We start from the raw sequence: 109,584 nt of genomic DNA, 5'->3' as shown, positions 1-109,584 counted from the left end.
GGAACAAGGTAACAATCAAACATCACAATTTTATTTGACCATATTTAACACAGAACAGAGAGGATGAAACTCAGTGATGCTGCGATGCAACGTTTAGCGTTCCAAAATCTCCCATAAACAAGGTTTTTGACCTGTAGCTCTTTTGCCGTCCTTGTCGGGCCAATGATTGACTAATGATGTCCTGTTTGTCTGCCCAACATGCTAAAAGGAGCCGAATTACATACCAGGAGATACCTCAGTGGGTTAGTCGACAATGAGCTGCTAGTATAAGGGCCTCACCATGGACCTGAACAAGCTAGCTTTCCTCCTGGGAGCCCTGCTCTGCACTGGTAAGATGTGACAGCATCTTTGATGATATTTATGAATCCGTCTATGTAACACAAGAACATTTCTGTCCGAGCAGATGCTTCACAGCTGACTTTTACTGGGTCATTGTATGACTTTTGACTCTCTCAACATCTCCGCTGTATTCAGTTCATGTTTGAGTCTGTCACAGCTGCTGCCATTAACAAGTTGAAACCTTCCTCTTATCCTCAAATATCACCTGTGTTGTACCTCAGGGTTCAGTCTCAGGTCCTTTTCTTTTTTTGCATGTGCCTTTATGTGACTCTACAATAAGGGTGATGTATCAGTCATTGTTACGCAGATGGTACGCACTTTAATGTACCCATTAACTTCTATTCCAGATGGCAAAAGTTTTATGACGGCATCGTCCGACAGCTGTTCTGTTGATCCAGCTGAGCCATGTTTGGGGCAGGATATCAAGTCTTGAGCGAATAGTTAGACATTTTGTGAAATGTCGACAGAGAGTTAGTTAAGAGGATTGATAACACTCGAATGTCTGAAGCTATAGCTAGGAAATAATTAGTTTAGCTTAGCATGAAGATTAGAAGCAGTAGGGCAAACAGCTAGGCTGTATAGCAACATGCACCTACCAGCAGACGTGCTGATGGGCAGATGTGGTTGATGTATACCTTTAGACGGAGCCTGGCTGCGTCCTTTTCTTCCAGCTGTTTGCATTCATTCTTAGTGTTAAAATAAAGTAAGGGGGGGAAATTCAGATGTTGCATTAGCACAAGGACAGAAATAAGTACAGATAAATAAAGAAGAGTATAGTAAATATATACTGTAAGTATAAAAATGGGACAATTAAAAATAGCTTAAAAAAGGTAGGTTTTTTTTCTTGTTTGTTTTTCTTGCTGTTTGACTTCTGTTACTCACCTGTGAATCACAATGTTTGTCATCTCAGTCAAATTAGCCAACACTGGTTTGTCCACACACTGAGTGACAGTGTCTCACTCTTACTCAATTCCCAGTCATGTGGCGTCTCGTTAACGTCACATTTTTTCATTATAAAAGCCGATGCTTGTAAAAGTAAGAAACATGTGTACGTGCATTAGTGGTTTCTTTTTTTTTTTTTTTTTTTTGAATGTCCAGATTGTGTGGAGACTCTGCAGCTCAAGACAGTTTCACTACACTGACACCTTCTGTTACCTCACTCAGTACTGTTTAACACATTTTAATTACGGCTTTTTTATTATTTGAGACTCTATTAACAATTGAAAATGCCTGAAACTAGATTTGAGCTGGATGACAGCCATGCATTCATGCACTGAATGATAATAAATGTACTGAATGACGATGAATTGATGTTTGTGTCTCTGATTTTTAAGTTAGTGGTACTGATGTGGACGGCTACTCCAAAACTGAGGGAGCGTGGATCCTCTCGCTGAACAAAAGGGAGTACTCAGTGAACTCTGTGGCTGAGTGTGCCGTCAAATGTGACATTGAAGTATCCTTCACGTGCAAGTAAGTTCACACTTCTGAAATCCAACTTGTGCATTTGAGGCCCGGCATCCCAACCTGACATCTGTACTGCTTTCACAGGTCTTTCATGTATGTTGAGAAGGACCAAGAGTGTTGGACAGCAGCAGCAAACTCTAAAACAGAGACGATCGTGCGCAGAAGCAGCGCAGCTTTTTATGAAAAAAACGGCAAGTCCTTTTGTTTTCATTTCCAGTTCTAGAGGAATGATGTCCTCTCACATACTCAAAGGTCTAAAGAGCGTTCCTGGATCCCCAGTTTAGATTTTACATGATATTTTATAGCCTGCGTTACGTTGTGGTTAATGTTTAACCTATGTTGCATGATCAGTGATGTTTGGACTGCGTCTGCAAACACAGTGAGGTGGTGACGCACGTTCAGCACTACCGAGACTCAAATTTTGTGGATGAAACATCATTTGAGTGGGATCAGATCAATGATTCACTCAGAGATTAATTATATCATTGTACTATGCCGTGCACCGTACAGTGAATGCATCAATAAGCATTCCTCCTAAGCAGAAGCTGATTTTAATGAACGATCAAACGTGCTGATTAGTGTCCTTTGTGAATGTTGCTGTTTTTTGTCTTGTCTAGAATACCTCCTGGAGTGTGTAAATGGAGTAGGAACAGATTACAGAGGAACAAAGACCAAAACAAAGTCTGGAAAGACATGTCAGAGATGGGAAGCAAAATATCCACACAGGCCCAAGTGCGTATTCACCTAATATAATGTCAATGCACATATTACACCATATCCTATGATCCCTGTTCGTAAAATTGATCTCAATGCATCTGCTGCAGCATCACACCGCAGACCCATCCCCAAGCAGACCTGGAGTCGAACTTCTGCAGAAACCCTGATGCAGACAGCGGGGGACCCTGGTGTTACACCACTGACCCCAACACCCGCTGGGAACACTGCAAAGTACCCAGCTGCACAGGTAAAAACTGACTTACTTTGTGCTAGTTATTTTGTTTTTTGTGTGTGTTTCTGCTTGATATCAGTGTCACAGAGGCACAAATATAAACTACTGATGTGTCAGAAATGAACCCCTATTCTCCTGATAGCCAGCGGTTTCACAGTCCACCGTGTAATTTGTGTCCAAATTATTCTGAAGTGGAAAATGCACTGGAGGCATCATACAGTGTCCTCAAACGTTTCCACAACTGAAAAATAAAACTTGTGTGCAATGAATTTCTACTTTTTTTTTTTTTTTTTTTTAAAGACCCAGGAGGTAAAAGGTAGGTAATGTCCACGAGAATGAAGCGTCCTGATTTTGGATGGATTATCATGAAATTTGGTATGCGCATTCATGTACTGGACAGGATGAATTTTTGGTGATTCTCTGACTTTTCATGTTGCACCGCCATCAGGCTGGAATTTTAATTTGACCTAAACTTTGTGACCAAATAACTGCAAAACCATCAGCTTCAGTTGTACTTTTATGTTTCTGGCTAATTAGTGAATGCTAGCATGCTAACATGTTGAAATAAGATGGTGAACATGATAAACATTATACCTGCAGTTGCAGGAGCAAGGAGTTTGCAGTGTTGTTAAGTTACAGCAGATATTGTATTGTCTTATGTGTTGCTATTATTTTTTTCTCCTGCAACATTTGTGGCATTGTGTTACTTCTCTATACAGTTTACAAACATGTGATGCATTTCTGCACTTATACAGTACATCCATATGTACTGTCTTCATGAAGTAAATGGAAAGGCAGACCAATGCAGCATGTAGTGTAATGTGTCTATGCTGGTTTCTCTGCAGAGGAGTGCATTCACTGCAGTGGTGAGGACTACAGAGGGAAAATCTCTACGACAGAAAATGGTTTCACCTGCCAACGCTGGGACTCCCAGAAACCTCACAACCACGGCTACAACCCCAGCGCGTAAGACTCTAGAGCAGCACATCAATCCATCAATCAATCACAGAGCAGAGCAGCACATCAACCCATCAATTAACCACAGAGCAGCACATCAATCAACCACAGAGCAGCACATCAACCCATCAATCAACCACAGAGCAGCACATCAATCAACCACAGAGCAGCACATCAACCCATCAATCAACCACAGAGCAGCACATCAACCCATCAATCAACCACAGAGCAGCACATCAATCAACCACAGAGCAGCACATCAACCCATCAATCAACCACAGAGCAGCACATCAATCAACCACAGAGCAGCACATCAACCCATCAATCAACCACAGAGCAGCACATCAATCAACCACAGAGCAGCACATCAAACCATCAATCAACCACAGAGCAGCACATCAATCAACCACAGAGCAGCACATCAACCCATCAATCAACCACAGAGCAGCACATCAACCCATCAATCAACCACAGAGCAGCACATCAATCAACCACAGAGCAGCACATCAAACCATCAATCAGCCACACATCAACCCATCAATCAACCACAGAGCAGCACATCAACCCATCAATCAACCACAGAGCAGCACATCAACCCATCAATCAACCACAGAGCAGCACATCAAACCATCAATCAACCACAGAGCAGCACATCAACCCATCTATCAACCACAGAGCAGGATTGAATAAATAAAGCACATTTTCTATAAGCTAAACATGTTTTTTCTTTTTCGCCTAATGATTTATGTTTGCTTTCTCTAGACTTCCAGAGAAGTATCTAGAGGAGAACTACTGCAGAAACCCAGATGGGGACCCACGACCCTGGTGCTTCACCACCAGCCCATCTAAACGGTGGGACTTCTGCTCTATACCCCGCTGCAGTAAGTCTTCTGTCCCGTTTCACCATTGTAACCTTGTACCCGCCCAAACTTCCATCACTGAGAGGAAGGATCAGAAGAAAGCTCAGTCCCACATACCTGTTGAAGTGCCCTTAAGCCAGATGTTTAACCCCTTCCTGCTGCAGCACCACTGAAGTGAACATATTTAAAGAACATGAAAAACACAATTATTTCACAGAATGAAAAATATAATGTAGTGGATTGTTTGAATTACAGCAAAGAGGTCTAAATGATGCTAAGAACCAGGTTGCTTAGTTACCTGCAGGCTTTTAGCATAACACACCTCACTGATACATCCCATTTAGATAAGCATGTTATAAATTCTGAATTAACGATGATCATATTGGGTGCATCTATACATCACCAGTAGAAATAGAAAAATGAATTGAAAAAGGGGGGGGGGGTAAATTCTCAATATAGATATGATGCTATCAATATAAAATGTATTGACTTTTATATAATCTTAATAAAAGGCCCTACAACCACACATCTGCTACTTTTGATTTTTTTTTTTTTTTTTTTGACAAATTGGACATTTTTTCAAACATTGCTGCTACAATCTACAAGTTCTACCATCAATCCGTCTCATGCTCTGTGCCCAGCATCCGAGGCTCCCACCATCGTCCCAGAGGTGACCTGTGCCACCGGCGAGGGTGGACTGTACCGCGGTACAATAGCTGTGACGGAGTCTGGCAAAGCATGCCAGAGCTGGTCGGTTCAGACGCCACACAAGCACAACCGCACGCCAGACAACTACCCCTGCAAGTAAGAGCTACTATGACAGAAAATATTGTTTTTCAGAAAAGAGAGACTTAATCATTTCACGTATACGGTTCATTTACTGTGTCTTCCGTTCTTAAAGCTTTTCTCAATTTAATTTTCCACTGTACGCTATCGGCTTAGCACCAAACATCAGACAAGACAAAGTTAGCATTCAGTGAAAAAACGTTTAGTTGCCAAACAGGCGCATATATTTCTCTGGAGGTGATGGAGACCAAAACAGAGCTAAAAGGGGCGTAGTGCAATTATGGTCATTGGGCACAGCGTGCTCCCCATAGAACAGTACAAGCCAAGTTCCTTTCAAAAATCTGCTACTTTATAGGTGTCCATGCCTTATTGTTCAACGTACAACATTATGACGCCACGTGAAGATTGTTCATGAATCTCAAAGAGTTACATATCAGGTCGACGTAAATCTAATAGAGTAAGGAGCACAAATTTGCAATAAAATATCAGCTTTTATAATCGGTGAGTCTGACCATTTTCACCCAGTAGATGTTCCTCTATAAGAGGCTCTAGATGGTTGAATTTAGTGGTTTGTTTTAAATTTAGCTGAAATTATTTTTGCTTTGTCAATAAGATGAATGCCGAATTTACAAGAACTTGGTGCTATATCGTTCCTAGGAGATCAGGTGCTTCACAGCAGGCAGAAGCACTGCACATCAAAAAAAGTTCTATTCCGATTTAAAGCTTTGGGGCATGTAAACGCACATCTAATCAGATCACTTTATTTAGCGGCCATGTTGGAAGTTAAGTTGGTATCTCTTAACTTTTAAATATTGTCCATGTTACCAAAGCTATTGTCAGTACACGGCTGTTGCTATGGAAGTGTGTCAAAAGAAATTGGAGACAAAGAGAAATTAACACAAAGGTACAAATGAAAATAAAGCTCTTACAGGAAACCAGAAGCTTCATCCAGAGCATGGTGCAGTTATTGTTACCCGTGTTCATCATCATTTTTACTGTCTGTTGTTTGCCAGAGGCCTGGATAAGAACTACTGTCGTAACCCCGACAACGAGAGGATGCCTTGGTGTTACACCACTGACTCTGAAACTCGCTGGGAGTACTGCAGAGTGCCGAGCTGTGGGGATGGAGCCGGACCAGGTATGACAGTTACCGACGATGATGATGAAAAAACTGACTGAATTTGTCACAGTTGTGAGGTAACATGATTTATACACCTGCACGTTAGTGTTCTGTGACATGTTCATGTACTTTGAAGAACAAGCAACGTGGCAAAGGAAGGATAAAGGACAAGGCAAAGCAATGATTGATGGACACAGCAACCAGGCGTTGGGGTCGTTATCAAGGTCACTGATGCCACTTGGGTCAGTAGAGCTCCTTGATAACGATCCCACAGAGGTTAAATAACTGGGACTCCCCATCAGTCAGTTAGAACTGAAGATGCCCCTTGAATGAGAGGTGAAATATTTTTTAGGATTCTACAACCAAGTCCAGCTGCCTTTGATTCAACCCTACTGGATGAAAAATATGACTCTAGATGTATGCATCAGTGAATCAGTCTGATTTCTTGTCTTTTGCTGCAGATGAGCCAGTGATCCCCCCAGAGGAGGAAGACTGTTATGAGGGAGACGGGTCAAGTTACCGTGGCATAACATCAGAGACCATCAGTGGGAAAAGATGTCAAAGCTGGAGCTCCATGACTCCTCACAGCCACAACAAAACCCCACAGAGCTTCCCCAACGCGTGAGCATCATCATCATATCTACTAACACATGTTACATTTAAAAATGCAGATTTGACCCTTAATGAGGCTTTATTAATTTTTACTGACATTTAATGACAAACAGTTAATTCACCCATCTGTTTTAGGTAATTACTGACTTTTTTAAATTAAAGTATGTGTGTTTGACTTGTCTTTAAGAATTACACTTTCTGTAAGAACCAATGGGCTTCATCTGTCTGTAGTTTTACAATAACAATAGGAGACGTTTCCTTTAAAGTCAAGGTAGACATATGTGAGAAGTTTCTTTCCTGGTTTAATTCCTGGAGTAAAATACAGAACCTTGTAGGTTTTTAATACCTGCTGTCCTGAAGTTCAGGTTTTCTCTTTCAACAGGGACCTGAGGAGGAACCTGTGCAGGAACCCCGACCGAGACCGAGCTCCCTGGTGTTACACTACAGACCCCAGAGTTCGCTGGGAGTACTGCAATTTGGAGAAATGCCCCCCCAAACCTTCGGGAACATCACCCGCCATCCCTTCTAAACCCCAGCCCCCCACCACCGCCACCCAGACCCCACCACAGAAAGGTAAATTGTTTAACTTTGTAAATACGAGTTTGTCAGTTTATTTTATTCCATAATGAACCACTTGTTTCTCCCTGTCGCTGTGTCAGACTGTAAGGTTGGAAATGGAGAGTCATACCGAGGTCCAACCTCCATCACCATCCTGGGTGTGACCTGCCAGGCCTGGAGTGCTCAGAGTCCTCACCAACACAACAGCTTCACCCCACAAAGTCACCCCACCAAGGGTCTGGAGGGCAATGTAAGTGTGTTCCTCTATAAACCACGAACATTACACATTACAGTTCAAATCTGGTAAATCATTATATTTGTTTCTGGTTCATTGACTCTGTCCTTGTGTTTCGCTCTCAGAGCTGCAGAAACCCCGACAACGATGTGAACGGGCCGTGGTGCTACACGACCGACAGGAACAAGAAATGGGACTACTGTCAGATCCCTGACTGTGGTGTGTGAACACTGTTTACTGTCAATCTTTGAACTTTTAAACCACTCTACCAGTGTGGCTCAATGAATGGCAACACTGAGAGTGAAATATCTCAGAACATGTGATACATGTGATACAAACATTTGTGGTCCCAGAGGATGAATCCTGCGGACTTTGGTCATCTTGATTTGACACCTGTTGCCACCAACAGGTCGAAATGTTCACCTGTAAAACAAATAATGACAAGTTCTTGTCAGCATCAACTGTACTTTGAGATGGATGAAACGTTTGCATGCTAATAAACCAATAATAATCCTAATTGACTGCATGTTATCATGCTAATGTTAGCATTCTGAGATGCAAAACATTTGACATACCATGAAGCTAACATGCTAAACTTTTATACTTTGTGTTTGCATGGTAACTTGCTAATATGCATGTCAACATTCTAGTTGTTAGGGCTAGGGTTAGAGCTGAAACATTTACTCATAAGACTGATCAACAGAAAATTAATCAGTGACTATTGTGATAATCAGTTAGTCATTGTCATGTACTACTTTCAGCTTCTTACATGCATTTAAATAACAAATTATTAACAAATAGACAGACAGAAATGTAACAAAAATACAGGGTCATTCATTGTCCACCACCGTCTCAGCTCATTAACTCTGTCGTGGTCTCTCTTGCTGGGAAGAAGAGACGAATGAAGACAGCTTGACAAGCAATCAGCAATAACAAATGACAAACTGTGACAGTAACACCTTAAATGAATAGAATCTCTTTCACTTTTGGACAGTTGGTCAAACAAAATAAGCAATTTGAGGACATTACCTTTGGCTCTGGGAAGCTGTGGCAGGAAATATTCACTACCGTCTGATCAGTCAGTTAAGCAAGATGTGTCAGACATTAGTCACAGCCCGAATCCAATTCAGCTCCGAGCACAGCTGAAGTACACTCAACCTCACGGGTTGAAAAATGAAGTTCCTCAAAGCTGCAGTCCCACTTGAGGCTGGTTGCAGACGTGAGTCAGTCCCCATAGACCCCCATAACAAAATGTCGAACTTTACAGTAGAAATAAGCATGTTTATAGCCTGGCACTGGCCGGTCTCTGTAACCAAATTCCTCCCTCATGACAACTGTATGGGGATGAATTTTATATGACTCATTCATTTAAATTATATTCAGGCTTAAAGTTATACATAATTAAGGGTATGGGCGCTTTGAGCGACAGCTAGCCACTAGGTTTCATCAACCAGGCTTCATTCAGCCGCCATTCATTCCATCCACGCTCCACCTCTTTGCCCACCCTTGGGTTAGTCTGGAGTTTGATGGTGTCAGGCACTGCCAAGATGGCGACGGCCAGAGCCACTGTCACTGCCTCTTCAGAAACCTGTGGGTGACATCATGGAGACTACGTCCATGTTTAATACAGAGTTAACCAGAGCCAGGCAAACTACAACTCAGACTAATGAAAGCTGATTCAAGTTTGACAATGTAGACCTGACACTAACATGCGCACTCTATAGAGGAGGTTTTGATGTAGCATGGCCTTTCTAGCACCATCAGGTCAAAATCCACTTTTTGTCCATCCAGCAGCTTCATTAAGTGCACTGAGCACCAGCCTCACAGGCTGTACACGTTTAGTCTTGTTCAATTTCCCCATATTTGTTCAATTCGATGTTTCCTGACTTTGAGCTTTCTTCCAGCTGGACTGAAGTGCGGTACACCAGTCACCAAACCCAAGCGTTGTTTTGGTCGTATTGTGGGAGGCTGTGTGTCCAAACCTTACTCATGGCCCTGGCAAATCAGCCTCCGCACCAAGTGAGTACAACGACACTGAAATGTGATTCCATGTGCAGAACATGATGAAGGTTTAAGTGAGATTACACCTAGGTTGGTTTGAGCCCCTTATACTGGCGGAATAATGAGTAGATGTTTAAATAATATCTGATATTAAATGGGTTTTATAATCTGAGGTATTTATTCTGAGCTACTTAAATCTGTGTCTTCCAGCACGGGAGTTCATTTCTGTGGAGGGACTCTGATTGACGCTCAGTGGGTCCTGACTGCTGCACACTGCCTGGAGAGGTCAGAGAGACCATCACAAGCATGGAGAGATCAAATCATGCAACAACACCACTCTGGATAGTGTGCGTGTTTCTAAATGTGTTGTGTTCTGCAGTTCCAAACGGCCTTCAGCCTACAAGGTTCTCCTGGGTGTCCACACAGAGAGAGCCAATGAGGCGTCGAAACAAGAGAGGGCCCTGGAGAAACTGGTTCTGGGACCTAGCGGAGCTGACATCGCTCTGCTCAAGCTGCAGACGTGAGTACTGAACTCATCATCCTGCAACAGACACAAGTACCACTGCTAACAATAATAAAGATACTGGTAAGTACAAATATCCTTCCATTACTCACTATTGCTACTCAGTGGTAGAAAGTAACATTTATAGAAAAGTACATTTACTCATATGTGGTATTTTAGTACAATGTTGAGATGCTTGTACTTTACTCGAGTATTTCCATTTTCTGCTATTTCATACTTCTATTAGCTTCACCTTTAGCAGGGAAGGATTTAGAGGGATCTGTTGTCAGATATTGAACATTATATTCATAATTGTGCAGCAGGTCTTCTTCCATTGCACTGCCATGTTTCTACAGTAGCCCAGAACGGACAAACCAAACGGTGGCTCTTGGGAAAGCCTTTTATGTTTTTCAAACAGCCGCCGTAGGGGAGAGTGAGGCGAGGGGTGTTCAGTTGGTTGCAATCTGCAACCTCACCACTAGATGCCACTAAATCCTACGCACTGAACCATTAACATGATTCACACATTAATGAGTCAATATTATAATCCAGTAATATAATATACATTATTCTGAAATGGGCTAGACTGCACGATAAGTGTACTTCTACTTAACTTATCTTAACGTGAATGCATGACTTTTACTTGTAGCAGAGTATTTCTACACTGTGGTACGTGTATTGGTACTTCTTCTACTGCTGTTGCTCCTGTAGATACAGTTCTGGGCTACTAATGCTTTGGACTACTTTACACACTGAAGCTGTTTGAAGGTGCCTCCATTGAGAGAAATACAATACCTAATATAAGCTGTAATCATTAGCATCTTCGGCTAACTAGCTTACTGCCCACAAGTTTAGAGAGTTTAGAATTAGCAAACTACATATTAGCTTGTGAGGTTACAGGTTACATTTAAAAAAAAAAAGCTTTGAAACAGAAAGTTATAAGAAGGCAGAATTTCCAACCCGACCATGACGCTAACGTTAGCTTAATTAGTTAGCTAGCTACAGCAGATAAAATACACTGATGTCTGTCAAACCAGTTACTGGCTACTCATTAGAAGCTGTTTTCTACCTGAAACTATTGTTTTAAAACTGAGTTTCGAGTGGTAAATCTGCCTCAGTTTACTTTGTAAGCTACACATGTTCAGTGAAATGACAAGAAAAAGAGCTGAACAAGTTTGAAATGATAACAATCACCACTGAAACTGATGCACTATGTGTGTGTTTATGTGTTTTCAGCCCTGCATTAATCAATGACAAAGTCCTGCCAGCCTGTCTGCCAGAAAAGGACTTCACTGTTCCCAGTGGAACCGAGTGCTATGTGACTGGATGGGGGGAAACTCAAGGTACAGAACCGGGGTCATGTGTCGTGATCAAAGTGACATTTTGGTCGGTCTGCACTTCTTCAAAGTCTGAGGCTAAAGACTTAAAAACCTCCAGTGACGTCCATTTTCCAGCAATTTCTTTATTGGTTTTGTAGTAATCTGTGAAGTACCAAAAGTGACAAAAATAAAAGAATTATCCATTGTTGATGGAGATATTTAAGTCAAAATTAATATATTATCTATTGCTTTTTTAAATAAACATACAGTGAGATGGATGGTACAAATCAGGGACTGAACCTTTAAATTAGATATTTAGAAGTTAAATGTGTTCTAGTATAATAGAATAATTGCAACACTCCAACACATTGGATCTAATATACTGGACGTGTAGAAAAAAGGTGGGAATAAAAAGCTACCTAAGATTCCCAAACTGTAATATAGCACCTCCTAAAAAAATCCCCAACTAAAGGGAATCCTGTGATGATGATGATAATGATGATGAGGAAGAGAAGGATGGTGAATGACTGCAGAGGGGTGTGCTGCAGGTACTGGAGGAGAAGGAGTCCTGAAGGAAACTGGTTTCCCTGTGATCGAGAACAAGATCTGCAATCGTCCATCGTACCTGAACGGCAGAGTCAGAGACCACGAGATGTGTGCTGGAAACATCGAGGGAGGAACAGACAGTTGCCAAGTATGAAAAATCCTAAAAAAAATGTGCAGACTAGAGAACTTTTTAGAAAACTGCCTCACGACGCACTGACTTTTTTGATACAGTGACACTTCAATAATTCAGTTTCCTGGGAAGAAAAAGAGTCATTCTAAAGAAACTAGAGACTTCTCAGGTGCTAGTGTTAACCAATCAGATCAGCTGCAGGTGCATCAGTGTTAAATTTGTCTGAAAGCTTACATACATGAAGTTTGCAGTGATTAATAATGATGAATGAATATTTCTGGATTGCGGGGGAACTCTGAGGAAGTCTGTTGAAAGGTGTTGGGGAATTTGAAGACGACACGTTTGAAAATGAAAGAAATGTGGGATTGTGGAGTTTTAAGAAGTGAGCTTATCAAACCGGTCTGCTTGAGGCTAGCAGCTTGAGGCTACATTAGCTGCTACTAGAATAGCAGACCCATTGTGGTAAATGTAGGCACCAGGTTTAGATAAGGAGGGGGTGCATGGAATGAAAAAACAACACCTCTAATGCACCAAATGTGTGAAACAAGTTGAAAATACATTCTGCTTCATGTATGCTTGTGTTCCTCCCTCCTCCCTGCAGGGTGACAGCGGTGGTCCTCTGGTGTGTTACTCCCAGAACAGGTATGTCTTGCAGGGTGTGACATCATGGGGTCTGGGATGCGCCAATGCCATGAAACCTGGCGTCTACGCACGAGTCTCCAAGTTTGTCGACTGGATCGACCGAACCATCAAAGCCAATTAAAAACCATCCACCTTTAACAAATACCGTCGCTTCAGATGTGACCAGTCGCCGAAAGTCAGCGTTCATTGTACTTTTTGAGACAGTTTAACATGTGTGTTTGTAGCTTGGTGTTATCTGATGTCCAGTGTTTTGTTTCCTGAGGTGGAAGCATTAGAAGCAGGTCATATTCCTGCTCTTTGGGATGTAAAGATGTGTCATCTGTTGATTAATAAAACAAAGGACATGGGGAAGCTTTGCTTTATAGAAAATGTATAAAAAAACCTACTTCCTTGTGTTTAGCAGAGGTGACTGTATGACTGGGAGGGAAATCTACACACACATGCAGTCAAAGAACGTCACACAGTTGTTTCCGTGTTGTTTGCCAGGTCTGATTTTAAAAGTGCCTTCGTTTGTTGGTTCTCCACAACATCCTCCTTTTTCCTGGGAACAAAAACACACACGTTCCATTAACAGTAAATAGAAAAAACCTGCATTAATTCATACAGCTGCATCAGAGTTAAAATATGAACTAAGTGAAATGTTAAGATTTGGTTATATTCAGGTAACATTGAACTCTTGTAACATTGAAAAAACAATTTAACTGACATTTAATTCCTTTGCAATTTTAAAATAGGCATCAATTTTTTTTAATAAATGACAACTATAATAAATGTTTTGCCAGTGGTGAAAAGAAATTTCATACATTTACACAAACATACAACAATTATGAGAACTATTACACTTTGCACAATACATTGATTTTAATATTTTATTATTGCTGCTCATTAAGAATAGTGTAACGGCGTAATACATGCAAAGAATCTGACACTCTCAAAGGAGCCATTCTGCATTACAGTATTTCTACTTTTGATATGCCTTGTACGTGTCTGAGATCAGAGTACTGAGGAGGGATGAGAACAAACACTGTGTGATGAGTTGGGACAAAGTGTATCTCACCTGTTTGGAAACTCGATATCGTCAATGGTGTCAGGGAGAGGAATTCCTTTGGTTTCAGGCAGCAACAACACCAAACCTCCAGCGATGAACGCAACCACTCCTGTATGAAAAACAACGTGATTTAAAACAGAACTGGAGTATTTATTGAAAGAAGAGCACAGAACAGCATGGATGCTCTCCTCCTGACTGCTTTCAGTTTCACTTTCAGTCTCCGTCATGTGGTTCATTGATCTGATTGGTTGAAGTTAGCCTGAAATAGACTGTGATGGATGGTTATTTTCTATTTTCCAAACAGCTTCCAAAGATGACTTACCAGGTGGTTCTGTGTAACAACCATTTGGTGAGTCAGTTTAGTACATTCCTGGTGATTACTATTGAAAATTCCCTAAAATCAAAAAGTATTTCCATTAAAGGAACAGCGACCCAACAATGGCAGCATCACAGGGAAATACAAATGTAGTCAGTGTAAATTTAAATGTAAGTCTTCTTCTAGTGAAAAGGATTATTAGCTGACGTTTTATGATTGATTTTAAATTAATAATTTTGTCGAGTATTTCAATAAGCTGTAGGAATTTTATCTCAGGTCAGAAGGCAAAGCTCCGGCCCTCACCTATGGTCACAAACTTTGGATAGCGACTGAAAGAAAGAAGTCACAGATACAAGCAACCAAAATCAATTTCCTCCATTGGGTGGCTGGGCTCAGCCTTAGAGATGCTCCAGGAGTGGAGCCATGGACCAGTCTCAGTGTCTGATCAAGAGGTTTTCTAACCCACGTTTAACTAGAAGGAGACCCCAGAGGAGACCAAGACCATGCCAGAGATTATATACCATGCAATTCAGAATCACTCAGGGTTCCCCAGCAGGAGCTGGAAAAGCTGCTGGGTGACATGTGATCTGCCTCGTTTAGCCTACAGTTACTGGAAAAGGGGCAGAAAATGGATGTTTGTACTTTCATCTTGGTCTTTTCCTCCATGTGATACTTGAACACAGCATGAGCCTTGTGACATCATAATGTGGTTTCTGGTGCTGGTGTACTGCGGCTGTAACACCATCACAACCATCATCAATAACCTACCAAAGATGATGAGTGGCAGCTCCAGCCAGATGGCAGCCAGTCTGTACAGCAGGAACGGAGCCACGATGCCTCCAACATCGCACAGAGTCGAACAAACGGACACTCCCAGGTTCCTGCATGCAGTAAACCGTTAACCTTTAAACTCTGCAGTGTATTTTCTGTGTATTAAAGTAGAGCTGATCAGTCTGACCTCACCTGACAAATGTTGGGTAGAGCTCCGTGTTAACGAACACCACCATCTCAAAGGTCATGGTGATCCCCAACCTACCAATGCAGGCCACCACCGTCTTAAACCAGAACATACCTGAGGCACAGTCCCAGAAGTGCACTTACTAGGAAGTTTAGATGAAGATATTCCTCAGAACTTCTGGGCAGAAGCATAACATTTATCTGATTTATATGATACATTTGGTCTAACGAATTATGGCGCCTAACAATAGATCTAAATATGGGTCGTAATAACCTGCTTGCACAGACGGTCTATATGGCTGTTTTTCTGGTGAGGGTGGGCTAGTCTTCAACACTAAGTGACAGTGACTCAAGTGACATCACTTGAGTCAGATGTCATTTTTTTAAAAAACTGACTCCAGTGATAAAGTGAAACCTATAAAAACCTATGTGACACAGTAAGAATAAGAAGTTCTCACTGTCGGGAATGAAGGCAGTGATCAAGCAGGAAGCTCCAGCCACGATGTTGGCGGAGGCAAAAGGAAGGCGTCGGCCGATGCGGTCAATTGTGAAGAGGATGAGGAAGGCAGCGGGGAACTCCACCAGGCCAGAGATGAGGAAGTCAATGTAGACGTTTCCTCCTGTTATTCCGACCCGCATGATGAGTCCCTGATATACCACAGCACTGGTGAACCTGCAGAAAAGGAAACAAGAAGATCGAACATCTCCTACATTTAGGGGCTCGTTTGGCCTACAAATCCGTGATCTCACCAGTTGAACATGAGGATGCAAGTGTATTTCCTCATATTTGGAGTTCTGATAAGGTCCAGCAAAGAGGCAGAAGGAGAATCACCCTCATCATCAGTCAGTGTCTGAAACGAGTAATCATGATACAGCTGTGACATCAAGTTATGATCTTAGTTGTTTTAATTTCAAGATACAAAGCACACGGCTGAATCGATTTACCTTCAAGTTCTGGGAGAGTTTCTTCTTGTTTTCCTTCGCCATAGCTTCAGTGATCTCCATAGCTTTGGAAGTATTCCTCTGAGAGATGAGCCACCTCGGAGACTCCGGGATGAACCTGCGGCACAAACAATTCTACAGTCATAAACATCTCAGCAACCGTTCACCAACACACCTACTCGTAATGGACGGTCTGAACTTCATCTCCTTCTTAGTCTAATGTGTTAGATGCAAAATAGCGTCAACAAACCCATTAACGTTTGCCCATATTATCATCAACAAGCAGAGCATCAGGGGTTAACAGCAGAGAGATGACAGGAAGTGAGTTTGGAGAGAATTCAGAGAGATATGCAACAAAAGTCCCAGGCTTCAGAGACACAGGTCTGACCAGGAAATTTGTACGATAATGAGCAGCAATCCATATTAATGCCAACAATAACCACAAATTCTTTTCTCTAACATGTATATCTTTGTCAATGAGTGGGATGACAAAGAACAGAATCTCCCAAATGATTACTGACTGTAAAACCAGAGATGTTGGTCTCACAAATGTGTTTGTTCACTGTAATATATTTGAAGAAAAGCAATGACTTGATTTTTGTTATAGCAAAATCCTTAAAACCCAAACTAAAGCCAAAAAGGGAACTTCTTAAACAGATACAAAACGGAGAACAAGAATCTCAAGTTTCTCACCAGTAGTAGGACAGGAAGAGGACGTAGGGAGCAGTGATGACGACCTGCATCCAGCGCCAGTCAGTGATGAAGTAGGCCACCAGAGGCAGGATGAGGTTGCCGACACTGAAGAACATCTGGAACAATATGCCCACCGTCCGTCTGTAATCCACTCCAACGATCTCTGTGACTGATGGAGAGACAGGAAGCAGAGCATATTTCAACAAAAAGACAGAGAGTCATCACTAAAATCAGTGAGAGGACAGAGATCTCGGAAAAAGGGCATAAACTGGTGTAGGACTAGCAAGAATTCCACCAACACGAGTCAAACAGTAACGTACAGTAACATTGAAGTCACGTTTTCAAGTCAAATCCTTCATCAGCTTTTTTCTGTTAATCTTTTTTAAATTCTACACGTGTCGAGACTCAAGTTTGGTTAATGTGTTGCTAAAGTTCAGCGCTAACAGGTGTCACTTAGACTGTTTGTTTAGAGTATTTGATTCTGTATTTGCCAGTGGTGGGTGAAGTATTCAGCTTTCATTGCGTAAGTGAAACTTTGTAAGTGTTAGCATCAAAATATATTTAAATTAATGATAATTGAATTGAAATTAAAAGTGGCTCATCACTCAAAATGGCTCATGTAAGAAAATCTGTATTATATTAGTGTATTATAATTAATGATGCATTCATGTGTAGGAATTCCTAATATTGCAGTTGGCAAAGGTGGAGAAGAATATAGTACCATTAAATGAAAACCATTAGTACCATTAAATGGAAATACTCAAGTAAAGTACTTCAAAATTGTAAAGTACTTGAGTAAATGTACTTATTTACATTTCACCACTGGTTATAGCTAAGCCATTGGTTGAACTGCAATGATTGCAGCATGTTCAAACTGTTCATGTCATTTAGATACAGTAGATGTAGAAAATAAATCACAGCAAACATGGAAAATCATCATTACGCAGCACATATGAAGTCATCCAGCCTCCTTTGACTGCGAAGCCAAAGAGGCACCTGACCACCAGGATGGAGATGTAGTTTGGAGCCACAGCCAGCACAGCGCCTGTGATCACGTTCAGTATGTTGGACATCAGGAAACTGATCCTCCTGCCAAACCTGCAGCAAGAAAGACAAGATCCCTTAGTCATCAGTCAGTACAGAAGGTCACTAATCACATTCTAATACAGGTGCTGCCTCTTCACTACAAGCCGGAAGCAATGGGGTTTATGCATAACCATGCAAGAGAAGTAACCAATCATCTCATCTGTTTACAGTAAAGTAACTCTACTTATGAGACACATGTCGGGTTGTCTGAATGCAGTCTCTGATAATAAGGTGTACCTCTTAACTTGTTGACCAACCTGACAGTCAGTTGCTTACAGTGTGAACTCGTGGGTACACAGCACACACAGTCAAACTTGAAGCTGATTTCAGTGTAATTGTGGCCAATATGAAAGACTAAGTGGTAACAGAATTGTTTGAATTCCTCACCTGTCAGCAAAGTAACCAAAAGCAAAGCTGCCAACGAGGAAGCCCACATTGAGGATGGACTGGTACATATCCACCAACCATGCATCTGCACAGACCAGGTTAAACTGAGACCAAAAAGAACCACAGTTACAGGTCTGCACCCAGGACGCCTTCCTGTCTCGAACATATTCAGTTATTAACTGTGATTTAACCACAGAGGAATAATCACAAATGCATTAGATTGTCTCACCTCTGTAACAAAGCTCTTCCTGCCTTCATAGTCATACTCCCAGCCATCCTTGCAGACAAAAAATATATCAACATATCAGAGACTGAATATTGATGGACTAAAATTTGCTTGTCAGAACAAGTCAGACTTAAAAATGACCTAATGCTCCTGTGACTCATTTAGAACAAAAATAAACCTTCATTCTGTAAACCAAAGAGGTTCCCTGTTGATTTATGGCCTGTATGCACCTGAGAATCTGTGCACACCACTGCCGAAGAGTGCTGCACGTCTCACATGGCCAACAAGTACGTCTGAGCATACGTTCAGAGTCAAAGGAGAAGACATTGCTTTTAAAGAATTGAAAAGAAAAACAAGCACATGCAGAAGACATTCAACAGGCACTTAATTACTTTTACTTTGAATCTAAAATGATCCCATGAAGGTTTGCTAAAGGAATAGTTTGACATTTTGAGAGATTGTAAACATAGAGAAACAGCGAGCCTGGTTCTGTCCTGTTGTCATGAGGTGGTTACACACTGAAATATTTGAGTGTTCAATGATTTTCTGCCAACTGCTCAGAGGCAATAAATACTCCGGAACATAACCTATCGTAGAAAGGCTAATTTTTTCTTTTCACTAAGCTAAGGTAAGCTAGGCTAAGCTAACCGACTGCTGGCTGTGGCTTTATATTTACAGTTCAGACATGTATCAACAGTATTTGATTTGTTCATTTTTAATGGGGAGATGACCCTTAACCTAATCCCTAGAGTAAGAACTAGACCTGTAGTCCAGTCTGTATTTATCAAGTATTTGGTCTGAATGATGATCACTGAATGATCATAGAAATGTTATAGGAATATTAAAGGAATACTACAGGCAGAGTGTGTCTCTATGATCCTCTCTATAATCCGTGACTTCATGTTGCTTCTTGTAACCATTAAGGTGACTCTACTGAGTAGACTAGAACTGAGTATTTATCGTATGTAGGTTATCGAATATCATGGATCCAATATGAAACTGACAGAAGGGACTGAGAGGAAAAAGGCTGGAAACAATTAGAAATCTGCTGCTTCAGCTCCACAGACAGCGACATGGATTCATCAATATACAGAATCATCAGACTATTGATACATCAGAGTCATGGTCCGATCATAGATTCTTAACTGACACAAACACAAGCCAATCAATGAGTCAGGCAGACTAGACTAACATATTCAAACTAAGCAACCCCTCTGCTCCTGCACTCTCTGCTACCAGATGATCGCCCCCCCTCAAATCACCTGCTGGGTAAATAGTAAATGGGCTGTGTTTACAGCACAAGTCTGCATTCACACAACTGTGGGGCGGACGTTAATAACGCTCATTACGAGCATTAACACAATCACACACCAGCGTTCAGTGTGTTGCCCGAGGATGCTGCAACATGTAGGCTGCCGAGGCCAGGGACCGGACCACCGACCTTATGATTGGTGGATGACCGTGCTACATCCTGGGCCTCCTGGTATCGATCTTCCCATCAAACTCTTAAGTACTTCCCTTTAACTGCTTCTAATCCTTTAATTAAATCAGAAGGCTGTGATCACGCTCATCATTATGGGTGAAAGTACTATAAATTTCAACACATTGATGTATTTAGTCTCTGAAATCTCATCATTCTCCTAGAAAATAAAAATTAGGATCAAATCATCTGAACACCTGAAAACTTTCAATGAATTCTGCTGCAGAATCAAATAATGCAAGAGCATCTTTTTGGATCAGAGACCTCACCTTGCATGTGGTAACTGGAACCTTGGTCAGGTTCAGTTCCTGTGTGTCACAGGTGAGCGTCGTGGCATTCCAGTCCACCTCGTACTGCTCGCAGCTGCTGTGCTGCAGCACCCCGGAGCTGTTGACCAGCGGCACCATCAGCCTGCGACTGTCCGCCAGACTCCAGCCGCACGCCTGCCTCCTCTCCACCACCGCAGAGTCCCTACACCAGTGATCGGGGGTGAAACCCTGGAAGACGATGCCGACGTACACACCTGAAAAAGGCATTGACAACAGACAGAGTATGGCGAAGATCCGCTTCTGACAGCGGCCGAAAGTCCCAGCCTCTTCCAGGAGGTCATCAAAGGTCGCCATCACTACTGTGATCAAAGCTCTGGGTGTTTAAGGTATCAAAGCAAGTCAAATTTTGTACTGCTGAACACAGCACAGATTAGTGTGAGATGGCAGTTGTCTGTTGTAGAGCTTCTGACAGACTTCACTCCTCACTCACCAGGTCGATGTGGAGCTAAAGTCCATGAAGCCTGTTACAAACCATGAAATCTGCTGTGGAGGTAAAAACATGTTACTGTTTAATGGAGTTAAACAGAGTGGCAGAGGAATTATGCAATCATTGAAAGGACCCCAACTGAGCACAAGCCAAGACAAATTCAGTTAGTATGCTCAAAGTGTGCTACCACGCTTACACAACACAAATTTATGCGCATCTCTATGTCAGAGGACACCAATGCTTATCTTTCGAGTTTTAAAGAAGGCGAGCAGCGCTGGCATTCAGTGTGAAGCACACTCTTACAGCTCCTGTGAGCTGCATTTGAAAACCTGTGCATTGTGCGACTCCTATTGGCAGGATAACAAAAGACACTGTGGTAAACAGCAGTGCACTGTAGAATTAAAGCAAGCAGAGGTCATCTGAGGAGGTTCATGATTCTGAGTGAGGATTTGGTCTTTTCTTGTCTTCCATACCCTCTCCATCACTGTCTTCTTCCTTTTCCCTTGATTTTCCCAACATGGTTATGAAGAATATTTAAATTTTAACCTGCTTTGGGTAAACAGGACATCATTTTTGGTGGAAGCAACAGTAATATATTTACACTATATATAATTAAATATATAATTAACTCTATATATATATATATATATATATATATATATATATATATTTGTTTTTACAGCTTGTGTCGGAGTCCGCCATTCCTGTGCTGGATTCAAGCTGCCTTTCACAACACAGGGAATGACGTTTTGTGTTTTTGTTTGATGTCTCATGGTTCAGCATCTCTATTTACTCTTCGCTCTCCTACAGCTGTATCAGATGTTTCCAGTTAGATGCTAATGCTAACCCCACTTGTTGGATTTTACTGTAGCTTTTGACGTGCAAGCTCAAACATTATAGCTGTTCTCATTCAGCTCCTGCTAGGATGAAAAGTTCCCCTTTTGGCAGCTTTTCTGACAGCAGGAAACATTTGCGGTGCTCCACCAGGCAGTTGCTTGGGTCCACTTTTATTATCAGTGTTTATAACTGATTTAGCATATGTTAAACATATAGATGTAGATATTGTTCAGGGAAATTGTGTATCTACATAATGAGTGTATTATGTGTTTAATTTAATCACATTACTATTATTACTTGTATAACCTGTGTGTTAATTTTAATCATAGTAAACATGAAGCATTAATGATCAAAAAGTATATTCATGCACATGAACATAAGAGCAGTGGAAGATAATATTGACCTGTGTGCACCAGTGTGCACCAGTGTGTGTGTGTGGATTTACAGGGTCAGAGGGTCTCTGTATAAGGCACGTGTACCTCACCTGTGTACAGATGAGGTGCACAGGTGAGGTACAGGTTGGCAGGAGTTTCACTTACATGATGGCATCTACACGTGGATAAAAGTTTAGTGCCATATAATCCTTTAATTCATAACCAATCGAATGACTTTTCTGTGTTAATTATGGACCAATCAGGAGGAGCGTAGTTGAAACAGAATGTCATTTGGAACAATACAGAATGCTTCTTTTGTCAAAAGCTGATTTCTGTCATGTGGATAATTCAAGTCAGTGATGGTCATCTGGTAATCTGATTATATCCAGGAACAAATATTATGATGAACTGTTTTTTAATGGAACTTTTTCTGCTCTCTACCAACATGAGACAAACCAAAAGATTTCAAAATGTCCTGAAAACAGAAACAGGTATGAAGCTCACAAACCTTGTTCTGGTTATTGCTGTTTTGGAACCTTTTTGATGCTTTTTGTTGCCTCTGTTGTTTCATTTGTATAAATTATAATAATTTCACTGCTTTGTTTGGCCTTTTCTTGTTTCAGTGATACTGTGTGATTTGTTGTTCCACTGTGTGAAAGCTAATGAGGCTACAAATAAAGAATAAGAAAAACAATAAGAACCTACGGCTGCTGCTGCTTCACATTAAAGGCGTCTAATTGGTGAAACATAGGGAGGCTTTTATTGTGAAGCAGTCACAGGAAATGCAGTGCATGTGTCACCGATCGCTAACCGCCATCGTTCATCAGAAATGTCCCTGATAACCAAGAAGACTGTCATCCTTTGACAGCAGGTCGATTTTAAACACTGCAAGGAGAAATGCAACAAGAAGATACAATGAGCTGCAGGTGACAGCTGCACACCTGTCACTCCTCAGCCAGGTAACCAGCTTCCTGTTCTGGAAAACTACTCAGCAGGACACCAGATCGAGGTTGCTAACGTATGTGAGTTTGTCTGATTGCAGTTGCACCAGCTGCTCCTCCTGACAAAGTCGCTGCTGGACGACTGTAGTATTCAACCAAACCTGCTGTTACCATAGAGACCACGGACGTCAACATATTAACCATAACTGAAATCCTGTTAATGAAAGCACTTGGAGTGAAAGTTGTGTTAAAGAAAACTTGATAATAATTTATTCTCTAATAATTCTAACAATAAAATAACTCTTTCAAGTGACTGAATGAAAACACACATTTCTATTTCAACATCACTGAGGCTCAACAAAGACACACAACAGGTTGATCTAAACACTAAATCCATGGTGGGCGCTAAGAGTCCAGACACACAGAACACTTTGATACAGCCGGCGCAAAAATCAGTGGAGGCATCTGATAAGTCCACGAGCAACACTGTTAAACAACATCAATAAATACTGAGGGAGTCACAGAGGGAGATTAAACCGTCGCTGGATCCTTGTTGGTCGATACGTTGTTGTTGGGCAGCAGGTTGGTCAGCTGCTGGTTCTTCAGAGCAACTTTCTCCTTCATTCTGGAAACACACAAAAAATGATATGATGTACATTAGAAAAGTTTGTTAGCTCCAGATTCTCAGGTGTGAGGATACATGACAGTAAACTGAATTTTCATCAATAATGAACATAAACCTTAATCCTCGAAGCCCTGATCTGAGAAAGATATTCCAGCATCATCAACATAATATGAGAGAAACTGCATCCAGAATATGTGTGTATATACAAATGTACACACACTAGACACACAGTCAGAGTGTGGGTTGGTCCAATAAAGAGCCCGATTGTTTCTGTTCTGGACACGTGGACTCAGTGGACTCACCGTTCTGGGAACTCAATGTCATCGATGGTGTCAGGCAGCGGCACACCTCTGGTCTCAGGAAGCAGCAGAACCAAACCACCAGCCAGGAAAGCCAGGCACCCTGCATGACACAGTCCGAGAGAATGTCAAGAACAGTCCGACAGAACGTCAAGAACAGTCTGACAGGACGTCAAGAACACAGTCTGAGAGAACGTCAAGAACGCTCTGACAAGACGTCAAGAACACAGTCCGAGACAATGTCAAGAACAGTCCGACAAGATGTCAAGAACACAGTCCGAGAAAACGTCAAGAACAGTCTGACAGGACGTCAAGAACACAGTCCAAGAGAACGTCAAGAACAGTCTGACAGAACTTCAAGAACACAGTCCGAGAGAACGTCAAGAACAGTCTGACAAGACGTCAAGAACACAGTCCGAGACAATGTCAAGAACAGTCCGACAAGATGTCAAGAACACAGTCCGAGAGAACGTCAAGAACAGTCTGACAGAATGTCAACCACAGTCTTACAGAACGTTAAGAACATATTGGCTTTTTTAAAATCTTCATAAAATCCAGTATCAGTTGGACTAGAATCAGAACTACAGTAAAATGTATAACTTCAAACAAATCCAACATAATTTATCAGCACTTTAAAATGTCCCACTTACTCTATAAAACTTATGAGATAGGTCAGTAACATTATGTACTAACTGCCCACATTTAGAGAACATCCTCACATACTGTAGCTGCTGTTGTCTTTATGACACACTATGGCTTCCTAAGTTGTTCTGCGGCAGATGTTCTCGCTCCATTGGAACATAAACCCACCGAAGATGATGAGTGGCAGCTCGAGCCAGATGACAGCGAGTCTGTAGAGCAGGAAGGGAGCTACAATGCCTCCAACATCACACAGAGTGGAACAAACCGACACTCCCAGATTCCTGCAGACACAGAACAACCATTTACTTTCTACAAGTGGTTTCTGTCTCCAGATCTGATGCTGTAAGTGACAGCATGCACGTTTGCTCACACAATATATTTATTTTTTTATAAACACTCTGTCAGGCAGCTCTTCTAACACCAAGGAAATGCATTTTCATTTTTTATTGATTTGTTGAACAAGCTGAGAGTCTTGTTAAGTGTCGAATTGTAGCTTTCATGTTCTAGTGTAGCAAAAGTTCAAAGTTTGGCCTGAAGGTGTCACCAGTGGACGTCTCAGACTCGGTCTGTAGGCTCAGCTCAGCTCTGAGAGGCTTGTGTAAACTTTCTTCAGTTCAAGATGTACTCAGTTGTACTTTACTGTACTTTTCTCTGAAATAAATGCCAACATTAGCATGCTGATTTTAGCATGCTAACATTAGCCTACAAAAATACTAAATACTACAATCTGAGCAAGCTAAAATAGCCCGTTAATGTTGGATGCAAAAACATCTGAATATTAACATACCAATATCTAGCATGTAACATTAGCACTTTAGGATGTATGAATTTAGCATTGCTATCTTTTAGCATGACTTTTGCATGATAACATGATGACATATTAACAGATTGTATATCTGTTAAAATGTATGTATGTATGTTGCATGCTAACATTTAGCGGGGTATTACAAAATTTTTGCTATTCTAGCCTTTTTTGGCAGCACAAGTATCTGGGGCTAAAAACTGGACTGTTAGCATGAGCAGCAGTCGCTACCCTGCCTGAACAGCGAGTAAATCAGAATTAAAATGGGAATAAATGGTATATTTGTCAGTGTGCATTAATCGGAGCAGGACGGAGTGGATGGTGGAGGATCACAGACCACATTTATTGTGAGCGTGGTTCCCAGTCAGCTGGTCGTGGTTGTCAAATGAGCCATTTTTAGATCATTTTTTGGAACTTTACTCCAAAACAACATTCGTCTGTTCAGCAATCGTAGAAACAAGAGCTAGATGCCATTTTCACACTGCAGGTGCATCCCTGCCAAGAGTGTGTACAGTTTTTACCTGACAAACGTCGGGTAGAGCTCCGTGTTAACGAACACCACCATCTCAAAGGCCATGGTGATGCCCAGTCGGCCGATGCAGGCCACCACCGTCTTAAACCAGAACATACCTGCGAGGACAGAGCGAAATGTTGTGGAGAACCAAGAAACTATAATCTGATTATAATCTGAGCGGCTCGTCTCCACCTCATATCCGCTGAGACTTACTGTCAGGAATGAAGGCAGTGATGAAGCAGGAGGCTCCAGCTACGATGTTGGCGGAGGCGAAAGGAATACGTCTGCCGATGCGTTCAATGGTGAAGAGGATGAGGAAGGCAGCGGGGAACTCCACCAGGCCAGAGATGAGGAAATCGATGTAGACGTTTCCTCCCAGAATGCCGAGCCTCATGATCAGACCCTGGTAGACGACAGCGCTGGTGAACCTGGAGAGACAGACGGAGAACGGTACAGTTGTTACGGTTCTGCATTTCAAAAACAATCCAACCTATAAACGACCTACAGAAAGAACATACTCACCAGTTGTAGCTGAGAATGAACGAGTGTTTTCTCATTTTTGGAGTCCTGATCAGGTCCATGAAGGAGGCAGTGCTGGTGTCTGCGTTATCATCCGCCAGAGTCTGCAGGACCAAACACACACTTTGAGTTCTCCACACAGGGGAACTGAAGCGTCACAGCAGCTGAAGTGCACATACAGATGCAGAAAAACTAAACTAAAAACTACAGATGAAGAGCATCTTCCAAGATACCAAAACAGGTGAAGCAGATTAACAGCGTGAAACACAGTCACTGGATTTAAAGCAGCAATAACAAAGTGTGTGTCTGATCCTGAATCCTTTATGTCACAGTAACAGATAAAACTGCTGAGCCGGACGCTGTCTGATCTGCTGTCTGATCTCAGTGTGTGTTTGCTGACCAGCAGCTACCTCGATGTTCTTGGACAGACTCATCTTGTTCTCTTTGGCCATGGCCTCGGTGATCTCCACAGCTTTGGACTTTTTGTTCTGTGAGAGGAGCCATCTTGGAGATTCTGGGATAAACCTGCAAACACAAAACAGTCATGAAGCAATGACAAAAAAGGAAGCTTAAAGTACGATATTACCTCAGTAATACCTCAAAAAGGACAGTAATTGAGTAAATGCTCTTAGTTACTTTTTACGAAGTCAGGTGATGTTGTCGCATAAAAGCACAACCAGCAGTTTCTCACCAGTAGTAGGACAGGAAGAGGATGTAGGGGACGGTGATGACGACCTGCAGCCAGCGCCAGTCGGTGATGAAGTAGGCGAGCAGAGGGAGGAAGAGGATGCCGACACTGAAGAACATCTGATAAACGACTCCCACAGTGCGTCTGAACTCCACCCCCACAATCTCTGTGACTGAGACAAGAAGGTTTGACGGATCAAACGATGCTCGGGACGTGACAGAACAAAGAAGAGGAGCGTTTCTTCATCCCAGCTGTGAGGTTAAAGGTCGTTCTTACTCAGTACGTATCCAGCCACCCAGCCTCCCTTCACCCCGAACCCGTACAACGTCCTGAAAACCAGCAGGGATGCGTAGTTTGGAGCTACAGCCACCAGGATCCCTGCGATCCCGTTCAACAGGTTGGACATCAGGAAGCTCATTTTCCTGCCGAACCTGAAGACAGAAAAACAAACAAGACGCCGTCAGAGTTCTGGGATCTGCTCGTCCAAACTGAGACTCCTTAAAGTTAAAATTAAACCTGGAAGTTCATTCAGTGCATTTGAGTGAATCTGTACCCCCATCACGCCAGACCAACCGGTCGAGCACAGGCTTACCTGTCAGCCAGGTAGCCGATGGCGATGCTGCCAACCAGGAAGCCCACGTTGAGGGTGGCCTGGTACATGTCCACCAACCATCCATCTGAGCACACCAGGTGGAACTGGGACACAAACAAACCAGTCAGAGCGTTAATTTCTGTCCTGAAACAAACAAAACTTTATCAGAGTGGGACAGTTGTTCCTTTACGAGGACCACCTGTTCACCCTATGGGGACCCCAGACTGGATCCATCTTTAGTAAATACTTCTAATGGGAATCAGCACTGTCTGCCTTCCGTCTGTCTATAAAATATAATATATTATCTATATATTTATATATGACATATAAATATGTCATATAAAGGATATTTTGACACTTCTTCTGTTGCTGCACTTTTTTTTAATCTTTATCTACGACTTCCAAACATGTTCCCTCAGACTCGTCCACATCGGCAGCGGATTGAAAGCTGCTGCACATGAAGCGTGGCAGCAGGTTTGTGCTCCTGCATGTCTTTTTGTGAAGCAGTATCTTCCTACTCCCTTTCACTCATGTAAACTATGTTGCTTAGGAGATGTGACTGTTTTGTGTTTTTTTTTTCTTTTTAATGTGCACTTATTTCCTTATGATTCTTTATGATTATTATTATTTATATAGGTACTGTGTATGTATAGGTATGTATGTATGCATGTACACATGTGTGCTTTTATTTTTATTTTTTGTACATTGTTGTTTACGTGATCGAAATAAAGTTATACTACTACTACTACTACTACTACTACTACTACTACTACTACAGTATCAGAAAGAAGAAGAATCGCGTAGCCCAGGAAAACCAAGGATTGCAACGGGAGTGATGATCTGGCTGATGCAGATGCATCTGTTTGGCTGGGAGTCAAGGGAAGTGTCTTAAATCTCATCTGGATTTGCAACATATAGTGGTTTTAACTGGTGAATTATCTCTTTGCATGGCCTCTGTAGACCTCTTTTGTACAGCATTGTAATGTGTGTGGATTTTCAGTTGTATCTAACATTAATTATAGCCTGGTCTCACTCATGTTCTTCCAAGCTGCATCATTATATTTGTATTGTTGACTTTCTGAATGCTTCAGGTTGGGTTTCACTGTGTGTACTGTACCTCAGTAACAAAGGACTCTCTTCCCTCGTAGTCGTACTCCCAGCCGTCTTTGCAGGTTGTCGTGGGAGTTTTGCTGAGGTTCAGTTCCTGTGTGTCACAGGTGAGCGTGGTGGCGTTCCAGTCCACCTCGTACTGCTCGCAGCTGCTGTGCTGCAGCACCCCGGAGCTGTTGACCAGCGGCACCGTCAGCCTGCGACTGTCCGCCAGACTCCAGCCGCACGCCTGCCTCCTCTCCACCACCGCAGAGTCCCGACACCAGTGATCGGGGGTGAAACCCTGGAAGACGATGCCGACGTACACGCCGGCCCAGGGCATGGACACCAAACACAGCAGGGCGAAGATCCGCTTCTGACAGCGGCCGAACTTCCCAGCTTCTTCTAAGATGTCGTCAAACGTGGTCATGGTTGCAGAGGTGTTGATTTTTGCTCTACGTTAACAGTCTGTGTGCTGAGCCTCCTGCTGCAGAGTGACCACGGCTCTGCCTGTCCTTTGGGTTTTTAACAGGTCAAGCAGGAGCAAAGGTCCACAGAAAGACACCCGTGCTTTAGGGGCTGTTCAGTGGAGCATTAAAACACGTTTGCTGTGAGTTTTTCCAGACGTCAGACCATGTGCGTCACTTCAACCTGGCAGAAAGCCTCCATCACCTGTACAGCACCACACGGTCTCTGCAGCTCATGATCATATGCACACAGAGAGATGCTGTCAATCATTGAACCTAGTTTCTGGGAGTCTGTTAGTTACTGCACCTGTTTTTAAAAGCTGAGGTCAGCCCACAAAAGGAATACGACCACTTCAATTAGTTTTTCTTTTTCTGTATACAAGGTAAGAGGTTTTAGCACAGCTCAGATTTTTAGTGGTCCTACAAGTTTGGCGACTTTCCTTTTAGACAAAGTTTTATTACCTTAAAATGTGTGTGATGAAACGTCGATGGACTCACCCAACACAACAGGGACACCCAGGGACAATCCAGACTGGCTGGTAGTCGGTAAGGGATCAGGTCCATGTCACTCTGCAAAGGGGGCGCGAGCTGAAGGCCTGGTGCTTGTATTCCGTGAGGATCAGAGCGGTCTTTGAGTCCAAATCAAGTCTTGAGTCGTTCCAGAAGAGTTAATTTTAAAGTAATTTCTTTAAAAAATCTGGTTAAATTTGACAAATTTCAAGTAATCATCTAAGTCAAGTCTCAAGTCCATCTTAACGAGTCCAAGTCCTTCCAAACAAGGTCGAGTCACTCCAGTCAGTTGAATGTATGTGATTAAACCACACCAGTGCTAAACAGCGGATCTTATTTATTCAAATAATGCAATATTTTTTACATCAATGTTTTTTTTTAAATAGGAAAACAGGCAAAGAGCTGAAAAACATATCTGACAACATAACTTATCCCAACTGAAACATAACAATGATCCCCCAAAGTACCGAATCATCACAGAAAACTTCTTGTGCTTTTTTCAGTCACTGATTTCTCCGATTGCTCCTGAATTTAACTCTTGATCTGGATCTCAGGCGCTGAATTAGTTTCACGTAGCCCAAAACGGCGTCGACGAAAAAGCACAAGAATGTCAATTCATGTCTTCAAAAGGAAAGAGGAGGTTCAGTACAGTTCCATGCAAGATGAGCCACACAAGCTTTGGTGCTAAATACAGCAGAAACAGACGATGGAGAAGGGCCTCGCGTTCCGAACGATACCGTCTGCTTCTCTGAAATGAGACGAGCTGAGTACAAAGCTCCAGACACAGAAAGACGCTTTCATCCCGCTTCAGACCTCCTTCTAAAGGGGTCAGGAACAGCTCAAGTCCACATGCTGAATAAATGACAACACTTCAAACTGATAAAAAGTCGTCCAGTCTGCCAACAACGGGCTCGACTTCATGACTTTTGCTCAGAGCGACACCGGGATCCGTTTGTAATTACACTAATTCAGCAGTTTTTTGGAACCCTGTGTGCTCTGTATGCTCACCTCGTTCTTTATGTTCTCAGGGGTAGATTATACTCTTCATAATCTCAGATCAGCATCTCAGAATTCTGGACGAATTCAATGAAAAAGCACAAAAAGTGCTTCTGAGAAGTTTCACTTTGTGACCTCAGGAACGTTACTGAGCGGCCACAGCAAAGGACAGAGGATGATGATGCTTTCTACGAGCTCATTATGAGGGAACGTCTCAAAATTCCTCCGTATAAAACACTCATGTGTCCGATGCCAGCCGAAGATTTTTTGATGCTTTTGTGATTTTCTGTCTGTGATTTCTGGACATTTTAATTGGCATCGTACAAAAACTCGTTTAGCAAATTTTGTGTACAAAGCTTTAGAAATACCCTGAATGGTGAATTGATAGATTTTAGCAATAACGTCAAGTTTCATTTAATAACTTTAGTTTCTGTGGATTGAACACTGAGAAAACCCAGAAGTGAATCTACCTTCTCTCCCCTTCGTACCCGATCGGCGAACTTACTGTAATCAATACTCCGTGTAAGTGCAAAATATCTGTGATTGCAAATCAATACAAGAGTGGTTTAATCAATCTGTGGAACGTTCAGCTTCTCCTTTCAGTTCGTTTGCTTGGCCAGGTGAGAGAAACACCTGTTATGAGATACTTCAAAATGTCCCATTAAAATACTGACGCTGAGTATTTACTGATATGAAGACATGGACGACACCAAGGTCTGCAACTAACGATCATTTTCATCATTAGCTGATCTATTGATCACTTCTTTCGTTAATCAATTACGTTTTCAAGGTGCTTATCCAAAGAGTGTTGACTCCGCGAGAAGTGCATTGACTCAACAGCAGATTAACAAAACGATGCAAAACACGAGAGCTGAAACTATTAATCCGCGCGTTCGTCAACACAAAATAAATGTGCAACTTTTGATAATCAGCTATTCATCGAATGTCAAACATTCAGGAGTCACCTCAGTCTGGGAACTGGCGATGAGCACTTTTTAACATTTTCTCGCATCTGATAACATGTTCGACTAATTGAAAAAAATAATTAGCAGATCTACTGTGTGATGAAAATAACTGTTGCAGCCTTGGAAAACACTCGTTATGTTCTGAGCTGGCAGAGAAATTAGAGTACGTGCAGCCATTTGTGAGTCTGTAAATTCACCAAGTCTGTGCACTCGCTCAGTAAACTTCACAACGACTGTCTGGGCTGGAACCAAAGCAGAGAGCCGGCGAGCGGCTTCATGGCGAGCGGCTTCATGGCGAGCGGCTTCATGGCTGCAATCAGTTTGAAAAGAAACTGTGTTGAATGGAAGTTGAACTGCCTGCATCCTTCTTGTCTTGCATGCATTTGGCTAAAAAGGGCTGATTTCGGCACTACAAAAACTTGGCTTTACCGATTTAAAATCTCACTTTTTTTTAATGCAGCAGCATCCACAATCACAGACCTGAACGCCCAAAGTGAGCCTTAATGCAAGAGAGCGTGCAAACTTCCGTACATCAGCGCCAGCGGTGGCTGAAGGAATATGGCTTTGGAGGGAAGGGGGACTTCAAAACCGACACGACCTAAACTAACGTCTGACTTTCAACCTGCGTCCTCGTCCGCCGTCCATTCACACTTAAGGCCACCTCGACTTTCACACAGATCAGAGATGCGTTCAGATTATCAGCTCAGACAGCCGTTTAAATAATCATAAAAACAAATGTGGCCGCGATTCACCGGTGAAGACGACAAACGAACAAAACGTCCATATTATAGAACATTATCATCTATGTACAAAGTCTCTGATCAAAACAAGACAGAAATCAACCCGCCGCCGGACGCGTCGACGAAAATGCAAAGTAAATTCATTATCAGGAAGGCATCGCGCTCTCTTTTCAAGGGGAAAGAAAGAGAAAAGATCTGCTCTCATAGCAACTGTAAACAGCAAGAAAAGCCAAACAGGCGTCTTCATTCCCTTTAGAACCAACACAAGCCGACACCTCCAGGCTGAACCGGTCCCCCTTTACCTTCTTCCATAACTGTTGTTCTTCTCCCAAAATCTGCTAAAGTGTTTCACTATTGAGCTACCTGACTGTAAATCCCCCCACAGGTATTCTGTTCACCTGCAATGAGGCATTACTGTCAATCAGTGCTACGATAAAGTGCTAAAGCAATGGCACAGCTTCATTTCAAAGACTTCACATCATTTAAGTTTACATCTTCTCGCTGACGCCTCATTGCAGCGTCAACACGTGGAGAAAGACGCCGTCTGAGCCTCTGGGGTTGAATTAGAGCCGAAGTGATGATAGTGAAGCAAATTAGCAGAGTTCTGATGGAAAATGTGAGAAAAGTGGTCAAAAAATGACCCACAGAACATTTTAAACAATCAGCTACCAATAAATAAGAGCGCGTGTGCTAACGTGGACAGTCTGCAGACGGAGGAGTGGAGTGACGGCGCAGTCCAACGGAAACAAATCCCAAAAGAGACAAACGCTTCGACGTGGTGGTGTTCAGCGCTGCTGTTGCTATGGTGGAGACATTCACTGAGAGAGAAGAGTTCAGATCGGAGGGCGGAGGAGCGGCGAGGAGGGAGTGACATCACACCTTGAGGAGGTCCTCGTCACTGTCGTCCTCGTCCCGTTTCCTATTGGCCGCTGCGCTGTTCGGGCCCGAGGAGCGAGGTTTGCTGCTCTTCCTCTTCCTGTCTGACTCCTCCAGGAGGCCGACCAGGTCCTCGTCGCTCTCCTCCTGAAACGAGACTTCTGTGAGGCTCTGAGCACGTGCGGCGCCCGGACCGACGCTGGAGGCGACACTCACCTGAAGGAAGGCACTGTGATGGGCCGCCGACTGCCGGGGGAGGCCGGACGATTTGACCACCCGCACCCCCGGGACGCTCAGCACCTCGTCCTCGCTGTCGTCGTCCTGGTCGTCCAGCGAGAACGAGCGCAGGCCGTCCGTGTTCACCCGCTTGGTCGTGATGTGACCGTTGCCGTGGTTATTCCTGCCCCGCTGGGAGGATGAGGACAAGGATGTTGGAGGGGCTTCGAGCTCTTCCATCAGCCACTCCATCTCCTCTTCACCCCCTTCTTCATCCATGTTGACCTGAGGACAAGAAATACTCATTTAAGTAAAAGTACCAATACCACACTGTGATTGTACTACGAGTAAAAGTATGTTATCAGCAACATTAACTTTAAGTTCTTAAAGTAAAAATACTCAGTCAGTGTTTTTCTATCATATCTGATGAATATTACTGCAGTAGATGTTTCAGGTTGAGCTCATTTGAACTACTTTATATCCTGTTGGCTGGTTTAATCTGCAGCGATGCATCATATTCTATAAGATCATCATATGTTTGTCCTGTGAGAACCTCGTATCTCAGAAAAACAGCCTGTTTTCAGCTCTGTGACGATGCATTTTCAGCCGATCCGAGAGGCTTTTAAACAGTTTATTCAGCTGAAGAAGACATGAAGGAAAACTTCATCCTTCAGTTTATCACAAAAGTTCAACATCAACACATCTGGAGATACGAGTTTTTCACTGGACAGGAAGGAATCTGAGTAACAAGTAACTACAGCTGTCAAATAAATTTTATGGAGTAGAAGTATAAAGATGGAGAAAATAGAAATACTCAAGTGAAGTACAAGTACTTGAGTAAATGTACTTAGTTACATTCCAGCACTGCTGCAGTCAGTGAGAATCGAGTGATCTCAACGGTTTTTGTTGTGAATTACTGGTGTACATTTTGGCTGCGTGGCTGCTGCAGGTAGCAGAAGAAGAGGTGATGGAGTCATCATCGGCGTACACCTCCATGTTTCAGATATTAAAGGATAACTTTGGTTCTTTACAACCTGGACCTTATTTGTAGCATTAAATACGCCCATTTACTCACCCAGACAACTTTGGTGGCATTTGGAGTCGTTTTGAAGAAATTAGCCCCAGAGGAGCGGCGCGTATATCCGTATAATGCGAGTACTCGGGGCATCCATGCGCAGCCTCTATATAACGCATAATCTGCGGCGAAACTCGTTCATATTCCAATATTTAGTTCTGATATGCTGCTGCTATTCCCCTCTGAGCCGGCGGTCGGCTAGTTTAGCTGTAGTTTGGCACAGCTCTGGTTCGTTATTGCGTATTCGTAGCTGTTGTTGTGGCTGGCTGCTTGCAGCGCGCGGCGTTCGGTAATGACATCATCCACGTCAGAGGTAGTTGTCTAGAGACGCCGGATGTTGATAACATGCCACCACGGGCTCAGAGGGGAATAGCACCAGCATATCATAACTAAATATTGGAATATGAACGAGTTTCGCCGCAGATTATGCGTTTATAGAGGCTGCGCATGGATGCCCCGAGTACTCGCATTATACGGATATACGCGCCGCTCCTCTGGGGCTAATTTCTTCAAAACGACTCCAAATGCCACCAAAGTTGTCTGGGTGAGTAAATGGTCGTATTTAATGCTACAAATAAGGTCCAGGTTGTAAAAAACCAAAGTTATCCTTTAAGCGGCAGCTTGACGAGCTGTTAAAAAACGTTTGCAGTTGCACATGAGAGGTACTGAAACGCGATAGGAGAACACGCTGCTGACAACCTGAGCTGACAGCTGCCAGGTAACCTTTCTTATACTCCGTAGACTCAGACTATGATTGGATGACATGACACAGAGTCAGGAGAGGTAAGATGCAACGTCCCACTGAATCATGTGCAGCTTCCTGTCGCTGGCTGGAAAAGTGAGTTTACCTGGAGGACAGTGGAATCAAATTAGATCAACCAACCTTTGAGTATTTATAGGAGACCTGGTTCCCTCTCCTGCAGCAGCCTGCAACCTTCTGGATCACCAGCTCTCTGTTAGGAGACGACAGCGAGACAGACGGATCAACAAAGTCCTTTTAACATTGAAAAGACGTCTTTGAGCTTCCGCTGCGTCGTCAGATGCTCGTCGACTCACCTCCTCTCTCTCTTGCGGAGCAGCAGCCCTAGCAGACAGACGGTCAGACCCACCAGCAGGACGGTGAGCATCACCCCCACCGCCTGACTCCGCCTGGAGAGACTCTTACCGCCGTCGTCCTCCTCTGACCTCGTGTCAACAGTTCTGCAAAAGCCATTTAGAACGAACGCTTACACATATTTGCCATTTCTTCGATCTACTTCTGCAGTCTGGAGCGCGAAGCGAGGAGTCCAGGCGGTTCATGCGTGAAGGCGTTTACTCACGTGAGGCGACACACGGCGTTGGTGTGCCACACGAACAGATACTGGCATTCGTCCGTCTCCAGCATGAACTCGGGGATGCCGACGCCGGCCGAGGGGTTGCACTGGAACATGATGGTGGAGGACACCATTTTGGTCTTGACCCGCCCACACGCCGACTCAGAGGACACCATCACATCCAGGTTTCCTCCTGATGGACAGGCACAGACGATGTTGTGATGCTCAGGTATTAATCAGAGTTTCATCATTGCTGTTAATTATCCGAAACATCGCTTTGAGACGAGAGCTAATCAGCGATGGACTGATGGTCAGCGGTGAACTTGTTTGGCTCTGTTCAGTGACGCTGACTTCATGCTAAAAACACTCACATGCTGCGTCACATGCTAACCAACATGCTAGCATGAAATGTGTGAGGCTAACTGTTATGTTAATGCTAACACGTGTTATGGTAGCGATAATGCTAAACATGCTTCCGCTATCATTAACACTATGTTATTAAGGGCATGTATAGCATTAGCATTGAGTATACACATATCAATTAGAGCTACATGTTAGCATGTGTATTAGCATGAAACGCTTCATTTTACAGGTTTGTAATTTTCTACTAATGGCTGAGGAGGTTTCTTAATAAAAAGACGTCATTTGGTGCTAACTATCAATTATGAATTGTTTGACATTGATTAGTTGTGCGAGTAAAGCTAAGCTACGCTAATATTAGGAATCTGCCTCAAAGAACCCAAATACATTTCACTTCTTGTTGGAGTTGAGCTGTAAAACATCACAGACGTTCATGGATTTTAGACAGAAACCGACAGCAAACGGTGCTTTGATGCTAACACTGATGCACTCGTTTTGCTTTAGGGAACGGAGGTCGTTGTTTTACAAGTGTTTCATCCAGTCGGTATCGAGCTCTTCTACGATTTGTCGAGTGCGAAAAGCAGAAACGGTGATGAAGCTCCAGGCCATCCCTCCTGAAGCGGATCGCTCTCTGCTCTCTGAGCTGCAGACTCTCGTCAGGTACCAAGGATTAAATCAAACGCACACAAGCATCTGTTCCAGCAGCTATTAGCATGCTAAATAGAATAATGACACTTTGCTGCAATGATGCTTTACTGTTATACACTTTACTTTACACTAAACTTCGACCTCATTACAGGTTTGTGTTTATAGACATCATGTTGTGAGGCTGGTGGCTCTAGATGAAAAGTTAACTGGTTTGTCTGTGAACCACAAACCAAAGCGTGCTGCGGTCCCACAACTGAGCCATTCAGCGTGCAGAGCAGGAAGACAAAGCTGAGACTGCTGACAGCTGGAACTGGGGCACCAAACCAGGCAAATACCTTTAATGTAGTACTTGGCTTTGCTGGAGGAGCCGATCTTGCGTCTGTACTGCCCGTTGAGTTTGACCTGGCAGATGTTGGCACCGAAGCAGGTGGACAGGGAGTCGTTGGTGATGCCGGACAGCTGGATGTGGTAGATGTAGCGGTCGCCGTTGGGACGGATGTCTCCAGATGCCTGATGGTGGCTGAGAGGAGGAGGTCGAACAGGTATAAAAAGGAGAAGTGAGATGTTTGAGAGGAGCGGCCCGGCGGCGGGATTCAGACGGCGTGAGCTCGTGTTACCTGAAGTAGAGCGCTCCCAGGCTGAGGTTGGCTCCGGTTTCGGGAACCTGTATCGTCCCGTTCATCATCACTACCTCACGCTGCTTCACCGCGCACGCCGACCGAGTCTCCCAGCCAATCAAAAACTCACATGACGCTTCGTCGACGCTGCTCGCACGGACACAGACGACATGAGGAGCGTTTGGTTGCAGATTAAAGCCACATTTCAGACGTCAGACAAATCAACTCAGGGTGAAATTAATAAACTTAAAGTTTAGGAAAGATGAAACATGACAAATTAAACATTCAGGGACAATTAAAGCAAATTCTAAAGTGTTTAGGACCTAAAGAAAACATATTTTACAGATCAATGAAAACGTTTTAAACCCATTTTAAGGTCGTTAATAGAAACCATTTAAACTGAGTGCAGACAATCTGAGTGATTCATGACTGTGAAGAACATTAAGTCTGCTGAGAAATGAGAAATGTTTTACAACACGGCTCAAATGACGCTGCAACCAGAGAAAGATTAACTTTAAAGACAAACACTTTTCTGTCATTAACCCGCAGTTCAACACGCTGAGCCGGAGGGTAAATGAATCTTATTGCAGAATGTGAATTACAGCATCGCGTTCAGCAGAGATAACATTACCACAAGTGCAAACGAGTCCTGAATTTACACAGTTCATTATTCAGTTTGGTTGTTCGGGAATATAACACCTCAGAGCTTCAAACTAAAACAAAAGCAGCTGTGTGATACCTGATGAGTTCTGGGCGTCCGACAGTGGAGCCACAGCTCAGCTGGATGACGGTCCTGGCCTTCACGCCGTTACCGCAGACATCGTCTCCGGCCGAGTACGTGACGGAGATCTTCCCGCCTGCAGAAGGAGTTTGAGACTGTGATCATGAGCTTCTCTGATGCGCAGCTGTGAGAGTCACTGTTAGCAGGAAACAAGAGCTTAAAATAATGAAATATTCAGTCTGCTTTTGTTCAATTCTACTGGCGACTAAACGGTAAAATACACACAAATGATGACTCCGGCTTTTTGAAGCTTCATTATCGTCCAACGACGATAAGCACACTGACATGCGCGTGACTCGATGACTCACCTGCGTAGCTCATTTTCTGAGTGTAAACTCGACCCAGGACCTGGACCTTTCCTGCGGCTGAGCGTCTGCACACAGTCGCTCCGTCCGGACAGCCCGGCAGTCCGCCGTGGATGCTCTGACACAGGTTGATAAAATACCTGAGGACACGGAAACAGGAAAGAACGTCAAATCTGAATAAACCCACGACTCACGTGAAGGCTGAAGTGCTTCAGGCGGCCTCACGGAAATATTTCACTTGTACGATTTATGCAAAGCAAGAATCTCCCTCCTCTTCTTTTTATTGAATCTATTGTGAACCAGGGAAAATTATTACAACCAGAATTTTTACTCCTCAAAGCGACGACTAAAGGTGAGAAGCCGGACTTACGAATCTCTCCCGTGGCTGAACTTCCACGGCTCGGTGAGGGAGGACAGCGCTCGCAGGTCGAAGGTCTGATGCTGGCTGACCAGCTTACATTCCATCTTCCTCGGGGGGCAAACGGCGCTGGTCCGCCACTGAAAGGTGGCCGAACACCCGGCCGTCTCTGAGAGCAGCTGTGGGAAGCCGTGGCCCGCGGAATGGTCGCAGGTGAACAATATGGACGACTGACGCTTGCCAGAGGCTGCAGGAGAGAAAAATGACAAAACTGGACGCATGTTGTTGTTCTTTGGCCTCTGATCAACAGGAAGTGACAGTAACTCAACCAAGGGGGGTCGGGGCCACTGAAGGGATCGCAGGATAGATCTGAGGGGTCCTGAAAAGATTCACAACACACAAGAGAAGAAGAAAAAAACCCTGCTTTATCTCACCTGCGCCGCAGAAGCCCCACTTCCTGTCCGTGTCATAGCTGGCGGTGGTGGCGCACCACTTCCTGCCGTCTGTCCTCCCTTCGCTGGTGCACTCTGTGTACGACTTCTTCATGAGGGTGAAGGGGAAAACGCACGCCTCGCCCACATCCGTCACTAGAAAACACAAACAGAACGCATAAACTGCTCGTTCTCCCAAAATGATGATCTTTCTAATCGAGATGCTCCAGTTTGTATTAGTGTGAACAGAAGGTGTAGCTCACACACCTGAGCAGAGACATTAGAGAAGCTTTTACAAACAAACCTTCTTCTTAAATATGTTGGAGGTTTTGTGGAAATGTATCTGCCGGTCACTTTCATATATTTTGTGAGCACTTCACAGTACTGGGCAGACGTATTGACAGAGATTAGCTCAATAATGCACCGAGAACCAGACTTTAACTTTGATGTAATTTACCGAGGAAACTTCACTGACACAGTGTGATAGATATTTACTGCAAATACTACTACCAGGGGGCAAACAAGCAAAAACAAAAAAAATGGCTGAGTAAAGATATTCCAAAAGTCACAGAGTGGATAGAAATAATTCAGAATATGTACATCATGGAACGACTGGCGTTTGCTCTGAGACATGCGACCCAAAAAGGTGAAAGGTATTGGGGAAAATGGAAATCTGATCTGAATACCACATGATTACAGTTATTACTGTCATTGGGTTGTTTATTGATCATTTTTGAACTGAATGACAGTGGACGGATGTGTCCTGGAATAAGGAATCACCAAATTAACTTTGACCTATAAATACATGAAAGACTGAAGAAAGACCTGGAGGATCAGACAGGTTAGGAGGAGCAGACAGTTTAGATCAGGGGTCGGCAAGCCGCGGCGCTTTCATCCCTCTGATCGACTCCTGAAAATAATTGTTGAGCATTTAATAAAAATGTATTTTATTTTAGTTCATTCGTTTCGAAACAAACACCGCTCGCGTCTCTCAGATAACGGCTTACGATCCTGCGTAAAGATGCAGGTTAGTTAGTTAGTTTAGTTAGTTTATTTCAGTCATAAATACACTTCAAAGCATCAAAAGAAAAAATTATTTTCAGGCAGAAGCAAAGCTGATTAATGCCCACCTACTATGCATCTTAAAGCTACACAATAGGTGACGGCGCTGATGTGCAGACGCTCTGCGCTGAGGTTCAGGAACAGAAATCACATTAACCACTTTGATTAATATTTTAATTGCCTATTATTTAGCAAATATTCATATTTTTCATCGTTCAGTGAAATAGTCCTTTTATTATTCAGGTTCACAGCTGACTGCACGCGTCAGTAAAAGACTGACGGCACGCAGAGAGTGGACGGCATTTTTAGCTTGCTGCCGGTGGAGAATTTATTTCATAAATGCATAAAGGACTCCAATAGACACTGAAAGTACCTTCAACCCAACGTCTTTAATTCTGTTCAAAATGTTTTTGTTGCATGCAGAAATGTCATTTGTTTTCTCTGCAGTCGTTCATTGATTTCATGAATGCAACACATTAGAGTTTGTTTATACATAGCATGAAGACAGAAAAAAGTTATATGCAGAGTTCTTTCATTTTAAATGTCAAAAGGGTTTTGCGGCTCCCAGTGTTTGCTTTACTGTGGGAAACGGGTCCAAATGGCTCTTTGAGTGGTAAAGGTTGCCGACCCCTGGTTTAGGATGTATAAAAAGAATCTGGACTCTGATCCAGACCAACATGTTGTTAATCAGCTAAAATATTCTCATCCAGTTCATCTGAGTCTTCAAGCGTTAATCTTAGATGACGTTATCTTGAGCAGCAGTGTGTCTCGAGTGGAGTCGAGACCTTGAGCTGAACACAATTCCAACTCCAGTTATCATAATTATCTCACTACTTGCAGACCTACCTGGTGGGCAGGGATCTCCTCCACCGTACTGCATCAGCACGGCCTGCTCGTCATGCTTGAAGTCCATCGTCATGGCTTTGCTGATGCCAAACGACGGAGCCGACTTCTCTGAACCAGAGCCAGACACCCGGCAGACTGCGCTGTTCCTGCAGTCCGGATCAGCCACTGAGCCACAGACATTGATGTGGTAGGTGCTCGAGCCCGCCGGGACCTAAAATACACAAACTTCCCTTTATTATAGTTCTAGCTGGGGGGCCAGAGGGCTGACCTGCAGTCTGCAGCACCGTGGGAAAAATATGAACAAGTGGAATAACAGGCTAAAATATCACAGCTGCAGTGAAATACACAACAACCATGAAAACAGATGTGATAAGATAAATGAAATATTCAAAAGTGCTCATGGAGCTCACCTGGACTTCACCGGAGAGGCTCGACAGGTCGAAGGTGAACTGGAGCTGGGAGTCGGTGAGCTTGCAGCCGCTGGTGTTGGTGGCGTCTGAGCAGACGAGCGGCGTCGCCCATTCAAAGAAATACACACATCCCTGCAGCCTCAGCATCTGGGGAGAGCCCTGGAGAGAGACGCGAGGGTTACGGCTTTGTTCAAAAATAAATCCTCAGAGGAGCAACCGTCGCGGCGGCCGTTAGCAGGACTGACCAGCTCCACGCCGTTCTGGCAGGAAAAGACGATGGTGGAGGTGTAGTTCTGCGCAGGATCGGCTGCACACTTGGTGGAGCTGCTGTAAGTGATGGACACCTCCTTCGTTACGTCGTTGATCTGAGGGCCGCTGGTGGTCCGGCCGATGTCCTTCAAGAGACGGACACAGGACGGAGGTGAAATTATTGAAAGAGACGGAGAAACTGAGAGACGGGACAAGAAAGAACATCATCTTCATGCAGAAGAATAAGAAACCGCCTCCAGTTTTTAAACAGCAGCTGTGAGCGGGTCACTTGTTGCTGATTGGCTGGTTTTATTCAGTAAAACTATACATATAATATTTCAGTTTTACATGCCAGCCAATCATTAAAGTGCATTTCCTCCCTGATGTTACAGATGCAGTTAGGATCTGGCATCTATATCATATTTATGTATATTTCATGTATTGCAGCATGTAAAACTCTTAATAATAACAGCTGGACCTACATCTGGATGTAACTAATTAAGGTTGAGTCTGTTGTCCTGTTTCTTGTTTGTTGCACCTGACTGTTTTGCATGTTGTCCACTGTCAGTGCTGTTTGTGAGGCTCTTACCACAGGAGGTCCATCATCAGGATCCATACAGACCACAGCTCCAGGGGGGCAGCTGACCCCGGGGATGGGGTTTAGAGGCTGGCAGATGTTGATGAAGAAGTCTGGAGATTCGTCACTTTGATCCACTGCGTCGTCTGGTAGCAACAGAAACACGGCTGAAACGATCTGAAACGATGCTCATGGCTGAAAATGCTCACTGACATGATGCACGCTGTGAGACGTCTGTACCTGTTGCTGTGTAGTATCCGCTGACGTGGATCAGAGGAGTCAGGTCTATGAGGGCAGGCCCGTTCTGGACTGAACACTTCACCTGAACAATTAAACGCAAAGGAGACGTCAGCGGTTTGTCTCTGCAGAGCCTCAACATTCAGGCTCACAAAGAAAAATCTGTTCTGCAGACAGTTCTGTGTTTTATCGATCTTCTGAGTGATAAGAGTCATTTTGGATGAAGTGAGTCAGGGTCAATGCCACACTTCTCCTGCAGCTCACACTTTAATGCTTCATTCCTGTCCAATTGATAGTCCTTGAGAAACCTCTGAGGAAGCATCTGCAGACTGAAATTCAATTTGTGCCGTGAAATGATCGATTTAGCGGCGTTCGGTGAAGGAATGCTCCGTATTTTTTTCACTTCAATGTGTGGAAATAAAGTTTTCAATATCACCACAACAAAGGCACTGATGAGAATATCTGTGTGACTGCTTAGACGCATGTGACGGCCGTGCCGCATGTTTTTTTTCTGCACACAAATGCTTCCTAAAACTCTAACTGGCTGACTTTATGAAAGAGGCCGAGCGTCCTGATCCAACACGGCGACATCATGATACTTACTGTCTGTTCGCAGACCAGCGGTGTGTGGAAAGAGAAGAAGTGTGTGCAGGTCTCGGCGTTGGAGTAAGTGAGAACGGGTTCTGGGGGGGCTGAGCCCATGTTAGGTGGCCTACACAAACACAATGCAAACAATCAGAATCTATATTTCAGTGTAAACATGACCAACACATCTATGTTTTTCTTTCTAACCATGATCCTGTGCGTATGTTCAGTTCAGTAGCCACGTTTGAACTTACTTTCTAACTAAATTAACAATCTGGGATAACTTGGAGGATGAGGAGGAGTGAATTATACCAGCTGACAGTACACAAACTACTCCTGTAAGAGTACAAAGCCAAACAATCATTACACTACATTACAGGCTAGCAGAGCTGGTAACTTGACTGACTTTGACATTAGACACAAACATTGCTGGAAAGCGAATATATAGAGTTAATTAACTGCTAATTTATACCAGTTTGTCATTGTCGGTTACCATTGTGTGTTTTATATCTGCCCAATGACACAGTACCTTTATATTACTCTATGTTTAGAGTAATACTCTATGTTTAGAGTAATATAAAGGTACTGTATGTTTACTCTAGTTTACATACTTTTTTGTAGTTGTTTGGTGATAATGTTAGCCATTTTTAGCCGTTAGCCTCTTCGCTATTGAGTAGCAAAGTATTCAAAGACGACCGAGCACGAGAGACAACACAGTAATAAACATTGTGTTCAGGATGAAGCTGTTCACTGATTGGACGCAGGAAAGAGTTCAGCTGTCTGCACCTGAACAGTACAGGTGTGGCTGTTCAGCCGTCTCTGAAGAGAAACTGGGACCATTAAGAACTGCACTGGAAGAGTCCAGTTTGGGTTATTTAAAATCAGACAATGACTTCTCTTACTTCTGAGGACCATCGTCTCCAAACATTACTTCATGACTTTATTTGCATACTGCCGTGTTTTTCATACACAAAATCAGTTGCAGAAGAAGAAGAACCAGCTCAGGAAAACGAGGACCTACCTGCAGATGAAGGTGATGATGGTGTTGTGTTTGAGGGCGGGGTTTGCTGGGCAGGGACTCCCTCCTTCGTACGCCAGCTCCAGAACGTGATCCTTGTATGAGAGTTTGCTGCTCACCTGACCGGCGCTCACCGCCGTGGACGCGTCCTTAATGCACACGGCTACGACACAAAACGCACACGGACGTTTCAGAGTGCAATAAGAGCGCCGCACTGCACAAAATCTGTCCTCACGGCGAGTTTGAGCCAGCGTGGTGCTCAGAACAGTTTGTCAGACAGCAAAGCTGCTGATGAGGTTTGTTTATTTGATGAGCAGAGTCGAGCAGGTGGAGGGGTGGGCGGAGATGGAGGCGAGGACTGCTTAGATCCGCACACACCACACAAAGGCAACACCGATTTTCGGTGGTTTTGTTTCTGTCTTTTTGTCTGTGTGTGTGTGTTCATTGGTATATCTCACAGATTTCTGTAACATTGGAACAGACTCTGGAAGTTTAAGCCACGAGCGAATGATGCTTTAATTAAAAAATGTACATGCATGCATTAACTGTCCATCACTGTGTATTTTGAAGCATGTTTCTAAACATACATTCAGACCTATTGTGCTTCCTCTGTGCCTTCCAGCTTACTGTGCAACATCTACTACAGCCCTGGTGAGAGACCAGTCAATAATTTGAGAAGTAGTGGAAGTTCAGGTCTCTTATTACCTTCCCAGCAAGTCCTCAGTGTTTCATAAACCATACAGACGTCTGAGCGAGACTAAACAGTAACCAGCAGAGAAATGAATGAATCCTGAACAATGTATGTTGGGTTTTAGTTTGTGAGAACTGAGCTGGAAGCTGGAGCAGCCAGTGAACTACAGGGAGGAGCTCAGGCGGTAACATCATGTGCACACGCTGCAGATGCTTGAAATGTCAGTCTGAGACCTCTGAAGCTGTCTGCAGCTGCTGCTGCTGCTGCTGCAGCTGCTGCTGCTGTCACGTGCCGGCAACAACGCCGTCATCATTTATTTCTGACGTCTCATCCAGAGGATTTAAAGCACACGGCAGAGACACCGTTGTGCACATTTTCTGTTTCTGTTCATTGAAACACGATGAACCCTAAAACACGAAACTGAAGGAAACTTCGGAGCCAAACTGACTCACATATCAAACAGAGAGCTGACGTCTGTGCTGCGTTCACGTACGTACCGGTTCCAGGGCTGCATCCAGTGTTGGTCACGTCCCCACAGATGTTCATGCGGAACATCTTCCCGTGTTCCTGATGGTCGTACACGGTGTAGCCTCCCTCCTTTCTCAGCGCGTTGAGATCAAACAAATGACCTGCAGGGGAGGACATTAATGAGGTTGATAAAGAAGCAGGTCGTTATGAAGCTCTGATTCGCTGAAGTTTGACTGTCTGACCTGTAGCTGGGTTGGTGACCCGGCAGTCGTCGTGCTGGGTGCTGTTTAGGGGGCAGGCAGCGGCTGTTAACCAGAGGAAAGTGTACACGCAGTCCTCAATGGCTGAGATCAGAGTCGGCCGGGAGTCCTGGAAGCAGATGTGGACACGTATGTAACTTTTATTTAAATAGACATCTGCTCTTACTTACTGCTCTGATGTTCTTAACAGGAGAACAGCAGGAAAACGGTGGATGTGCTAATGGTTCATTTACAGCTGGACACACATTTGGCCAACAACTATGAAGCCACAGGAACTAAACACTATATTTAAGAACAGCAGCAGCACTTAACAAACGCCAACAAATATCGACTCCACTCGTCTTAATATCGATCCTCAAGTCGTGTCATTGTTTTGTGAATCAAACAGGACACACAGTGGTTGCAGTGGGGTTGAAGTTTGATCTGTCAGTGACGGTCGGCCCGTAAAGGTCGTGAACTATCAGGAAATACTTTATCCCCAGAACAGGGATGTAAATTTAATCCTGGTTCCTCTGGTTGAAAAGTATTTTTTTTTTCCTGAGTTTCCTGAGAAAGTCCAGACCTCACGGTGTAAATGCAGAGACAATATCTTCATGTTCTCTCATCTCTCTGAAGATGAGAGACCAGAGAAAACCTGAGATGTGTTTTCTCTCTCGCCTCACATCTCTCTCAGCTACAGTTACACACAAAGCAGAAATGTTTAGGAGTTATGTTTAATATTAATACATCCTGTTAAAATCTAAAGAAACAGACTTACAGCATTTAGAGCAACACGCTAAAACACTGAACCCCAAACTTTTGTGATTTAGCTGCATGTTTTACACACTGTCTATCACCTGGAAACAGGGTCGCTCACCACTTTGTCTTTGTCACACTTGAAGCGGATGATGCTGCTCCTGTTGCGGCTTCGGTCGTTGGGACAGGCCTGACCGCCGCCGTACTGCAGCTTCAGGACACTTTTGTCCCACGTAGGACCAGACTCCACCTGCCCCAGACTCACATATTCATCTCCGACCTTCAGACAGGATGCCGCACTGGAGGGACACTTCCATGAGCCTGTGGACGGCGAGCAGAGGCTCAACTGTGAATTTTCCCTGGATTCATTTTCAAGGATGGAAACTCTTCTTTTTAAACTTATTTTTTTAACATACACCAAACACTTGCCACAATCATCACATTTTCCTTTCAGCAGTCCTTTCATTTGTCAGTCATTGTAGTAATTACATTGTAGTAATTATAAAAACGACATAAGCATGTCTCATTTCACAGAGGTGATCAATGCCGACTACCCCACGTTCAGCATTAATGTTGACCACAATAATGCCAGTAAATAATAGGGGGTGGGGAGCAGGGACAAATGAATAAACATAAGAAAATGAATAAGTGAAACGGAGAGAGAAGAAGGATAAAAAAAGGGGGGGGGGCATATCAGATGCAGAATTGGTGAATCATAAAGTATATATCATACATACATCACTGCAGTATGAGCAGGTATCCACCTCTTCAAAAGACATTTCTTTTTGAAGTCTAACTTCATGGATCTCCCATACCTTCAAAATCCAGTCTATATATGAAGGAGATTCAGGTTTCAGCCAACTAAATGTGATACACTTAATGGCTGCAACTAGTAGGATTTGTAACAAATATGCCTTATCTTGGCCAGTGGCCCCTTCTGGTATTATACCAAGGAGAACCACCATGGGATCTTTGGGGATTTCATGATGAAAAATTTCTTTTAAAAAATCAAAGACCTCCTTCCAATACATGACCACATTATATGGGTAAGGTTACGTATGTGCTGTCCACAATGTCACCAGCATTTGTCTGAGCCTGTTTGGTTCCATTTAGCTGTTTAGCTATGTGGGGTTCAGAAATACCTTGTTATAATCTTCCACCTAAACTCTCTCCAAATATTAGAGATAGTCACTAAACGTGCTTCCTCACAACCCCGTATCCACTTTTCAGTCGAAATAGTTGTACCAAATTCAGTCTCCCACTTGTCTTTAATATGCCAAGTATTATTTGGGTCCATGGATGAGAATATGCTGTACACTTTAGAGATTACTCTTTTAGTATTGTGATTGGATTGTATTTAAGGATGGAAACTCCTCTAAAAATTCTGCTGTGAAATGAATCAGATGGATGACTAAAGAAAATGCAGGATGCTGCAGTGTTACTGTATGAGTGAAGAACACGAGTGCACGAGCACACTGACCTCCCTGCTGCACCAGCGACCTGCAGACGTTGATGTAAAATTGTTTCGTCGTGTCGTCAGTAGAGGGCTCCACCTGCCAGTTTCGGGAGTCCATCGCCAGAGGGGAGAGGTCGTACGAGTGGCCCTGACCGTCACTGGGGACACAGCAGGGCGAAAACTCAGTTCAGCGTGTGCAGATTTCTGAACAGCTTGTTTCTTCTTCGTCACTGCATTGTCAGTGTTTGGTCGGATACGGATGTTTTTCATTTCCAGCAGTTTTCACAGTATTTTAATGAATCTGAAAGCTGCTGATCTGCATGATGCCAGCTCACTGGTTCAGATCTAATGTAAAGCCGGCCTGAAGCAGACACAGCTGAAGCACACTTTCAGGAAATGAGAAACACAGGCTGAGAAGTGTGCATCAAAGAGGAGCAAGAGGAGGATGGTGTATAGGAGGTGGTAGAGGATTGTTACTTGTAGGAGCAGCTGGTGGTTTTAACTGGGATGCAGGCCAGAGCGGTGGGCCAGCTGAACAGGTAGGTGCAGTCTGGAGTCTCCTTGATAAACTCTGGTACTCCCTTAACAAGTGAATCAACACAACAGGCAGTTAGTCACCATCGCTGAAGAGCTGGGGTGAGCCTAGCTCCTTCAAAGGTTTAATTAGGACTTCCACTGACGCAGTCTAGTTTACACGTTTCTTCTGGTTAGTTATGAAGCTGGTCCCCAACAATCATCCCCAACAGCCCCAGTAGACAAATACTGCAAAGACGTTCTAGATTTGCAGCATCTGTGTGACGTGTTCAAGAGGAAACAAACTACAAAATCCAACTTTTATGAGCAAATTTAGCTCAAGGTTAAATCACCAATCAGCCTTGCCAGTTTATGCATGAGCTAATTTGAAGTCCAGCCCATTAAAGCCCAGTAAGAGCTGCAGGATCAGCTGGTTTTCAGTGTTTGTGTGAAACTCACAGGTTTCCTGTCGGGGTGGCAGGAGAAGTAGATCTCTGTGGATCTTTTGTATATCCTGTGGCAGGTCTCTCCGTCAGTGTAGTTCAGGATGAGCTGATCTCCCACATAACTCAGAACTTGGCTCGCCAGTCCTGCACACATGCACATATGTGTACACACACACACACACACACACGCACGCACACACACACACACACACACACACACACACACACACACACACACACACACACACACACACACACACACACACACACACACACACACACACACACACACACACAGAGAGAAAAGGGATGAATACCAGAATAATGACAGAAATTCATACGTTTAGAGTTAAATGAAACATCAGAGTATTCAGGTGGTTTTTGATTGGCTGTGCAGTTCTGTACCTCCGATCTTCTGGTTGTTTCCCTCCACCTGGCAGGAGGCGACAGCATCGGCGCCGGTGTCTATGTGGGTGCAGATGTCTCTCTGCAGCCCCCCGCAGACCGCCAGGTGGTAGATGTATTTATCGCTCCTGACGGGGTAATCTTTACCCTTCAGGGAGCTCAGGTTGAACTCGTAGCCGCTCCTGGGATCACGAACCCGACAGTCGTCGCCTGGGAGGACAAGTTTGGACAGTGAGGCACAGATTCTTGCCCCCCCCCTTCATCGTGGTTAAATCAAGGTAAAACTTCATTAAGGCCTCTGACATGATTAATCAAATGTGAGTGATTTGTTCCAGTAGCAGCAGTTTTAATCTTAAAATATTGGCATCCAGTGTCAGATGCACACATGTTTCACCTTTAGACTTCCTGATGGGACAGGCCTCGGACGTCCTCCAGATGAACACGTACTCACAGCCGTCTTTACGGTCGAACATGGGGGAGCCCTCGAAAGCACAGACACACAAAAGAATAAATAAATCTGTCTGTGCTGCTGGTGGTGTTAGAAAGCTCCTGTGGAAGCGCTGCTGGTGACACTGGGAGACGGCTCCGTGCGGGCGCTCGCGGCTCTAATACTCACGGGGTTGTCAACGCACTGGAGGATGATGCGTGTGGAGTAGCGGGACGTGGAACCACACCGGTCTCCGTTCTGGTACACGATGCTGATGGAGCCGTCCTCCGCCGCCTGCGGGCTGGACTGGATGTATCCCAGGTTGTAGCTCTTTCCACCAATCATGCCGCAGGCACCCAAAGGACCCACTGGAGAGAAGGAAATATTTGACTGCAGTCTGACAGGAAGAGCGTCGTATATTTGACTTTGTGATTTTTAGATTCTGTTGTATTGCAAAGTGTCCACATTGTTCCTGCTTTGATTCCTAATCTTAGGAGCCTTGCAACATAAAATCCTCAAAGTGTCATAACAAATGACAGCGTGGCCAGTGTGTTCAAAACCACAAATAAGACTTTTCTTCTGCTTCACAACCCGATTCCCAATTTGTAGTACAGTGATCCCTCGCTATAACGCGGTTTACTTTTCACGGTTTCGCTACTTCACGGATTTGCATCGTGCATTGTGTTCTGCATTCTGATTGGCTAAAAAGTCACTCCGCTTCTTCTCTACCTGTGCGTCAATAACGTCGCAGTTTAATATGTACACGTACGTAAAACAGGAATCAGGAATCAGGAATCAGGAATCATTTATTGTCATCACACAAGTTTCCAAGTGCAACGAAATTCTGTTCAGTTACACCGTCCCAGAGGACACAATGGCACAAAAGACAGTACAAATAATTGACATGGGAAGACAGGGACAGGAGAACCACGATGCAACCAGCAGGGCGGCGCCTCGCTTACTAGATGAAAAACAAATGAAAACAGGAGGGGAGGGAGAGGAGAGAGAAAAAAAAAGACTAATCTCAGACTGCGCCCATTGGGGGGGGCACAGTGTGGGCTTGGTAAAAAAAAAAAAAAAAAACACCTCAGCACAAGCAACATTTAAGACATCATAACAAGACTGTAACACCTGCACATGTGGGTGGGGGAAGGAAGTTTGGGGGGGGGGGAGTCACAGCACAGTCGCCCGGGGGAGGGCTGCAGCTCCTACAGGGCGCCGTCCTCAACCCTTGGCCTACTATGCCGCACGGGGGAAGGAGGGGGGTGAGGAGCCAAAGAAGGCGTTGAATTGAGGGTAAGGGTGAATGTCCCAGAACGAGGTGGGGTCGGAGCATCTTGTCTGCAGAAACATCCAGGAGAGTGGAGAGATAAGCGTCCTTGAGAAGGCCGCTTATGTCTGGGAGCCAATGGAGATAACAATTGTTTTGGGACGGGCCGACCTGGAATTTTTCTGTCTGCCCTTGAGTCTCTCTGGTCTCACGGTGGCTTGCTCCAAAATGTCCGAATTAGTGACCAATTCAGCCGAGCCGAGCCGACAGCTTCTCCAAGTTGTTATCCGACCGGCGAAGGAGCTCAGGAATTGCATCCAGTTTGCGATTGAGCTCACAAATCGCTTGAGTCTGAGTGCTGGCAGCCCTGCACATTCCCTCGATCAAGGCAAGCAGCTTGCCAATTTCCGCCAGCATCTTCCTTATTATGCAGTAGATCAGGTATCCGCCAAAGCCAAACAGCAGAAAGCCTAAGATCATAAATCCAATTGTGTATGCATCTTCAACATCCTCAACGGAAAGAACCGACAGACACACGATCCTCCCCTTCTCCCAGGAGTCCAACGTGTAGCCGGCTGCGAACGTTCCGTCAGGGCAGGCGGGTTCTCCTTTACCCAACTTCATAAACAGCTCGCCAAATTTACATTACGTACGTGCAAATTCTCTTGCAATTTGGAGTTTTGCCTATCACTGTGTTCTTCTCCCGAACAAACACACCTGCACCGCGGGCTTCAGAAGAAGAAAACACTGCAGAGCGGAGTCAGGATGCAGCGGCTCAGTCTGAAGAGCAGTGAAATACACCTGAGTCACTATTTGTCCGACTGGACTTTGTATTTTTTTCATAATCATTTTCAATTTTCTCCCGTTTAATCCAATCACTCGGGTCGCGGTGGGCGGTGCTAATCTCCGCAATTTGAAGCCTTCTGTTCACATCGATGATTAAAATTATTATTTGACAGCACAGTACAGAAGTTATTTGTTGAAAAAAAACGTTTCTAAAGTACTTTTATTTGTGAAACAAATGCTTGAGCCTGTAAAATGGTTTGTTCTTTCTTTTCAATGTATAATAGAGTATTTAATTGTATAATAATTGTAAAAAAAAAAATAAAATAAAGGTTTCTACTTCACAGATTTTGCCTATCACGGGTTCTTTTTGGAACGTAACCCCCGCGAAAAACAAGGGTATACTGTAATGTTGTACACAGAGTCCAGACTTTGGAATCAGGATTGTATCGGGCTGCATTATTTGTGTAAGTGTCAAATCGGCTGCAGAAAAGTTTAAAAATCATGAATTCTTTCTTAATTGAACCATTCAAGTCATCTGGTGAAGTGCAGAAAAATATATTGCGATGTCAGCTTTAACTCATCATGCAGCCACAGTCCAAACGTCTTATACACACTGCATGCATGTGCAGGTGGACCAGGTGAAGAAAACGGGCGAGCGCGCTGACCTGGACAGTCCCTCAGAGGAGGGAGGGGTTTGCAGATGTTGATGTAAAAGGTGCCTGATTTGACCACGCCCAGATCGATGGCGATCCAGGGGCTGTCGTCCGCGTGGCGGATCAGGTGACTCAGGTCGTATTCGTTACCGTGGGAATCTGCAGGTAAAAGAAAAGTATATTTACACACACAGAAGGAGAGGTGTGTGCGGGTCCTTTGAGTTAGACTGAACATGGTTTGACAAGAAAAACCATCAGAGAGACAGGAACCTTAAAAATAACTGACAACCAACCAACTGTGAAAGCAATTAAACTGAAGGTTTTCATTCAAAGAATATCAGTTTCGTATTCCAGACGATCTGGTCTGTAGGTATCACGCACCGTCCTCTACATGTACGAGCTGCGTGTGTGTGTGTGTGTGTGTGTGTGTGTGTGTGTGTGTGCTCATACCAATGATCTGGCAGTCGACCGGCGCAGGGACGCAGGCCAGAGCGGTGGAGAACTCAAAGAAGACGTTGTGGACCACGTGTTCAGAAGAACTCAGTTCCTCTCGCAGGACTTTTAACGATCCGGGGTGAGAGTTTGGATCGCACACAAAATTAATGATGAAGGTGTCCTCTGGTGGTCATGAGAAAGGAAAAGGAAAGGAAAGTCCTCGTCATTTGACCTGTTCTGTCGGGGCAGCACCTCCTACATGAGTCTTCTCCTGCTGGATGTTTGCTTCTGACTCGTGATGTTAATGCTGCTATTTGCCTGCTGTGATATCTGAGCAAATAATCTGTTACATCTCTTCTACTCCACTGTTTCACATCCGCGGTACCTTTGGGATTGTCCTGTCGTCCCTTATATGTCAGTTGGAGCAGGCCGTCAGTGGAGTACTCCAGGGTCCTCTCCACCCCCACTGGGCTCAAGGGATGCCCGTCCTCCAGCTCACAGCCGGCCATGCCCGGCCCACACTCTGCCACGTCTGTGCAGATATTCACCTACAGGCAGGTAAGCGGGAGGGATCAGACTTCTGTCGAGCCTTGTCATTATATTTCACAGACACGAGTCAGCGCGTCGTCTTACCAGGAAGTTTTTTCCATTCGCGCTCGTCTTGTATCCGGTCTTAGAGGCCAAAACCTGGAGGTTGAACTCAAAGCCGGTGTTGGGGTCCACCACGGCACAGCTCTGAGACACAAAGACATCATCTCAGCCAAACATGTTTTTAATCTCAGCAACTAATTCCAGATATTGTACAATCTTAATCATATTAATTCCCCTGAACAGTCGCTGTCTCGCATGGATGAGAGAATCAAAGGTGAACTCACGCTGTTCTTGGTGGTGGTGATGGCGCACGCTGCTCGGGTCTCCCACCTGAAGTTAGCGGTGCAGTTCTGGTACATCAGGAACCACGGGCTCATCGACTGCACAGCGTGAAACAAACATCTCAGACGCACGCAGCAAAACGAGCGGCGCCGACGGGCGGCGCTCCACTTTAATCGCACGCCACACTCACCTGAGTCCCTCTGGAGCAGACCAGGTGGATGCGCGTCGTGTACGCGAGCTTCTGGCCGTCCGACACGCATTCGGAGCCGTCTGTGAACTCCAGCAGCAGCCGGTCCCGGCCCTCGACGATCGGCCCCCGCTTGGAGATGCCCATGTTTTTGACGGACACGACCTCCTTCGGAGAGCCCTGAGGACAGAGAGGAGTTGTTGTTGCCTTTCTAAAAAAGCTTTTCATGCAACAATACACCCTAAAACGCTAAAAAGTCCGTTTTTAAGTCTCTATCCGTGACAGACCTGGTCGTATATGTACTTCATCTGGCAGACGGACGCGTGGTGGTCGCAGCCTGGGACGGGGACGATCGGCCGACAGATGTTGATGTAGTACTTCTTCGGGTCCGCGGTGTCGGACAAATCCATGGCCTGCCAGTTGCTGCTGGAGGTGGAGCGTGACAAGCTGGAGGCAGAAACAGGCGAGGTGGAGGACAGGTGTTATGAAGAAGTGCGTCGTGTGTATTTTAGTTTCACGTTGGCTGCTGGATGAATGAACTAAACGTGGATACCTGGATAAGTCGTACTGGTCGAGAGTGTTGGGGTCCGTCACCAAGCACTCGTGAGGTCTTTCAGGACACGCGTAGGACGTGTACCAGCGGAAGTTATAGGTGAAGTTGTCCTCAGTCTGGATTCATGAAATGATTATGAAAGTGTTTAGATGTGAAAGAGAAGCACAAATAACAATATCAGAAGATGAATGGCGAAACATTTGTAAAGTTCAAATGAGCACTTCCAGCTCAGGTTACTGGAGGGAATTCTCGTGGAAGAATATCATTCGTGGATTAGAACATCAAGATTTTTACATGTATTTACAAGTCAGAGACTATTTTAATAAAGAAATAAAGCCAGACCTCCCAGGTGAACCAAATAAAGTGATTGTGACTCTATGCAATGCACACAAGAACAAATTTAGCAGAGTGATATCCGAATTGTACCAGGGTATGGTAGCAAATAGAAACACTTCAACTTTGTAAATAAGAGATAAGTGGGAGAAAGAATTAACGGAAGTAATAACTGATGAGATGTGGTATAACATATTGAAAACACAACAAACAACTAGTTATTCCAGAATATGGAAAGAATTTTGCTGGAAAAACATCGTGAGATTTTTCATCACACCAAAAATGAAAAAGGGACGATCACCTGTACAACAACTCTGCTGGAGACTGTGGGGGGGGGGCAGAATGTGGGTCACACACATATTTTTTGGCATTGTACCAAAATAACAAGATACTGGAATGATGTGTGGAAGGAGATGGAAAAGGTATGCTATGAGCTATGAGCTATGAGCTGCCTAAAACGTGCATTGTACTATATTTGGGAAATGTAACTCAAGAAAACATCCAAGACAGAGACTGGTATCTGATTAAGATTTTACTGGCAGCTTCCAAGAAAGCCATCACAAGGAAATGGCATAAAGAAGACCCCCCTACTTGGAGGAACTGGATGGAGATCATTGACCAGATACACGTTATGGAGAGACTCACACATATCATAAAACTGCAACAATCATTATGTGAGAGCAGATGGGAAAAGTGGACTGTCTACAAAAAACAGCATGAAGACTGATTTTACTGACACTATGTTCTATATGTGTTGTGTTGTTTTAAATGAGAAAATCAATAAAAATAATAAAATAAAATGTAAGTTCAAAAAAAAAAAAAAAAGAAGAATATCATTCGCTTTTTTATTACTCCTAAAATTAAACAGCTTCAGAAAGGTCAGCCAAGGTTTGGAAGATGCTGGAGAGAGTGTGGAAACATTCAAGCAGATCACTTCCACGTTCTCTGGGATTGTCCGATTATACGATCTTATTGGAGGGATGTAGCAGAGGAAAGTAAATCGATTATAGGCTTTGAGATAAAACATGATTTCTGCACAGTTTATCTCGGTAATATTTCCCCTACACTCAGTGTTACTGACAAATATTTGATTAAAATAATGTCAGCAGCCAGTAAAAAGGCTATTACGCGAAGATGGTTATTAAAGGAACCCCGGTTAAGAGAGGAGTGGAGTGGAATTGTCAACGACTTTCTCCTTGAACCTGTGCACGGACAAATTCAACACGTACTGGAGCAAATGGACAGCTCATCTCAAGTGACTGCCCCCCCATCACAACAGGAAGTGGTTCACAGTTGCTGGGTAGGACTAACCCCATGCTCTGCTCGATATACTCTTCTGGCGCTGGTGGAATGCCTTAATAGGAAGACTTTTACTTCACTTCGAGGGGGGGAAGAGTCCGTGCTATGAGGGAGCTGGAAGAACTGATTATCATATTGATTTATCCCCACCTGGCCCTGGACCTTGGCCCGACCTCTTACTATGTATATGTATACATGTTGTTACCGTGATTAGACTCTCCTCTCTTTTCTCATCTGTGCGTTTAGGTTATATGTTTTTTTTTTCTATAAATATTGTAAAACAATTGATTCTATAAAAATAAAGTTAAAAAAAAAATGTTTAGATGAATACAGCTTTTTACAGACGGCGACATCGACAGTGTGCAGAGACGCCACTTTAAACACCTGGAGTTTACCTGGAATTCAGGCTTTCCAGCTCCAGCTTCCGGGTCACAGAGGAAGGAGATGAGCGTGGATCTGAGAGTCTGCAGTTTGTTGTTGTAGTGGGAGCCGTTGCTGTAGGTCAGCTGGATCAGCCCGTTGTAGTACGACAGGCGGGAGTTCGCTTCCCCGAGACTCCAAGAACTGAAGCGGCAGAGGAAGCGATCGTAATAATAATAATAATTATACATTTTATTTGTTAAAAGCGCCTTTCAGGACACTCAAGGACACTAAACATCACAAGAAATATCAAACAACAATACGATAAAACATGTAGCGAGTCTGAACAGGTGAGTTTTGAGTGTGGATTTAAAACGGGAAGATGAATCAATGTTTTTAATTTCGGGTGGTAATGAGTTCCAGAGCTGGACCATTGTGGTGAGACGGGCGGAGGGGACAGACAGGTTGATAGTAGAGGAGGATCTGAGGGAGCGAGAGGGGGTGTGGACGTGGAGGAGAGCTGATAGGTAAGGAGGGGCGAGGTTATGAAAGGCCTTGAATGTTACCAGGAGGATTTTGAAGTCAATGCGAAATTTGATGGGGGGCCAGTGGAGCTGCTGAAGGACAGGAGTGATGTGGTGGATGGAGGGGGTTCTGGCAGCTGAATTCTGAACCAGTTGAAGTTTATGAAGTGACTTGACAGGAAGATCAAATAGAATGGGAGGTAATGATCACCTGTGCAGGTGAACTGAGGCTGACCTCCTGGTTCATATCTAAAACATCCCCTTTCATCAAGGTTCAAACCCTCACACCTGATTTCCTTCTGGTTTTGAGTTGTTGAGTCACTCTTTGCTCTCACATTCCCAAGAGACAGAGCAGAAGAACTGTGAACTGTGACTTTATCACACACACATCTACATGCTGGACCCAAGTGTGGCCAAACCGACCACTGCACACTGTTATTTTGCACAACTGCACTACTGTGCACATATTTAACTGCTCGAATGTTTATACTGTATCACAGATGTTTATCCTGGATAGCCTAGTTCTTTATTTTTATTTCACTATTTTTTCCTATATTGTTATTTTGTATTGTATTTTTACCTCCTACTTGTAAGTTGTTCATTACTTGAAAGTAGTTCCTGTTCTTATTTTGCATGCCCTTGTGTGTCCACCTTTTGAGCTGCTGGAACTGCAAATGTCTCTTTGGAGCTGAATAAACTATCTATCTGAACAAAGCTGAAGCCTCTAAAACATCATCTGATTCTCACAAACGTGGAACTAACTTCATCCCACGGCAAATTTGACAAAGGGACACCTGAGATCTGCTGCACCAGGATCTATCAGATACTCAAACTAGAAATACTTTCAGATTTTTATCTACTGTTGAAAAGGACACTGATGCACAATTAATGACTGGATCATATAAAATCATGTGAATCTGCTGATTGGCGAGGACACATGTGATAAACACGATCACAATTTAAACAACAACACAGACAGACGCAGTATTTCTACACAGTTTTAACATGAATGTGCCCGTCCGGGGCTCCGTCTCACCTCTTTTCGACCTGACACGCTCCGGCCTTCTCAGGGCAGCTGGCGGCTTTGACGGGGCCGCAGACGTTGATGAAGTAGTCGTAGCTGCCGCTGGTCAGGTTGTAGAAGCCGCCGTCGGGTTTGAAGAGAGGCGACAGGTCGAAAGAGAATCCTGCGGAGCGACAGAAGTTAGCGGGAGAGGAGGAGGTCATCGGCTACAGCTAGACGGCAGCTGTCATGTGACATGAAGGTGTAGAGGTTAAAACACCTGGTGGTAGAGCTGAGGAAAGCTTTTTGACGAGCGTAAAAAAATGTTTTAAAACCAAAAGAGGAATTTTAGATCTCAGAAGCAGTACGGCTTCATTCAAAGAGTCGCTGTACATTTCCCCACCCCGAACACGAACACCTTCCTGTGCTCCAGGTTCACTGCTTTTCTCTGTGTTCAGTCAGTCAGTTCAGTACATTTGGATTTTGGACTGTTGGGTCAGATTAGAAAAGGTGGCTGACATTTTTAGATATTTTATAGCCCAACAATTAATCAGTTAATTAAGACAATAATTGTTTGATTAATTATTAAGCAACTGTTGGGTGCAGCCTTAAAGGATAACTTTGGTTTTTTACAACCTGGACCTTATTTGTAGCATTAAATACGACCATTTACTCACCCAGACAACTTTGGTGGCATTTGGAGTCGTTTTGAAGAAATTAGCCCCAGAGGAGCGGCGCGTATATCCGTATAATGCGAGTACTCGGGGCATCCATGCGCAGCCTCTATATAACACATAATCTGCTGAAACTCGTTCATACTTCAATATTTTGTTCTGATATGCTGGTGCTATTCCCCTCTGAGCCGGCGGTCGGCTAGTTTAGCTGTAGTTTGGCACAGCTATGGTTCGTTATTGCGTATTCGTAGCCGACCGCCGCAGAGTCAGCCGTGTTGTGGCTGGCTGCTCGTGGCGCCCGGCGTTCGGTAATGACATCATCCACGTCAGAGGTAGTTGCCTAGAGACGCCGGATGTTGATAACATGCCACCACGGGCTCAGAGGGGAATAGCACCAGCATATCATAACAAAATATTGGAATATGAACGAGTTTCTGCAGATTATGCGTTATATAGAGGCTGCGCATGGATGCCCCGAGTACTCGCATTATACGGATATACGCGCCGCTCCTCTGGGGCTAATTTCTTTAAAATGACTCCAAATGCCACCAAAGTTGTCTGGGGGAGTAAATGGTCGTATTTAATGCTAGAAATAAGGTCCAGGTTGTAAAAAACGAAAGTTATCCTTTAAATTCAAGTCATTTCACAATCTAAAGATCTCAGAGAGCAGAATTCAGAATCAGGGTGTAAACATGATGAATTTCTCTCTTTCATGCTCTCAGGATCCGCTTCTTTATTTTTTTTTATTCCTCTTGAATCTGTTGCTTCTTCCTCATCTGTCCTTCGCGTCTTTTTCCTGCTCGGCACTGATCAGTGAGAAACCATGCTGTGTTCACGTCGTACCGGCCTGAGGGTCCTCCACCCTGCAGTTGTCTCCCTGCGTCTTGGAGAGGACGCAGGCGGCGGCGGTGTACCACTCCAGCTCGTAAACACATCCGTCAGACGAGACTCTGCGAAGGACGGGAGCGCTCTTCAGATCTCCTGCAAGAAGACCGGAAGAAGAAAAGAAAGAGTAGCGGCGACATCCCAACACAAAATACTGAAGAGAAAGATATTTCTCGGCTGCTTTTATCTGTTCAGTCTACCTGGCTGGCACTTGAGGGTCAGCAAAGTTCTTATCCTCGTCTTTTCATTGCAGAAATGTCCGTCAGTATACACCAGTCTGATGTCGTTTCCTATTTCGGCCTTATGGGGAGATGAGAGGAAGCTGCCCAGACTGATGGTCTTATGATCCTTATCTGAAACAGACAATCAATAAACCGCTCCGCTCGTGTTCACTGCGATAAATGGCTCTTTAATGTGCTTTTAAGAGCTGACAACCATGAATGATGAATCAGTGGCATCGGTGAATTTTCTGGGAAACAGATCAGATACAGTCTCATTGTTTCAGCCTTTAGAAAGCCACAGCGGCGCGGAGGCTCTTACCCACAGCACAGATGGAGGCGTTCGCCGGGCAGCCGGCGGCACCTCCTGACTGGATGACTTTGTGACAGACGTTCAGGAAGAAACGTGAGCCCGACTTCGGAGACTGATCATCCAACGCCTCCCAGTTCCCGATGTCATCTGACCCTGAAGCAACACACAGAGACAACTGTTTCGGGTGTGTCCGGGAAGCAAACAGTTCGCTTCCGTATCAGACGTGGGCTTAATTTGATACTTAAAAATGTGAGTATTTCAATACAGTATGCATTGAGGTAACATAATCTGACTTATAAAGTGGTTCTTAAGACCTTTTTGTTTTTTTTGTTCTTATTTTTTTATGACTTATTGAGCACTTAATGTGTAGATATACCTGCGAACCTCTGCATACCAGGGAATGTGAATCTGAAGGTCCATAAATAAATGTGTAAACAGGTAATTATGCAAATATATGGGCATGTTAATGTGCTCAGGTAGGCAGACTTGGGCCATCACTCATACTATTTTTTTTATTTTTATTTTTTTCCTCTCTCATTGATTATTTATTCATTTAATTAGTATTTCAATTAAAGATTATTATTTATTTATTATGATTATTATTTTTTTATTTATTATCTTATTTATTTCTACTTTGACCCTTTCTCACCATTTAAATTCTGTTTCATTATTCAATTTTACTCTGTATTTAGTAATAAGGGGCATATTGAAGGTGGTAGCACCCCCTTTAAGTTAAGACCTTGTTCCTGTACCTCCAATGCTACCTCGGTGTACGTCAGGGGTCATATTTTGATTGTTTTATTTTATTTGAACTCTATTTTTATGTGAATTTTCTGTTACCTGGGATTGAGGAAATGGAAAAACAGGAAAAAATTGTTTACATGATGTCCTGTAAGATTTGTTATGATTTTGTTCTAAATAAAAATTTGAATGAAAAAAAAAATGTGAGTATTCCCTGTATATTTCATGACAAATCTCGAAGCCTTGTTAATTAATAAAGTAACATCTGATAAACGGCGAGTTTGACTCCTGCAGTCGGACGACACTGAGTTTAACTGAGCTGTTAAACTCACCTGGGTATCTTGTGAGGGGTGAAAGGTCATAGTGTTTGTTGCCTTCTCTGGCTTGACACAGTAGATCCTCCTTCTCCTTGACGCAGGCGAAGGCCGTCTCCCAGTCAAAGTAATAAGTGCAGTCTGTCTCCCCGGCGAACACTGGGGTCCCCCGCCCACCGTTGGCTGCAGAAAATCAGACAAAGCATGAATTAAGTTGTGACGTGATTCTACCTGTCCAACAAGTTTGTAAACTGGAACAACCTGTAAATTATAGAAGTAATTAATACATTAGAGGAAAAATTGCACAAGAAGAATACACATAGTTTTTTTCTTATTATTTTGACCAGTAAATGCTTGTTTGGCTCAATTAGCTTAATTTTGGAAGAGATTAAATGAATCATGAGACACTTGCGTCATGTTCAGCACAAACATGCCACGGTGTAATACTTGATACTACCACCGGATGGTGCCACAGTGCGAGATGGAAAAGTTCAAACTAAAACTGGAAGAAATGAAACGTCTGTCTCACAAGCGGTCTTGTTGCACTCAAAGTTGATGATGGTCATTCTCTGGAAGCCGGTGGAGCATCTGGTGCCATCTGGGTAGATCAGAGTCAGATCTCCATCTGAATACCTGAAGAAGAAGAGAGAAACAGGCAGAGGAGAAACTGTTGATAGACTGCTGTTTGTCTCCACTTTCCTCAAAAACAGAGTTAAAATATCAGGTAAACTCATGAAAAGGAGTCAAATGAAGGTTGATTCTGCAAGTGTTGGTGTGGTAGGTTATTCTGTAAATTCATCATATCATGTTTGTCTCTTTTCTCCCCTTGTTTGTTTGTGGCTGACACACAGGTGACAAAATAATAACCAAATGTCACAGAAAGAGGAGGACGGCTGCCAGCAGTTTAAACCGTCTGAAGCTGGGCAGCCATGTGTGTCTGCTCTGCAGCGACGTTCAGTTTTACATCACAGCAGGTTCAGCCACGTCATGTAAAATACTAATCCAACAATATCAAAATAAGCCTGATTCAAACATATATGAGGGAGGACAACAGATTCTTCAGAGTCAGTTATAATATAATAAATGTGACGCATCTTTAGTGACTCAGAGCGACTGGAACAGGATCACCAACAGGAAGCAACAAACACGTCTGCTGTCGCTTTAATTCTCCTGTCACTCCTGTGATAAAACCATTGAAAAGTTGATCTCTTACCCGATGAAATACAGTTTAACAAGCAAGCAGACGTTAATCTTAAATCCAGTGGACTGATTTGCACGGCTTTGCTAACATTAGCCACCATAAGTGTGCTGACCTGTGCATGGGTTCATTTGTTTCTCATGCATTTTCATTTTGACTACACGTGGCTTTCAACGATTGCAAAGTTTACTATGCTTTCAAATTCTGGAGTAATTTAAAGGTTAATAAAATGAATGAAATGAAGCCTCTAATGTTTAAAAGGCTCATTTGATTCTTCCCGTCCCAGCTGTTGTTAAGCTATTATAAAGTTTTGCGTCAGTCACACATTACCGTAGCGTCTGGTTCTGATATTTTCCGGCCACCTTCTTCGCCTCCGCAGACTTCTTCACCTGGCAAGACGATACAAACTTGTCGTCACCGCATTCTTTGCCGGGGAGCTCTCCACACACGTTCAGGTAGTAGACGTAGCTTTCATCCCCGTCGCCGGGCCCAGAGTGTGCACTGTACGAATAACCTGTAGGTACACACACCAACACGACGCGGCATCAGGGGGCTGCTCATGCACTTTTTTTCCATCTTATTCAGCGAGAAAGCAAGCAAGCACGTCTCAAAATGTGGAACTATTCCTTTAAAGATGAAGACGACAAAGGAATTTACTGACAGCAATTAGCTTCAAGCTGAATTTAGTACATGTTCAACCAGTTATTAACAGCAGGAGACACAGCACTTCCTGTCAGGTGGTGTACTGTGGCCTACATCAAGACACACACTGAGGATGGACCGTGACAATAAGTGGAAAAGGCTTTTTATATCACTGACAGTGAGCTGGCACAAACCAGGAAGGTCAGCGCAGTTTACTCATAGAGCTACTTCCTCTAACCAGGCATATAAATAGCATAACTATGAACCAGTAATTCCTGTGGGTTAAATATGTAACCATGGATAATAAAAGAGAGAGAGGGAGCAAAGAGAGTGTCGGGTGATGAGAAGACTGGTTCTTCTAATTAATACACAAATAAATAAACTCGTTAAATCATGTAAACACAATAACATCATGTTGGTGCACTATGATAAATCTGCATGTTCACAAGTTCTAACACAGTTTTGCAGCCTTGCTATAAGACTCAAGATTTCTTTATTGTCATTGAGCATGACAAGTCAATGAAATGTGCATTGCGACCCCCATGTTAGAAACAATAAGAAAGATTCTAAAAGAAAATTAAGATACTAGAATAAAATAAACCAACATGCAATAAAAATATTTGTAAAAGCAATAAAAGTATACCAGAAATGAAAATATACTAAGACAATAAAAATAAACTAAACAATAAAATATAGCAGTAAAATGAAGCGACAGCAGCTGAAATATACTAAAATGTATATAAACAGTAAACAATAAAGTATACCAATGAAATGTACTAATATACTAAAATGTATATAATTTAGTTAAGTGTGTGTACACTTAAATGTTAAGTACACAGAAGGTGCAGGTGGAGGTGGAGGTGAAGTAAACGATGACTTCAAGACAAATAAAAGGGGAAAAATGAATGTTTTTGGGACAGATGTAACAAACTTTCAACAGGTGGGGGGGTCTGTCAGACTTTGAGGTCCCCGACTGAGGAACTACTCACTGGTCAAGGTGAGAGGGGTGAGGTCTATGGACATGTCATGCTGCTCGCTGGTCAGTTTGCAGGACTGACTCTCCAAATAATCTCTGTGGCAGGCGTATTCAGTCACCCAGTCCACCTCGTAACGACAGTTCAGCCCTGCCGTCAACTTCGGAGTGCTGCCCTGCGACGCCAAACCACACAGGCGTGAAAACCAGGTTTAACAAAACACGACGAAAGTGATGAAATGAGGAAGTGTGTGTGTGTGTGTGTGTGTGTGTGTATGAGTGTGTGCGACCAACCGCGTGTCTGCTTGACGGACAGATGAAAGTGACGGTGACGGCAGGATTGTGTCCGTTGCAGATGTCCGGAGGAGACGAAGCGGCACTGAATTCATACTGCAACCTCAGCCTGCAGAGGAGACGAGGAACAAGTCCAGTTAAGATCATATCTGATTAAATTAGCTTTTTTTTCTTGGCTGCATTAAAAGCTGATCCTGCTGTCAGTGAAGGTTAACCTCAGCAGACTTCGATGATGCAGCTAAACAAACAACACCAACAAATACTGGACATTCCACCAACTGTACAAACTAAATCTAAACTCGAAGTAACAGAAGCTCTGTCGAGACAGGAAGCTGAAAATCACTCCTGGCTGTTCTTCAACCACGTGGAAAGTCAGGTGACAGTCTCTCATACAGCGTTCGTGAAGGGCGTACCTGTCGCTGGACACCAGCTCCAGCTGTTTGGAGGGAGAGCCCATGTTGTAGGAGCCATGAGTGGTGACCAGACAGGCTGCAGAGCCCTCCGGACAGGATTTACCTGGAAGGTCTGAGAGAGGGTGAGGAAAGAAAAGGACGATAACAGGAAATCAACTAATGTGCATCAAACTGAACACGGCAAAAATATACTTCACAGCAGCCAATGGTAACACTGAAGCGACAGTGCTGCAGCAGGTGGCAGTGATTGGCTCAAATGCATGATGGGTAGGATTTACCTCCAACAACCAGTCAAGTTACATTTTCATCATTTTATCCTCTGAGACATTGGTGTGAAACTTCGTCATAATTAGCGTACAAATTCTTGAGTTACGGTCAAAACGTGCTGGTTGAGGTGACCTTTGACCACCAAAATCTGATCAGTTCATCCTTGAGTCCAAGTGAACGCCCTGTCTGAAGAAATGGAGACGTTCCTGAGATAACATAACACAATGCCTCTTCCGAAGTGTTGCTCAGTGTTGTCTACGACTTGACACTTCTCACAAATAAACTGAAATGAATCAGCTAACTGATCTGACCCTCTGGTACTCACTGAGGCTTCGGCAGATGTTGATGTAGAAGTCGACGGTGTCGTCGCCGTCGTCCACCAGGTAGCCGTCGCTCACTTTGATCAGGGGGTTGAGGTCGTGCTTCTTCCCGTCCGAGTCGAACGCGTAGCAGGGCACCTGGACACAGAGGAGGCAGCTTCATGCTGCGGCACTGAGGGCGTCTCATAATCGATCAGACCAAAGAAAATCCTCCTGAATGCTACGTCAGATCTTTGTGTGGCTGTTAAAGAGGTCTCATCCATCATGTGTGTTCATGGTCCTTCACAGCTCTGCACAGGTCTGGACCATCGGACAGCTCACATGGAATAAAACTGTCAGTTAATCAGTTAATGCAGTAACTTGTAGGCTACAAGTAGGGGTGCACGATAGTTATCGGGCCGATAACAGGAAATGATGACGTCATTCCGATAAGTCCGATATCATGACGAACAGCCCCGATAACATATGTTTTTGTCAGCACGGCAGTGCCTCGCTCCGACTATGAGACCCGAATGGCCTGCAGGGAATGTTGCGTTCATGTGACGTTGGCATAATCAGAAAAACTCCTTCTCACTGGGAAAAATCAAGAATACCCCCTCATGCCAGAAAACAACTCGATAACTCGGTCATAATTTTGCTAGTTGCTGACTTGAGTTAATATTCGCACCATTTTTACACATGTTACACATAAGGAATAGAAACATGAACTTAAAAACGAGGGAATGGGGGAATGTACGTTACACCTTGAATGCAGCATGCAGCACAGCGTGCTTATGAAAACAGCAAACAGACTTCTTCAAAGTTTCCGAAGAAGACTGTTCGCTGTTTATTCGTAACAAATGTTCCAAGCGAGTTCCACGAGGAGCGAGAAATTGCACGAGCTTTAATCCTTCAAACCTGGTCAGCCACCTGAAACATAACCACCGCTTTGACAGAGTTTGGAAAGCGTATGAGGACGGCCGGCCTGCTAAAGACGGCTTTCGAAAAGTCCAAGAAATTTGCCAAAGATGACCCACGGGCTCAGGTTATTGAAGATTTAATCATGGACGTGATGGTGCTTGCCTTACTATGGACTGCCCTGCGCTGTTTGTTTACATAGATAAGTCCGACGCGAAGCGGTGGGGTTTATTTCTCCATAGGAACCTGCTCACTATACGTTATCCCGCTTAGAACACGGCTTACTACTAAAGCATTCAATAATGTGACATAAAATAGTGATTAAAACATATTTTATTAATTTAAAATGAGCCTGCTCTCCTCTGTCACATCTCTCACTGCTCAGCGGCCCTGTAAGTAAACACGTACGTTGCCTAGCAACCGCCTCTCACTGTGCGCAGCTGTTTTGGTTTGTGGTATTGATGTCATGGTGTTAGGTATATGTGTGTGTTATCGGTTATCGGTATCGGCCTTTAGGAGCTGAAAGTTATCGGTTATTGGTATCGATTTTAAAAAACAGTTATCGTGCATCCCTAGCTACAAGGCATTTTAACCCCATTAGACGGCTTCAATTTAGAGAACTGTCTGAACAAGTTTTCAAGTAATTTTAGGACCAGCAGATTCTCGTTACTGGACTTTGATTAAAGGCTAATTTAATCCCAGTTTGGAGGAAAATGTTCATGACTGATTTAATTTAGTCTAACTTTCACGACACATCTGTTGCTCTTTTCCAACACATACCTGTCTCTAACAGAGCAAGACTGGTTCATGTCACACGTTCTTTCAGTTATTCCACGTTACGCTCGCATTAGCACCGTGACAGCATGTGACACGTCCTCCACGCCGATGAACACATGCTGTAAATGATGAGTTTCCTCATCGTTTCTGATGAATCACACCTCTACAGCCACAGTGTCAGGGCTTTTTTTTTTCCCCCTCACACACACAAAACCTTCTCGTCAGCGAGAAAGCCGCCCATCAGATGTTCCACCACCCACCTCTTTGTGTGGCTTGAATCTGTCGCTCTTGCAGGCGGCGTAGGTCCTCCACTCAAAGTAATGCACACACTGAGACACAGCGACAAACTCCGGGGTTCCCTGCAGCACACGAACACAAAAACATGAGCAAGACAGAAAGCTGTGTGCACGAAGAGCATGACTTCAACAGTTTAACACTCACACAAGGCTCAGCTGGACGAACAACATGTCTGTTTTTCTGCTACAACACAAAATACAAGTGACTTCAAAGTGGAATTTATTCATACTAATAGTTTACAGCTGAGTGGAAACCAGCACAGTCTGCTGCTGCTGCTGCTGGAGAGGCTGAAGGTTCAGCGCCTGTTCAAGAGAAGAGCTTTTCATTCAGAAATATATATAATATATAACCAAGCTAATAAATAAAAGGTCCTCTGTGTCCTCCATTTCTACTGGTTTCACTCTATTCCTCTGATCTACAGGTGGTTAGAATGCAGCAAAGCTCCATCAAAACAAACACAGAGAAGAAGAAGAAGAAGAAGAAGAAGAAGAAGAAGAAGAAGAAGAAGAAGAAGAAGAAGAAGAAGAAGAAGAAGAAGAAGAAGAAGAAGAAGAAGAAGAAGAAGAAGAAGAAGAAGAAGAAGAAGAAGAAGAAGACTGCTGGCTCGTAAACATGGATGGAGGAAACAAACAATGTGTTTTAGTGAGAAACAGTGATGTAAGCAGAAAGGAAACAGCTTTAACTGACTGTCAAAAAACACCTGATCGATTCATTTCTGGTCAAATGAGGTTTATTATCAGCCTGAAATGTGACAAGCAAAGACCAGTATCAGAGGCCTATAGACGATAAAATCACGTCAAAGTCAAACATTAAACTTAACACACTCCCATTAATCCCTGAACGTCTGGAAGCAAATCTTAAAATATACTAAAGCTGCTGTTACACTGTCAGAGTTCATTAAAGAATGATAAATTTTCATATTCTGCACACAGATGATCTAAATACAAGCTTGTTTTTGTCTGACAGCTTCAATTCCCTTAAATCAGAGGAGTGACATTATTTCTACATACATTTAGAGCAAAAAATAAATCAGGTCTGAAAATAACAAAATAAATCAACTCCATGCCTCCATTGGTACAGTTATGACATTACTGTTGTCTACATTCAGCTCTGATCACTTCGTCTTCTTTTCAGCATTCAACATGTTTTTGAACAGTTTCATTAAAGCTACTTTCACTTCTCCACTTCACACTTCGTAAGCTGGAAATCTTTCACAGAGAATCATCAGCTAAAACAGAAAAATCTTTGCCACTTGACGGGAAATGACACGTCGACGTCAGCCCACCGCTCAGCCACCCCTGAAACCTCAGACCAGCTCGACTGACTCCAGAGCAGCTGACTGTCACCGTCCTGCTTCACTTCTACCAACAGATTCACTTCCTCTCGTTGCAGCTGCTCCTAGAATCCATTAAACCTCACTTCAGCCTTTTTACATCAGCTTTAATTTACACCTTTGTAGCGTGTGTTGTAGCGTGTGTTAACCCGAAGACCTCGAAGCAGCCGAATTCCTGCTAATCAAACCTGATTACCGGACACACGCGAACATCCTGAACCAGGTTTCTGACCAAAATGATCGTGGTTTGTACCGAACTTCCCATCACAAACTATAAAACCAAACAACTGATCAAGTTTTCCGCTGCTGAACAACAAAGCCTCTGACGTGCAGGACAGACAGCGCAGACCAGGCGTTAACTGACGCATCAGAATAAAAGCATCTTCAACCTAACACCGCATATTCCACCTGAAAAGCGTCTCCAGGTAAAGGCTGTTAGAAGTATATGATCTCAGTTAATTATACATTTAGTTGCATCAATAGGACCAAACAAACAAACAAACAAAAAAAACAGATCTCGAATCAGATTTTCAAACAAATGCTACCATTGCGATTAACATCCGGTCTGAAGCCTGCCCCTCTAACCTCGGGGCCACCGCCGGCCTTCACGAGCCAGACTAAACAGCTCGACATGAAAAGCAGAAATGGCCCGCCCGAGTCTTACCATGGTTTTCCCACACTGGAAGCTGATGCTGCTCTGGACGTTGTTGTTGCTTCCCGGACATTTTTCCGTGTTGTTGTAATCCAGCACCGAGCCGGAGAGCCTCTGCAGGGACAGATCACCTGCACATTGGACACAGTTACAGAGCGTTGACATGTTATTCAGGGACTGCAGGCTGTTCATCAGACGTGCAGGATTTCACTCATGTTAAATAAGATGATTCAAACTCATTATGCAAACATGAAGACTGTTGGGAAAGCTCCACTCTTGTCGTTTGTCGTACGCTCGACCACTCGGGACAATCGCGCACAAATCCTGCAGAGCTACGCAAAGACTCGCTGTGCCTGACGTTCAATGTTGGACTTGAAGTGTTATTTAGAGTTCATGGCGCCAACAGGAGTCGTTAGTGGCATTAAATCATAATCTCATAACATTTATCTCATGTTATATTATGGTCTGGGTGAAAACTGATAAGAGAAAATGAATGCACAGCCTGTATCTAAGATGAGTAACCATAGCAACAGGGACGCAGTCAAAGCCCCCCGTTCCCGACATGTAATTGCAACATTTCTTTTAACCTCTTTGGAGAGTACGACAACTTTGAGGATCAGAGGATTAAATCAAGTACGAGATGAAGAAGATGGGATCAACAACGTGGGAAGCTGATAGACTGAGAGACGTCCACTGCACCACCGATGCTCTCCACGAGACCCTGCAGGAGTTTTATGCCGCCGCCCAGTCCACCGAGGCAGGGTGGGGGCCCAGCCTGAAGGGTCTGACCGGCATTAATCATCATTTAAATGAATTTAACGTCACGACACCAGACTGCCTCCATGTTATCCTGGCTATCCCTGCGTGTCACTGCCGCAGACAGTCTGCAGAGTAATGCATCCACCCGGCGACCCCCGCCGACCCGCTGCTCTGTAAACACCAGCTAATCCTCTGCAGCGTAATGTGGCGACTCCGCTCTCAGCACAGTCTTCATTCATCACCGAACAGACAGCAGTGGAAAACGACATCTGAGAATAAACTCCCAGCGGGTCGGCCAGATGAAACAGACGTCTGTAAATGTGTTGCCCGACTCGGACCCGTGACACGCTGAAATCTGCTCTGTCGCATCGACGGCCAATAAAAATCTCAATGAATGATCAATTTTTTCTTCTTCCGGGAGGTCAAACAGTCAGAAAACAGGACAAACTGTGTCTGAAGCATGAAAACTGCAGCTCCCTCTGAAATGAACCGTGTCTGTGTTTGGTTTATGAACTCATTCTCATCCTTCTGCTTCTGCTTTGCTCGTGTTTCAGCCTCTTTTATAAACTCTTTCTGTGCAGTGACTCTCAGCAGAGGAAGAAACTTGTGCGTTTGAAGTCCTCTGATTATGTCAGGGCTGTTATCACACGGCGACCGTAAAGGAATGTCGCTGAATGACGCTGTGACCTACTAACACAGTAACAGCTGAACCTCTGCGAGCAGCATGAAACGCTTCCTGGTTCCAGCTCAAGAGTCTGGATCGGCTTTTAGAATTTTAAGATGAATGAGATCCTCTATTCAAAACTTTACTTTACTACATAAATGCAAGTATTAAAAGTAAAAGTACTCCCTGAGCAGAACGGATAGCAAACATTTAACAGATTTATGTGATGGTGAATTGATTATCTTTGGGACAATCTCTTTCAGGCTGCTGAAGCCTTCATCGTGGATTGTGTGGTGGTGATAAATCAACATCAACAGATGAAATCATTGTGATTAGCTGGAAATCACATGAATCCAAGATGTTTTAGTTTTTAACTGCACTTTTCAATTCTACAGTGAGGATTACTCCAAATACTTTGATTTGAGGAACAGACATGAATGATGAAGAGTGAGGGTGGATCATGTGAGAGGGGGGGGCAGAGAGAGAGGCAGAGGGGGAGGGGGGGGCAGAGAGAGGGGCAGAGGGGGAGAGGGGGGGCAGAGAGAGAGACAGAGAGGGAGAGAGGGGGGGAGAGAGAGGCAGAGGGGGAGAGAGGGGGGGAGAGAGAGAGACAGAGAGGGAGAGAGGGGGGGAGAGAGAGAGGCAGAGGGGGAGAGGGGGGGAGAGAGACAGAGAGACAGAGGGGGAGAGGGGGGGCAGAGAGAGTCAGAGGGGGAGGGAGACAGAGAGACAGACAGAGAGAGAGAGGGGGAGAGAGGGGGGGACAGAGAGAGAGACAGAGGGGGAGAGAGAGACAGAGACAGAGAGAGAGAGAGAGCGAGACAGAGACAGAGAGAGAGACAGAGAGAGAGACAGAGAGAGAGAGAGAGAGAGAGAGAGAGAGAGAGAGACAGGTTTGAGCCTGTTTGTGTTTATGGGGCGTTTATGATTGATGATGTGTTCGTGGGTCATGTGATTCGTCAGCAGGTGAGCTTAAACTGTTAATCACCTGACCAACCGCTTCTTGTTTACGGCCTCTTGCTTCATTCGCTCTCCATATGTGACGTTCCTCTTCTAACAGAACCGGAGGTCAAGTTCAGAAGAGACGGCGGAACCACACCAGCAGGAGTCTGCGGTCGTCAGTGCAGAAATCTGAGTCTGAGAGACACCAAACACCCGTCTGTCCAAAGGGGACGGTCACGACCTCACACTGCAGGACGAGGTGTTGTTGTGGGACTCTGACTGGCAGCTTGTTTTCTTTAGAAAGGTCAGGAATCAAAGACGACGACGCAAATAAAACCGAGGAAGTGCCTCAAACAGTCCAACAGTCACAGATTTAGTGATCGTGAAATGCTGGAAGCGAACAGTCGCTGATGACACCTGGCAGGTGGTGTCACATGATGACACAGAAGGGCTGATTCTGACCAATGGGAAGGAACAGTTTCAGGTGTAAAACCACATGTGGTTTCGGTGCACACGTCCATTCAACTGCATCACAAATGAGTGCGCTATTGAGTGATGACGGGAGCAGCACATTAGCCTCCCAGGCTAACCAAACGAGTAAAACCTGAAGACGTGAGGACAGAGAGTCTCTCACTGCTTAGAAATCAGAGCCTTCAGACACGACGTTAAAAAGTCTGAACTGTATATAAAAATGTCAAAAAACAGTGAAAAGGCCCCAGAACGACAGTCCGAAACCTAAATCTATTCAGCTTATTATCATATAAGACAAAATAAAGCAGCAAACCCAGAAGCTGGAGACAGTTTTACAGACCAGAATCCAGAGATATTCAACTTAAAATGATATAAAATACAGACAAAACAGTCAAACACTCACATGAAAGGAGCAGTGAGCAGAAAATATTTGGCATTTTCAGTTATAAAACACTGAAACCGTTTTATTTTAACTAACTGATGAACTGATTCAGCTCTGTTAGTCTCCCAGCGTCATTAAATTGAAACTGGTTTCCAGAGATGGGAGGCCAGACTGCTGCTCCTCTTGCAGAAAGACAGCATGACAGCCGCTGCCTTGGAAAATCCATTTACAACCAGCGTGATTAAATAAAGATGGGGGCGGTCTCTGTTGACCGAAGGTCAGGTCTGACCGGGAGGCAGCAGGTCGAGCTCCAGGAGTCGACCACAGACACACGGGAGAGCGAAACGGATCCCTCAGAAAGAAGCACTGCAGCAGAATTTACATGAGAAACTGGGTCAGATCCTTTTTTAAATATCGAATCAAAGGGAGACTTTGCAGCTTTTTAACCAGCTTTGTTTAACTGTCGTGCAAAAGAGAAGTCGAGAGTCGGCTCAAACTGTACAGCGAGGCGGTGATCAAATGTGAATCCAGATTCTGTTGTCCGTCTGTTTGCCACCTCGAGGGTTTTCAGAAACACATTTTAGCGCACCAATGAGCTTTGACATGAGAGAGTGAACCCGATCGAGCCAAAACTCAGCTAACGCTCGCTCACGCTACAGCTGATTGAGTCAGAATGAACAAAACGAGGCATTTAAAGACAAAAAAAAAAAAAATGTGATCGACCAAGCAGGACGTTCTGACCTGATCCGGACAGAGACCAAACATGTGCTCTTATTCTGAAAGACTAGGCCACCAGCAGGAGCGTGCAACATCACTACGTGTTTCTGTGCAGACAGCTCAGTATTTGTGAAGCCAGAGATTGATTAATTATGTACTGTTATTGATTAAATAAGTATTTTTTTATTTAAGTTTAAACACATTGAGGGTTGTACTTCCCGTGCAGTAATCTTGACCTTTATTTAGTGACAGTAACACGTCTCTGCTGTAGCTAAATGGAGCGAGCCGTTAGCCGTTAGCCGGCTTTCGCTAACTTAGTTTGACGTATTCTCAATAAAAAGCTGCTGACTGAGCAAAAAGTTTTCGAATGAGTAATGTTAACGTGCTCAACGTGTAGCGCCTCTCCACCTTGAGGGCGGAGATGTGGATCTTGCTGACATGCAGCAGCAGCAGATTCAGCCTCATCAGCACAGAGATCAGGTCTGCTGATGTACCGACAGAGCTCTGAAGGACTGATCCGCACAGCGTCACTCACTGAGTCTGCATGTTTGATGCTGCTCGCGCTTATAAATTAGTGCAGAGGCAATAACACATTAAATATATCAGATTAGCACGAGTATTTTTTTTTAAGTTGTAATGAAATCAAACATTGAAATATTGTATGTGACAAAAAAAAACATTAAAATCATCTCCACACATAAACACCATAGTTTTCTGCTAACACACATGAACATACATGTATTTTATGGACCGGAGACGGAGACCGTGGACCACAATCAACAAGACAAACCAGATCCTTTTGTGTTTCCTGCACGGCCACTCATCTGAAACATCGTATACCAAACTTAGCCACCGTGTCAGCTCTTACAGAGAAGGCCCACAAGCAGTCAGGGGAAACTTATCGAAGCGGTCGAACTCGAGCATTTTACTGGTGAAACCATCCACGACCACAGACCGCCGCCACAGAACGTTACGGCAGAGGATGCAAAGCTAATTTCATCCTTCACACAGAAACAGATGAGTGTGACCCACAACGCCACTAAAGAGCCGTGAAATGTTCTGCTGTGTGGTCGTCATGTGGGACGCGTCAGAGTCAGAGAGAGTCAGCTCCCATCATGCACCTCTCTATTCAAAAACATGGCTGCGGTGGATATTATTCTATTCCCTTCTGTTACACCGGGTTCATCTCCTGGTGGGGACAGAGGTGACGTGGAGATAACTCCTGCACGATCATATTTAATGCTGAAACTTCGCACAAGTTGTCGCGTTGTGTGGAGCTACAAGGGTCGACTGAAGTGACTGAAGTAATGTTCAAAGTACAGCAAAGATGGCGGACTGTGAATGTGGGGAAGTGTGCCAGACACCAGCTGGTGTCACTGAGGGCCAGAGCCAACGCCCGAACAATTAAACAGTCACTGTGAGTGTGCTGCTAGCTCTGAGCTAGCCTCCCGTTAAGACTTCAGCAGGAAAAACACCTGCTCCCTTTAACTTCTGGCCAATCACAGGTATGTAATCCCTCTCCCACAGGTATCTGAGATGAGTGACTTCACGGTGTCTAAGTGACAACATGTTCATTGTCCTTTTTAGCCTTAGTTCATGACATGAAATAACACCTCTGCACACAGTGACAATCATAGAATTACATGCATTAGAACATGCACACAATATGAGAAACTTTCCTAACTCCTTTTTCACCGTCTCTATTTCATTTAGCCGTTATCTCTCCAACAGACGGCCATGACGCCACCGCGGCTCACAGCACGTCTTATGCAACTGCAAAATCTTTACTGTGTCCCAGCGCACAGCAGCGGGCCGTACTCACCCACAGACCGGTGTTTGTTGGTGGTGAGGTCCTCAGCGCAGACGGCAGCACCGGCGCCGCAGCTGGTGGACGGGGAAGACTCACAGAGCTTAAACGTGTAGCTCATTTTTTTATCCAGGTCTATAGCCTCCCATTTATAACTGCAACAGAAGGATTAGGAATGAAAGGAAATGAAATGAAGAAGACTAGGATTAAGAGAAACACTTAGGCAATGCACATCAGACACACGTTAGGTCTCAGCCCTGCAGCACCTGATCAATTTAAGACAATTTTTTCCTTATTGTTGATTTATCAAACAGTTTTTTGACTTTAAAATGTCTGAAAATCGTGAATGATGGACGTCACAAGGAGACGTCTTCAAACTGCTTTGTCTGACCAATCCAGTGATATTAAATCTACAATAATGTAACACAGAAAACAAGAGCATCTGAGAAGCTGAAGGCAGCGAATGTTTGGCATTTCTGCTCAGTTTTTTCATAAATAACAAATAAAACTCATTGATTACACTGAAATGGGAGTGAATTAATTTTCCACTCGATGTGTGCTACAGTAATAATTCATATAAAGTGCATTCTCAAACTTTCAAGTCTCTTACAGAATAAATTAAATCGTCTGGAGCTGAAACGTGTGACAGAAAAATATCCGCCTGATAATCCTATAATAACTTCAACGACCTCGCTCAGTCATCTCAGTTGTGTGGATCTTTATCTCATGTAGTTAAACATTTAATATAATCAGGTTACAGAATGGTGGAGGAAAAAAAGCAAGCAATCTGCAGACATCCACTTGGGAGGCTAATTGATTATTTGAGAAAATAGTCAGCATATTAATCAATAATGAAAAAAAAATATTAGCTGGAGCCATTTTTGTGCTGTCACTCATGAATTATTTCTATACTTGCGTGGAAAATGTTCAGTGTCACACTATTTATTGCCTGTGACTTGTTGTTTGTTTGCATTTAAAAAGGTAAAACTGTTCATTTAAGCAACAAACTCTGGAAAACCTGCTGTGTCTCTACATGGGCTCCGTCTAACTAATGAAGAACAGTAACATATAGGCCTGACAGCGCTGAATTATTCTGAAGTGTATCACAATTTGAAACTTCCCGAAAGTTTCTTGAGCAGTATCACAGTTCATTTAAGACTTATAAGGTGAACAAGCTCTGCAGGCAAACGCTGCCAAAACAAGGAAATGTTCGACAGGCTGGGTGACCTGGTTATCATTTCTGCCTTCATGCTGTGTCAATATTTGACCTGCAGCCGCTCAGTTCATCAGAACAACACTGTGTTCAGACAACAGCTCGTTCAGTTTGTAAGCTTCGCTTCAGTTTGCATCGCGTTTCTCTCTCTCGTTCGGCGGCTTTATGGAGAAACTGTGGCGCCATTGACATTTTCTGACTCGTTTTAACGTTGCTAACATTTAGCGTTAGCTGTTGACATGACAGTTCTGGTGCAACGTTAGCAGTTAGCTAGGCTACATTTCTATCTAGACAAAAACAAAAATGACCGTTAATTCCTCGGGTTCGAGACAATTTCAGTGAGTTTTGGAGCTCATTTCATTCAACAGCAAGTGAGCTAGCTGATTAAAACTTATGGGGCAGCACGTTTTTCAATTTCGTATTTCACCGAAATGTTTGCTAGCTTACACCGGTGAGAGCGGTAACGTTGGTGAGCAAACCAACCCTCAAAGTTGAAATTGTAACTGGAACAAAGAGCTGCCAACACTGATTGTTTATGAGCTAAATTTAACAGCAGACCTCATGATGTCAAGGGTCGTGTTGTAACGTTACCGGATGAGCATGCCTGGAATTAAGATAATAAATAATCAAATGCGATCTTTCTGAATTAATATTAGCTTGGTGATCTCTGTACATAAAAGGATGAAATGCTGAAATCTATGTGGTTATTTGTTCTGTTTCTAGCTGCAGTATGTCTCAGCCGGAGGTGTGTTTGTCACCTGCAGAGGTCCTGGTACCACAGGCTGCCGTCCTCCTCCGCTCCGGATCGGACCGACAAACATCCCAGACACGCCACTAACCAAAGAACCAGCTTCAGAAGCGCAAAACGATCCGATTGATACTGAAACAACATGATCACTGTGACGGAGACTGTCTGTAGAGCCTAACTAAGACGACATGATACAGCAGAGTCTGTCCGCTCTGGACCAAATCAGTAGGAAGTGACTGCGTCACATGACAGGACATCACATGACTCGTGATGTTGACTGATGCTGCGTTTAATGTCTGTGGGAAAACTGGCACAGCGGTGGCTCAGGAGGTAGATTAGGTCGTCCGGTGTCGAAGTGCCTGTGTATGCACCTTACAAGGTGTGTGTGTGTTTGTGTGTGTGTGTGTGTGTGTGTGTGTGTGTGTGTGAATGACAGCCAAGCACATCCCATATAAATGCAGCATTAACTCCTTGGATATACAGTTCAGTGTGTGTTTTCTTTCTCTTTGTAATACTCATTTGTGACATATTACTGCTGTTAACTGAAGTAAGAATTCAAAACATGACAAATATCTGTCATGTTTCATCACATCACATCACATCACCTAAAAGATTAAATCCATCTTTTCTATAACATAACATATGTATGCTGTCTATATGACACCTGAATGCAGCAATACTGATGACAAGAACAGAGCATCATTCACCAACACACTGGTGGTATTCAGTAGACAAATGTTTACCAGCTAAATAGCCATCCACAATTTCTATTTACGAATCAACTGTCTGTTCTATGGTGCCTAAACGCCTCTTTCCTTATGACAAAAAATAACTGGGAATACCTTTATTCCAGAGTTTTACCTTACAAACTAATCCTGTTCTAATCCTGACTCAAGCACCCCTAACCCTTCAGACCATGTAACAATTTTAATTTTAATAATCTCTAATATTATCAATTAATTAGTTGCGTTTGTTAAAAGTCAGTCCTCAGCCTGGGAAAAGCTGCAGCTGTTCCTGAAAGTCACAGCTCAGGGCACACGTGACCATTTTATAATGGAGAGCCTTGTTCAGGTGTCATACTGCACCCTCTAGAGGTCAAAAACCCTCAGTCATCACTGAGAGAAAAGATGGTTGTACTCATTCATTTCATTCATTCTTTCAGCAGCGTTGGGTTTGGTGTTTTTCCTCACTTCTATTCTCATTTGCAGAAAACGTCTCCATCTGAACTTAGGACGTCACCTGACCAGCTCCACCTGAACACACACTGTTCTGGAGCACTGTGAGACTGTGTGGCCTTAAAAGTACTCATTATGCAGAATGGCCTATTTCATAATATTAATATTGGATTGTGAGAATTTATATTATTATATTATATTAGATGAGGCTAATTGTATTATCTACCTCAACTATCTCAAAATTGTACTTAAGCAGAGTACTTGAGTGAATGTACTTAGTTACTGTGCACCACTGACCCTCTGAGTGGGCAGGTATGAAAAGCCTCCAGCATCCAATCGACTGCAGCGCCCTCTACAGTTCAGACTGATGCTGAAAGGTCATAATTAGTGTGAAGTGAGTCCACCTGTTGAGATGCAGCCTGCTGGTTGCTGGAGGATCAGATCCGTCAGAGGTCAACAGAAGCTTCCGGTTCTTCTTCTTTTGAGTTTGTGTTGCACGATGTGGTTCCTGGTCTCCATCTGCATGTTGACAGGTACAGACTGGAGCTTTCAGACCACAGATGTTCTGATAAATGATGATGATGATTTGCTTTCTGTTCATGCAGTCGGTGCTGTCCCCATAAATAAAACGCAGGAGGCTACCAGTCATGGCCCAGGTTGGTGTTCAGTGGTGACAATATGAAGAATAATTTATGTGGAATTACCTGATTTCTGTAGATAATGTTATTGTGACTGCTATGCTCAGTCTGCTGCAGTCAGAAAATAGACTGGCTCATATATTTTGCTGAATATGCAATAATAAATGACTGTTACTTGTTAAATTTAACCTGATTTCTTTCTTTCAGTCGGCGGCATCCCCTTCAATGACTCCCACAATGCGACTAGTCCTGGACCTGGTTGGTGCTCATTGGTTTTGAAGACTGGGAATTTCTTTTTGTGGTTAAAACAACGTGATGAAATGCTCAGATTTCTGCAGGTCCGGCTGTTTCAGTGCTTGAACCACCACAGCTGACCAGTGCAGAAACCTTAGAAGGTGAACTCTGGATATGTTACACATGTTAAATACACCACACTGAATCAATGTGCAGTGACTGTTCTTATCTTTTATTTGTCACAGAGCTTCAAGAGGACATGGTTGTCCAAGAGGGAGACATACTGATACCAGTAAGATGGAGACTTTCTGTTTTCAAACGGCTGCAGGGAGGATTTAGTTTCACCTGGAAACTTTAATAGGAAAGCATCAACATTAAGATAAAATATGCTCGATATGAAACATTTGGCTTTTCAAATATACACTGTATGATTTATAAGTTGAACTTTGGCTGAAAGCTCTTCTAAATGTTAGCACTGAAAGACACGGGGTGCTGGAGTCACAGCAGGATTTATCAACAGGGTCCAAAACATTTCCGAATTAAATGATTAGGAGGTTTCCAGTTTTTCTTTGGAACTGTTGAAATCCTGGTGATAACACGTGGATGTCTAAACTGACAGGAGGACAGGAACGCTGTGCAGACCCTGTGGCCGGACGCCATCGTGCCTTACACCATCAGTGAAGAACTGGGTGGGTTGTTGTGGCTCTGACGAGCCCTGATGTGCGACCGCTGTTTTCAGATAACACAACAGCTTCACTGTTTCATCTCTAACAGCTTATCAAGAGGCAAACATCCAAGCCGCCTTCAAGATGATATCAGACTTCACGTGCATTCGCTTCCAGTGGCGCACCGCAGAGTTCAACTACGTGGAGTTTGTGAACGGCAACGGGTGAGAAATGCTCAGTTAAAGGGTCGCCTCAGCCCAAACACTCTCATCTTTAGTGGTCACGTCATACATGAAGTTCTTGTATTGTCTACTTGAATATTACTGCCATAATAATAATAAATCACTCATTCATAGAGCAATTTTCAAAACCTAGATTACAAAGTGATTCACATAAGGCAGCAAATTAATCAGATTTTATAATAAAACCACTGAGGAGAGAAGAGAGTGTGGCTGAGTCGACTCTTTGGCTTCCAGCTGCGCCTCCTCTGTTGGTTGTCGAGGAGGAGCCCAGAAGCTGTATTACTCCCACTCGTGCAGTGTGGGGAATCTCTGCCATGAGATCATTCACGCTCTGGGCCTGCATCACGAACACACCCGCGAAGATCGGGATCAGTACATCACTGTGCAGTGGCAGAGCATCGTGCCAGGTGAACTCCTCTGCTGGCTGGGAGACGCTTCACATTACACACACACTGATGCATGTATGAAACATTTGGAGCTTCTGTGTTTTCGACACGTCTGCACGGTGAAATAAATCACCTGGAACTTTTGGTTGTAGGGAGACAGAAGAACTTCAAGAAGAAACGTGGGGACACTCTGAACCTGCCGTATGACCTCAACTCCATAATGCACTATGGACAGTAAGTCTGAGCGGAGACAGATTATCAGTGCTGAACAGCTGCAGCAGCTTCCCCCACAGAGCTCAGTCATCGACGTACAAATATGAATATCTTCATTTTTAACGGGATCATACTGAACACCGGAATGAAACGATGGAGCTGCTTTGTCTTGTTGTATTCAAACGTATGCTCTGTTCTTGTGCTGCAGGTATTTTTTCAGTCTAGATGGAAGTCCGACGGTGTTGGCCAAGCAGGGTGGAGCTCAGATGGGTCAGAGAACGCATCTCAGCCAGCTGGACATACAGAAGCTGAACAGACTCTACCACTGTGGTGACGGCCTCCTCATTTCATTACTGCAGTGTGTGAGAAATACAGCAGACAGGACGTACTCTAACAGCACTACGATGTTTTTCTTCTTTCAGACCAGCGGATGGCAGCGCACCACTTCACTGCTGATTAACCTGCATTTGCTGAGAGATTTAATAAAGTTTTAAAAATCCTGCTCTGTGTTTATTCTTTGTTTTTGAGCAAAGCTGCCAGCTTACAGCTGAGAGGTGCCAAAGAGACGTCTCTGATAAATACATGAATAAAAACCAATTTCTGAAATTTGTCATTTCCACCTTGAAGACACTGAAGTGAAAAATACTGAAACTTCTAATCCAGTGTTGCTGTGTTGTTTATTCATCTATCTGTAGTTAAGAGCTAAATACTGTATTCCTGTAAAACCTACAAATATTTTGGATGACTCATCCTGAGCTTTGGGGCGTTTACATAAATTATGTTTCTAATGTGTTTTTATTTCCATTAAAACCACACATGGCCGTTAGCTTGTGGAACAGTAGGATAACAGGAGGCGTCTGTCTTTAAAGTGAGACTATAACCATCAAAAAAAACGACTTTTCCTCTTAAAACGAGAAGTTGAGTTCGTTGGTAGTCGGTTTTGTTGCTGCAGTCTTGACTTTATGACTCCTCTCCAGTCGTGTAACAGTAGATTTCGGCATTATGACGTGATTGTCACAGTGGCTGCTTTTCAGCCAACGCACACAGGCTGACTTTTAAAGTGCAACGATTAATTTTTTGGCCACTTGGGGGCAGCAAACAGCACAGAAAGATGTGAACAGTGCTTATCGTATTGCTTATTAACACATCCAGCAGTTATGGAGCAACATTATCTGCAACATCACCTGCGCAGTCGAAAATACAGCTGTTCCGCCATGAAGTTTACTGTATGATGCCTATGATGTTCAGGTTTTTGACAGTTATAAAGGAGTTCATATGTTTAAAACTGATGTCAAAGTTGGTGATGGTGTTATACTGGAGGGTGTTTCTAGTATTCTGCCTCCATCAGGAATGTAAATGAGGAAGACAAAAAATTAGAAACACCTCTCAGCAGTATGACCTCAGTCATAAGTACATCATTTCATTCCCAATGTCAACAAAAAAACCAAACATTTTAAACCTAATCACAGCAGAATTAAGCCAGAGCTGCACTATGAGCCTGCTGGTGTGAGTCTGTTCCGCCTGTAGGGGGAGCTATGACAACAGACTGTCTGTTGCACATCATGCAGGAGTCCAAACGAATGAGTCCTAACCATCCACCCTGCACTCACCTGACAGACAGGGACACATCAGTTCATGAGCATTCAGCATTCAAAGGTAAGACAAATCACATTTTTTAAACACTAAATATTCGTGTGTTATTTACATTTATTTGATAAGAACGTCTTTGCTAACAAATTCTAGTATTGTTCATGTCTCATTTTCAGTGTGTCAAAGCTTCTGGAATAAGATTTTAACCATCCTGACATGAATATAAGCAGCTCTGCTCACAGTGGTTCTTTCATTTCTTGCATTTAGACATTTGATTGCAAACTTCTTGAGGAGATTTGTTTGTATCATTACTTTCTGCATGTTAAGATGTTCAGAACTGATCCTTATCAGTCTGAAGTGCAGCACTTTGCACAGGTTTTCAGATAATGCTGGACACATTTCCGTTTGTCAGCTGGCACAATGAAGCTGATCTCATCTGATCTCTCTGTCTGTCGGATGGGTCGACAGAAGTGTCAGGTTTGTTTGGGCTTCTCAGATTTACCGTGTTACTGCTTTAACTCACACACAAACACGTTGCTGTGAGACCTGAAACTGCCGTCAGTCAAAGCTCATTAAATGGGCTGCTGATGTATCAGCTCCAGGTAAGTGCTGCTATTCTTGATTGAGCCCTGTCTTTGTAGCCTATAGCTGCTTTGGCTGTTTTGGCAAACTGGTTTCATTGAAAGTATCCCAAATTACTTATAAGCAGCTCCTGTTTCCAGTGTACTCGTGGATGTACAGGTAACTATCACTGGATTACTCTGATACTGAAGACAGCTTAAAAATGTGATGATTTTTAAGTTCTGAAGCATCTTTGCAACTGCATCGTGTATTTTGACTGAGCTGATCGATGATAGATAAAGACAGAAGGCTCCATGTTTGTATTCTCTCTGTCGGCTGTTTCTGCAGTTTACGATGCTGCATGGCTGCATCTCTGGTGTTCCGGCTACATGACAGAGGCCCAGAGGTGGTGAGGGAGGTGCTTTTGGAGCGAGGATGGGAGGAATACGATGAGGAGGAACGGGAGGAGGAGGACTGGAACCTCTACTGGCGGGGCTCCGGATTTCGCAACTCAGAGTATCACAACCTGTTGCCATGGCAGCGCCTCAACCACCATCCCAAGACTGCCGGCCTCACGCGCAAGGTGACGATCTGACGTTGACTTTGTGTGACGGAGAAACGCTTTGTGGCGCAGCAAATAAGACACAGGCGCCAGAATCATCCACGTGTTTGTACTCGCTAGTACGAGACATTTAAGATCTGCGAGGTCGTCAAACTCATCTTGTGATCAGATCTCAGTCTGGTGAGCAAGCTGAAAGGTCGCCTAACTCCTCCTCTTCTATGAGCTTAAGCAAACTGGCAAAATTGACAAGACGTAGCAGTGGCTAGCACGCCTTCCCTTACAAAGAGTGATTCAGAAACAGATGACGTCCATTAGCACTGTGTCCTCTGACCTGGGCCCCTCTCTATTGACAGTTCCAGCAGACTCGTGGACTGGATGTCATTATCCAGATAGCGTATCCAGATCACATGTTAAGACCAGGTGGAATCGGGGTTTAAGCAAAAACCAAAGTTTCCAAACAAAAACCAGAAATAGTTTGTTGTTTTCAGTTAAAATGTTTGCATCCTAACAGAATGACTTGTCATTTTTTGGAAGGACTGCTTGGCGCGCAACCTGAGGAGAATGAAGGCCACACTCGGCTCGGCTCTCTATGACTTCAGTCCCACCGCCTTCATCCTCCCCAACGACTACACCCGCTTCCTGGCTGAATACAACAAACTGCGTGTGACCAGAGGACCGTCGGTCTACTGGATATGTAAGCCGGTGGATCTCTCCAGAGGCAGAGGGATCTTCATCTTTGAGGATATTAAGGACCTGGTCTACGACTGCTCCGTGATCGTGCAGAGGTACATCAGCAACCCTCTGCTGATCTCCGGCTACAAGTTCGACCTGAGGATCTACGTGTGCGTGAAGAGCTTTCACCCGCTGACCGTCTACGTTCACCAGGACGGCCTGGTGCGTTTCGCCACCGAGAAGTACAACCTGTCGTCTCTGCACAACCTGTACGCTCATCTCACCAACACCAGCATCAACAAGTTCGGTCCCTTCTACAAAACCGAAAAAGGGAGAGTCGGCCAAGGATGCAAGTGGACCATGAGCAAGTTCAGGCATTTTCTCCACAGCCAAGACATCGACGAGCTCCTTCTGTGGCAGAGGATCAACAACATCGTCACTCTGACCCTCCTCGCCGTGGCTCCCTCGGCCCCCTCCTGTCCAAACTGCGTGGAGCTGTTCGGCTTTGACGTCCTGGTCGACGTCAAGTTCAAACCCTGGCTGCTGGAGGTCAACTACAGCCCCGCGCTGACTCTGGACTGCCAGGCCGATATTACGGTGAAGAAAGCACTAATCAGCGATCTGATTGATTTGATGAACTACACGCTGACTGACAGCCTGAGAGAGAGAGCTTATCAGAGGCACGAGTCCAGCTTCCATGCTAACCACCCCTCACATGCTAAACCTGAGCTCTCGAAGGTTAAAGAAGCCAAATTTCAGAAGCGAAGGAGTGGCCACACCTCGCAGACGCTCCCTCTGCTGAAGAGTCTTTGTCAGCGGGAAAAGACGGACCGCAGACAGTCCAGACAGCCATTTGTACCTGGCTACCACCCACTCCTTCCCCCTGTTGTCTTACATGCAGCCAGGGGCAGAATAATTAACACCGCAGCGACAGAAACCCACACTGACAAGACGCTGAACCTGATCCTCGGCCCACACTCAAGGACAAACGTGTTGGCGGTCAACAGACAGACGCGTCCAGCTCTCGCACGGCGGCTGATGGACAGTCTCCACGTGTCTGAGGTTACAAACCGTGACGACACCGAAACAGAAGCTGAGACGGCGCTCTCAGCAGAGACGGACGTTTCCTCTTCGATACGTGATATCCCACAGAGGAGGCTGGGATTCGGGTGTCCCGCTCCGTCCAGGAAGCTCCCGAACATTTACAGGTACATACAGTCCCCCTGTGCTTCCTGTCAGCCTGCAGATCTGATCACTGCTGCAGCAGGCTGACTTAAAGGCACATCGAAGCATCTTTAGATTCAGTAGTGTGATGTGTTTATAGAGAAACAGGCGTCCTGTGGCTTCATTCACATGCCTACACTAATGCTTTTTATTCAATATTTAGGCTTTTTATTGAAAGAAACCTAAAATCATGTCATGAACAGAAGAGCAGAGACGACTGAAGGATGTAGAAGTTTTTAGATGCAGAGATTACAAACAGAAAGTGAAAAAAGGACTTTAGAAAAGAGTTTTATGGATACAGATGAATGTTTCGATGATGTAAGCAGCATCAGGACACCAGGATTTAAACATCCATTCGTATCACATGACAAACAGTGTTGTGGTTGTTTCACAGTGGGAATCACAGGCCGGCGAAGCTTCCTCTGGACCGAACCGTGGCGATGAACAGACAACACGTTCCTCCGCTCAGAGTCGGGGGCTTCGTACGGACCTTTCCCTTTAACGCAGCCACCCTGAAGGCCTCGCTGCACGAGCTGGACGTCCGGACCGTCGCACAGGAGCTCCACAAGCTGACTGCTCAGTTGGCCGCCTCAGAGGAGGCGGTGAAGGAGGACACAAATGGCGAGGAAGACTTCGATTCACTGTTGTGGGGGCCGGAGGATCCTCCATTACTCAGTCAACACGTCAGACCTCCCTAGAGTGGCGTTCTATTTTTTCTTTCTATTTTCAGTTTCTGTCACATCTAAGAAAAATCACGTCTGTACACTGATGGATTTTCCCTGGAAAGATGCTGCAGACGCAGTGTTTAAAACTCAATACAGAACAGTGGTCATAATTATATTGAATTATTGTGTAGTATGTAATGAACCATTTCGATTCCTGTACTTTAAGACATGTAATCAGGAACGAAAAGGTGTACTCACTCTTTAAAGATCAGCTGGACGCTCTACCTTTAGCATGAATACTAATAATAAATTCCTTCATGAGAGTAAAACACAAAGTTAGATGTAAAATGTGAGAACATCTCTAATCAACTGATCCCTATTTGGATTTTAATGAAAAGTTATTTCCATTCATTTCAGGCGTCACATGAGCTCGATCTTTTGCTTGATGCGTACTCTGCCTGACGCGTACTTGGTTTCCTGGCGTCCGTTGGGGTAGACGGTCTTCACTGTCCCATCGGGGTCCTCCCTCCTCTTATACTGAGGCGTGTGGATCTCTCTCTGGCCGCCGGGGAACTCGACCGTCTTGTCACCTGACCTGGAAGAGATGATGACCGCGAAGCCAAATGAACCTTTAACACGTGTGCGTGCACTTTATAACACCGATGTTCAGAAATAAATACATCCACACTCATATTCCAGAACTCGCCTGACGATCGCCAGTTTTTAATGTTCAGTTATCAAAGTAATCCAGCGACAGTTAAACTCAGCAGCTAATTCAGCATTCTGTACACAAATACATCCAGGCTGAAGCAAACGGAGCTCAAGCTGCAGCATTCAACCCTAAATGGCAGCTTTACGTTATATATATAGATTTTAGGTTTATTTTTATCTTTTGACACTTCGACCCATCGGTGGGTCACACTCTCATTCACTCTGTGTGGCCACATTGTGTTCGCAGACTTTTACTTTAAAGGATAACTTTGTTTTTTTTACAACCTGGACCTTATTTCTAGCATTAAATACGACCATTTACTCACCCAGACAACTTTGGTGGCATTTGGAGTCGTTTTGAAGAAATTAGCCCCAGAGGAGCGGCGCGTATATCCGTATAATGCGAGTACTCGGGGCATCCATGCACAGCCTCTATATAACGCATAATCTGCAGAAACTCGTTCATATTCCAATATTTAGTTATGATATGCTGGTGCTATTCCCCTCTGAGCCCGTGGTGGCATGTTATCAACATCCGGCGTCTCTAGACAACTACCTCTGACGTGGATGATGTCATTACCGAACGCCGGGCGCTGCGAGCAGCCGGCCACAACACGGCTGACTCTGCGGCGGTTGGCTACGAATACGCAATAACGAACCACAGCTGTGCCAAACTACAGCTAAACTAGCCGACCGCCGGCTCAGAGGGGAATAGCACCAGCATATCAGAACAAAATATTGGAATATGAACGAGTTTCTGCAGATTATGCGTTATATAGAGGCTGCGCATGGATGCCCCGAGTACTCGCATTATACGGATATACGCGCCGCTCCTCTGGGGCTAATTTCTTCAAAACGACTCCAAATGCCACCAAAGTTGTCTGGGGGAGTAAATGGGCGTATTTAATGCTACAAATAAGGTCCAGGTTGTAAAAAATGAAAGTTATCCTTTAAATTCTACTGGAGAGTTTCCAAACATGCCACATATGGAAGGACGGACTTTGGTTAAATGAGTATAAAAGACTTGGAGAAACTAATGCAGCCATAAAAAACATGTCACTCAAACATCAGGATACAGATATTGGATAACTTGGATGGTGGTGGCCTCGTGGCGTGCTGATATTGTTTATTTATTTATGAGGGTGTCATGATGAGGGTAGCTACTCTTCCTCGCTCCCTGAAGCTCATCCTGAAACATGACAGTGACTTCAGTCTTACGGTGAGAGCTGAACCACGGTGCCGTCGGGGAAGATCGTCCTCTCGCTGCCGTCGGGCTCCAAAAACTTGATGGTCTGGTCTGGAAATAAGATCTCCCTCCTCCCCCCAGGGTGTCGCCTCTCTGTTACAGGAGGAGACGGGTTATGAAAGAAATACTACACTATGAGCCGTTTACTGGAGAGTCAGCTGACCTTTTCTTTTAGCGGTGTTAACAATAAAAAACTAAATCAGACCACTGCTGACTGACATATTATCTCCTTTTAAGTCGATGTGGTGAAGTTTTGGGTTTTTACACATTTGGTAGTTAAGCAGCGATATTAGCTTTTCTTCAGATTTGTGTTTCTGGCAACCTGGTGAATGTCAGGCCAATATATTTGCTCTGTTTTAGCTCTACTGACTCCAGAGGAAAACAGCTGGCTCTCTAATGCTGCACTGTCCTCATCAGCTCGTCTGTTTGCTGCTGAGCAGGTGGTCTCTGGTGGTCTCTGGTGGGTTTCAGAGCCTTTTCTCTGCCTGCCGCAGCTGACAGGTCGCAACATGAGATCAGTGAGTGAATCAAATCAGTAAAGTCGTGAGACGGTCGCTAAACAACGAGCTGAAACTCCACAAAGCTCCATGAACCCAAAGAGATCTGCAGATTCATACAAGTGCCCCTTTCACATTTTATATTCAAAACACTGATTATAGCTGCTTTGAAGGTGAGGAATATCTAATCAAAATATAAAATTAATAAAAATCTCTCACCAATCTGGTTGTTGGGGAAGTGAAGGACCTCCAGACCAGTCGGGTAGGTGGTGCACGTTATCTGTGAAGCAGCATAGTAATACACCTGCAACACAGGTGAACACGATCACATGAAGACATCGATATCAGCATCACTGTTCGATGAGTTTGATCAACCCCGAACAAGCAGCAGCAACAGTGACGGCGAAAAAGGGACGTTATAAACACACGTGAACGAAGCAGCCGCCCAGCTCACCACTTTTCCGTCCGCCAAAACGTGTCTGACGTCTCCAATGAAGAACGGGACCGCTTCTGTCCTCCGGTCAGAAACTGTCCTCGTGTCGTTAGTGAAAGCCACCGGGCTGCACCCGTTAGAGAGACGTCCCCCCTGCCGGTGAGACAAAGAGACCTTCATCAGTACAAAATGATCAGAATCATTTCAGTCCCTTCAGAAGGTGACTGTGTGTTTCACTGCATGTTTCTGCATCATGAACATCTTTAATATATTCTTAACACATCAGCTTTAAATTTAGTTTATGTCTCCACAGTTAAACACAACAATACACTTTACTGTCAAATGTTATCTTTCTTTATCCAAAGAGCTCAAATCCTTGATTTATCTCATTTATTTATTGTTCAAAGCGTCTTGTGTTACATTTTGTTGACATGAAATGTGCTGTACAAACAAAGTCTGACAGATCGATGGGTTTAGTGATTGATTATTGACACATGGCTGTGACCCTTTAGCTTGGGAAGGTAAAATCACGTTTGTGCAGTGACAGAACTGGCACGGGGAGCATATCGACTTGCGCTGCATGAACATGTAATGAGGTCTGTCGGTGCTTTGACACCATCTTTTGTCCGCCCTCATGAATTATTGCCGGGGTGCTTAAAGACCACTTAACACCGTATTGTAGACTTGAATAAAGGTGAACTCTGGAATTTCTCTATAATAGAAACGAGCATCGAGAGCTGTAAAGTGGAAAAACAGTTGACTGCAACATGATGTGCACAGAATCGATCATTAGAAGTGCAGTTTAGTGTATCTTCTCTGTTTCCTGGCATTGTAGATTGATAGGGTACTTAACTGATCCCTGCAGACTTTAGAGTTTAGTTCTATTTCACTTTGTGTCAACAACAAAAGAAATAAAACTTGTCAACAAAACAAATATCTGTCTGACGTCCGTCAGTTTAAGAATTTTAGCTCAGTGAACTAGCAGCTTGAGTCTATCTGCACTGTTGCTCTCTGCTGTGTCTCTGTCTCTTGTCTCTCCTCAGAGACAGTAACACTTCCGTCCAGTGGAGGGCAGCATAGATTCATTTATTTCTACCAGCTAATGACGCTACAGCGGGTCAAACCATCAGAACAGCAGTTAAACCATCTGAGCCTTTGCCTCTGCAGAGATCATACAGCTAACAGAACAGCTGATTGAGAACAAACACCCTTCATATAATGCAGAACACAGCTTGACGTTGTTTTGAACAGCTGTTTTGTCAAATTTTGGGCCAGTAAATATTGATTTTTCTCGTCCACTCAGATTTGTTCTCATGTGGTAGTTGATAAAATATAAAACTGAGACAAACTTAATGACAAAATCAATTTTCTGTGCATCAGATCATCGTCACGGGATGTGAGTTTACTGAAAGGTGTTTTGGTGATTTTTATTGCAGCACAGCAGCTTCTACATTTCAGTGTTTGTCAGGAACGTCTCTCAATGACAGCTGCCTCTGGTTTTATGTGCATTATAATATTCTCTCCTGCCTCAGTCCCCCCCCCGACCACCTCTCATGTTAGTCATGGACTGCTTTGCCTCAGAAAGTCATTTTCTACCATCAAATTTTATCTCAAACCATAAACTGCAGTGCACACTGCTCTGATGGTAACAGCTATTTTCTACTCTTCCAGGTCCTCTAATACAACTCCTGACTCTGCTAAACTTCTCATGCTTTTTCTCCTGATTTCCAAAACAGGACCTGAAGCTGCGCTAGTCTTTTTTTTTTTTTTTTTTGGTAACATTTTTGTGACTGAGGCACAAACGGAGCAGAACAGGCAGCCTTATTTGGCAATTTATGGGACGCAGATTACGCTAATGATTAAATTTCACCTCCTCATAAACAGGTGATGTTCATCAGGCGGAAACAAAGTTTACAACAGGTTTGTCAAGTTAAGAGCAAACTTCACAGAAATAAGTAAAAGGAGACAAAGATAAGAATATGAAAATATTCTTTAACTCTGCAGCCTGTCCAGGATTCACTCAGATGTTTTTAAAATCTGTTCTCGGTGCAACAAATCTGTCAAACAGCTCCTCCATCCTCGCTATGAAGGCACAGAACAGGTCAACTTCCAGACACACAGCAAGGATCTGAGTGCTCTTGATGCAGGTATGAAGTGGCAGAGAGAAAACACCTTTATCACATGACTGATCCACTAATCACTTCTATCCAAAACACCAACGCTGCACAGTTTCATCTGCACGTTATCAACAGTGGGTGCAGTGCGAAGGCTCCCACTGAGGGTGACTGAAAGGACTCATGGGCCAGCAGCTTGAGTGTTTGGGCCACTGCTTATCTGAATGTCAACACGTAGACACACACACTGAAACAAGTTTGTGTGAGGAGTTTGGTCAACTTGGTGCAGGTTTTAAGTACAGAGTTTTGTTACAGGGAGACTGATGGATTGACTTCTTCACAAGGAAAGCTTGAGATATTGTGACGTCTGCTGTCATGAAAATATACTAAAAAGGAAAGACAACAGAGTAAATTATACTGAACTGAAAAGCTGTTTAAACAAACTGTTAATTAGGATAAATAGATTAGATGGGATTCATATGATTAGTGACCTAAACAGAAGAAGACATGCAGGAGACTTTACCTCCTGGTGTTCAGTGTGTGTTTGTGCAGTACGTCTGCCGGCCACTAGACGGCACTGTGGCACAACTGTGAGCTTCCTCCTCAGCTCAGTGATCTCTCTGATCAGCTCGTCCAGCTGGCATCGAACTCCAGACCAGTCCGTCTCTCTCTGCTTTAACTGGTGCTGAAGGGCCTCCATCTGCTGCCTGAGGGCCTACACACACACACACACACACACACACACACACACACACACACACACACACACATCATCTCCTCGTTCAGAAACACGTAGCTCTGCCTGTGACTCATGTGTTGACTTTAAGAAGTGGGAGTATGTTTGTAAATGTTCACCCACATTTACGCCATGATGTGTTCAAGTGCTCAGTATTGCACCTGATAACAGGAAATAGCTTCCAGCTAATTTTGGGTGTGTTAACCCAAACTGTCCAGGCACTGATGAACTGAGGCTTCCTGAACTACTCAGTCTTCCACATCATTTGCATCTGCAAATCATTGATTTTCTTTTTGTTCAGCAGGAACATATTGGATAGAGAGAGGGATACATACAGTATATAAATACTGTTAATACTCTTTATTGACCTTACAGCTATACTGTAATCTGATTACTGAGTGAAACGTGCTCTAATGCTGTTCCATATATGAGATATCCACAACATGTTCCAATGTTAAACGATGCTGCAGTGCTAATAAGATGCTCTAATTAATCAGAGAGAAAGCACATGTTGATGTGGTCCGGTCACCATGTCTGAGACACTGTTTCAGAGGAGTTTACTCAGCTGCAGCCAGTTGGAGGATGTAGTCTGTGCTGCCATATAAACGGGGTTGACAGAATAACAGACACACCTGTCAGTATAACACAATACAGTTCAGCAGCATGTTAGCAACACCTAATAAACTGGAGACAGAGTGTGCTGGTGCTGTTTAGTTTGCTTTTCAGCAAACACGAGTGTGGGCGTGCTGATTATCTGAGAGGATTAAAGCTTTTCTTCAGATCATTATACACTGTAATAGGAGCTAATTAAGCTGAGATTGAATTACGACTATCAGATATATTTTAGTGAAACCACTTCTTGTTTTACTGAGGACCTCACAGACACTACAACTTACTAAAGGTCCTCAGATCAGCTGACGGCTGCAGCCTTATTTCACTTGTTCTGTACAAAAACACTGTTTGCACTGTGTGGGTGAGTTAAGTTTCTGTAGCTGTCAAATAAAAGCTGCCGTTACCTCGCCTCCTGACAATTAAGAGGCAATAATAATCGTTTCCAGCATGACAAGCACACGAATGACATCAGATAACAACAGGCAGCAACTCGTCCAGGCCTGTTCCAAGGAGAAACTACAGAGTAAGTAGGCCTAATGGGAAAATATGTGTCCCACGCATGAGTGTGTTAGTTATCCTGGAAAAACTAAACTTTAGCCAGATACTGAAAATACACGGAATTTCCCAGAAGCACCCTGTCTCTCGTCTACCGGTGGAGGTAGGTGCCAAATCAAGTTTCACATTTACTTACAATGAAGTTGACTTTGACTTTGATTACTTCTGACTCTCAGTCCTTGTGCTGAAAGGCTCATGTGGTACCTGACAGTACTGTTGTACTACATTAAAGAGCCTCTGAACCACTCAATGCAAATGATAAAGAAACAGTGGTGGAACCAGTTCTGCAGCATAGAGGCTGCAGGAGTGGGTGGTATTTATGGCTGACGGGAATATTGGAAGGAACTTTTCTAAAATGCAGGATAGTAAATTCCTATCAAGGCTCGGCTCTGACACGCATCAGTGTTACGCTGCAGTTTCACGAGGAGAAGGAAGTTCCTGTGAAGTTCAATCAAATGTGCGCACACAGCTTGGCGGGACAGACTGAGTTGTGAAACAGGACAATGATGTCATGAGAAACGGTTGGTTAAGCAATACTGCAGCATGCTAGCTGCCAAAGCAACAATTCTGTGGCCTAAAAGATAGACAGGTGCTGTTTTATTATTTTGTTTTTGAAAAGACCCAAACCATTGAAGTAGCGCCTGTGTTGCTACAGCCTGGTGTAGCTCACGCCGACAGTGGAGGTAAGCTGTTGCATTAGGTCACAACACAGGTGGACATAAATGCTATTTACCAACTGGACCTGAACCTGTTTCTTAACTGAAACTCTCATCTGACACAAAGCCGAACTGACCTGGACTTCACTGGATCCAGGTTTGTGCAGACTCTGTTGATCTGTCACAGGCTGACCCTGTTCTCTGTCACGGAGGACGTCGTCTCCATCGCAGCCCCTCTTGAGCTCATTTCCCTGATCTGCCGCATCGCTGCATACAAACAGAGCGACTTGGGAAATAATGCAAATCCTGTGTCCAAAACCAGAACAAAACATCATGGCATCTAATAGTTTATTTCAGTCTGGACCAATGTGGTGCACCGACCAGCAGGCCAACATTTCCATCCATCCAGCTGCATCACGTCACAGCTACGTGTCATTATAAAATTGTTTTTCAAAGACAAAGAGAACTTGATGTAAAAAGGCTTAGAATAAAGCTAACGAGAACAGTGCAGATGTCGTTTTGTTTGCATGCATTCTGCGGGAGGAAAGAAAGGATGATAAACTAGAACACCACAAACTGATAAAATGATGACCTACTACTTCCTGTCTAATCTGGCAGATCGTGGTAGATGGAATAATTGCGTGCTATCACAATACCAACAGATGTTTTACCTGCCAAATCGCCTCGATGTTTGTGCCTGTTTCGTGCAATCTGAACCATCGGGCCTCGTTTTTGGTTTCACTGAGTGCATCTTCAACATTTTCAGACCTGCCAGACATGAAAAAATACACAAAAGAGACCTTTGAGAAGCAGAATTATGCAACCTGTCATAAATACACGAACCTTTGAACACAGCAGACATCGGTTAGTCTGACAGATCTGATGACTGTCTGAAGCACGCTGCGGCCGTTTTCCTCACTACCTGTAGGTGTACACATGAATATATGAATGAAAAATATTCGTAAATGCAATTAAAATATTTTCATTCTGGTATATTTTTAATTGCATTTACAAATATTTTTATTGCATGTTGGTTTATTTTATTGTAGTTATCTTAATTTTATTCTTTCTAATGTTTCTTATCTTTCTTATTATCTTATTTCTAACATGGGGGTTGCAATGCAAATTTCATTGACATTGACATTGATTGATGTCAGGCTCAATGACAATAAAGAATCTTGAATCTTGAAAATGAGAGACAACATATATATATATATATATATATATATATATTAAAAAATGTATTTTTCATTCGTGCGAAAAACCAATTTTCTTCCTTTTTGTACAATTTCGATGTTTTAAGCGAGACTGAAAAGCAATGATGATGATGACGATATATATATATATATGTATATATATATACATATATATGTGTATATATATATATATGTATATATACGTATATACGTGTATATATATATATACATATATATTCATGGCCCAATAAAAGAATAAACAGCAATAATCAGAGGACATACAGGGGATTGTAAAGTGTAGCATTGCAGTCACAGCCGATTGGTTGATTGCTGAACGTCATTTAAATGAGCCTGTCAGAGTGAGACGTCAGGACGGAGGAAGGCAACACCAGGAGGATGACTGCCGTCCGTACTTTGGTTTAGTTCTGACTGCGTTTGCATGTTGACTTACATGAACTGACACACACGGCGAGCTGTGAACCCTCTCACTGGGGTTCATGTAGGTGTCAGCAGCTGATAGCACTCAGCGCATGTTGTGTCCTGTTAGGAGCTGGCACAGCCACAAGAATCTCCACCGCTGAGTGCAACACGCGAAGTTAACGTGACACATAGAGTCACAGCGGCCACATTTACGGGAAATACGGCAGGTTGAAAAATCTGGGAATTTTCCTTTAGCTTTCAGATGATTGGACAATAAACACTTGCACCCACATGAAGCGTGGGGAGTTTATTTGGTGAAGCTAAAACAGCTGTAGGCCATCCAGTGTTGTAATGCGACGGCTGAGCTGAAGTGGAAATATCAACTGTGCAACTAAGCCAAACCCCAAAAATATCAGTTTCAACCTTCACAATCAGTTTCAGTGGAAGTCTGCAGTGTTCCTGTAGCTCCTTCAGCACAGCCACCGTCTGTGTGTGTTTTATCTTCACACAGTTTTCGCTGCTCTGTGCTCTACATACACTGTTCCTCAGCTACATGGGACCGGTGTCGGAGAGTTCGCAGCTCTTTATTTTATTCAGATTTTAAATGAATTTTTTAAGTTAGAAGGTGAAAATAAAGACGAAGTAACACAGACGTTCCTACAAAATAAGACGACACAGTATCAGTAAACAACTGGATTTGGCATGTTTATGTGGTGTTTATATATTTCTGAATGTGCTGTTATGTGGGTGTGTGTGTGTGTGTGTGAGGGTAGTGTGTACATATTAAATATTATTATAAGTTTTTTGGTTAAATAAAAAAAGCTGGTGTGGTTTTTCCAGGAGTCTGCAGGTCTTCGTTCTAAGTGACCTACAGAAATAAGGACTTTGTCGGTGAAGTCTTGTGCATGTAGCACAGCTGTCGATGCTCTCTCTGTCTCCCACTTCTGCTCTTACCTCCGTCGGACGTCTGCCTGTGCTCGGAGGAGGTCACGTGTTCTTTGTTCCTCGTTGTTCCTCTGCTGTGGTTCCTCAGACGTTTGGTCTCGACAGATGGCTGTTGTGTGCTGGACTGGATTTTGGACCCGGTTTCATGCCGTGGCTCTGAAAAAGTAATTGATGGCATGCAAAAAATGGAAGGATTTAGCTCTCTTCTAGCACCAGTAAGAGTTTAAATTAGAGGTTAAGTGCGCTTGGCACGTCCTTGATGCAGTGGGCTGGGTTAATGAAAACAGCCCTTTGACATATGGAGCCATTATAGGCTTTTCTTCCATAATTGACAAGCAACACACGTTAGTGATCAGAACTGAATCTTGGAGGAAACACTAAAAAACTGAATTCTGATGAATGAAAACTATCTAAATAAAATAAAATATAAAAAAAATATATATCAAAACCACACCTGAATGTATATTAAATATGTTAAAATTGCCAACATGAGTTCTATCATGTCTGAACTTACTGGAGGAAAAGGACTGCTGCAGAGGTCCGAGTCCAGATCCAAGACTGTGGTCTTGTTTCAATTTCTGGATCCCCGGGAACATCCATCCCTCCCCAGCCTGTCTGGCAGAATCCTCCCCCGATAGGTTTAAATGGGAGCGCTGGCGGTGGAGGTGGGGAGGAGGGGATGGGAGCTTGGGAAAGTGATGACACTGGGAGGATGGGTTATCTTCATCCTCACTGCTAGCACCATTAGCACCAGCGCTCACAGTGGTGGAATGCATGGGAACTGCACTGCGTTTCAGAGGTGTTGAGGCTTGACTTGTGCGGTTCGACACACAAAGACAAAACGCTGCAGTTGTTGTAGCTTGTTTTTGACCTTCGACCCGATGTGAGCCCGTGCTGCTTCCTGGTCTGGGCTTGCCGCACTGGCAGAGATGAAAATGTGTTTTTGTTTCATCACAGCCTGTGGATTGAGTTTCCATGTCGAAGCTTGAGACTCTCTCCATGTGGTCGTTGACGGTCTTAAAACTAACAATAACTTCCTGATTTCGCCAGGCCCGAGGGGAAACTCTGTTGTCCCTCAAAGGGGGGGTAACGCTGACGTGCTGCACTGAGCTGGATTCATGCACAGCGTTGGCATGTGTGACATGTGTGTTGTTGTGCTGCAGGGACCGTTCCCATCGACCCTCGGAGGTGGCAGCCATTTTTCCGTGAGGTGCTGTGAATTCAGAACGACCTTTCACCTCGTCTTTGTGAACGTTTCCAGCAGCTTCGGGCTTGTTTTCCTCTTCTTGGAGCCTCACCCTCTTCTCTCTGAAAGACGTGTCAACAGAGGCTGTTGGCTTAGAGAGTGATTGATGAATTCTGGGCTCCGTCTCTCGTGAATGAGGCTTATCACTGTCCTCTTTTTCTTCCAAACAGGTTTTCTCTCTTCCTTCTTGCGATTGGCTGGAATTGGCTGGAGCTTCGGCTTGGGTCAGGAGAGGAGTGTTGAAGTAAGTTTGGTCTTGGCTGCGGATCAGGGACGTGACCTCAGCCTGAGCCTGGATCTCTGTCTGGGTGTTTTTCTGGCTGTGCTGGGGTGTCTGAGGATTATACGAACCAGAACAAAAGTCCTGTGGAGTCCCAACCTCTGGGCTTCGCTCAGGCTGAGAGGTCAGAGACCGGAAGGTTTCCGGCTGCGCTCCTTCATCGTTAAACACCATAAATGGGGCAGAGGAGCGCCCCTTGATGCCGGAGGTTGACTTCCTGCTGGGCTGTTGTTGGCTGAGGGAAGCCCTCCTCTGGACCTCCTGCTGGTCACAGACCTTCAAATTATTTCTGTCCATCCTAGAAACGTCCTCACCCTCCCACAAGAAGAAACGGCCGTCTGTCATCATCCCCCTGTGGTTCTGAAAAATAAGAATTACACATGTACGAACACACAATGTTGATATTTACTACGATGCATCCAGAGTCAGCAGTTTTCTGCCTGATAGGGCTACTTTTTATTTGATTGGACAGATAAATAATGTTGTGGGCAGCTTGACTTTTTTAAAATTAAAAGGTCATTCTGATGGTTCGACCCATACAGTTAATATGACTGAGACTGAAAGGACAATACGACATACGATATGAATGAATGAGAGTTAACGACTGACAAAATGACATTTGGTTCATTACAACTGGAGTGAAAATGTTTATATATACATACATATATATATATAAAATACCTGCAGCTGTTTCAGTTCAGAGATTTCATGCATCTTCAGCTGCTCCTCTTCAAACTCTTCGTCCCTCACAGCAGGTCTGATCAGCATTTGTGCCCAGACAGAACATAAAAAAACAAATATAATCACTGGAGCACATTAATAAAAAGCTGAAATATGGATAATAATAACGGGCAGTGCTGTCACATGTACAATCAAAGTAGGTTTACAAAGAACAACCACAAAAAGAAGCTGTCTGAGAGTACCTGTCATCAGTGTGGTCGGTCCCTGTGACGGCAGGTGAGTGTCTCTGCTCAGCCGGATCTGAGCGGGAGACATCAGGACAAGGCAAACTTTAATGTGTAACGCAGAAAGATGAGAAAGGAGTGAGTCTGCAGTATAGGAGGTGGAGGAAAGCTTCACTGTGTGCAAGCTGGAGGCCAAAAGCATTTGACTGGATGAGTGCCAAACATCTCAGCCTCCTGTGAGATAATATGGATGAAAGTGAGAAAACTCTACGGTGCTGTGAGTTATAGCAGCAAGTACAAGGTTACGGTAAGTGTTACCAGAGTCACAGCTTGGCTTGACAATCCGAGCACAATCGTCTGACTGTTAATCTGTCAGACGAGCTACACTTCTCAGAGTCCTGCTGGATTCAGACACTCGCAATAAACAAGCCAAGATCACACGTTTTAACAACTCTGCTGGTCATCATTGCTGTTTGCTTTCGTGTGAATCGTGTTTCTGAAAGCCGTCACCATAAGCTGACATGTTCTCCTTTGAAATATCACATTTATATCAAGCCTGTTAGACAAAATGCTTGTTTTATTGTAATAGTACATGTTGAGTTCATGAAAGTAAACAATCTGCTTTTTGTTCTTTATATTGCTGAGATAAAAGAAAGAAACTTTGGCATCTGTAAACACCAGACTGTGCAGCAACGTGAAATCAATCATGTAGTTATTTTGTGCATAATGAGACAATTTTAATTGTAAAGTCCATAGCAAAATATATATATAGACAATAATTTTGGGCAATTCCCCCCACCGGACTGGCAGAGAAACTTGGGTGTGGTGGAGTATCCACTCCCCCCCTCCATTAGCTGGCTGATGTGCCCTTGAGCAAGGCAGTTAACCCCCCAATATGCTCCCCGGGCGCCTGATGCGGCAGCCCACTGCTCCTGTGTGTCTCACTGCATGTTGCATGTGTGTGTTTCAGTGAATCAGTGATGGGTGAAATGCAGAGAATAATAAATAAAGTATCAATAAATAAAGTTAATTGAAAGTAAAATTAAGAAAAAGACTGTTTGTTGAATATACACAAGAACGCGCTGTGATTTGCTAAACTTGGACCGACCTACACAAAATAATCATAATATACACGGCAAAATGTCCACGCTTCATCATAAGAGATGTAACTCTAAATAAGTGGCTACTGTGTGTGTGTGTGTGTGTGTGTGTGTTGACAGAAAATGAAACGAGGGATGGTGTTAAAATATGACATGAACCTGTCAGTCCTAGTCATAAAAATCCTCTTGCTCTGCAGCAGGTCACTGAGGTCCAGACTGCTGGGCTTTAATTACACCACGACTGCCCCTTGATCTCCTGTACAGCTGACTGAGTTACCCAATATACAATCAGACTGTTATCTGAGGAGAGAATGTATGGAATGCAGGATGGGGAAGGGGGGTCAAGGTTCACACTATGAAACCCTGATGACACACACTGAAAAGGTACCTGTCTGACCAGGTCAAGTCGAAGACAAATAGATTAAATCAAGGAGTCTAGTCGCTCAGTTTCATGCATAAATCCCTTTGAAGCATTAAATAACAGATTAGATTTATAGATTTATGATCTAAGTTTTCAAATCATGAAGCAGAAGCTGTCACTTGGTCTCAAACAGCGGTAAGTCTGATCTTCAGTAAAATCTTCAGCGTTGTCTGGACTTGTAGCTGAAGTGCAGAATGAGTCCGAGGCATGCGGGGTTGAGAGTGAGGCCTTGGGTTAACCCCCTCTCCTCCTCCCTTAGAGAAATCCTCTTCCCTGAGGACGCAACATTCCAGCAGTCATTGACTTGTCCTTACATAGTAGGAAACACTGACAGCAGCACTGCGTCCGTCTCCTTGTGCCTACACGTCAATCTATCATCAATTCCCTGGGCTCCACATCTGTGTACTCTGAGGAGAATCTTTCTGTGAATGTCCCATTTTAGCTTTTTTAGCATCTGCTAAAGAGATGTGCCGTGAAACTGATCCAGGCAGCAAAGCGCCGGGGCCCTCGGAAGCTGTCATTAATGACAAACAGTAGGTCCTACAGTAGCGTCTGGGACTCACTGAACCCTCAGAAGAGCAAAACGCTTCATTCTCACAGCTTGTGCCAGGAAGTAGCAAGAAGGTGAAATATTTCCATGTAATCTCTCTCAGATGGTTGGCTGTCTGTCAAAGTCATATCAGCTGCTGCCATCAGTGTCTGACTGTCACGATGTTCAGACTTCATGAACACAGAAAGTACACTTGGTTTGAGGTTTAAGCAGTCTTAGCTTCCTCTTGCTCTTTTTGTGTTTTAATGTTACGGGCTGGTCTCGTCTCTTCTTCGTCTCATTGGTCCCACAGTGGGAAAGCAGCTGGCAGCTCACCACCTCAGGCTATCGAAGGCGGAGCTACAACTGCAAAGCTGAACAGCAAGGCGAGCTCACAGACCTACTTCCAGACCTGGTACTGACTCTCGCGGAACAGGACCTGAAACCTGAATGACTCTGGAAACCCGAAACGCACGCGAGCACGGAAGGAAGAATTTAAATCCAAAAGAGGATCACAGCTGAAGAAAAGAGGATCACAGCTGGAGACAGTGAGGAAACTCGTTTTGCAAGATCCTGTTTGTTTGTTTGAGGGGCGAGACTTTGTGTGTGAAGTGATTTCCTTGTCAGTTCATGAAAGATTTACTTGACTGTTCAAATGGAAAACTCTACCTACCAACTTATTGAGGACTGCAACGCCACAAACAAGGCGCTGTATAAATTCTACGCAGCTGTCATGATTGTGATTTTCATCTTGGCTTTGCCTCTCAATGCATCTGTCCTCCACCTCTTCATATTCAAGCTGAAGTTCTGGAAATCCAACAGCAACAATATCTTCCTTTTCAACCTGGTGTTGGCAGACATTCTCCTGCTCTTCTGCTTGCCCATAAAGGCGTACAACTTCATCCAAGGAGAGAGGAGGAGTGAGAACGACGTGGTGTGCAAAGCCATGCTCTTCATGCTGTTTTTAAACCGGGGAGCCAGCATTGCCTTCCTGACCGTCACTTCCATCGATCGGTATTTTAACGTGGTGCATCCTGGTCGAAAGAATCTCCTCAGGGCGCTCAAGAAGTCTCCTCAGATCTCAGTCCTCATCTGGCTGCTTCTGCTGCCTCTTACCATCCCCACCATGCTCAAAACCTTTGAATGCTGCAACAGCCACAAGACCACTCAGGACGATACCTTGGTTAAGGTAATGTTTACTTGCTGAACATTGAATTGTCACTCATGCATCTCTCCCTAAAGTTCGGTTTATTGGTAATTTTTTCAGCATCTGGAACATTGCATTAGATGCATTTCAGCAACAAGTGATTCATCCAGAGCCGTTGTGCTGTACAGTGCTGCCACTTGTCACTGCTGACATCAAAAGATGAATCATTCACAATCATTCACGTTTACGCAAAGACTGTTTGCACAATGGCTTGAAAAGTAATTGACTGACCGTCTGTGTGTGATCAAGACCTAATCAGAAATGGAGAACGTGAGTCCGTGGTGTCCTCCCACCATCCAAGAGCTCCACTTCAGCAGAGCTATTTTAGTGCTGATACAGCACACAGCATTGCTGAAGCTGAGGAGTGATAAACCTGGAGTGTGTCAAACTGAACCACATGATGGGGCCACAGTCTGAAAAAATATATGTGCACGCTGAAAGCAAAACAGTAATATTAGCTTAAAAAAGGTGATAAGACTCTATGCACAACAGGGTGAGAGATCACTTACCGAACAGGCGTCGTGTTAAACCTTCATCCACTGTTTGCACTCAGTTCAACTCGTGCTTAGTGTCACTGGTAGTTAACTGGTACAGTGAAGCATAAATACTCTTGGTTACTTTTACATATACTTGCACAGCAGTCTTTACTTACGTTTTATATTTGTGCACAATTTTGAAGCATGATTTATATTTTAACTTTATGCTTCACAGAGAAATTTTGTCATTTTTATGCCACTGCATTTCTTGAACAGACGTAGTTAGTAGTTACTTAAAAGATTACGATTTTACATAAAAAAAAAAACAGGTTTTAAAATACAATACATTGACAAAGATTATTCCAGTGGTTTTCAACCGTTTTGGCACGTGACCCTTTCTGAAAAAGTAGTGTCTACTTGGGCCCCTGTGTCACGTTTCAGATGTCCATGAGAGTTAGCAGTTAGCTGTTAGCAGTTCCACCAAAGAGTGACATCCTCTCCAAGGAAAGTCCAAAAAAAAATGTGTGTAGAACTTTTTTTTCTTCTCTGAAAGTTTATCTTGCAGCAGTTGGAAGAGTCGTGACCATCAGACTGGAAACCACAGGACTAAACTACCATATTGTATGTAATGTTGTTAAAGTAGCTCCGCCTCGACCAGCTACATCAACGAAATGCAACCTGCACATTGCTGCATCAGTCTTAATCTAATAATGTTATAATAATACATGAGAGGGACATTTTTCTGCAGAACGAGCACTTTTACATGATGCTTTAAATACATACTTTGTTGTATTGGTGTTTTTTCTTGAAGTAAAGGATCTGACTCTTTCTTCTGCTACGGCCTCGTGCAGTGATTTGGATAATGGGTAAACTGCTGACTGGTCCTGTCTTCATGCTGAATTTGTAGGAGCACCCTGGGCGAACGAGAATCTGTTGTTGACGTATGTGACGATTAAGCTGATCCTTTTTCTGCTTTAAGGATGTGGTGGACAGTCTGCGGGAAGTGGTCTTCTTTACCCAGATCGTCATCCCCTTCGTCATCCTGGTCTACTGCACGGTGCACATCGTCAACCGGCTCAGGAAGAAAACGGTCGGGGATCGGACCAAGCTGAGGAGAGCCGTGTTTCTGGTGACCACTGTCATGGTGGTCTTCTCCATCTGCTTCCTCCCATGCGCCTTAGCCAGGATGGTTCTGCTGATCACCCGGATCGAAAACATGAGTGAGCCCGCTCAGGATAAAGCTGCCGTGGCCTTTGACGGCCTCATGGTCCTCTCCTACATGGACTGTCTCCTGGATCCACTGGTCTACTGCTTCTGTAGCACCAAGTTTAAAGCTCTTTATCTCACCAATTATTTCCCATTCTTAGTGAAAGACGCTCAAGTGCCAACTGAGAGCTCAACAGGAAATATGTCGCATCCTACATCGCATCCCACATGCAATAACGTCATTTGAAGTTCATGGAGAACAGAAGCTTCTGAACGGGGGGCTGCGTGGTGACACAGCAGAGACTGACAGTGAACCCGACCATGGAGCTACTTTAGGAAAGAGGACTACAAAGACAAGATGAACAGTCATTATTTAAGCTGCTAGTTTCTATTGATTGTTAAATAGAAATATATAGAGGTAACTATGTAAATAGGAGGAACTGCTATGGTTCTTCCAAAGCGTTCTTCAGCATTGTACATATTCTGCAGTCGTGTCTGTGATGATGTAAACATCTAATGTTACTCACCAGTAGAAAAGGTCCAGTGTGTCCTGAGAGTGACTGTCAATCAACCTCTGACAACGAGCCAAAAAGTCGCTAACTCATAGTTCAACTGCTCTGCGGTCAGTCACAGAGAATCACAGCGCTCGTCTAGTAGACGCTGAGTCTCAAACTGAGTATTTTCGTGTGCTTCCTGGATTCTGAAGAGGAGTTTCAGGACTCATTCGTTGCTCATTGAACTGTGGGGTGTGCACTGAGGTCTTTTCTAGTTCAGTTTCTAGTTATTGTCATGGATTTTGCATGTTTTTCAGTCTGTTCACATTGATGTAGACTCATAAAAATAATTTCTTTCTTTTTTTTTTTTTAAGTTTGGCCGCCACAGAAAAGCTCTGGCCGCTTGAAAAATGCAGTGGAGGACCCCTGCCACCCCTCATGTTATGAACAGGCTCAATACATTATGAAGTGTAACATTTTCTGTTTTGAAATACATTTTCTACTGATCAATAAATTCTCAGTGATGGTGAATATACAGCGCAGCTGGAGATCTTTCACAGCGATCCTGAATGTGGTTTTAACGTGGCTGTTTTCCCTATCGTTGACATTGTTGTCATGGTGACGTTAACCACTGTAGACAGTGTTGTGTGTTGTGCTATCAGCTCCTGAATTGCAGGTACAGAATGTGTCTCCTTTCTCTCGGACACAGTAACTAATGTGAATGTGAGAATCTGTCTGAGTCAGGAATAAATCTAGACTGACTGTCTGAGCCTCGTCTGCCTCGGTTTCCTGCAGGCCCAAATACAAGAGACATGACGGTAATGCACTGATTAAATATTATTTTTGACCCTGAATAAAAACCAGATGCAGACCTTTGAGTGACAAGTTTGAGAAGCATTACTCTATAACGTCAGTGGACTGTATTTAGTGAAACGTCAGAGCTTTTTAAGGGGAATGCCCATTTGCTAAAGTATGCACATCTGTTTTTCTGTTTATCTTGGACAGAAAAATGAGTTATGAGCTATGACCATGAAAAATCCCTTGCAAGTGGCGGAAGCTAAAAAAGAACTCGAATCTTATCTGTCAAATCGAACGGGTTTCACACAGCCTTTATCTAAGCTTTCATAGTAAACAAGCATCGTGTTCAATGACATCAAGCGAGGCTCAGAAAACCTGAGAGTGTTTCAAAGCATGTAACCGACCCAAAAATAGACGCACGTTAGGCCACGAGACTTCATCCTGAAGCTAATCATAAATGTTGACTTATTTTCAAATCATATAACTATATTATATAAATGATTATGTCGACGTATTTTCTGTCTGGGTTAATTTCTTGTAAGATTCCACTTGGAGAGTTATTAATCCAAACAACATAACGCCTCAAAATACAAAACTCCCCTGAACGCCACGTACAATATAAACCATGAATCATGGCTTGACCAGACTGAACCATACTTTCCCTAGACTATTCTCCGAAACTCCACTTTACCTGCATGAATCACCTGGATGGTCTCGCTCACCTGGATGATGTCATCATAAGTAACAATACAATGAGTTAGGATAAACCTTTGTTCACTGTCTGGTTATAAATATACACTGACTCACTGAAGTCATCATCTGGTGATTTTTGAGTTTAATTTCACGTCGATTTTACTCATCCGTGTGTGAACCGTGCATCACTGTGCATCACACAGGACGCCCCTGCTTTGTATTTGTCACAGCACTGTTTGAAATGGTGAAACATAACACAGTGAGACATGTGTGCTGTGGAATATGAGCAACTATGTCTGCTAGAGTTGAATTCATTCTAAAACCTCATTAATGACTACAAGTGTGTATAACAGAGTGGGGGTAAGAAGCAGCTGCTCCTGCTGGAGGGGCGAATATCCTCAGCTTTGATGCACATCAACTTATTAACGTGGCGACATGATGAAAAACAAGACCGACGTGAACTGACCTCAAGCTCAGAAGCCGACAAGCGAGTACTTGATATACACGCAATCGGTCAACATGTGAGAACACGAGCAATAATATTTGACTCTGCAAATGTCACGTCGGCACAACTGACACTGTGTAGCTGTAAGAAAACAGTGCAGATATTTACCGAGTAAATAGAGAAGTCCTACAGTCATACGTAGTATGACCTTAAATAAAACAATGTCAGAGTCCACAGGCAAACAGAATCTTGACACGCTGCAGGGCTGGTTTTGCATATTCTGTCAGTCAGCTGTGCAGACTTGACCTGAGCGGTCACATTTTCATGCATTCACAGTATCTCTCATTTGTTTGTCTGTGACTCAACTGTACAGCCAGTACAAATACTTCTTCCTCGCTTTTACTTTTGTATCCACGTTAATGAAGTAAAGTAGATCTGTGCATGCAACAGTCAGCCCGGTGACAAGCAGGACAGCGGCAGCAGCGCCTCTCACGTAAACACGTCAACAGAGGTGGCAAAGGTTGCACTGCTTCCTCCAAAAAAGTTTCGTATTTAATATTTAACTAATGGGTCAAACACATGAACAAGTCATCCTGAGCATTATTCTAGCTGTGTTAGCATTTCTAAATGGCACTGATAATACTATAAAGACAACTCAAAGGATTTATGATCATTTCAGGTTTATCTCACCTCATTCAACAGATTCTGTGTCATAGAGGGAATAATGGCTACAAACATCTTCTGCATTCAAATGATTAGTTATATATAAAACATCTACATCTAATTAACTGTTTTGATTTTAAGTGTCAATGCTTTACTGTGTGCTGATGTGATGCCTCCAGCACATGATAACATCATTGATAACTGAGTGAAGTCATCAGTATGAAACATATAAGAGAGCAGAGATCACGTTGAGGAACTGAAAACATTTTATAACGCTGCTTTACGTTAAATCCTTGCTTTGTTTATGTGTTTTGACAACTGCAAAATATGTGAATGTGTATATATATATTTTTATCTTTCTGCTGACTGCTCCGTCGTGTTTCTTCTGGTCAGAAAATCATGCTGATGAAGAACTGAACATCCTCACTTCCTGACTAATGGCTGGAATCGTTTCACACTCGGTATCTAACGACGTACCTCAGCTGATTACGCTGCTGTCATATGAGTCAACACGCATTTGAGCAATCCTGAAACTTCTGTCCTGGGATAGAGCGTGGGTGCGGTTTTCATTACTGGCTCTGTTGTGTCTGAAGAGCTCCATTAAGAGAAGATGGGAAAGCAGAGCCGAGTGGCTGACTTCAATCTTAAAGCCACATTTGTGACTCCGAATGAAATCAGAGAGGGACATGCTGGACTGCTTCACAGCAAATCTCAGCATGCTGGCTCCGTCAGCAATCACACATGATAACAAAGGATGGAGAAGAAAAGGAAGTTAGACGTGTAAGTTAGAGTAAGGCCTCAGAAATGTGTTATGTAAGCTGAACTGTTACCATAATCATAATACCGACACGTTGTGTGTCACAGAAATCTGTTTCTCTCTGTCTGAACAAACTAATCTGAAATAAGATAGCAAAGGAGGGCTCAGGACTTCCAGGCAAACATGCTGTGAAAAATATATATATGTATTATATATATATATGGATATGAAATTGTAATCCAGTGCAATGATGCCGTTTGAAAAATGTCCATATTGGTGATTCTGGTTTAAAAAGTCATCAGTTGTGTCACATGATGATGTCATTTCATTCGTTTCCATGGTGACAAACTTCACGACAGCGTGTGAATGCAAAAACCTTTTGAACTGGCTTATTCATGCTGAAACTCTGGCTTTAAGTAACCTTAAAGCACAGGTGTGCAGACTGGCATGTGATAGTAATGTGTTTTGAAATGAGACGATGCTGCGGTCTCGCTGCTTTCAGCACATTCAGATCAGCCTCTTTTGGTGAAACCGCTGGAAGTCTGACACATAACAGGGCTCTGCATGTTGATGTGAAATCTGGGTCAGATAAGATCGGTCGCTCCGTCTGTGTCAACAGAGCAGCAGCGTTGGGATTATTCTCACCCTGGATGGGACATGTGTGGACAGGATGATCCTCAGGGCTCCCGGGATCTGATGGAGGCGATGACACTGGGTAAACTGGGAGCTGTGGGGAGATGGAAAGACAGGAAGCATGTGGAAGGAAAAGAAGACCAGGTCAGAGGCCAGTTTTTGGAGTTTTTGGAGTAACAAAATGATGAAAGCTGATACTGTTGACGTATCGAAGCTGGGTCCATATTTAGGAACTCTGCAAAACAAATTGGAAATGGCAGGTTTTCAACATGAGTCCCATCGTGTTCGTGTGGGGAGCTCTCTGAATCACCTCAAAGATATCCTGCACGATGTATAAATGGAGAGTATGAGCTCACACTGTAGAATAAACCATGAGGCTGATGACATTTAAAACTACATCAGATAACAAATACATAAGAAAACACTGAAGACTTTTTTTCTTCCTTTATCTACGTGTTTCAGGGGAAAGTTTGATTAAAGTTTCATCACTTGTTTGGGATGACTGAGTTTTAGGCCTCAGAACTTGATTGTTGAAATGCTAAACGTTGCTTCTGGAAACAGCCTCGATGAGAGAACCAGACCTCAGATTAAATGTGCCATAAAACCAAAACTCTGAAGTAACGGAGGCTAAAAAAACTCCATCACTATTCATTGTTACTATAAATATATTGATGAATAGGGCTTTAAGGTAAGAATGTAGTGAATAATATAGTTAAATAAAACCGTGCTGTAACTCCCTAAAGAGCAGAACATTTATTATATATTTTAATATGTATATATACAAATTTTAACATCACATGCACACCAACAGTAAAATTTGACTCTAAGGTTGTTAGCATATAGCTTAAAACTAGCTGTTTGTCTACCAAAATTGATGGAACTGAAAGGCCTTTCTTCCTTTCTTTTCAACCTCTTTTTGATAAATGCAGAAAGCTGAATGGACTAGACTTTATTTGTTTAAAGTAGTCCAGATCAGATACTGACAGGAAGCCCTTTAACAGTCATAAAGTACCTTTTCAGAGCTCATGATCGGCAGCACAGGCAGCATGCCAATCCACCGCGAGGGCGGACAGGCAGGAAGCATCAGCCCTTCAAGAGAGACTGAGAGGGAGAGAGAAGCAGATTAGATTGTGAAACATGATGCTTCGTGTTTCTAAAAGCTAGCGTTTGGAAGAAAGCACAAACCAAACCACGGTGGAAATGCTCCTTTCAACGGAAATCGATTCTGATCAATTTAAGACAGAAGCTTAGTGTAAGCGCCGACAAACTAGACACAACTGAGTGTCTGCATGCTATCATCATCATTACTGGTCCGTTAAAGACGTCCATGCTGTAACAGGCTGTCAGTGGCTTACTGCAGAGGCCTGATGCACGACAAAGGAAGTCAGAGAGGCAGAAATGAGGCCGTGGTTTGTTGGAGAATAGCTGCTTGAAATGCAGATAACTCCTTAGAAGCATCTTATCAGAGCACAAACTGGGCGATGACAGCTCCATGTGCACGTTATGTGGGTCCTGACACGTGTTCTCTTTCCTCCCAACATGGACTAATCTGTCTTTACACCAGTTGCACAAGACCAGTTTGCTGAAAGCAGAGTGATATACTGCGAGCGTTATGTGCAGCAGCTCAGAGCCCGATGCTGAGGACTGCTGTGGAATGTAAATATACTCGTTATCTGCGCCGGTACATCATGCTCTGATGTTTTTTTGCCATGCTTAACTC

General features: G+C 43.8%; 8 protein-coding genes across 8 annotated transcripts; 4 read left to right on the top strand and 4 right to left on the bottom strand.

Annotated features, from left to right (window-relative positions):
- Positions 1 to 280: 280 nt before the first annotated feature.
- On the top strand, positions 281 to 13,141 carry plg (plasminogen). Its single transcript, XM_041959131.1, has 19 exons — positions 281 to 329; positions 1,674 to 1,809; positions 1,888 to 1,994; positions 2,421 to 2,535; positions 2,628 to 2,767; positions 3,598 to 3,718; positions 4,472 to 4,590; positions 5,211 to 5,373; positions 6,369 to 6,493; positions 6,937 to 7,096; positions 7,470 to 7,660; positions 7,747 to 7,895; positions 8,006 to 8,099; positions 9,785 to 9,899; positions 10,092 to 10,166; positions 10,261 to 10,401; positions 11,620 to 11,726; positions 12,251 to 12,396; positions 12,980 to 13,141. The coding sequence occupies exons 1-19, from the start codon at positions 281 to 283 to the stop codon at positions 13,139 to 13,141; spliced, it is 2,415 nt and encodes an 804-aa protein (XP_041815065.1).
- Positions 13,142 to 13,443: 302 nt separating this feature from the next.
- On the bottom strand, positions 13,444 to 20,778 carry LOC121622241 (solute carrier family 22 member 2-like). Its single transcript, XM_041959153.1, has 12 exons — positions 20,425 to 20,778; positions 18,679 to 18,726; positions 18,450 to 18,553; positions 17,920 to 18,074; positions 16,977 to 17,145; positions 16,287 to 16,401; positions 16,092 to 16,192; positions 15,800 to 16,014; positions 15,348 to 15,456; positions 15,153 to 15,265; positions 14,078 to 14,177; positions 13,444 to 13,561 (listed from the first exon to the last, which is right to left on the bottom strand). Exons 1-12 carry the CDS (start codon positions 20,776 to 20,778, stop codon positions 13,477 to 13,479), a joined length of 1,668 nt encoding a protein of 555 aa, XP_041815087.1. The 3' UTR covers positions 13,444 to 13,476.
- Positions 20,779 to 23,420: 2,642 nt separating this feature from the next.
- On the bottom strand, positions 23,421 to 29,263 carry LOC121622205 (solute carrier family 22 member 2-like). Its single transcript, XM_041959101.1, has 11 exons — positions 28,862 to 29,263; positions 27,745 to 27,848; positions 27,429 to 27,583; positions 27,156 to 27,324; positions 26,875 to 26,989; positions 26,468 to 26,568; positions 26,159 to 26,373; positions 25,953 to 26,061; positions 24,798 to 24,910; positions 23,991 to 24,090; positions 23,421 to 23,688 (listed from the first exon to the last, which is right to left on the bottom strand). Exons 1-11 carry the CDS (start codon positions 29,261 to 29,263, stop codon positions 23,595 to 23,597), a joined length of 1,677 nt encoding a protein of 558 aa, XP_041815035.1. The 3' UTR covers positions 23,421 to 23,594.
- Positions 29,264 to 30,130: 867 nt separating this feature from the next.
- igf2r (insulin-like growth factor 2 receptor) lies at positions 30,131 to 77,271 on the bottom strand. Its single transcript, XM_041958274.1, has 51 exons — positions 77,074 to 77,271; positions 75,118 to 75,257; positions 69,373 to 69,491; positions 67,339 to 67,437; positions 65,410 to 65,542; positions 64,818 to 64,929; positions 64,405 to 64,513; positions 64,127 to 64,286; positions 62,826 to 63,009; positions 61,827 to 61,930; positions 61,316 to 61,480; positions 60,252 to 60,395; positions 59,912 to 60,064; positions 59,670 to 59,807; positions 58,186 to 58,336; positions 56,661 to 56,829; positions 54,634 to 54,749; positions 54,368 to 54,527; positions 54,084 to 54,260; positions 53,896 to 53,991; positions 53,654 to 53,755; positions 53,406 to 53,568; positions 53,036 to 53,203; positions 52,598 to 52,744; positions 50,066 to 50,244; positions 49,844 to 49,931; positions 49,450 to 49,659; positions 49,058 to 49,188; positions 48,563 to 48,666; positions 48,110 to 48,243; positions 46,751 to 46,950; positions 45,877 to 46,003; positions 45,664 to 45,795; positions 44,479 to 44,638; positions 43,476 to 43,584; positions 42,876 to 42,957; positions 42,648 to 42,781; positions 42,055 to 42,204; positions 41,810 to 41,968; positions 41,400 to 41,610; positions 39,495 to 39,647; positions 39,073 to 39,307; positions 38,706 to 38,842; positions 38,356 to 38,473; positions 37,617 to 37,763; positions 37,335 to 37,519; positions 35,998 to 36,184; positions 35,735 to 35,878; positions 35,562 to 35,631; positions 33,604 to 33,888; positions 30,131 to 33,534 (listed from the first exon to the last, which is right to left on the bottom strand). Exons 1-51 carry the CDS (start codon positions 77,205 to 77,207, stop codon positions 33,385 to 33,387), a joined length of 7,464 nt encoding a protein of 2,487 aa, XP_041814208.1. The 5' UTR covers positions 77,208 to 77,271; the 3' UTR covers positions 30,131 to 33,384.
- Positions 77,272 to 78,737: 1,466 nt separating this feature from the next.
- Positions 78,738 to 81,076, top strand: LOC121622454 (high choriolytic enzyme 2-like). The gene is made up of 10 exons (XM_041959411.1): positions 78,738 to 78,771; positions 79,084 to 79,134; positions 79,215 to 79,271; positions 79,356 to 79,402; positions 79,730 to 79,799; positions 79,885 to 79,999; positions 80,252 to 80,424; positions 80,556 to 80,637; positions 80,825 to 80,946; positions 81,039 to 81,076. Exons 1-10 carry the CDS (start codon positions 78,738 to 78,740, stop codon positions 81,074 to 81,076), a joined length of 789 nt encoding a protein of 262 aa, XP_041815345.1.
- A 2,052-nt stretch (positions 81,077 to 83,128) lies between these two features.
- ttll2 (tubulin tyrosine ligase-like family, member 2) lies at positions 83,129 to 85,923 on the top strand. The gene is made up of 3 exons (XM_041959410.1): positions 83,129 to 83,350; positions 83,864 to 85,209; positions 85,620 to 85,923. Exons 1-3 carry the CDS (start codon positions 83,129 to 83,131, stop codon positions 85,921 to 85,923), a joined length of 1,872 nt encoding a protein of 623 aa, XP_041815344.1.
- Positions 85,469 to 108,891, bottom strand: si:ch211-140l13.3. Its single transcript, XM_041959409.1, has 13 exons — positions 108,877 to 108,891; positions 107,877 to 107,958; positions 98,461 to 98,518; positions 98,219 to 98,294; positions 96,526 to 97,897; positions 96,021 to 96,167; positions 94,122 to 94,218; positions 93,588 to 93,717; positions 91,415 to 91,606; positions 88,799 to 88,930; positions 88,564 to 88,648; positions 87,820 to 87,940; positions 85,469 to 86,485 (listed from the first exon to the last, which is right to left on the bottom strand). The coding sequence occupies exons 1-13, from the start codon at positions 108,889 to 108,891 to the stop codon at positions 86,311 to 86,313; spliced, it is 2,682 nt and encodes an 893-aa protein (XP_041815343.1). The 3' UTR covers positions 85,469 to 86,310.
- On the top strand, positions 100,726 to 104,733 carry gpr31 (G protein-coupled receptor 31). Its single transcript, XM_041959223.1, has 2 exons — positions 100,726 to 101,681; positions 103,155 to 104,733. Exons 1-2 carry the CDS (start codon positions 101,148 to 101,150, stop codon positions 103,626 to 103,628), a joined length of 1,008 nt encoding a protein of 335 aa, XP_041815157.1. The 5' UTR covers positions 100,726 to 101,147; the 3' UTR covers positions 103,629 to 104,733.
- Positions 108,892 to 109,584: the final 693 nt, after the last annotated feature.

Source organism: Chelmon rostratus, chromosome 18 (assembly GCF_017976325.1).
Source record: "Chelmon rostratus isolate fCheRos1 chromosome 18, fCheRos1.pri, whole genome shotgun sequence".
In the NCBI taxonomy this organism is placed as follows: domain Eukaryota; kingdom Metazoa; phylum Chordata; class Actinopteri; order Chaetodontiformes; family Chaetodontidae; genus Chelmon; species Chelmon rostratus.
This window is presented reverse-complemented; position numbering and strand designations above follow the sequence as displayed.

Excerpts from the sequence above, each read along its gene's own strand:
- plg (XM_041959131.1), top strand. The coding sequence starts at position 281 with ATGGACCTGAACAAGCTAGCTTTCCTCCTGGGAGCCCTGCTCTGCACT. Across the intron at positions 7,661-7,746 it reads CCAGACCCCACCACAGAAAG|ACTGTAAGGTTGGAAATGGA; the intron begins GTAAATTGTTTA and ends TCGCTGTGTCAG. Across the intron at positions 7,896-8,005 it reads CCAAGGGTCTGGAGGGCAAT|AGCTGCAGAAACCCCGACAA; the intron begins GTAAGTGTGTTC and ends TTTCGCTCTCAG.
- LOC121622241 (XM_041959153.1), bottom strand. The coding sequence starts at position 20,778 with ATGGCGACCTTTGATGACCTCCTGGAAGAGGCTGGGACTTTCGGCCGC. Across the intron at positions 18,075-18,449 it reads TTTGGTTACTTTGCTGACAG|GTTTGGCAGGAGGATCAGTT; the intron begins GTGAGGAATTCA and ends TTCTTGCTGCAG. Across the intron at positions 14,178-15,152 it reads GCTGCCACTCATCATCTTTG|GAGTGGTTGCGTTCATCGCT; the intron begins GTAGGTTATTGA and ends TTTTTCATACAG.
- LOC121622205 (XM_041959101.1), bottom strand. The coding sequence starts at position 29,263 with ATGACCACGTTTGACGACATCTTAGAAGAAGCTGGGAAGTTCGGCCGC. Across the intron at positions 26,374-26,467 it reads TTCATTCTCAGCTACAACTG|GTTCACCAGCGCTGTCGTCT; the intron begins GTGAGTATGTTC and ends CTGTCTCTCCAG. Across the intron at positions 24,911-25,952 it reads CTCTACCCGACGTTTGTCAG|GAATCTGGGAGTGTCGGTTT; the intron begins GTAAAAACTGTA and ends CTGTGTCTGCAG.
- igf2r (XM_041958274.1), bottom strand. The coding sequence starts at position 77,207 with ATGTTGTTTCAGTATCAATCGGATCGTTTTGCGCTTCTGAAGCTGGTT. Across the intron at positions 46,004-46,750 it reads AGTGTGACAAAGACAAAGTG|GACTCCCGGCCGACTCTGAT; the intron begins GTGAGCGACCCT and ends ATCTGCTTCCAG. Across the intron at positions 33,535-33,603 it reads ATCACAGTGCCTTCCTTCAG|GAGGAGAGCGACGAGGACCT; the intron begins GTGAGTGTCGCC and ends GTCTCGTTTCAG.
- LOC121622454 (XM_041959411.1), top strand. The coding sequence starts at position 78,738 with ATGTGGTTCCTGGTCTCCATCTGCATGTTGACAG. Across the intron at positions 79,800-79,884 it reads CACCATCAGTGAAGAACTGG|CTTATCAAGAGGCAAACATC; the intron begins GTGGGTTGTTGT and ends CATCTCTAACAG. Across the intron at positions 80,000-80,251 it reads GAGTTTGTGAACGGCAACGG|CTGCGCCTCCTCTGTTGGTT; the intron begins GTGAGAAATGCT and ends TTTGGCTTCCAG.
- ttll2 (XM_041959410.1), top strand. The coding sequence starts at position 83,129 with ATGGCTGCATCTCTGGTGTTCCGGCTACATGACAGAGGCCCAGAGGTG. Across the intron at positions 83,351-83,863 it reads CTGCCGGCCTCACGCGCAAG|GACTGCTTGGCGCGCAACCT; the intron begins GTGACGATCTGA and ends ATTTTTTGGAAG. Across the intron at positions 85,210-85,619 it reads AAGCTCCCGAACATTTACAG|TGGGAATCACAGGCCGGCGA; the intron begins GTACATACAGTC and ends GTTGTTTCACAG.
- gpr31 (XM_041959223.1), top strand. The coding sequence starts at position 101,148 with ATGGAAAACTCTACCTACCAACTTATTGAGGACTGCAACGCCACAAAC. Across the intron at positions 101,682-103,154 it reads AGGACGATACCTTGGTTAAG|GATGTGGTGGACAGTCTGCG; the intron begins GTAATGTTTACT and ends TTCTGCTTTAAG.
- si:ch211-140l13.3 (XM_041959409.1), bottom strand. Across the intron at positions 98,519-107,876 it reads CCACACATGTCCCATCCAGG|ATCCGGCTGAGCAGAGACAC; the intron begins GTGAGAATAATC and ends TCTCCCGCTCAG. Across the intron at positions 87,941-88,563 it reads CTTCCCCAACAACCAGATTG|AGAGGCGACACCCTGGGGGG; the intron begins GTGAGAGATTTT and ends CTCCTGTAACAG.